This window comes from Panicum virgatum, chromosome 9K (assembly GCF_016808335.1).
Source record: "Panicum virgatum strain AP13 chromosome 9K, P.virgatum_v5, whole genome shotgun sequence".
Taxonomy (NCBI): Eukaryota; Viridiplantae; Streptophyta; class Magnoliopsida; order Poales; family Poaceae; genus Panicum; species Panicum virgatum.
The window spans coordinates 68,088,649-68,227,478 of record NC_053144.1 but is presented as its reverse complement, the minus strand read 5'-3'; the positions used below and the strand labels follow the sequence as shown (position 1 = coordinate 68,227,478).

The window sequence follows — 138,830 nt, the reverse complement described above, 5'->3', positions numbered from 1 at the left end:
TCTTCATATAGGAGGGCTCTTGTTACTAACTGGAACCTTGATGCAAAGACCATTGCGAAAATACAGAAGGAATTTGCTATTTTTCTGTTATACAGTGGTTGTGAAGCGAGCCCTCCCAAACTTCGATGTCAATTGGATGGTTTATTTGTACCTCAGAGCAATCTGGAAGAAGCTATTCTTCTTTTATTGATTCTATTGATGAAGTTCAATCTTAGGAGGATTGAGAGGGATCCAACTGTGATGCATCACCTTGCTTTTGCACTATCTGTGTCTGGGCAGTTGAAACCTCTTGCTCGTCAGTTCGAGGCACTATTGCCTGGTATTCTGGACAATAGAGAGTGGTTGTACAATGTTGCATTGTGCTACCTAGCATCAGATGATGATTTAACTGCACTGGATCTGCTTAGAAGGGTATTGAAGTCTGGAGAAGATTCAAATAGTTCCAAAGAACTTCTCCTGGCTTCAAAAATTTGTTGTGAGAACAGTGCGCTTGTTGGAGAAGGTGTATTATATGCTCGCAGAGCCCTTGCCATTCAGCATGTGGGTTGTGATCAAATGGATGTTGTGGCAGGCCTTTTGCTTGGCATATCCCTTTCCAATCAAGCTAGATATGCTACAACTGACATAGAGAGATCCTCTCAGCAGCATGAAGCATTGGAGGTGCTTGGTAATGCTGGAAAGAAGGCGTATAACAGAGATTTCGGGACAATATACAGTCTCAGCCTTGAAAATGCTGTGCAGAGGAAATTAGATACAGCAGCTCGTTATGCAAAGAAGCTGTTGAAATTAGAGGCTGGGTCGGAATTGAAGACTTGGCTGCTTATAGCCCGAATAATGAGCGCCCAAAAACGATTTGAAGATGCTGAGTGCATCGTGAATGCTGCGTTAGATCAGGCTGGGAAGTGGTCTCAAGGAGATCTATTGCAAACTAAAGCCAAAATTCAGATTGCCCAGGGCCAATTTAGGAAAGCAATTGAGACATATACGCAGATTCTTTCTCTGATCCAACTTAGGATGAAGAGCTTTGGTGCTGGCATTTCTGTGTTGCAGGTGGCTATCTTTTATTTTTGAATCGAACTTAGAAGGATTTTAAAAAACTAAATACTTTTATGTGATTAATGTTTTTTCTATCTTCTACTGCTTATACCAAACCGCCTGGAGTATCATCTAAAATTATCTGCCAAATGTGCTAGTGAAATAGAACATCTTTTGTTATTCAGTTTACATATTGAATAGCAGTAGTCATGCTATGAGTATATTTTCCTGAAAGCAAAGGGATAATGTAATTATGTTAGCTACATGTAGTCGTGGGACTTCGATTTGGAAAAAGAAAAATTCTCTTATAGTTTTGCTCAACAATTTTTTTGCATTGTAGGGTACTAAGACTGATAAAAGTCTGGAAATAAAGACATGGTATGATCTTGCCCTTTTGTACCTAAGAATGTCACAGTGGAAGGATGCAGAACTTTGCATATCCAAGATAAAATCTATCATCCCATATTCCCCCTTCGCTTGTCATGCTACAGGTGATTTATCCATTTAATTATATTTTATCCAATTGCTTTGGATCTTAGCATTATTTTCTTTATCATTAGCAAGTCTTGCTGTTCTTAGTGTTTATGAAGTTCGCCATGCAGGAAAGCTACTTGAAGCCAAAGGTTTGGCCAAGGAGGCTCTGCGAGCATATTCAACAGCGTTAGACCTTGAACCTAAACATGTACCAAGCTTGATATCAACAGCTACTGTTCTTCGACGGCTTTGCGAGAAACCCTTGCCTGCAATAAGATGCTTCCTAACTGATGCATTGCGAGTAGACAGAACAAACCATGTTGCTTGGTTCAACCTTGGCTTACTCTATGAAGATGAAGGTGACAGTGCAGCCAATGAAGCTGCTGAATGTTTTAAAGCAGCTGCTGTTCTTGAAGAAACTGCCCCCGCAGAACCTTTCAGATGACATCAACACTTCTGAGGGACACATTAACCACCCATTTTTTTGAAGGAAACATTAACCAACCATGAACCAATCAGACGTTTTATAGAAAAGGCAATGGTATAGGCAACTTTGCTACAAAGGATTCAACTTTTTTGTAAGCTGCGTCTTTTCACAAAGTCGTGTAAGTAAAGTGCTTAGGATAGAAATACATGTAATGTACCATAATCACTCGTTTTATTATTATATAATAATGCCTGATAACATCCTATAAATAACACTTCGTAGACACTATTAACTTGTGCTCTTTGCAAGCTCCAAAAAAAAAGTTGCTTTACTTACGAAGCCCTGTTACTTAAGGTCCTGAAAGAGCGCAAAACAATGTTTCTTATCATTGGTGTAAGTGCATTTTGAGGAAATTATTTGGGTTCTCTTCCCAATTATCGTGTTTGCTGTCATTCTTTACACATTTTTACTTCATATAAGATAACTGTAAACCTGCAAGGAAAGCTTAGAACCCTAGTACCTTTGCAATTTATGGAAGGTAACAATGTATATTTAAACTTTTATATTGTTCATTTGCTGAAATATTGTGATTTTGGTTGTGCTTGCTGGCGTCCGCACGACCAAATTCATGACAAGTTGACAACTGCGGTCAGTTGGAAAGTACGTCCTTTGAAAAAATATTTACAAAATAAAACTTGAGCCAAAAGCATATATAGATCACAAAGTATTCTCTTTAAAACGAAGAAGTTGAGGACTCAAAACGCATCCACATCAATAAGGTTTACAAGTAGAACGTTCAGCCTCTATCTCCTGATTGCGAAAAAAAATATATAAACGTCAATCTAAGAAGGATAAGTATAAACATCAATAGGAATGGTTAGCGATCACTTGTGTCGGTATCCAGTATCCTGCTCATCACCCAATATTTCATTCTGCTGTGGAATAATAATCTCCTAATATTTCATTCTTACTAACAATACCATCATCTTGACTGAAGTAATGAACCATCTAATGGCTCAAAACTACGGAGTCTCTACAACTGTTGGCACATGCAAAGCTTATCTAATTGCTAATCAGAGTAGCAGCAGTCTCAAACCGAGAATCACCTAGGGTACTTTTTCAAGTAGAGATCATATGGAACATATCCAGTATAAACGGTTCTGTTGCCAAAACGCCGTCCATGTAATGAATGTGCGGCCATGCATGCAGCTTCCTTACGCAAGAACTCCACAAGCACAGAACCAGGTTCAAACACGAAAACAGTGTCACTAGTCACAACAGCAGGTACTTTTTCTGCATGATCTTCAGTCACATCAACAGCACCTTGTTGTTCCCAGTCCCTTGCAGGCTCCTCCACTTCCTCTCCAGGCTCTGCAGGTCTACAGATCTCTGATGTTCTTAGGTCTTGATGTCTCCTTTCTACTCCATCATCATCCATTGCAGTTCTGGTGGCCTCCACCGCTTCTGTATGTTTATTCACATCCGCAGCTGCTTCATCAGTTTCAGAATGATGCGAAGTGGGGATAACAGCTTTATTCTGAATGTCATCTATGTCTGTGCGCTCATCTGCTACGGGTGCTTCATTCTCACAAAGGGCTGCACCTAACAGGACATGTTTATCCTTCTGATCCCGACTCTCTGGAATAAGATCTACATCCTTAGTTTCTGTGGCATCAGAATGATTGAGAATATCTATGCTCTGATTCGGCACAGGACATTCTGATCCAGACTTCGCAATGTTTTCAGTACCACCAAATTCAGTGCCCTCAATCTCGACTGGCCTGTCTTCCAGCTCAACTATGTTATCTTCTCTGGCGTTGTCACTATCAGCAGCATAGTCAACTACATTTACTGACTTGACCGCTCCAAACCTGTTAATCTTGTCCACAGTGTAAGCATCCACCATAGTCAATGGCACGAAAGGAATTTAAAAGAATCGTACGCACCTTGCACATTCAATACGTACATCTTCCAATGTCTCTTCCAGCTCAGATTTCAGAAGTTGCATATACTCTTCTCGGTCAAACTACATATATTGCACAGAAAGTGTGAAAATCTATTTTTGTTCAACAGCATGCATTATTGTCAGAGTTCAGGATTGATGCATCAGCGCATCGTTCTATCAATGACAGGATCATACAATAACCCCAGGACTGAATCTATTTGTTTATTTATTTGAGTGTGTGGGTCTACAAACAAACAACAGTACTGAGCATTTGAGAAAAAAACAACAGTACTAGGAAAATTACAAAAGCCATAAACTGTTTGCTGTATAACTATGAACTTAAGTGAAGATATAAGACTAAAACATACCACATTTTTTAGCTGCAGGACCTTAGTGGGTTCTTCAAGAAGTGATTTGGCGTTGTCAGGGATATCATAAAATGGGGAAGTCTCATTGGCAACCTGATAATTCAACTAAAACACCATACAATATTTCAGATAATGGAGTAAATAAAGGATGGTAAAAGAATAGGTCGAAATAGTTGTACCTCCACAGGAGGATTAGGAAACACATGGACAGCAGTCAGTACACATCCACCAAGCATCATCCCATTGAGGCCAGCACATGCCTTGGATGTAATGGAGCGATCGGCATACTGTCCATATAGAATTGATCAGAAGTGACTGATGATCATATGCTCTAGCTTACGCACACTAGAGTTCATACCTCAAGAAATGCACAGTGCCCACCAAGTTCATCATTGAAAAGAAAGCGGTACGCAGCCAATGGGCCAAATGCACTAGCAATCTCCATGAGCTGAAAGAGATGGAAATACAGTTACTTGTCAGGACATAATCTATCTGGAAATTTTGCTACAGGATATTCTTCGTTCTTGGTATATGCTGTGGGACACTAGAAAAAAAAGTATTGGCTACAAGACACTAGGCAGTGTCCTGCAGCAAAGAAACTAGCATGTTACAGCAAAGAATATACATTTTAGTGTCCCACAGCTAATTCCATGAAAAAGTGTCCTGTAGCAACATTTCCTTCTATCCTCACAAAGCAAGAACAACAATAGTCAATACTCAATATATATAAAGCACAGATACTTGTAGCTTCCCAAGTTCCCATATTACCATCTCAGATGAGATCACTCCAGCAACCCCTGCTATGAAAATCTGTAATCAAAGGTGACAAAAAACATAAACATTATGACAATAAAAAAATCGGTATCCAAATCTTCTTGTGCTTCACTATTCTGAAAATATCTGGTGCCAATATAGATACACCTGCTAAGTTGGTGTATCATCCTCGCAAGACTATGCTTCACTAAATCAGATGATTGGAGAAAATAAGATAAGGGGAAAAGCTAGAGAATTTCCAATAATTTCTAAGACAGCTTTCTCTTTGAAAAATTCGAACAAGCTGAAACCAATTATGTGTGTTACCTTGTGCGGTGAATCAGCAACAACGTCAGATATTAACCCATCCTTTTCAGCAGGCTTCTTAGGAGCTACATTCTGCAGGGAACAAAAAGGTATGCCTTAACATTTAAAATGCAATATTTAAAAATTTGAATGTCTCATAATTAAAATATACAAATCTCAAAAAAAATCGTAACACTCAAAATATGATACAGAACCCAGTTACTTCTACTGTCAAACAGCCAATATAAGTAAATAACACTGATACCCCAAGATAATATGGACAGCTAATGTTGATGGAAAACAATCACTGTGGACTATTGTTAGGTGCCAAGGAAAAGCCTGGTTCTTGACTCGTACTTGAACACCATAATACTAACAGAGACCTGACCCACATATCTCCTCGATCAGCTAGTCATGTTAGTATACAGAACATTTGTTCATTTACCTGGACCACACCCCAAATAAGGCCATCTAACCACACAACGTAATGTGCACCAGAATATTCCCCTAAGAACGGAAGTGGGAAAATCACCTATCTACTTCCATCTCAGTGGTATTTGTTTGTGATGTTCCGTTTTTGGCTATGGGTGGAACAGCTAACCATATCTACCTGTACATGTAAAGGAACTAATTTTGCCCCTTTAGAAGTAAAAAAGGCCAAGTTTAAGGCCAGAAATAAAAATAGAGGAACTATGATGTAAGGCAATCTCAATGAAATAAACTGAGAAATATTAGACATGCAACACAAAAAAGAAAAATAGTATGTCAAAGTTTGTTAAACTAAATCAAGAGCAACTTTGAAGTTGCCATTTGTCAAAGTTTAAATGACATCTCTTGCCACCAGTGGTACTCAGCTGTAGATAGATGGATAATTAAGCTTAGCAAACATCATACTCGATCTTTGCTAACATTACATTTACTTGAACCATGCTGTACAAGATGTCTTCCTAATGTTCCCATGAACTGACCACCATAAGGACTCTGCCTGTCTGCCAGCACTGTAATCAGCCAATGAAATCTGGAAGTAGCAGCAGTCACATAATAATGGCCTACACCAGGAAGTCTGCTTTACAATTCCTTTGCTTCATGATGCTGTTGAACGTGAATTATGACACACCCAATTAAAATACCCTATTTGAGAGATTTCAATATGACCGTCAGACAGGAATTTGTCGAAATAGAAATATATCCAAAACAGCAACTCTAGAATACTTTCTTCACCATGAATAAATCTGAATATAGCGACTCCAAAAATATTTTTCATTCATATAGATACAATTTGTGTACATACTGCAAGGTTCACCACGCAAAACAGAAATGAAGGTACCAATTGACAACCAATCAATTTCTCGATTCTCATATGCAACTGATAGGCCAAAACTAAAACATGGCATAGTTGAGCATAGCATTCTATCCAAATATGGAAACTACACACATGATCACTATTTAATTTTCATTACCAAATCATTAGGATGCAAAACATGTCAAGTGATAAAAGAAACCAGTGTAGAAATCTTGCCATTTTCTACGAGCACGCAACTGTTAAAGATTGTTAACCAAGCATGAAGTTAAATGGAAAGACCATAAAAGTTAAGGGAAGGTCTTGAAACTAATAGCATGCAAATTTCTATTGCTAAAAAAATATTCATTTCAAAAGTGGAAGATTTCTTTTGCAGAAAAACAAGTTAAACATATGCAGGAAATGTTCGAAAGGTTTAACAATTTTATACACACTTCTCAACCAAGTATAAACCAGAGGCACATAGGTAACATTAGTATTATACTACAACCATTGGAAATTTAGCTTCACACAATGAAATCTAAGAAATTCAAATATTGAGGCACTACATGTGCAAGTCAACAAGATGTCCAGAAAGTAAAACACTAATTTGAGATATTTAGCAACTTCATGATAACCTAAATCAAGCAGTTGACGTCCACACAGCAAAGAGGAAGAGGAGTCAGAAAATTGATACCAAGTGACGCCTGATCAGCAGAGGGACTTAATTCAGATCCAAATAAAAACATCGATTCAAAATTGACTAGGCCATCCATTACACAGAAAAGGACTACACAATGCAATTTAGCTGACGATTCTGTACCAAAATATTAACTAAATAAAAGTTTTTTCAGAGATGAAAACAAGAGTTCATTGGTGTCCTAAAAATGTTATAAAGATGGTAAACGGCCACTTACAGTGGTAGCACAATTAGAGCATTTCAGCATCAGTATAGTGGGGTATGCAGCATGCACTAAGATGTTTATTCAACCCAATAGAGTATAGTCATTCAAGCAAAACGAAGAAAAAAAAAGGTTAATATAGGCCCAATCTCCACAGTTATCATGTCTCAACAAGTTGCCATAAAGTGGAGAACTTGTCAGGTTCTCAAAATAGACTAGAACAATATGTGAGGTGGTTTCAGCAAAAAACCAAAGCGCAAAATTCAAACTAAACAGCATATAATTGAAACAACATTCGGATGGGAAAGGATGGAAATCTTACCACCATTTCAACATATTCTTTTGGGCGTCGAATTCTCAAAGAAGATCCATTTAGAGACCTTCCATCAAAAGAAAGAGCTGCCGTAGCATCCTCTGGTGTAAGAAATTCAGCAAATGCCTGACGTTTTTCCTTGTTTATCTGCATAGAAACAAAATGGGATATTAATACATGTTAATAAGAAAATGTGGCACTGTAGGAAAAAAAATGGTAATGTGGTAGTTCGCTCACCGTACAACTGAGGCACGGTTTAGACCTCTGGGTATATTTCACACCAGTAGATAACAAGAAGTCATTCAAGCAGTCAATTAACCTATCCTCTGTTGCTGAATCAGGCAAATTTTCAATGTGCAACCTCCTGAGTGGGCGGGTTGCTTGTGTAAGCTGGACAGAATCTGCAGCAAAACTATTCCCTGGCAATATTGTCTCTACTGTAGTTGAAGGAGTAGATGGAGCCATCTGGCCAACAGTTGACTGTAAAGTGGTGGGGAATTTATATTGCTTTGCTTCCACAGGAGGCTGATCCCATGTGGCTGATTTCTTTTCTGGGGATTGAATGAGCGGGGGAGGAGTCTTGGCAGTTGCCTGCACAGCTTGTGATGCTGTTTTCCTTTTCCTTGGTGAGTATCCACCAAGCCGACTTTCATATCTTTGGTGTGACCCACCACTGTATCCACCACTCCCAAATGATCTTTGTTTGTCAACTTCAGCATACTTCCTCCTTGATTTATCCATTGAGTAGTATGGAGGATAATTGCCAAAATCGTGTCCACGGTAATTATGCCTTTGCTCCCTTGGTGGTGGTGAGATAGACCTGCCATATCTTTCGCGGTCATGATCCCTGCTTCTAGACCTTCTCCTTTTCAACCTTGGATCTACATGGTATGGTTTTGCATACTCATTCCTTCCATCATTTCTATCAAAATGTTTGGAATCTTGGAACCGTGCAGAGTCCAGTTTCTTCAACATTGGTCGATCAACCTCTGAACTCTTCTCATTATCAAAGCTGCGACCTTTTCTCTTTGTTTCATTTCGAAGCTTCTCACTCCTATCCTTGATTCTATCATTGACAATTATTTCATCATTCCCTCTTTTCCCAGGTCCTTTCAGATATTCAGATCTCATTGCATCACCATTCCTTGCTCTGATCTCACCAAGGTTCCTATCTTTGCTTCCGTCAGCTCGGCTACTCATGCTTTTGGCAAGTTTCTGAGAATTACCAATGCCTTTATCATTGCCAACTGAATGATAGTCATCTCTTATGGAGGGTATCTCTTTCTTGGAGCCCTTCCTTGGTGCATCTCTCAGGTCTTCCTTCTCTGAGAACTTCGGTGTATCTTTCAGGTCGTCCATCTTGGAACCCCCTTTGGACCTATCTTTAGAGTTCTCCTTCTTGGAGACCACTTTTGGTGTATATCTCGTGTCCTCCTTTTTAGGGCCTTCCCTTGGTACTCTTGGATTTTCTCTCTTGGATTCCTCCCTCGATGCATCTCTAATCTTCATTTTTGAACCTTCCACAGGCATATCTTTGGAATCCTTTCTGCTTTTGTATCCTCTTCCCTGTTCCAAGTGATTAGATGTACCCTTATCATTTTCTTGGAGCTCTTCCTTGGTTTTCTTAGCTTCTGATGCAGCCTTTTTTTCACGCCTCAACATAATGTCCTGAATGCTCAGAGGTCTTGTGCGCGCAGATGTCCCTTCACTAGTGATTCTCTGAGAGTCATTTTCACTGTGTATTTTTCTACTCATCTTGCTCCTTAAACCCAGAATTTCGTCAAGACTCAAGGTAAATGAGAACCTAAGTTACCTAACCTAGCGTACACGCAGAGCCAAACCAAAAACAGCAATTGACAACGACAACATGTGGCTTCCTGCAAAGGATATAACAAGAGGCATGAAAATATTGCAGCATACATTTCGATATAACAGAGGCATCTTAAGAAATGGCAAATGTAATACCATCAGAGAGCTAATTCAGACTGGCTGATGCAAATGTAATTTCATTCAAAAAGTAACATAAAAGTTTGCATCTTTGACAAAGCAAAAAATACTGATAGAAGCAATCAGCAGCCAGTACCAAACAAAGTGATATACATCTTTTCAACCGCATCAGGAAAATGGCCCAATCTGTTTTGTCACTAAAGCCCGAGAAGTCATAGAGAACGAAATATCTCAGTGCTTTCCATCTAATCCTTGCTAGCATATGGCAAGGTTCATTTTACCTGAGGGATCTAAAATACTGATAAAAACCATTAGCAGCTAGATTCAAGCAATACATTAGTATAGGTTTTCAATCTGGCATGCCTACATGAGGAACCTACCCAATTGTTTGCCTCTGGAATTGCCTCTAGAACCCAGAAGTCAAGGAGATAAAACATATCTCAGTGTTACCCAGGGGTGGACACAATATAGAACATGAGAGTACAAATGGACACAATAATTTTTTTTGTAAAGAAAAAATCGAACCTATAGTAGGTAAAACCATGGTCAGATCCGAATATAAATACCATACGTTAGGGTTTGGGTGTTCGATTTCGCGCAGCAGGACGGTAAGAGAATGGAAGGGGAGGGAATGGCCGGGCATACCCCTGCCGGATGCTCGTCGCCAGCGAAGCACACGACGAAGAACTGGCGGGCGGCGCCACTCACCCTGCCGTCGTCGAGGGCGCCGTCGTCGCTAGGAAAGGAAGGCCGAGAGCGAACGAGTGCTGCTAGCGTTGGCCCACTAATGGCCTCGCTGAGAGAGAGGAGAAGGCGGAGAGAAACGAACGGAATGGGTTGTCTTCACGGAAGACAGGAGTCTTCAAGTCGCACGGCCCATCAGGCCCACGACGGAACTCCTGCCTCGCCAAAAAAAATAAAAATAAATAAATAAATCTATCGTTCAGTCGCTGTTACCGCTCTGACAAAGTATAAAATTATTACTATTTCTTCAAAAAAACAAAGCATAAAATTACTTATCTCAATATCGGTATGAATTATTAAAAAAACTATAATATTTATGAATTGTGATGTTACTTTGACGAAGTATAAGTCATTTTTTTCTTAATATCGGATTGTAAATAAATCAACTTTTCTTTTTGAAAATATGGTGTGATCATGCTTTCCATTTTTTTAGAGAAAAATTGATGACTTTCCCCTAAACATAAATGGAGAGTCATATCCACCTACTTTTTTGTAGATATAAATGGCATATCTACATGGTAGAGTTTCGATTCTATATGAATATATCAACTTGGATAAGACGACCACTCCAACCAAGTTATGGTTTCATCTACACCACTTCCACACTATTAGCCGAAGTGTACAGTTACACGGCGTGCCACTTTTGGTGACTCAAGCCGACTGAATTAGAAATAAATAAAAAGGTTCCCACCTTTTTTCTATATTTTATACAGCATGTGTTTCATTAAAACTTTATTTAAAGAATAGCAAGGGAGATCCTTGCTAATTCTTTATAGTAAAGAAAATATTGGCATGGAATTTACATAGATCCGTGGCCAACGAGAAGCATGCACGAGTCTTATCTAAAATCACAAAAGTAAGCACGAGTCTTTTGACGCTGCTCCATTTGAGACCTGTCCGCTCTGCATGGTAAAATATAGGCGCTCCTTCCATTTGGAACACAAGAATTACTAGAAATATTGGCGCGCTAACGCCACGCCTGCAGGTAATGTGCATCTATGGTTGTGTGGACTGTGGGGCCTCATTTGCTGTAGCACAGAAAGAGCCGGACATGACATGATGGTGGGCGTGAGAGAAGTAAGTGGACTGCCATGATCAATGGACAACTCTAATTTGTACTATTGAAGATAAATGTGGTAGTCTTTGTTCATATACAACAGGTACGTTTACAACCTCGTCAAACTTAATATCTAACAGGAAAAAAGTACTGCAAATGTGATTTTCCCATCAATAATTTGATCTGAAGCATGAAGAAAGATATATGCAGCAAATTATCTCGAAGTAGAAACTTTATGCCTTCGATCAGCAAGCAACACAACATATAGAGGAAAAAAGTCTGCAACAAATGTGAGATTTTCGTGAGATATCCTAAGTAGGAATTATAACACTTCATAATGACAACAAAATCAATTAAACTAAGCACAAACATATTCTGAAAATATATCACAATCTAAAAAATGATAGTCATATAAATTTGTCCAAGTGATACATCGAATCTGAATTACCTTTGATGAACCTGCAACAATGCACATGTAATTTTGTAATAAACACAGCTAATGGAACCGAGTCAAATAAGCAAGGATCGAACTATTGTTAGATGAACTTTACAGTAGTGTGCTAATGCCAAACCCCCAACGTCAAATTAAACAATGGAGATAAACCTGTTTGAGCAATCCACGACTAAAAAAATTTGCCCCTATGTTTTCTGTATCTTGGAAGGATAGGCTGCTTTAATCACATGGTAATACAGTGGCTACCAACTTGTAATGAAAAACTTAAGATCAAGCAGGGAGAATGTGCATATACCTTGCTGATGCAATTTTGCAACGCAGCTCTTTTCAACTATAGAAAACTATTTGATATTTGAGTGATGTAGGGGAGAAAATGATTGGTACTATTTAGAATGCAGGCTCCTATCTGCCGCCGACAATCATATTCAAAGGCCTAAGGCAGAAGTGTAGGGGGAAGCCACTGGAAATAAAATTAGTTACCAATAGACCATAAGCACTTTGTTTCTAAAAATCATAACGATAATATTTCCAAGTGCATAAAAATAATGATAAATACTGAATATGACAATTATGGCACAGACATCATGATGTATGTCTTAGAGCATTTCGGTTGAATCCGTTCTAATCCGTAAACATAGCACCTCTCATGTGAAAAGGCATTGAAGATGTGACCACATCTCTGCAAGCACTAAATCCTAGGCTGAGACAAATAAGAGGAAATAAATGTTTATTTATCTTCAAGATGATATTCCAAGAAAATATAATTTGCCAAAAGAGAAACTTTGATAGACCTCTCATGCGACTAAAGCAAGATATGGTGGATCCTAAACCCTGAATGTTATCATGTTGATAGGCAAGTTGCGCCAAAGAAGTTACATCTAGAACTAAAGTGGTCATATTTGGTATCTCACAACACTGCATGCATTTTCTTCAGGTATGCACATCACATTTACTCTTTGTGACAACCAAATATAGAAAAAAAAAAAGAGTAGAATCAGCAATGCAATTTGATAAAACATACATGTATGCAACTTAATAAATACAGGAAGGTGAATAAGATGTTCAAGAGCTACAGATTTATAATAATAATCTTTTTTTAAATAAGCTACCATCGCTTACATAACTACTCACTAATAATGGGCAAATATGATTCGGTGTTATGGCAGGAAGAAAAGTAGACATAATGGAAATATAGATGTATATGCAGCAAGAACTGACCTTTAATTTTGGAAAGAAGTTGTGCAATAAAAAATAAGTTCCTGCAAGGAAAACAAAATGGATTCGTACATCAAAATCTAGCAGCCAATATGTATCTGCATCAATCATGATTGATGCAGGCTATGTTTGTACATAACTATCAACTCTGCAGAATGCCTGAGCGAAACCATCAAAATGAATCAAGAATAACCGATCCAGATCAGTTGTCCAGGTGTTGATGAAGCATCTCAAATCCGTGCATAAAAGAATCAGTACAACTTGCTGAATTCAATATCCTGTGTCAGTTCGCCAAGCCGGGGGAATAATGGATCCCTCCCAAGCATCTTCTGCAGTGAGTCCATCATCCTCACAGGGATGCCCACAAGAAAGGTGCAGAGCAGAACGTGTACCCAAAGATTGGCAGAACCCTCACAATACCATCTCGATACCCAGCAGCGCATCCTTCAGAATTCCAACCATTCCAATGACATGAAACTGAACTTTTTAACATAGAAATAGAGTTCAATAGTGTGTTTCATTTGACCATGTCCAGGAACATATAGCCTCAGAAAATAATCCACTTCTGCAAGCACTGGCACGCCCACATGCACTCTACAACGTGTAAGAAACATAGCTCATGATGAAGAAAGAGCTATATGCTTAAAAGCAGGCAAGATAACAACATTAAGGCATATTTTCAGACTCCATTCAGAAGGCACACATATATTTTGTAATGCAAAGGGAAAATCTGTAGTGTAAATCTGTATATGACTAACACGATAATGCAAATCGGTCAAAGGAAACATGAAGTATCTGTAAAGTTTAAAGCAATCAATTTAACTATGGCCAACTAAATTTAATGGGACCGTAAAGTCTGAAGAATCAAGAATGAGAGCGGGGGCACCTCGCCGGCGAGGAGGGATAAAATAACCACATCAGTGGATGGGGATACTATCAGAAGAAGAGGTTACCGTGTTGAGTCTGTAACGTGTTGTGCATAGAGAGCCGATGCCTTGATGAATGGATAAGCCGGGACTCTAGAATCCTCCTAGGTCTGTTGTAACAAACCCCGGCTTATCCTACGCAAGGTTGTTGTGCTCCTACTAATGTAAAAGGCCACGCACGGGGCTGTTCCGTGTCAATTAACACGAACACGCCGAGACCCAAGATCGGGCTCGAGCGCTTCCACAAATCTTCCGCTACCTCTGATTTTCTACATGGTATCAGAGCCACCTAAACGAACTGCATCTCAGTAGAGCATTCGTCATGGCGAGTTCTTCCTCAAGCACGGCCAATCCACTTCTCGGCCAGCCTGTTACGGAAAAACTCATGAAGAGCAATCATGCCTTGTGGCATGCTCAAGTCCGCGCCGCTATCCGCGGTGCTCGTCTGATGGGATACCTCACCGGCGTTGCCAAGATGCCGCCGGAGACAATCACCCGCAAGGATGCTGCGGGGAAGAAAGAAGAGGTGCCGAATCCGGCACTAGAAGATTGGGAGGCCACGGACCAGCAGGTCCTCAGCTATCTGCTATCCTCGGTCTCAAAGGAGATCCTCACGCAAGTGGCTACATGCAAGACCGCTGCGGAGGCCTGGAAGACCATTGAGGCGATGTTCGCTTCACGGACACGTGCACGTACCGTGAACACTCGCATCGCCCTCTCCAATACCAAGAAGGGGAATTCATCGGCGGCAGAGTACTTCGGGAAGATGAAGGCTCTTGGCGATGAGATGGCGGCTGCAGGTCGGCCGCTAGAAGATGAAGAACTGGTGGAGTACATTCTCACCGGTCTTGGAGAAGATTTTCAGTCTCTGGTTGCTGCTCTGTGTGCAAGGGTGGAACCGATCTCCATTGGGGAGCTGTATTCACAGCTTCTCAGTTTTGAATCCCGTATGGATCTGGTCTTTGGCGACAACTACCAAGGATCTGCGAACTCTGCTAGCAGAGGTCGTGGGTTCCCTCGTGGAGGCAGGAGCGGATCTCGCGGACGAGGACCCCCTCGCGGTGGTTCTGCTGGTGGCCGCTCAACCTATGGACGCGGCAATGGAGGAGGCCAACGTCAGGGAAATTCCCGTGGGTCTCCCAACAACCACGCACCTGATGAAACTCGTTGTCAAGTGTGCTTCAAGAAGAACCACACAGCTGCAGAGTGCTGGCACAGGTTTGATGAAAATTTTGTTCCTGATCAACGTCTTGCTGCAGCTGCTACAAACTCATATGGCGTGGACACCAACTGGTACACTGATACCGGTGCCACGGATCACGTCACTGGTGAATTAGACAAACTCACCGTCAAGAACAAGTACCATGGAGGTGATCAGATCCATACAGCCAGCGGCTCAGGTATGGGCATTAGCCATATTGGTCATTCTATTGTTCATACCCCTAGTCGTGACATCCATTTAAAAAATGTTCTTTATGTGCCTCAAGCCAAGAAAAATCTCGTCTCTGTTCATCGTCTTGCTGCTGACAACTCTGCTTTCTTAGAATTTCACCCTGATGTCTTTTTTATCAAGGATCAGGCAACGAAGAATACACTCCTTAAAGGACGGTGTCACAATGGCCTCTACCCACTTCCATCGCCCTTAATAAAGCATGCTCATGGCGCCACAAGGTCATCTATGTCCCAGTGGCACAGTCGCCTTGGTCATCCGTCGTCTTCAGTTGTCAAGCAAGTCATTAGTAGTAATAATCTCCCGTACCTAGACGAACCTAGTGATAAAACAGTGTGTGATGCATGTCAACAAGGAAAGAGTCATCAGCTACCTTATCCTAAGTCATCTAGTGTATCTAAATTCCCCTTGGAACTTGTTTTTTCTGATGTCTGGGGTGCTGCGCCAGAATCAGTAGGGAGAAAGAAATACTATGTTAGTTTTATTGATGATTTTAGTAAATTCACTTGGATCTATCTTCTAAGATTCAAGTCTGAAGTGTTTCAGAAATTCCAGGAGTTTCAAACACTTGTGGAAAGGTTGTTTGATCGAAAAATCATCTCTGTGCAAACGGATTGGGGTGGTGAGTATCGTAGCCTCCACTCCTTTTTTACTAAACTTGGCATTGATCATCATGTTTCCTGTCCTCATGCACATCAACAGAACGGATCTGCAGAACGGAAACACCGTCACATCGTTGAAGTCGGTCTCTCTCTCTTGGCCCATGCGTCTATGCCTCTCAAATTTTGGGATGAAGCGTTCCTGTCGGCAACTTATCTTATTAATCGTGTACCTAGTAGAGTTATTGGTAACACTACCCCCCTTGAACGCCTTTTTAATCAAAAGCCTGATTACTCAGCCTTGCGAGTATTTGGGTGTGCATGCTGGCCAAATCTCCGACCATACAATACTCACAAACTTCAGTTCCGTTCAAAACAATGTGTTTTCCTTGGCTACAGTACACTCCATAAAGGCTACAAGTGCCTGGAGATCTCGTCTGGCAGAATCTACATTTCACGCGATGTGATTTTTGATGAACATGTTTTTCCTTTCTCTCAACTACATGACCATGCTGGTGCTCGTCTCAAGGCTGAAGTCAAGTGCCTCCATCCTTCTCTTCTTAATTCTGACTATGGGGGCGAACAAGTAGATGATCAATATACTAATCGCCCTCGTGATATTACTAATAACGTGGTTGAGTTTGCAGAACAGGAACTGCATCCAAGTGTGCAACAAGATTCAGGAGGAGACGTGCTACCACATGTGCACACCGAATCTGCGCCGCCATCTGCTTCCAGCGATGAATCCGGTGGAGGCAGATCACAATCTGCTCCCTGCGGCGAATCCGGAGGAGGCAGGTGTGCTGCACCTATACGGGAGGATCCGACGCGTGCTGCAACCGAGTCCGAGGACGCCACCTGCGCGCCTGGACCGTCGACGACGCCGAGGAATCTGCGCCTGTCATCAGAAGGCATGCAGGATCCTAACTCTGAGGTCCAGTCTACGGCACCTGCGACAACAAATACTAATCGCCCCAGGACAAGGCTTCAGGATGGTATTAGAAAAGAAAAGAAATATACTGATGGTACTGTGAAATATGGTTTCTTGACCTCTACAGGTGAACCAACAAGTACTGAAGAAGCATTGGGTGACAAAAATTGGCAGGCTGCAATGAATGCAGAATATGAAGCGCTAATGAAGAATGGCACCTGGCATCTTGTTCCACCACAGAAAGGTAGGAATGTCATAGGATGTAAGTGGGTGTACAAAATTAAGCGTAAACAAGATGGGAGTCTAGACAGATATAAGGCTCGTCTGGTAGCAAAAGGGTTCAAGCAAAGGTATGGAATTGACTATGAGGATACTTTTAGTCCAGTAGTTAAAGCAGCTACAATTCGTACAGTACTGTCTATAGCAGTTTCCAAAGGATGGAGCCTAAGGCAACTAGATGTGCAAAATGCCTTTCTTCATGGATATCTCGAAGAAGAGGTTTACATGCAACAACCACCTGGTTTTGAGGTAAAATCAAAACAAGATTATGTTTGCAAACTTGACAAGGCATTATATGGTTTAAAGCAGGCACCAAGGGCTTGGTACTCTCGCCTTAGCACTAAGCTTGTGTCACTTGGTTTTCAGCCATCTAAAGCTGATACCTCTTTGTTCTTTTACAATAAAGGTGGTATAAGTATATTCATCTTGGTGTATGTTGATGATATCATTGTTGCAAGTTCCACAGAGAAGGCAACCGTAGCTTTGTTGCAGGATCTAAAGCAAGAATTTGCTCTCAAGGACTTAGGGGATCTCCACTATTTCCTTGGAATTGAAGTGAGTAAAGTAAAGGATGGCATTGTGTTGAGCCAAGGGAAGTATGCATCTGAATTACTGCAAAGAGTGGGCATGACTCAGTGCAAGCCGGTCAGTACTCCTTTGCCTACCAGTGAAAAACTTTCTTTATATGATGGTGATGTGTTGGGTCCAGAAGATGCTACTAGATATAGGAGTATTGTCGGGGCTCTACAATATTTAACATTAACTCGGCCAGATATAGCTTTTCCTGTCAACAAAGTATGTCAATACTTGCATGCACCAACCACTGTACATTGGGCTGCTGTGAAAAGGATTCTTCGGTATGTGAAGCAATGCACGCAACTGGGAATTAATATACACAAGTCAGCCTCTTTTCTTGTGAGTGCTTTTTCAGATGCAGACTGGGCAGGTAGTGTGGATGATAGAAAGTCCACGGGTGGCTTTGCTGTCTTTTTAGGATCGAATCTGATTTCCTGGAGTTCACGCAAACAAGCCACAGTATCCAGATCTAGCACAGAGTCAGAGTATAAGGCAGTAGCTAACGCAACAGCTGAAGTTATGTGGGTACAAACCTTGCTCAAGGAACTTGGTATACATGCCCCTCAAACAGCAAGACTGTGGTGTGACAACATGGGTGCCAAATATCTGTCGAGCAATCCTGTGTTTCATGCCAGGACCAAGCATATAGAAGTTGATTTTCATTTCGTCAGAGAACGGGTTCTGAAGAAACAATTAGAAATTGAGTATATTTCTTCAAGTGATCAGGTTGCAGACGGATTCACCAAAGCTTTATCAGTAAGATTATTAGAGAATTTCAAGAGCAATCTTAACCTAACTCGGTTATGATTGAGGGAGGCTATCAGAAGAAGAGGTTACCGTGTTGAGTCTGTAACGTGTTGTGCATAGAGAGCCGATGCCTTGATGAATGGATAAGCCGGGACTCTAGAATCCTCCTAGGTCTGTTGTAACAAACCCCGGCTTATCCTACGCAAGGTTGTTGTGCTCCTACTAATGTAAAAGGCCACGCACGGGGCTGTTCCGTGTCAATTAACACGAACACGCCGAGACCCAAGATCGGGCTCGAGCGCTTCCACAAATCTTCTGCTACCTCTGATTTTCTACAGATACTAATGGGGCACAAGCTTGATCAATCTAGCCATCCAGGCATCAAATATTGGGATCCTGCGATCACACCGCGAGTTGGGGGGGCCTACAGGGAAGAACTGCGAGCAAGGCATCACGCGGCAGCGCGCTTGAGCTCCCCTGGAACAGCAGCCGTGTTCACAGGTGAAGATGCTGAGGCCGGCAGGGATGGGCCAACCTCATGGCAGCGGCACAACCTCTAATCCGAGTCAGTCCCTCCATGAGGGCCACGACATTGGCGAAGCAAGAACCAAATGCAGCCAGGTGATTCGGTTGTACCGCGGCCACCGGTCGAGATGGGGATGAGGGAGGAGTGTGAATGAGTTGCGCGTCCCACCGTCAGCGCCCCTGCTAGGGTTGCGCAGGGACGGTCATCGATGACATCGACTCGACCTGCACTCCTATAGGGGCCATTCGGAGGGCGGTGGCGCCGATGGCGTGTAGAGGTGGTGACGACGGCTGACCGGCGACCACCTACCATCACCGCGCCTTGCTGCTTCGTGAGGCCACAGCGGGAGCCACCACACTGAGACATCATGCTGAGGCTCGGGCGGAGGAACGGAGGAGGCGAGGGATTGGGGCCTTGGGGGAGACTCATGACCGAAGCATCATGAAGAGGAGGAGAAGCCAACACAGATTGAGTGATGTCGTGTCCTTGATTTGATGAAGAGGCAAGGGCGTCACCCTGGACGCGTAGCGAGCAAGCGGCGGCCGCCTGACTTGTCCTACGCGTAAGGCGGACGCGAGCGGCCGGAGTCAGCTTCGTGGCGACACCTCTGTATCTCCGTGCGACACCTCTGTATCTCCGTGCGGTTTTTTTTTCACGTCACACGCGGCGCAACAGAAGTGGGCAAACAGCCGAGAGGCTCCCGCAGGCCTCGCTTTGGTTCAGCGATATGGATTTACATATATTAGTTAAACGCAATTCAAATATTTGAGTACCGATGTGTGGTTAAGTAAACCTAAGATAAGGGGATGACGAGGATAAATGTAGATTATGCGTTACTCCATTCGATCCGTTTTTTTAGCCGCCAGCAAGTGAAGCATAGGGACCAAGACGAATAGTTAGGAGCCTGCTCAAGTTTAATTGTGGGCTCAGTCTTTGAGGATGTTCATAGGGATAGAATTTGCGTGCATATGTTCATACGAGTATTTAAAAAAAGTTTAATTCCAACACTAGGTGCCGCGCCGAGTTGATAGGGATTGGGATGTCATTGTCTACCATCTTCAACACTCTTAATGATCTGTCTCCTGAGCCGATCAGCCCCTATGTTACGGCCAAATAGCAAAACACTCTAGCGCCTAAAAAAACAGCCCGGAGGGAGGCCTAGCAGGGAACGGGAGAGAAGCTACAGCCGCGCGGGTTAGGCATCGCCATCGGCTATCGCCACCCCCCAAAGGGCCAAGGCGTTGCCCGCGCCGCGCCCCTCTCCCTGATTCGTTTCGCCCGCGATTCCTCCCCACCAATTCTCCGACCCAGCCCAATCCCCGCAATCTTGCATCGCATTCGTGTAACATCCCAGTTTTCATCATGATTAAGGGGGAGTGTTGAAATTTATAATGCAAACTTCTAGAAGGTTCTATAAAAATAAGGATAAACCATGGCATAATTTTGGTCACCATGACAAGGTTCTAGAATGTTCCACAAGAATCATAAGAAGACAAGAAGCTTGGATATTTTCTTGTCATGGTAAAATTTAGAATTTTCTAGAATTAGATATTTGTAGGGAACTTAGATATTTGTATGGAGCTTCCTAGATTATGACAAGTGTCACTCATCCAAGAGGGTATGGGTGCCTATATAAGGAGGGTGCCACCCCTTGCCATGCCATACTACTCCACTCCATCCCACACACATCCAAGGGCATGGTAGAAGTGAGCATAGGTAGAGTGCGCTAGGTGTGTGTTCCTTTGTTCCTTCAATAAGATAAGCGTCTTATAAGTGTTAGTCTTCCGGTTAAATTTAAGTACTTAGTATATAAGTTGTGATCCATCGAAGGGTGGCTCTGCCACCCGGGATCACAAAAGGGTCTGGGCTTCATCGAAGGTTGGCTCTGCCACCCGGAAGCCAGCTTCATCTGTTGGTAGGCTCTGCCTCCCGGGAGCAAAAGGCGGCTCTGCCGTCAAAAGGACCCGGTACACTAAGTAACTAGAAGCTGACCGACTCTGAAGTGAGTTGGTGTAGATCCTCAACTTAGTAGGGCCACCTCAATTTCCAACAATCACTAAAATAAAACTTATGTTGCAATTAAACTAGTAACGTAAAATAATACTAACGTTATATGAGGTGTTACATAACTACTAGGTCAACTATTTTATACTCTTGCTTTGCGATAGTACATTCGTTCCCTCCAGTAACCAGCATACGCATGCTTGCACCTACGACAAAAGTCATCTCGTCTCTTTCCATAGAAGCCTCTCGAGTCACCGTAGCATGTCATAATTAATAGACAATCATGACAGCGCCTACCTCCTTTGCCATAACTTCATCATTCCCTGGAAGCCACAGAGTACCCACACCATTGACCTTGAAATGACCCGTCATGGCAGCACCCACCTCGCCATAAATCAGGGTCGCCACGCACAGTGCCGGCCGAGATATTTTCCGCCGAACCACCTCACCCGCTCGCTCTCACTCGCGCACGCGCGACACGCCGGCCCCATGACGGGACCGTGCACTGCCGCCGGCATCATGCCGTGCCGCCCACTCCCGCGTCCCCACCTCGCCCACGCCGCTGCAGCGTCCTCGCCGGCTTTGCCGCCTCGGCGCTCACGCCTTCAGTGCTGCCACTGTTCACGTTGACGACAAGCTGCCGCAGCCCACGCCGTCGCCCATCCTTGCGCAACGCCGCTGCTGCTCTCCTCGCCTATAAAAGGAGCAAGGCCGTGACGAGCCCCGTCACCAGCCCAAGCACACCGAGCTGCTTCGCTCCACCAGCTGAACCACTCCTTCCGAGCCCAGCTCACTCACGAAACGAGGCTCCAACAATTGATCCTCTTCCTCGAGCTGTTCCGCGCCAAGGTGAGATGGCAGGCAGCTCCCCCGACCATTAACTCCACTAATAAAGGCCCAAAACTCCCACCAGGCCGTGAGCACTTAATCCAAATCATTCTACCAATCAATACTGTAAACTCAATATCTCCTTCATATCAACTCCTTTTCACGAAACTCTTTTTCCTAAACTCTCCTCAAATCATATACTATCTATTCCTCCTATTTTCGTCTCCATTTGAGCTTATTGCTTGCTTGTGTTTGTTTGCCGGTTGTGCCGTTTTCGCTCATAGATCACGGAGTGACCGAGGAGGAGCCTGCCAAGGAGCCAGAAGACCCGTACCACGAGCAGGAAGCCGCCGCCGCCGACGCGTACGCAAGCGAAGGCAAGTTTCATCGACCCCTACGTGAGCGGTTGCATCCATGTGAGGACGTTTTGCTGTAGCCTGGGTCTAGGATCGGTTACATATACTAGTACTTGAGTGATTGAGTGTGCTCATGCATGCATCTGAGTAGTCATGCATATCCAGAGCTGAGAATAGGATAAGAAGGGATCTGGCTGAGACCAGGGCAGCTGGGTATGCTGGAGCCGGCGCTACCGTGGTGGTAGACTGGCAGGTGAGTGCTACCGTGGTGGTAGGCTCGAGTTGACATGTTGAGGGATGGTTGCTGTCCTGGTGAACCATAAGGACCGAGTTGTTTTGACATCTCACCTAGCTTACTTTCAGTACGACCACATGAGTTTGTATGGGCAAACCTTAGCCTAATCCCACTGGCTAACCTGGTAGTCGTCCGAGGTGGATATGTTTTGGGGAGAGACCTGGAATGGTCCAGACCCGAGGGTTTGGGGGCGACTAGTCGGGGTTGAGCCACGGCTGGGTGTCGGCTATGACGGAGACGTCTCTGGACGGTGAAGTGTGTGTGGGTAAAGCGTACAACCTCTGCAGAGTGTATAATCCATTCGAATGGTCCGTGTCCACGGTATGGACAGGCTACGGTGTGGTCCTGACAACTAGTGAGCTACCTACTGTGTGTTGTGTCGGAAAGAGTTGCATACCGTTAGCTGCATTATTAGTAGAATGTGCTTATTATGCGTCGTGCATGTCATTTCCCCTCCCGTAGGGTGAGGTGGAGCTTGCTGAGTACTTTTGTACTCACCCTTGTTGATTTTTCTCCAGAGGATCCTGACTTTGTGCCAGAAGACTACGAGTAGATCGTGTCCGCACCCAAGCTGATCGAGTGGAGCCGTGATGGATGAAGAGCTAGTCCTGCATGTCGCTATGCTAGTTGTTATCCTATGGTTGTTCTGTGTAGCTTTGTGTTGTCACTTTACTCCTCATGTACGTGTTAAATAAAGCTCTGTTTGACTCTGGACTCCACTTGATGTAACATGTATTATGCCGGAGACCTTATTCGGTAATTAATACATGGTTTAGCCTTGATCTTCGGGTCTGGGCGCTTCAATTCGGTTCCAAATCCATCTCCTTTGATCCGGAAATCCCCTACACCCCTCCGATTTTGCACCGAATTCGGTTAGTTTACTCTCCGAGCTTATCACCGATCGTGCGGTTAGATTCGGTTCGTGTTTGTTTTCACCTGCACGCTGAATTTCTAGAATTTCCCCTTCATTCTGGGTTGATTTATTGTCGCTGTTTCTGAATTTGAATTGGACCTTTTGAAACTCATGAGCAGCATCGACCTCAAGATCCGGCTCAGATTTTAACCTGCCATATTCGCGTCGAATCCTAGTTACCAATTCGAGAAGCTTTGGGCGCGAGCCACATAAAGCGAGTCGAATGAATCAGGCTCCTAGTTGATGCTACCCGGCGATGGATCGCCGCATCCTCAGGAGCGCGTTGTGCAATGGCAGCGGTAAGAACTCGGCCCCTTCCTCTCCGGCGGCGGTTTCACGGTCCGCGTCGGTCGTGGGCGCCGGCTCCAAGGACGCCGCCGCTGCCGGCGAGTGCAAGGCGCTTCTGCCGCGGCAGCGGCCGCCCAGCGGCATGGCGCGGAAGGGCCGCAAGGCGTCCAAACGGCGTGTGCAGTGGAAGGATAGGCATGGCAAGAAGCTCACCGAGGTCTTGGAGTTCCAACCTAGGTACGTCGGAAAGAGGCATCCTCACTTACATTTTATGTACATACTTTCTCAATTTATTGGTGCAATTACATTAGATGATGTGTTGGGTAGCAGAACTCCTTTGAATTCGTGGCGTACTATTAAGTTAGATGACTTTCGCATAACTTCTGCTTGTTTAGGAGGTACATTAATTTGCACAAATGGAGATCCAGATAGTTATAAATGTCCTGCGGTAGCATTTGTTTGGAGTATTGTCTATAGCAGGAAAGGGGGAAAATGATGGTCCGATTATTTGCCCGTAGCTGCAACTTCAACTTGAAGTGGTTTCAGTTATTGGACGATTTGTTGTCTGGCAGGATATGACATTAGAACATGGATTTGTATTAGGGATGTCATTGTCTACCATTCTCAGCAAGGCTAACGGAATGATTGGGCTTGGGAGCTTTTCAATCATCTAATTCAAGTAAGTCGGTTCAATGCCTGTGGTTAGCTTTTCCTGAAGTAACTTGGAGACCTGACTAAACTGTGGTTTGTCGTTATCAGGGTACAGAACATGTTCTAAACATGAATTTCTTGCCTAATACAGTTTAGGCCAAGTTTGTTAATGATGTCTAAAGGCATGGTCTCTGCTGTTAATTATTGCAAACAGATGTAAAAGGATTGCGTAAAGCATCTGTAAACTGACTACAACTGATCGTAGGTACATCTAAGTGTCTTCATTTTAATGTTAATAAGAGCAAATGAAATAACTTTGGGAGAAGGAAGCTTTGAACTCTACTGCATTTCATGCCTCAGTGACAGGAATGAGATAAAAAAAATGCCTTTGCTTTGTGTACTCTTCTGCTGCATTACAAGGACAAAGAGTTACTTGCTGGTATTATTATGGAGTTCAGTTTATGTATTGGTGTTCATTGATAAACTTTTTTCTTTTGCAAAATAGGCTTCAGCGATTAAATGTATGCAAGTGTTATAATACGAATATTGTGCTATCTCAAGGTGTCTAGTCAGGTTATCAGCAATGGAATTTAATGATTTCAGTCACTTCGTTTAATTAGACAGTCTAGATGAATTGAACTTTGTGATTTTCTGAACATTTATTAATTATGCACGTGGAACTGCCCCATGTTAACCAGCAGTTGATTGTTGAATTCTTACTCTTTTTTGTCAATTAATAAATGAAGTTCCAGTACTTAGGAGTTATGGCAATGAGTTCTCCGAAGAAAAAAAGATCTAAGACAGCTAATGCTCAGTTTCTGATTTGCATCATTTAATACTTATACAGTCAACTGATCACATAGGCAGTATGTACATTACAAAACCTGTGCTGCACCCCAAGAAGACTTTGTTGCTGCTCATGCATCGGAGTGGAAATGTTCAATGATTTTTATGCCCATGTCTAGCTCTTTTCATGGGATTCAAAGTTTTAGTTTGCATTAATGAAATGGTGGTTAAAACTATGTTAGTAAATCTAGCAGCTAGCTGGAACTAGATACGATCACATGGCCATCCAAATTCTGATTCCCAGTTTATTCTGGCGGTCCAGTGGAGAAAAGGAATATGATTATGGGTTTGACCATACCATAACCAAAAGTTCATGTTCCACTAGCCCGGAAGGATTTTGTGGAGATTGGACCTCATCACTAGTTGTCAACTAGGTTTATTTATCCAATAATCTGATTTTTTGGACCCAGACCAGTAACTCCTCGAGAGTGCAGTTCACAGGACAGTCAATATGACCCTCCATTTTTATGCTCCTATACGTCAAATTTCAGCTACCTTGCAATTGTAGGGCATAGTCTTTTCTCCAAAGATGAGCAAGTAGATTTTGGTGAAGGGGAGAAAGAAGAGAATGGAGATGAGCCCCCTCTTGATTTATTACTAGTCATGCTGTAATGCAATAAACTATTATCTCTAGTGGCGCTTCTGTCCACCACTATATTTTCTAACTGAGAATATTATTACGCCTAGTTAAACCATATATTTGTTTAACGCTCCTGGGTCTAAAAACCTTCGTGCTATTCTTGAAGTGGCTCATGTCTTATTCATGATTGTAATTCAAGAGAAAGAGCTAGTGAAGCTTACTATTTCTATACATTTTTGTTAATCTCTTACTCTAACTGCATCTTTTACAATATTGCAGCGACTCAAGCGACTCTGATGATGAATATATGGATACTTGCATATGCTCAATCATGTAAATACCACATACCTAAATCTCTGGGGCATCTTGCACAGGTGGATTCTGTTATGTGTATAAAGAGTTGTATCTCAATATTACTGTCTTCGGCCTGGCCCTAACAGTGAACAGTCTTGCATACATAAGTTCATTCCAACAGACTCCGTCTGCCCTTCTCAACGCAAGGAAGTGCATTTTGCAATGATGGCCAAACTGGTGATAAGCAGCAGTTGGATCTGTTGGACATTTAGCTGGCCTTAACTTGGAGTTACATCAAAGTCCTAGGAATGATCACTGGTTACAATAGTTAGGCAGGATAAAAGAAGCCAGGAAAGGATGCCTTTCTTTGGTTTATTTTTTGAATCCCTCATCATCCTGAGTTTTTGGCCGAGTAATGATTTATATGATAATGCAAATGCTATTAGAATCAGACACTACTAATTCTTATGCATGATTCAGATCGATTTTTGTCCATAGTGTTTGATGTATTAACATGGGATGTTCCCTTTTTGGTACTTTCTGTCAACATCTGTTATTCTATTTACAGGAATGTCCAGACTACTGTTGAAAAGTGTATTCTTCTTCTTAACAAAATGATCAATGGAGTTACTTCTTTCCATCTGATTTATGCCGCTATTTACACTCCTGTACTTGGAAACATAAAGTGTATTTTCTTTCTGAGAAGTTGGAGCTGTAAGCCTATAACGACCACTGAGGAAGTGAAAATTGCTAGACGTCATTCCAACCCTCTCCTCCCCGACACGAGAACCGCGCCTCTCGTCGCCTGTGCGTCACCGCCGCCGGATCTCCCTGCTCCGGCTGCCTCCACCCTTCCAACCACAGATCCGCGCTCCCCTTGGCCCACCCTCTCCATCCATCCCCCCATGGCCTCCCTAGCGGTGCATCTAGATTAGGGAGGATGACCTAGTCGCCCACACCACCATCCACCGCCGGTGACCACTCCGGTCCAGGCGGCCACAGCCCCCGCCGGCGACCACTCTGGTACCGGCGCCCACTGCTCCGCCCTTCCCCCGGCCGCCCCGGTCCGCCCTCACCTCCGAGCCACGTTCGCCGGTTGTCCGTTCCGCCATGCCCGCCTTGGTGTTCGATGACGACGACAACGACGACGACCTCCTCGATGACATGGCGCGGCCTTCCGACCCCGACGCCCCACCCGCCGCTTGCGGCTCGCCGGAGCACCTCTGCTTCGATTCGCCGCCGCCGTCCACCCACCCGCCACCAGCCACATCGGCGTCGGCGGCCACCACTCCCTCAACTGCTTGTGCGCCGGGCGCCTTCTCCCCCCACCGCACCCCCGACGGCTCGCCCACTCCGACGGCCACCACGGCGTGCTGTACTCTTTCCCCAAACGCGGCTCCGTTTCTCCCTGGCAGCCACTCCAACGGCCGGGGGAAGCAGCTTCGATGGAGAGACGACACCCCACCCCTCTCCGATGATGACGGTACTCCATCCTACCGCGACATGCTGCTGCGGCAACTGAGGGCGGCCACCCCTGCTTCAACACCGGCGGTGGCGCAGGTCGACGCGCCGGCTCCGAGGCCCACTCTCCGCTCCATCGTGGTGCTGCCTCCACGTGGTGAGGGTGGGCACCGCAAGCATCCTCGTCGACGGGGCCGCCGGCTGCCATCTCCGCCCCCTGGACGGACAAGCGTTCTCGGCGCAACAACCGCCGGCGCAGTACGACGGAGCTGGTCGTCGGTCTCCTGCGGCACGACCACCCCCACAAGGCTGGTCGGGCTGCCCCAACTCGTGCTCGGGGTCAGACTACGCATCGCCCTCCTCGTGTCGACCCTGATGGTTGGCAACGAGTTGAGAGGCGGCGCGCGCATCCTCGGGACCATCGGGAGCGGCCTCCTCGGCCGGATGCGCCGCCGCGGCGATGCTTCCCCAAGGTGCTCGATGGACGATGCTTGAACTGCCTTTCCTTCAAGCATCGGGTTGCTTCGTGTCGTCAGCCATCGCGGTGCCTGCACTGCCACGGCCTTCGACACCATGCCAAGGATTGCTTGCGGCCTCGTCGTTCGCCATCTCGCTCGGGCCAGCCTCAGCTGGACGGTCGTGTTGCTCCTGCTGGATTTGGGCATGGTCGTGATCGCCCTCCGTTCTCGGACGATCGGACGTTGTGGAAGACTGCTGCTGCTGACGGTGGCCTCGACCTCACGCTCTCCGCCACCGATGCCTTGACCGTAGTTGCTTTGGTCGCGGCCAAGTCAGTGATCATGGCTGTGCTTCGCGTCGAGGAGGACGACTTCACCCTCGGGCCTGCCTTCCCCGAGCTGTTCGTGGCCACCTTCCGATCTCAGGAGCTTCGAGATCGGGCTTCGGTGGCGAGTGTTTCCCAGGAGAGCTCCAGTGGTCTGCAGGGGTACTCTGGGGCTGCCACACCCGTGGTGCCTATGGAGGTGCCACCAGCGACTGAGGTGGTGCCGGCCGTGGAGATGCCACCAGCGACTGAGGTGGTGCCAGCTGTGGTGGCGCCGGCCGTTGAGGTGCCACCATTGGCCGACATGCCGGCTTCTAAGGAGGCAACCGGCACGGTTGGAGCGTCGGAGGACGGCAATTTCGCGGCCTTGGAGGACTTCATCAGCAATGTTACCAGGAATATTCCGCCGCCACTTGTTCTCGTCGCCGTCGAGTTGACCCTGTTCTCGTCGACGCGCCTCCTCAGCTGCCTTCATCTGAGGCATTTGGCCTCAGGCGAAGCCATCGCCAAGCCGTGGACCCTCTCTCGGCCGTCAAGCTGGCAAAGCGAGGGGCGGTGCTCCTGATGCGCCGACTCGATGAGGTTGGTGCGCCTCTGCCCTTAGCGGCTTCGGCTGAGCAAGCGGTGGAGAATTTATTTCGCGAACCTTCGCCGCACCACGTGGACGCATTGCAGGACATGTTTCCGATGTTGAAAAACAAGAGCAAGAGCTCTCCGTCCGTGGGATGGAGCATTGACTGAGGGCTACGCTTAAAGCCAGTCGTTTAGGTTGTGCGGGATGTGAGTAGTTCACGTGGGAGTTTATCTTTCGGGTTGTGTTCAGCTGGCTTGCCGGCTTGTGTTCATCTAGAGTCCTTTCCATTTGGGTTGTAACCGAGCACTGTATCAATTTCTTCTTCGTCTTAATACAATGATTAGCTACGCGCGTATTCGAGAAAAAAAATTGCTAGACGAATCGCCAGCCCAGCTCTCATAAAATGGGTGAGTTGTGTTTCGGTGGTCCACGTATGACCATGGGCCACATAGACGTAGGTAGGCCCATGTGACGAAGCCCGTTTTCTTGGCGATCCTCGGATTCCCTCCTGGTTGAGGGTTGAGGCCCTCGCGAGGCTCCGCAACTCGAGTTCCGTCCCTCCAACGGTCACTTGCCAGCTGGGTCAACTTGACCGTTACCACTCGCGGCGCTTCATCCCCTTCCCGTTCCGCTCCTCCCCCAAATGGACATGCCGCCTCCTCATCACTAGCCATCATCAGTGCCCCGCTCCCCTCCCACTCCTCTGCCGCATCCCGCCGTCGCCGCGGAACCCGATGGGCTGCTTCCTTGGCTGCTTTGGGGGTGCCAAGGAGCGCCGCCGCCGCCGCAAGCGGTCGCCGGCACAATCCCCCAACGGCCGCTCCCGGGTAAAATGACTCGATCCGCTTCGTGTTTTGTCCCCCCTGTTGTTCGTTCGAATTTTAGGGTTGGATCGGGTCATCTGATCGAATCTGTTCTGTGTGCGATGGGATCAGGCCGCCCCGCGGGTTACGCCGAAGAAGGTCGATTTGGATGGGGAGGTCGTCTCCGCCGCCGCGCCGCTCCTGGCAACGCTGCTCGAGCTGAGGTTCGTGGTGGATGGTTGCAATTTCGATCTACGGGATGAGATCTCCTCGCTGGGGGATGGGCGATTCGTCTCATGTTATTTTCTGTGTTTGTTCAGGGATTCCACGGATGACATGTGCTTGGCCGTCGTGAAGAAGAAGGTGACGTTCGATCCCAACGTCACCACCTTCGAGGCGGTCGCGATCCCGGAGGAGGACGGCGAAGGAGCCGATCCGGAGGAGGATAGCGCTAGCAGGGAGAAGGACTGGATGCTGACGCCGGAGTGCGCCAAGTCCGAGGCCTTCCCCTTGAACCACAGGTACAGCAACTGCGCCGACAGCGACAATGACAGCGAGTACGAGGACGCCGAGGAGGAAGAGTACGATGAATTCGAAGACGACGAGGAGGATGAGGAAGAAGAGGACGGGCTCGATGAGTGCGCGATGGACGACGAAGAAGAAGAGCACGGTCTCCTCAGCATTGGGCGTAGCGAGGAGGAGGCGTGCGAGTCGCTGTTCCTGCTCCCGATCAGCAAGACGCCCAAGGATAGCGGCGGGCAGGTAGCAGCGACTGGCGTGGCCCCCGCGGTGCTCAACTCGGTAGAGAACCTCACCCAGTGGAAGGAAGCCAAGCCCAGCGTTGCCAAGTCCTCGGACAAGGAGAACGTCGCGCTTGGGCAGGAGAACCGGATGGACCTCCTCGCCGAGCCAGCCGTGTCGGCAAAGAAGAAGGATGAGAGACCGGCGTTCTCGCACTACAGCTACACCCCTAGCACGCCGAGCAAGCAGGAGACCTCCGTGGACGCCAGCCTCTCCACATGGCTCGGTTCCTCGGGGACGCCTGAGAGCAACTCGGTTCGGTCCTACTCGCCGATCAGCCGGGAGGATCGTCCGATCCTTGGGGCCCTGACCGTGGAGGACATCAAGATATCATCAGCCAAGTCGTCGCCGAGGAGGTCGAGGTCCCCGAGCCCGAGCCCAGATGACATGCCGATCCTGGGGACGGTGGGGGCTTACTGGAACTGCAGCAGTGCCAAGGGGGCTGATCCGGTGACAAGAGGGGGGTTTATGAGGACCAGAACCAGATTTGGCCAGGTGAGCTTACAATCTCAGCAATCTGACTGTTGATGTACTACTTCATGCTTGCTAAAAGTATTATCCTCTGATGGTAAACATCTGCAGACTTTTGCAGGTTGAAACGGTGAATTGCTAGTAAACAGAACACCTCCCGCTAGGAGGGGAAAGAGTGTCAAAAGCTGTTATGTTGATGGGGAGTCATACAGAGAAAGAGAGATTGTGAATCCAGTTGCATTTCTTTGGTCTGTCTATTCTATATTCTTTCATATGTTGTAAACATTACATTGCCATCCATATTCTAGCATGCTCTTTTGTGGCACTGTCAATATGATGTATTACTTCAACATTATTCTGACTTCTGTCAATATGGCGAGTTGCAATTGCCCCTGTTCCTCCCCCCTTCTGAACTATGCTTGCCTGTTTCCGTTCCCCCATCTCAACTGCTTCCCCCTGTCTCTTCTTGCACAGTCACAGTAACCTGTAAGGAGAGTTACATTTGTTGTCTGGTTTGATATTTTGGGGGGCCTATTTTTCTACTCGGATATGTACCAGCATCTGCAACACCGAAACCACTTCATTTTCCAAATTTCAGACAAATTCTCTTCCCTTGACCTTCACTCCTGCAATGAAAACTACAAACTGAAAATGATTCAAACGGATTTGTTTTCAAATACTTGTAATACACATACACCCCATGTCAATATGCAAAATGAAGTCTGCAATTCACACACGCCCTGCCTCTGCAAGAATAGAAAGATCCAGCGAGCCTGGTCAGCAGTTACCGCCTCTTGGGAAGCTGGAACGTGCGCTTCAGGAAGTGGCTGGCGACCTCGTCGTCGCGGTGGCACAGCACGCGCAGGATGGTGTTTGGGTCCGTGCGGCTCCACCGCCTGGTCGTCGGCGGCATCGGTAGCTGCTGCCTGTCGGAGACCGCCCCGGTGGTCTCGTACGCGGCGATGCCGAACTCGTCCACGAGCTGCTCCGCCGTCTGGCCCATTAGCGCGACGACGCCTTCCGCTGCCAGGGCCTCGCCCTCCACCACCTCTTCGGCCACGAGGCCCTCGCCACGCGTGCAGAAGGCTCGCTTCAGACTCCGGAAGTCCTCCTCGATGATGGCGTGGTCCTCCGCCGTGAAGCTCCTCTCGCTGCCGCCGGCGAGCAGGACCATCAGGAATGCCTGGAACGAGGCCTTCATCACCTCCCGGACGGCCACCGGCTGCGCGCGGTCGACGAGGATGGAGACAAGGAACGACAGGTTCTGCTTGAGCGTGCGGAGCGCGGGGCGGATGCGGGCGTCCGCGACGGCGCCGACGTAGAGGCCGCCGTAGAAGGAGTGGTGCGAGTCCAGGAAGATGAGGCGGTACGCGGCGACCTCGGCGACACGGACGATCGCCGACTGAGCCGCGGCTCGGGAGTGCTCGAAGTGGGTGGACTGCGCGAGGTGGCGGGCGGCGGCGGAGGACGCCGGCGAGCCGCACCTGCCGTGCGAGAAGAAGGAGAGCGACTTGTCGAGCGCGTGGATGTGGCTGAGCAGGTAGTGGAGGGTGTTGAGCCGGATGTACAGGCGCTGCGTGCCGCGGCTGGTGGACGGGCGCGGGTTGTTGCCGCCGGAGATGGACGCGTTCTGGCCGGGGTACACGCCGCCGCCTCGCGGGCTAGTCCCGGTGGCTCGGCACGGCGACGCCGCCCTCCTCCAGAGCCTGATGATCTTGGAGTCCTGGTTGCACCTCGTCAGCGGCGGCAGCGACGGGAGGTAGCTCTGCTTGGTGCCTGTTTGTTGAGCCAGAAGCAAAGGATTGGCATGTCAATATTACAGTGGCCGCACAGTGTGTGATTCTGCGCAGGTCGCGATGGTTGCCGTACCGCAGGACGCGAGGAAGGAGATGTACTCCTGAAAGATCGCATCCAGGCCGTCGGCGAGGTCCTGAACCATGCCGTCCCTCGCAGTCACCGGGATACCGAAGAATTCATCGACGGTCGCCTTGGCCAGCTTCATCAGCTCCACCGCAGATCGCGCATATGGCTCGCCTTTGGACTTGGGTATCCAGCTCTACAATGGCAGGTTCGTGTGAGACTTCGGTATAGCATTGCAGTGACGATTTCTTTCAAAAAACAAACATTGTAGTGACGATCAATGAGTACTAGCCATGCATGGAGAAATTTGTGGAAATGTGGGAGACCTCGGTGTCTTTGGCTCGTAGGAGGCACTCCCTGGCGATCCTGAGCTTCTCTTCGATCCAGGTCCTGAGGAAACGCAGCACGAGGGCGTCGACGTCGTAAGGGACCACCTCCCTCACCACCGACTTGCCGCCGTCATCGCTGTCCGCCACATCCTCCACCATCATCTGCACCAGGGCCTTCTCGAGCCTGCCCGCCGCGTGCAGCACGTGCACGAGCTCGTTGGTCAGGCAGGTGGCCTTGCCAAGATACTGCTTCAGCACGACGCCGTAGCAGCTGTGGAGGGTGACCACGGCGGCCGCTCCCGGGAACGGGTGCCACCGCTTCAGCACGGGGCTGAAGTTGTCACGCTCGGCCAGCGCGAGATGCTCGGCGTCATTGGCGAGCCGCGCCAGGATCTCGCTGGGCTCGTCGTCGCGGTCGATGATCATGCTGTTTCCTTGCCCAAGCTCGCTCTCTAGCATCTGATCAGGTTGCATCAGATCAGACATCAGAGCAATTCCTCAACATTCAGGCTCAGATAATTGAAATTTGGAATTGTGGGCACCTTGGTGAAGGCACTTCTCATGGAGGACCTGACGTAGTAATCGACACGGTCGCCAGCAAAGCTCCCTACGCCGCCGCCATCATGCTCGGAGTCTGCCAAAGTGATGCCCATGCCCGGCACACTCTCCGCGATGATCCTGCTCGTGGTGAGGGCCAGCGACAAGGCGTTCTCCATGGCACCAATGCCGGTGCCAGCCATGCCCTTGCCGAACCTCTCATGGTAGTCAAGCAGCTGTTTCTCCGACCAGTCGCGTATCGCCCCGAGAACGCTGGAGAGCACCCGGGCATACGCCGTGCCAGCATGGTTCTCCAGCTGCTTGGCGTCGGTTGCCACGTCCGTGAGCATCGTGAGCGCGGCGCCGGCGAGGTCCAGCTCGATCTGCCCGGTGGCCACGTACTGCTGGAACAAAACCCAGGCGAAGCACACGTTGTGCAGCGCCTTGTCTATGGCAAGTGTCGCCCACGTCCTCGTCATGAGCTCGAGGAGCTCGTCCACCTCGTCGAGCACAACGGTCGCCTCCTTGAGGTCAAAGATGGCCTGGAGCAGCGAGACGTAGAGGAGCATGTTCAGAGGGTAGCCGTCGGCCCAGTGGCACGCCTCGCCCGGGGGCCCGGCGCCGGGAGCGGAGCGCCAGGCGAGGGCGAGCACGGCGTCGCAGAGGGCGCGCATGGTGTCCGAGGCCTTGCCGGTGTCGATGGCGCGGGCGTCGGCCGCCTGCATGATCTCTCGGAAGCGGAGCACGAAGGCGTTGAGGCGGTCCAGGGGGAGGGACGGGTGGAGGATGAGGCCCTCCTCCAGGAGCTTGAGCTGCCGGCGCTGCCACTGGTGGTGCTCGCCGCTGTCGGTGAAGTCGGCGAGCTTCAGCTGCCGGAGAAGCTCAAGCGGCAGGATGATCGTCTCGGCCTTCTTCCCCACCTGCAACCTTAACCCGGCCGTCATCAGCTCTAAGCGTCGTCCATCCAAAAGCGATGGATCTAAAGCGACGTGCGCATCAATGAATCATTCATGCCATGCATCAGTGCGCGCATCAAGGAATGATGCCACGACGGACCTGGCCGACGAGGGTGCGCATAAGCGTCTTCCGCAGGCGGGCGTCGCTCTGATCCGTGACCCGCATCTGCTGCCGCATGATCTCGGCCGAGGTCATCGGCCGCCTCGGCTTCCCGGGCGACCCCGGCGCCTGGTCCCGCACCGCGCGCATCCGGCCAGGCGACCCCGGCGCGGACGACGACGCGCTCATGCTGCTCCGCACGGTGGTGGGCTGCGACGAGCGCCGCGCCTTGAGCCCCAGCGCCCGCTTCACCCTGCTGCTGACGACGTTCATGCCCGTCCTGCCCCTCGGCCCGGCCCCGATCGTCGGCGACCCGTCCCCTCCGCTGTCGCCGCCACCCGCCGGGTAATAGTTGAGCCCTCCTCCCCTGCCGCCGGCCGCGCGGCACGACATGAAGAACACCTCGTACGCGGCCTCCCGGAGCTCGGCGCGGGAGAGGCCATCGACGCCTCCGAAGGGGCACTCGACGAACTCCGCGGCGGCAGCGGCGGCGGCGGATCCTAGGCTGCGCGCGTCGAGCTCGGTGGCGGTGGTTTCCGAGGAGCGCGCCAAGGACGAGGCGGACCGGGAGCGGTGGTGGTGCTGGAGGCGGCCCATGTCCTCTTCCCCCGCCGATCGAGCAGCAGCGGCTGCTGGCTCTCTCGGCCCCAGGGAGAGGCGGGGGGCACGCCACAAAGGGGGAGGCGCGGAGACCGCGCGCGGGGCCGATCTCGCGGGCGGTTGGCATAGGGCCGTGGCCGCTCGCCGCGCCGCCGTTCCAGGTGACCATGACAGCTGGGTGCGCCGGTTATTTGGGACGGACTCGTCGTCGTATGGGCTTCATCGGCAGGACAGCCCAGAAGAAAAGGCCGTCCAAGAACAGTCCACCACCTGCAGCCCTGCAGGCTGCCGCAGCCCATCATCTGTTTGGTCTGTTTTGGTTGGGTTAATAATGGGCTCCAATATTTTTCAAAAAAAAATTAATGGGCTCCAACAGTCAGGTTGGCTGGATTCAGCTTCGACCGAGTTCACTGTCATGTTCGATTAGCACGTTTCCCTAACTCTGCTATGGGACGACCTAGTGTACTCAACTGAGTGTACTCAGCTGAAAATGAGGTGCCCCAGTGATCACGGCGCTCTTGGTTTTGTCATGCATGCAATCCCTTCAGGGATACTGACAACGAGGTCTTCTGTCTGCCACCTCAGCAACGCCAACTCGATTCAGTTGTAGTTATCACACGCGGCTGGGTTTTCGTATGACTGTTCCTATGGCTGGGCATATTACCCGAAACTCGTACCCGAACCCGAAAAATCTCATCACTATTTCAAATAGTAAGCTCCGGTACCCGAAATTATTACGGGTAATTCGGGTATTAAACCCCGGTATCCGAAATACCCGAAAATCCGAAATGCCCACCACCAAAATCTGTCCCAAAAGTAAATTTGGCCCACCACGGCACAATCCTTGTGTGGCTACCCACCTCCAACGTAACCTTATCCTCTTTACTGTCTCCCTCGCCCAGACCAGTGCCCAAATGCCCAATCCCCCATCCCTCTCAACCCCCGGCGGCGGCGCCTCCGAGGCCTCCGTGCGACCGCGCCCCCACAAATTGCTAGAGGGTGGAGAGCATGCGAGGAGCAGCAGTGATGGGGTGGCGAGCGACGTCTGCGTCACGACGATGCGGCCGCCGCAACCGGAGCCCGGCGGCGAGCGGCAACATAACCCGCGGCCGCGCCGCCGCGGCAACAGGAGGGGAATTTCTAATCCACGCGCACCCTCCAGGACGCCTCCTGGCGATGATTAGACAACCTTCCCACTGTTTCACTGCCCTACGTTTCCTCTTTTGTCGTTTTCCTTTAAGATTAGACAACTAATCTAATTAAACCGGGAACCCCACCCCTCCGGCCCCCCGCACACCCGCCCTTGGCGCAGCAGCGTGTCTGGACCCCGGGCTGCAGGCCTGCAACGCACTACTATCCCATATGTGGACACTCATTTTTTTTATCATTCAATATAAAAACTATAAGAACAAAAATTATTTAAAAAAAGATATACAACAAAAAGTTATATATGAATTTTTTGTAATATATCTATAAAAACCATATTTTTTGTTCCAAATTTATGTTTACAAGTTGTGCATAAAAGAGCAAACATTTGTGCATAAAATGTGTGACGAAAAAAATGTGTATAAGTTGTACACAGTGGCGGAGCTACATGCAGTCATTGGGGTCAGCGGACCCCGATAAATTTGTTAAAAATCAGTGTAAATCACTGTTTATTACTGTTTTCATAGGCAAAGACCCCAGTGTGGGATAGGAAAGACCACGGTCCCGTTTTGAGCTGGCTTCGCCCCTGGTTGTACGATAAGTCCATAACAAAATTTAGGTACATAAGTTAAGCATAAAATATTTGGATAAAATATTATGAAGAAAAATGTTAAAACAATAAATTAGGTTCATAAGTTAAGCATAAATTATTTGGATAAAAGATTATGGTAAAAAAGGTTACAAGAAAAAGAAACTTGTTGTTGCCGCACCGAAGCTACTGGCCCACTCCCACCGAGACTCCGAGAAAGTTGATACTGGATTGATGTGCTTGTTCACCCGTGAAGAAAGGAAATGGAAAATACACTCTGTTGGTTAAACCCACGCTCCGGGAGCACGGGCCACGCGGTCGGAAAAATCGACCGCTAGCAGGCTCGCTGGCGCTCGCCTGCTGCTTGCGGAACTGGATTTGCGCAACAGGAGCCCAATGGGTGAGCGGCAACACTGACGCGAAGCTGCGGAGCGGCGGCCGGCACCACACCACGACGGGGCTGAGTACTCAGGTGGCTTGCAGGCTGCTTGCGACGCCGGCTGCTTGCATCCTACTTTGTGCTTGCTTGCTACTACGCCTGCTGCTTGCATCCTGCTTGCTTGCTACGCCGGCTGCTTGCTCGTGGATCTGCTGCTCCTTGATTTGCATTTGTGTTGCTACTCGCTAGCTGCCTTCTTAGTTGCATCTCGGGTTGTTCGGGTAAACCCGAATCCGAACCCAAAATGTCGGGTACCCGAAATGTCGAGTTTTATTTATTTTGAACAAATTTCGGGTTGGAGATTTCAAAACCCATAATTTTAAAAACCCGAAAAACCCGACCCGAAATTTTCGGGTAGCCCGAGCGCCTTCCATTGGTTCATGGTCATGGATCATGGCTCATTGCTTGTTGATTGTCATCTTCCATCTGAGCTTTCAGAAGTAGCTCTCATCCATTGATTGCAAAGGTGGTATCATTGTTAGCTTCACTGTCATGGTGTAGATTTTACTGCCAATACGTCAACGGGACGTTTGGATGGTGGCAAAGAGCCAAAGAGCCGGGTTCGCCAGTTTGGAAAGCCAATGCAGAGGTCTTATCCCTGTGCATCGACGATCTTCTCGCTGTATCCTTTTCAGTACTTACAGACACAGCCTGCTCGCCAAAAGTCTCTGCAGACTACTAGAGCCTGCGATTATATCTTGAGTCTTCACCGATCTACTTTCAGTACTGGTAACTATCCATCGACGATTCGTTGAATGATGAGTAGTGCTGCCGTCTACACAAAGTATCAATCATGCCCGCTGGCTGACAACTGCAGAAGACGTTGGAGTTGTGCGTCACGCTAATGCGTACATGTACGAGGGCACTGCCATGTAACAAATCGACCCACTCACTTGGGCCTTCTTTATATGCAAAATTCTAAATAAAACTATCTTGCGGGTACATGTATGGAGTATTAAATCTGTACGAAATAAAAAACTAATTACATAGTTTGTTTATAAATTACGAGACGAATCTAATGAGCCGAATTAAGCCATGATTAGACAATAAATTGCTACAGTTAAACTACAGTAAGCATGCGCTGATGCCAGATTAATTAGTCTTAATAAATTTGTATTGTAGTTTACAGATGAGTTCTGTAATTAATTTTATGATTAGTCTATGTTTAATACTTTAAATGTGCAAATATTTCATTTCAAAAATTTTACAAGGTGCAATTAAACAAGGGCTTGTTCAGAAAGCCACGAACAAGACCTTTACTGTGTGAAGTATAAAACCTTTGTGAGACTCATCTGTATATGTTTTGCGTTTACTATTTTCAGCGGCAGTATTCAAACCTGTATAAGGCCATGTTTAGTTCCCACACCATAAACCCCGTAAACGCAAAAAAAATGTCACATCGAATGTTTCGACACATGTATGGAGTACTAAATGAAGTCTATTTACAAAACTTTTTGCATGTATGGGCTGTAAATCGCGAGACGAATCTAATGAGCTTACTTAATCCATGATTTGCAACAGTGATGCTACAGTTTTGTTTAGATTTGTCTCGCGATTTACAATCCATCTGTGCAAAAAGTTTTGTAAATAGATTTCATTTAGTACTTCAAATTAGCAAAATTCCAACGCAAAATTTTTTTGCGCTGGAACTAAACACGACCTAAGCATCTTTTCGGCATTCTGCATCCTCATTTTTTTTTCTCTAGAGGATTAAGAGTTTCATACCTATCCGATGCCGCCATACAAACACTTTTTGGGGAAATTCTCAATGGGGTGTTTTTTCCTTTGAAAACTAGGCAGGAGCATTGCCAATGCATTTAAGGGAGGAATCAAGAGTTAACAGTTAATACAAGTAGTTGTGATTATAAGAAACAAAGAAATCTCCTCGACTCATTGAGACAATGCTAAGACACCACTGGAGTGCCACAAGCTACCCTTTTAAGATTAACTTCTCTGATCAGTTGAAAAACTTGTGGTGGCTGCAACGACTTTTGATCGAAGACCCTTCGGTTCCTCTCTTTCCAGATATTCCATGCAGAATAAAGTTGAATCGCAGCGACCGATCGTTTCTGAACTAGAGGTAGCATCTCCAAGCTTCTCGTCCACCAATCCTCAAGCCCTTCATCTTGGTCAGCAGGTACTTGGATTATGCCTCACGTCCAATTGCTTACCGGAAGCCAAACTTGCTTGCTTGGTGAAATTGCAGTGCAAACAAAGGTGAGCCCCTGTTGTTCCTGATCACATAAGGCACAAATGGTATTACACGGCCAATGCCTAGCCATCAACTTATCCGCTGTTAGGATCTTGCTTTGAACTAAAAGCCAGCCAAAAAAATCTATATTTCCCTTCTGCATGTGAACTCCAAACAGCTTTGGCATCAAATGTACAGTAAGTTCCTTTCAATTGCGCATGGTAAGGTGACTTTGAGGTGTAACAGCCATTTGCGGTCCATCTCTAAATTATCTCATCCGGTCTATCGACTAGCTGTATTTGCTGCACAGCATCCCAATCTATGGGATGTATTTGTGTGTCATTTTCTTTGCGCTCAAAATCAGTCGAATTTCTCAGGGCATCTTCGCAACTGAAAGGTCGAATCTTTGATGGAGACACGGGGTAATGGGGCATTTGGGTGCACCAGATCCGGAATCAACTAGATTTGTGCAAGTGGCGGTACTATCCATGGTCCCTGTCGATGTATTCCTCTCAGGCTCACCAAAGTCGTCTCTGAAGACGACTCGAGCTACTTGCAAAGGCTGTGATTGTCTTCGCTACTGTCCGCCTGCTTACAGTGCTGGTGCAGTGGGGGCGGGGGCGCTGCCTATTCATTTTGACTACTGACCTGGCCACTTCATTTGCACTCCGATCGGCAGCTAGCTCCAGGGCAATAGTATTTTCCTCTCACACTACTCTAGCCACTAGCTCCAGCTCCAGCTCCAGCCAATCTAACAGTATTTTTCTCTTACACAATTCCAATTACCAGCTCCAGCCCAGCGAACGGACATGTCTTTTGCTGGTGCTAGTGCTAGTGCTGCTTACAGTGCTGGTGCTAGTGCTGTCGACTACAGAAACTTCTTGCTTGCTTTGTCCGAGTGCCACTTGTGCCCTTCGCGCTGTAGATAACAGGTGCCCATCACAGATTTGTGCGCCGCATTGATCGATAAGGGATGAAGGTTGGGTGTATGATCACACCCCGTCACGTCAAAAAATCATACTATTCAACTGTCAAAAAGGCCACCGGCGTCATATTCAGAAAAAAGTGTCATGGATGATGGATAAAGCTTCGTGAGACTACTCTGTGTATCCCACTGAAAACATTTCCATATTCTTGGAGCATCGATTGCTTGGAAGCGAACCAAATATGTACACTTTTGGAAGCGAACCAAATTTCTATATTCTTTGTCAGTCATTTTTTGCACACAACTTTTGGTATTCTTTTTCCTGATTTGTTCATACGGAAACTATTTGTGGAAATCCTGTGATTTTTTTTCACAACAGTGGAACAGTGGAGCCTCAAAAGCCGTATGCTTTGGCAGTGCTATACTACTGTACTATACATGAACACGGCGGACGGATCGCATCATGGCGGCGGCGGGCCCTTCTCCTGCTTCATTATTTCAACCCAGTGGCTCCGCCTGCAGCTTGGCTTTCTCGGCCTCGAGGCCCATGACAATGTCGATCGTCTCCGTGGACTCGCCCTTGTACCTGTACACGCCGCTGAGCGCGAGGAATGCCAGGAAGTTGATGCCGCCGAGCACGGTGAGGAAGGCGTAGTAGTAGTCGAGGTTGGAGGCGTTGAGGTTGTTGGTGACCCAGGCGTTCCCCCGCTCGCCGGTGATGCGCGTCACGGTGGACAGCAGGAAGCTGCTGAGGATGTTGCCGATGCCGTACGCCGTCAGCGACATGGCCGTGCCCAGGCTCTTCATGCTCTCAGGCGCCTGGTCGTAGAAGAACTCGATCATGCCCACCACCAGGAACGCGTCGGCGAGGCCCATCAGCACGAACTGCGGGAGCAGCACGAAGATGGTGAGCCCGAGCTCGCCGCCGGTCTTGTCCAGGCCATGGCTCCGCGCGTACGCCAGCCTTCGGCTCTCGGCCGCCGACGCGATCCCCATGGTCACCACCTGCAGGAACAGGCCGATGCCCATCCGCTTCAGGATGGTGATCCCTCGCGGGTTCTTCGTGTACCGCCGCACGGCCCTGACGAGGACCCGGTCGTACACCGCGACGGTGATGAGCATGGTCAGCGTGACGAACGCGCCGAGGCTCGCCGGCGGGATCTGGAAGCGCGGCCCCATGTGCCGGTTCATGGTCGCGCCCTGCTTCACGAACAGGGTGTTGGTCTGCGCGATCAGCGTGCACGGCACGAACATTGTCACGAGGAGGGGCACCAGCTTGATCATCTGCTTCGTCTCCTCCACCTGGGTAACCGTGCACAGGCTCCACCTCGCCGGCGAGCCGCCGCCGCCGCCGCCCTTGTTGTCCTTCACGGCGGCCTTGTTCAGGAACCTCATGGAGTTGGTCGAGTCCATCCGGAACCTGCGCTTCCTCGTGTACACCTCGAGGTCCAGCTCGTGCAGCTCCTTGGCGTCGGTCGGGACGGGGACGTTCCACTTGATGAGCGCGGCGGCGAGCACCCTGCCCATGCTCGTGAACGCGCTGCCCTGCGGCAACCTGTGGCGGTACAGCTTGGTGCCGGCGAGGAAGACGGCGATGGAGACCAGGAGGCCCAGCGTGGGGATGCCGTACCCGATGGCCCAGCTGACGTTGTCCTGGAGGTAGACGAGGACGGTGGAGGAGAAGAGGATGCCGAGGAAGATGGTGAACATCCACCAGTTGAAGAAGGAGAGCTTGTGCATCTTCTCCCGCGGGTCGAACTCGTCGAACTGGTCGGCGCCAATGGTGGAGATGTTGGGCTTGGTGCCGCCGTTGCCCAAGGCCACGATGTACAGCCCGCCGAAGTAGACCCCGAGCTGCAGTGCCGAGGCCTTGGGGCACACGCCGGCGTGGCACGGCCGCGGTTTCAGCGCCGGCAGGGAGACCGACAGCACCAGCAACACCATCCCCTGCATTACATTGTCCCGTCACTTTGTAACTCCTTGATTGCACTAGTGACAGTAGCAGTGCCAGTAGGTGATGATTTCAGGTAAAAAAAATTGAAAGAAAAATTGGAAGATTGTTTCTTGGTGCTTATTCGAGGTAGCTTTTAAGAACATGGAAAATTATGATTCCTGTGTGTCCTCTTTAAAAAAATAATTCCGGTGCTTCATAAAGAACTAGCCAGACAGTCCCGGCCAAGCATAGGGAAAGAATAATATAAAGGAAAAGTTCAGTTTACACATTCAAACTATCACAAATATTTAGTTTTCAACCTTTAACTACAAAATTGAATAATGAAGATCATCAAACTATCAAAATTGTATAAATTTGGCCCTTAGGGTGGTTTCAAAGGTGATTTTATATTTTTTAAAAAATAATAAATTTACTTAGATCTAAGAATCAAAACTAATTCATTTTAAATTAGAAAAATATGAAACACGCACCAAATTTTTTTCTAAAAATGTGGCATGTCTATTATTGATCTATTTGATCCTTATTTATTCAAAAGAAATAGACATAACTGCAATCAAATAAATTCTAGGAATATAAAAAAATGAATCTGAATAATTGAGGAGTACAGTGCCAAAGGGTAGGTTACATTTTTAGAAAAGTTTTGGCACTAGTTTCGTATTTTCTAATTTAAAGAGAATTACTTATGATTTTTTAAATTTGATTATTTTTAATTTTTATAAAATAAAAAAATCACCTTTGAAACCATCCTAAGGGACAGACTTGCCCGATTTTGATAGTTGGATGACCTTCGCTATCCGGTTTTTTTAGCGACCACTCTTGCGCTTGTTTTTCATTAAGAGGAGAATAGAAAAGGTAGCAATACAACACCACAATCACCGCAAACCTAAAGAATTTGGCAGCTATTACACAGGAATTAAGTCGCGACAGAAGGAAAGAACTCCTGCGGAGCCAACCACATTATTCTCCAACTGGGGGAACAGCTCAAGAAGATGTGTTAGACCAGCGTAGCACCACAACTTTGCCTCATCCAAAATTAAATCCGCCAGTTCAATAGATGTCAGCTTCACCTTTTGGAAGACGTGTTGGTTTCGTTCCTTCCGGATCGACCAGGCTACGAGCATTGTCAACGAGTAAAAAACTTTTCTTTCTTTCTTTCTTTCTGATTTGTTTTCGTGCTAAGAGCCACCAATCAAATAAATCTTGAAGTGTGTCCGTGGGAGTGAGTCTCCGTGGGCCTTTTCTATCGGGTTTTGTAGTTTTGAAGGTTAAAAAGTGAACTTTTGTAATAGTTCAAGAGTGTAAATTGAATTTTTTCTAATATAAAATAGAACCAGACAATCCAAGCTTGATTTTAAGGAAATGCAGTCCTTGTCATGGATTAATTGGTACACAATGATTCAACTTAAAGGTATTTAGGTTGGACTTAAGTTGATAGCAACAAGATAACTCCCCTCCTGATGGTGCCCTTGGCATGCATCTTGGCAGATCTCAGTACATACTACGAAAATTCCAAACGACCCTGACGCTACCGATGCTGCCACAGCAATTCAGAAAGCACGGTGACGTGACAAAAGGGGGCCAGGGTCGCTCGTGCATTGACTCTGGAGACAAGAACAGCTTAAGAGCTCGTTCGTTTTTTTAAGTAGTTTTCGCATCAAATGTTTGATGTCAATTCTAATTCTCGGATGCCAATTTAATATAAAATTAATCTCATAAGTTGCAATTAGGGCTCTAGATGAATATATTAAGTATAATTAATGCATAATTAGCGAAGGATTACTGTAGCATTTAGTGGTTAAATTATGGACTATTTAGGCTTAATAGATTTGTCTCGTGATTAAGTCACAACTTATAAAATTAATTTTATAATAAGTCTATATTTAATGCTCCTAATTGGTGTTTAAATTCTGTCACATCGCATGTTTACACACCAATTAGAAGTACTAAACATACACTTAATACAAAACTAATTTGATAAGTCGTGACTTAATCACGAGACGAATCTATTAAGTCTAATTAGTTCATAATTTGACTAATAATTGCTACAGTAACCATCCGCTAATCATGTATTAACTATACTTAATAGATTCGTCTAGAGCCCTACTTGCAACTTATGCAATTAGTTTTATATTAAATTGGCATTTGAACTTACAAATTGACATCCGAATATTCGATGTGACAACAACTTAAAAACCAAACGACACCTTAACATTTCACACTCACAGCTCAACGACGGTTGCCGCACCATACTGACACTGGCTCAGTCCATCTGCAGCAGCACCGAATCACTGTAGCTGCAAAGCAGGACACACCGTCCGTGGAAATGTCTGCATACTCTCTAAGCGCCGTACAATCAAAGATCAATTTACTAGTGAAGTAGGGTTACACTTACATGGTGCTCTGTTAATCACTGAAGACTGAACTTATCAGGAAATGGGTGGTCATCACCATTCTCTGAACTTATCAGGAAATGGGTGGTCATCACCATTCTCTGAACTTATCAGGAAATGGGTGGTCATCACCAGTCAAAGGCTATAGATGACATCTACGCCCATACGATACGAGGCTCATCTGAAATCTGATCCGAACCCAGGAAAGAACAAAACAAGTTCAGGTCTGGCCGACCTGAATCTATACCAGTCAAGATCTACGGCGCTACATTCCTATCCTAGTAGCTGTTGGACGAGGAAACAAGGAGAAAGCATTGTCGATCCATCTGTGGATAGCTCTGTTTGGTTACTATTATTAACTAATTCTTAACTTATGATAGAGGAAGTATACAGGCCAGCCTAGCTGAATGGCGATGGTTTCGCTGCTGCCGCCGCCGCCAATAATCAACTAATTGAATTCTCTCGACTATCCAAAGAGAACATATTAATTAGTACAATGACCAGGCACGCGTGCTGTGACCATTGATTGAGGTGTTTGGTCTTCATTTCAGTCAAAACTCTGTTCCACCAACAACACATGATCCATATGTATGCTTGTCTGAACAATTAATAAGGAGTTCATCATCAGGAGGAGCAGGAGTACCATGAAGTATATGGCGGAGCCGATGACGAAGGTCCAGTACCTGCCGAGGTACGCGTCGGCGACGTAGGCGCCGAGCAGCGGCGTGAGGAAGACGGTGCCGGACCAGTTGGTGACGTTGTTGGAGGCCTCCACGGTGCCCTGGTGGAGCTTCTCCGTCAGGTAGATGATGAGGTTGGACGCGATCCCGTAGTACGCCATCCGCTCGAACAGCTCGTACACTGCACATGCATCAGTCTCCGGCGAAACAACTCCAAGGTGAGGTAGAGATCTGCGGCGTAGCGTAGCATCTAGCACACGCACCGACGATGAAGGAGCAGGCCGTCCAGCCGCCGCGCTTGGAGCGGAGCACGGGGTTGCCGCGCAGGTCCACGGACCCGTCCTGCGCGTACTCCGCCGCCGCCGCTCCACGCAGGTCGCCCTTCTCCATGGCCGGGCTCCCTGCGCCGGCCATCGGTAGCTAGGCTAGCTGCTCGGGGACGGACGGTGACGGTCACTCTACTCTCCCACAGTGTCAGTGTCACTCGGCTCCGGCCTTAACGCCCAGCGCGCGCGGTGGCTGCTCCCGGCGGGGACCTGCATTTATAGAGACGCCGCGCCCCATTAGCGGCCCGTCGCTCTTGCCCAGCCGCCCCCACCACGGTCGCCACCGCGCGCGTCTACTGGTCTGCGGCAGTGCCCCTGTGGACCAGTCTCACGGGACGCCGACACGGCCTCGCGCCGTGGTAAAGATATCATGGTATCAGCAAGGCAACCAAGGCTACTGTCTGAGTGACTGGTGAATGGTGTCCGGTAGGAATTGCAGAGAGACCAAATAAAACACCGAGCGGTGCTGCCCACTGCTCAGAACTGCCGTGGTTGGAGTTGGCCAGCGGCGTCCAAGCCCTGCTGCCGCGGTAGTTGCCATCAGCATCAGCATCGATCTACGGTGGTTGTGATCGGCACGACAAGGATGAAATAATCCGGCAGGTCGATCGATGTCTCCGCCTCCTCTTGGTAGTGTTAGTAAAGCATTACTTAGAACAGACTTAGCAGGATCATTTAGTCTACACAGTAGATCATATTGAGTTCACTAATGCGGATTAACATGAGGACTCGATCATTTACCGGCGGCCGTGGTGTCCATGGTCGTCGGTGCAGTAGTGATGTGGTCGACGACGAGGGCGGAGTCGGGGAGCGTAGTCGTTCCTTGAGCGACCTCTCTCTCGGGGTAGCGGCGGCCTTCAGGTCGCCACCGGCACTGCCCCAGACGTGGGACTCGAGCCTTCCAGCGCGCTTAGCGATCGGTTAGGGTGGATTACGTGAGAATCACGAGATTTGGGATGAGGAAAACCTATGAGGTTGACCATCTACTTATAGTCACGCTGTAGGCCCGGGGCCGAGCCCAATGGGCTTAGGGTTTTGCCTCCCGATCACGGCAAAACCGGACTCGGGATTTGTTTCCCGAGTCCGAGATCTGGGGAATGGATATCCCCTCTGATTGCGTTAGTTAAGGGTTGACCGAGGTCAAACTAACAAATCCAACATTCTCCTCCTTGACCGAAGGTCAACAAATTAAACTTAAACTAACGACTATTCAGTCACTAACTTAAACTAAACTAACGTTCATCCTTAGTAAATCAGCAAGTACCAGACCAATGCGTCATTAGCAGCACAGCGGTATACTGGGACAATATTATCCATAGCCTCACTGAGAAACCTTGTCAGAACTCTTACTCTTAATTGAGGAAATTTTAATGGCCCTGAACCAGGACTTGATCCAGGCTACTCACCAGACCCATGCCTAGGACATGTTTCTGAAAAAGGATTGGTGGTAGATCTTTTATGAGCGGATCCGCAATATTTTCTTTAGTACTTATATGCTTAATTTTAAGTGTATTGTCCCGGTTTCTATCTTTCACGACACGATACTTAAGATCTATGTGCTTAGAAGCACCACTTAGTTTATCATTTGCGCAAAAGAAAACTGCAGACTGATTGTCGCAATACATTGTGATAGGTCTCGAGATACTATCAACAAGTCTTAATGCCGGTATAAAGTTCTTAAGCCACAATGCATGTCCCGTGGCATCATAACATGACACAAATTCAGCTTGCATTGTAGATACAGCCGTTACACCTTGCTTACCACTTCTCCATGATATCGCTCCCCTTGCTAGTGTATAAATATAACCGGAAGTAGACTTCCTGTCATCTTCATCACCGGCAAAGTCAGCATCAGTGTAACATTCAACCTCAAGGTTATTTGATCTCTTATACATTAACATATAATGTTTTGTGCCTTGGCAATATCTTAATGCCTTCTTAACACCTACCCAGTGAGCCCATCCTGGATTAGACTGATATCTGCTAAGTACTCCGGCTGTAAATGACAAGTCTGGACGCGTACAGACCTGCGCATACATCAAGCTTCCTACAGCTGATGCATATGAAATATTATTCATCTTACTTCTTTCAAAATCATTCTTGGGGCATTGACTTCCATTTAGCTTATCGCCCTTCTATAACGGAACAGGTGACATGTCGCACGTATCAAAATTATATCTCTTAAGCATTTTCTCAATATAAGCTTTCTGAGATAATCCTAGTACGCCTTGGGCTCTGTCTCGGTGTATCTCAATGGCAAGTACATACGAGACCTCACCAAGATCCTTCATATCAAAATGAGATGAGAGAAAATTCTTAGTCTCATGCAACATATTCTTATCGTTGCAAGCTAACAGTATGTCATCCACATACAGTACTAGAATTATTAGTCTTCCACCCTTGGCTTTAATGTAGATGCATTTATCTGCATCATTTTCCACAAATCCGAATTTCTTAATAACTTCATCGAATTTGAGGTTCCACTGTCTGGACACTTGCTTAAGTCCATAAATAGATTTCTTTAATCTACATCCCATATGTTCTTTACCTTTAATGACAAAACCTTCCGGTTGCGCCATATAAATTGTCTCATCTAAGTCTCCATTTAGGAACGCAGTCTTAACATCCATCTGATGTAACTCCATATCGAAATAGGCTACAAGTGCCATGACGACTCTGAATGAATCTTTGGTAGACACAGGAGAGAAGGTTTCGTTATAATGGATCCCTTCCTTCTGTGTAAACCCTTTAGCTACGAGCCTTGCCTTGAATCTTTCGATCTTCCCTTTGGAATCACATTTGGTCTTGTAGACCCACTTACAGCCTACTGTTTTGACTTCATCAGGAATTTCTATTAAATCCCAGACCTGATTAGAACTCATAGATTTTAGTTCCTCTTCCATGGCTTCTATCCATTTAGTGGAATTCTCACCTTCAACTGCCTCTCTGAATGTGGCAGGGTCATTAATCTTCCCAACATCATACAAATCCTCACTTAAATATGTCTCATAACAGTCAGGAAGAGCTGATTTCCTTGGCCGAGTTGACCTTCTTAATGGTTGTTGTTCAACTGGCTGAGGAGCGGGTTGAGACTACACTACTGGCGCGACTGGCGCCAGCACCTCTGGAGGTGGCGCCTGAGCCTCTGGAGGTGGCGCCTGCACCTCTGGAGGTGGCACGTGCTCCCCCGCAGCTGCCACTGTGCTGCTCATCTGAGGAATAACTGGTGGTACAAACTGATATACCATCGTAGGCTATGGAACTATTGGATCGGGAAGCTCAACCCGCAGTTCTTCGAGACTGATATCCCTCTTTGGAAATTCTTCATTAATTCTCAAATCTTCTAAAAACTCAGTATGTCTGGTCTCAACGAACTTAGTGGAGCGACCAGGACAGTAGAATCGGTACCCTTTAGACTTATCAGGATAACTAATAAAGTGGCAGCTCACAGTCTTAGAATTTAATTTTTTATGATATGGATCAAATAACTTAGCCTCAGCAGAACAGTCCCATACCTTTAGATAATTCAGAGACGGTTTCCTCCCAGTCCATAATTCAAATGGTGTCTTGGGAACTGACTTAGATGGAACCCGGTTAAGTATATGAGCTGTTGTCTTTAATGCTTCCATCCATAGCTCCACAGGCAAGCTAGAATAACTGAGCATGCTCCGTACCATATCCATTAGTGTACGGTTGCGACGTTCAGCAACTCCATTTTGCTGTGGTTCTCCCGGCATGGAGTATTGTGCTCTTATGCCATTTTCTTCTAAATACTTGGCAAATGGTCCTTTAATCTGACCATATTGTCCAAGCTTGCCATAATATTCTCCACCCCAATCTGACCTCACAATTTTAATGGAAGTGTTGTGCTATTTCTCAACTTCTTGTTTATAGACCTTAAAAATTTCTAGCGCATCTGAACGCTTACGAATGGGGTAGATGTGTCCATAACGAGAATAATCATCAGTAAACGTTATAAAAGAATCATAACCATCTACTGATGTCACTGAGAGCGGACCACAGATATCTGTGTGAATTAATTCTTACACGCCCGAACTTCTAGTAGCACCTTTCTTAATAGTCTTAGCATATTTTCCCTTAATGCAGTCAATGCAGCGGTCTGAATCGGAGAAGTCTAACTTATCAAGTATTTCATCTTTAATGAGACGTTCCATTATCCCCCTCGAAATGTGGCCTAAATGACAATGCCACAGTTTCAAAGATGTCTCATTAAATCGCTTGCGCTTATGCGAAACATTACCAAAATTCATTACAGAATCATTATCGAGAGAGAGCATATAGAGTTTGCCTTGCCTGACAGCAAGATCCACATTTATTGAATTAAACTTTATCACACACTGATTGTTTCCAAAACCACAATAATGACCCGAATCATCTAATGCTGAAACAGAAATTAAGTTTCTCTTTAAACTAGGAGCATAAATGACATCATCTAAATTAAGCTGGAAGCCGCCCGGCAACTCTAAGTGGAAGCTTCCAACGCCTTCAACCTCAACTGGAGTCCCATCGGCCACTCTTAGGCTTCACTCCCCCTTCTTATAGTTCGGATCGAACGGAATGCCTGTAATGAATTAGAGATGTGCACAGTGGCACCTGAGTCAATCCACCAAGTATTAGGAGAAAAATCCGCTAAGAATAACTCATCAATGAATGAAACAATATCACACTTACCTTGTTCTTTCAGCCATTCCTTGAATCCAGGACAGGCTTTCTAAAGATGCTTGGGCGAATCACAGAAAGAGCACAACATCTTTCCGCCCTTGGTCTGATGGCGCTTGAACTTGTTGTTGTTGTTCTTGGGCCCATAGTTCTTGTTCCCAAGCCTCTTATTCTTCCTTTGGCCCTGCTTGCTACTACCTGACTCATGTTGATTCTTAGGAGTGCCTGAAATGCTGAGGTGGCCGACCATGTTGACAACATCCTTCATCTTCTCAGTTTTAAGTCTTTCCTCTTCTTCAACACAGTAGTTGATCAACTCACTGATAGACCAGACAGTCTTGTTGGTGTTGTAATTAGTCTTAAAAGCAGCATACTTGTTATGGCTCTAAGAGGAGGGCCACAGCCGGGTGGCGTAGTGCATCCGCCTAATCCCTGAGGGTGGATACTCGGGAAAGTGCAAGCTATTCGATAGATCTACCCCTCCAGCAAGAACACATGAACACTCGAGGATTTTAGAGTGGTTCAGGCTGCCGGAGCGTAATACCCTACGTCCACTTGAGAGTAGTATTGCTCTTGTGTCGGTGGATGAGTCTATCCTCTGCCTTCCAGTCCTCTTCTGGACCTGAGTCCTTCTCTAACGGGCGTCTCCCTTTTTATAGAGCAAGGAGGGCGCGTACACAGGTGTTGGACCCCGACAGGTGGGTCTAACAAGGATGTATACTATACTAAATAGACACTAATGGAGCTACAGTGATGGAGAATCTCTTGCCGGATACACTTCATCGTCTTGTAGACTCTCTGACCGAGGGAGGTCTTCTCCTGTCCCATCGGCGAGGCGCCCGTTGAGGTAGTGTGGGTTGCGGCGTAGACTGTTGGGTCTACCACGTAGGCGTTATGATACTCCGTCGCCGAGTTGTCGTGTCTAACTGGCATGGCAGACTAACGCGCGTGGTGTGAGTGGTGCCAGCGGCTGTACTGTGCACCTTAGTAACGTGCGACCAATAGTACAGCCTGGCTAAAGTCTCCTCGGGCTCTGCCGTGGCAGAGCGCACTTAACGTCTCCTGCATTGAATGCGGTAGGTGGGCAAGTCTTCCTGAAGAAGCTTGGCAGCCGTGCGCGCGTACCTGCGCCTGCGGACACGTGGCGGCTCCGGACCCCCCAGGCGGGGTGTCTGTTTCCTCCCTGCTGAGGGGTCCGGATAGTATATGGGGTTCGGGACCCCGTGGGAGGTCCGGGGCCCCCCGACTGTTTTTGGCTGAGTGCTCCCTTCTCTGAGACACGTGGCGTCACTGGACCCGTCCCAGAGCTGGGAGCAGGTCCGGGGCCGTTTGGACAGGGGAGATGGAGTCGGACCCCAGGGGTCCTGCTGCTCAGCTCCTTTGGGCATAGTCGCGGATGACTATGCGAGTCCTGCCTTGCTGCAGTAGAAGTGGATATCCCTGCTACAGGGTACCGACAGTGGGAAATGTCGTGGTATGGCAAACCACAGCCGGGTGGCATAGTGCACCCGCCTAAGCCCAGAGGGTGAGTACTCGGGGGTTAGCTAGGATTAGCCCAATCTCAGAGGAAGAACACGATGAACACAGTAGGTTTAAAGTGGTTCGGGCCGCTGGAGCGTAATACCATACGTCCACTATGTGTTGTATTGCTTGTGTTTACTTAGCCTCAAGAGAATCTGAGAGATCTGTGTTCTAGCGGGCGTGCTCTCCCTTTTATATGTCCAAGGGGAGCACGTACACTGAGCGGAGCCCCGACATGTAGACCCGGCGATGTATTATAAACTACACTTTGGCCTTCAATGCCTCAGATCCGGAGATCTTGTCGTCGGCTTTCGTGCGTAGTTTCTGACCAGGGATGGTCTTGAGCTGTCCTGTCAGAGTAGAGTCTGGCCTCTGCAGCCGCGCATCGAGGTCTTGATGAAGCGCCGAACTACTGACTCAGTCCACTGTAGCAGCATCCACTGTTGCTCCAGTCAGTAGCTGGTCATCATGACTCATCGCCCATACACGCGACGCTGAGTTTTTAATGCTTGCCTTGGTAACTGACGAGCCGCCTCGGTATCTGGCGATCCACAGTGTGGAGTGACAAAAGCTACCCCATGCCCAAAGGCAGCAGAGCCCGCCTCAACCACTCGCACTTAATGCGGGTGGGTGAGGGAGCTTCCAGCGGAAGGCTTGCGCCCGCGCCTGCGTCTGTGTGACACGTGGCGGCTCCGGACCCCTCCCGAGCAGCTAGCTGAGCCGAGAGCTCACGGGGGTCCGGATAGGCACATGGAGGTCCCGGACCCATCTGCGGGAGTCCGGATGGCACGTGGAGGTCCCGGACACATCTGCGGGAGTCCGCGGCCACAGGTGCTGAGCATTTCGTCCTCTGGGACACGTGGTGACACCGAACCCGTCCCCGAGCGGGAAGCGGGTCCGGGACCGTTGGTCCGGTGAGATGGAGTCAGACTCCAGGGGTCCGGCTGCTCAGCTCCTTAGGGCGTAGTTACGGATAACTACGCGAGTCTTGGCACAGTAGGAGTGGGTACCCCAGTTGCAGGGTACCGACAGAGGCCCTCGGGCCCACCTCGGGAGAGGCAACGAACCCGCAGGTGGGGCCACTACTGTGAGCAACTTGGCTGCTTCTGGCGCCCAGCGGTGCGTGCCGCAAGAGTTTTGTCCTGCGTCGTCCATCCTTTGGGTCACCTACTGCATCATCACGTTTGGACCTGCACATGACTCAAGGTAGATGCTTACTAGCATGCCCACGGGTCCCAAATCCTGTTGGCTTTAATCCTTTGAGATAGACAGCTTGGTTCAGTGAACGGAGCTCAAGGTGCCGGCCTTTAGGTTAAGAGAAAGTCCGAACCTCCAGGTTCCCAGTCCTAGGTACTACGACACTCATTCACAGGAGGTGGTGGGTGCAGGCTTAGGGTACGGAACCAGGCTAAGCGGCTACACGGCTCCGGACCTCCCCGGAGAATGAGTGCGCTTCCCTGAACCTACAGGTTCCCAGGGGTCCGAACCCCTCTCTTCCATGAGGGGTCTCGAGCTAAGTCACTAACTAGCCAACTCAATTCGGACCACAATCACCGCACAAGAGTAAGAAGCCACGTGGGGGTTAGCGCAAACAGAATGCGTAGATTGAAATTGGAATGTAACATCCTTAGAGGCGAACTGAGAATAAACTTTTAATTTATAACTAGATGTACATGAGATGTGCGATGTAAGCCAGAACACGGGTTTATGAGGCCGGAGCTGTCCGGACCTCCGGGCCCCCAGTCTTAGGTACTACGGTACTCGCCCTAGGGAGGTAGAGCATGCAGGCTTAGGGTACGGAATCAGGCTAAGCGGCTACACAGCTCCGGACCTCCCCGGAGGGTGAGTACGCTTCCCTGAACCTGGTTCGCAGAGGTCCGGACCCCTCCACGGGGGAGGCTCACCGGACTGGACCACACGGAAGTACTACCTAGTTACAAAGGAAAAAGTTTTATTCCCTGCTGGGCCTCTAAGGGTAGGACTTACAGAGATGTAGAGTCGGGGGTGCGACCGGAGTCGGCTTTCCGCCGGAGCGGGCTTGGTGCAACCGGAGTCGGCTTTCCGCCGGAGCGGACTTCCTCACATGAGTGAGGTATGCTGTGAGCTGGGATTTGTCGCTCCGCCGCTCGCAGCTTGTGAGGGGCCCGTCAATGCCCTGACTCTTGCCGACGTGCAACGCGCGCCGCTGCCGACGGTGGCTGCTCCACGGGCACGGTTGCCCCTGGCGCAGGAAGGCGGGAGGCGTGTGGCGCGGATGACGCCACACCCTCCGTCATCTCCACATCGTCGTCGTGGTGGGAGTGTTCATCCACCCGAGCCATGGAGATGGGCAAGAGATGAGCTAAAACTAGCTAAACTCCCCCTACCTGGCGCGCCAAATGTCGTGGTATGGCAAACCACAGCCGGGTGGCGTAGTGCACCCGCCTAAGCCCAGAGGGTGAGTACTCGGGGGTTAGCTAGGATTAGCCCAATCTCAGAGGAAGAACACGATGAGCACAGCAGGTTTAGAGTGGTTTGGGCCGCCGGAGCGTGATACCCTACGTCTACTGTGTGTTGTATTGCTTGTGTTTACTTAGCCTCAAGAGAATCTGAGAGATCTGTGTTCTAGCGGGCGTGCTCTCCCTTTTATATATCCAAGGGGAGCACGTACACTGAGCGGAGCCCCGATATGTGGACCCGGCGATGTATTATAAACTACACTTTGGCCTTCAATACCTCAGATCCGGAGATCTTGTCGTCGGCTTCCGTGCGTAGCTTCTGACCAGGGATGGTCTTGAGCTGTCCTATCAGAGTAGAGTCTAGCCTCTGCAGCCGCGCGTCGAGGTCATGATGAAGCGCCGAACTACTGACTCAGTCCACTGTAGCAGCGTGCACTGTTGCTCCAGTCAGTAGCTGGTCATCATGACTCGTCGCCCATGCGCGCGGCGCTGAGTCTTTAATGCTTGCCTTGGTAACTGACGAGCCGCCTCGGTATCTGGCGATCCACAGTGTGGAGTGACAAAAGCTGCCCCATGCCCAGAGGCAGCAGAGCCCGCCTCAACCACTCGCACTTAATGCGGGTGGGTGAGGGAGCTTCCAGCGGAAGGCTTGCGCCCGCGCCCGCGTCTGTGTGACACGTGGCGGCTCCGGACCCCTCCCGAGCAGCTAGCTGAGCCGAGAGCTCACGGGGGTCCGGATAGGCACATGGAGGTCCCGGACCCATCTGCAGGAGTCCGGATGGCACGTGGAGGTCCCGGGCCCATCTGCGGGAGTCCGCGGCCACAGGTGCTGAGCATTTCCTCCTCTGGGACACGTGGTGACACCGAACCCGTCCCCGAGCGGGAAGCGGGTCCGGGACCGTTGGTCCGGTGAGATGGAGTCGGACTCCAGGGGTCCGGCTGCTCAGCTCCTTAGGGCGTAGTTACGGATAACTACGCGAGTCTTGGCACAGTAGGAGTGGGTACCCCAGTTGCAGGGTACCGACAATACTGAGAAGGCAATGATGTCATGATGAAGTGCACAAAAAAACCTTCAGAGATCTCCATCTGCATTTCCTTAAGCCTATTAGCCATGTCACACATATTGAGGATGTGCTCCCTTATGCCAGTCTAACCATTGTACTGAGAACCCATCAACTTCATGATGAGTGTACAAGCATAAGTCTTAGATGAGCTCTTAAAGTTCTCCTCAATCTTGGCCAGGTACTCCTTAGCATTCAGATTGAAGCGCCCCGACCCGAAGATCAAGGCTAAACCATGTATTAACTACCGAATAAAGTCTCCGGCATAATACATGTTACATCATGTGGAGTCCAGAGTCATACAGAGCTTTATTTAACACGTACATGAGGAGTAAAGTGGCAACACAAAGCTACACAGAACAACCATAGGATAACAACTAGCATAGCGACATGTAGGACTAGCTCTTCATCCATCACGGCTCCACTCGATCAGCTTGGGTGCGGACATGATCTACTCGTAGTCTTCTGGCACAAAGTCAGGATCCTCTGGAGAAAAATCAACAGGGGTGAGTACAAAAGTACTCAGCAAGCTCCACCTCACCCTACGGGAGGGGACTGACATGCACGACACATAATAAGCACATTCTACTAACAATGCAACTAATGGTATGCAACTCTTCCCGACACAACTCACAATAGGTAGCTCACTAGTTGTCAGGACCACACCGTAGCCTGTCCATACCGTGGACACGGACCATTCGAATGGATTATACACTCTGCAGAGGTCGTACACTGTACCCACACGCTCGGCTGCCCGAACGGACAACCGACATAGCCGACACCCAGCCGTGGCTCAACCCCGACTAGTCGCCCCCAAACCCTCGGGTCTGGACCAATCCAGGTCTCACCCCAAAACATATCCACCTCGAACGACTACCAGGTTAACCAGTGGGATTAGGCTAAGGTTTGCCCATACAAACTCATGTGGTCGTACTGAAAGTAAGCTAGGTGAGATGTCAAAACAACTCGGTCCTTATGGTTCACCAGGGCAGCAACCATCCCTCAACATGTCAACTCGAGCCTACCACCACGGTAGCACTCACCTGCCAGTCTACCACCACGGTAGCGCCGGCTCCAGCATACCCAGCTGCCTTGGTCTCAGCCAGATCCCTTCTTATCCTATTCTCAGCTCTGGATATGCATGACTACTCAGATGCATGCATGAGCACACTCAATCACTCAAGTACTAGTATATGTAACCGATCCTAGACCCAGGCTACAGCAAAACGTCCTCACATGGATGCAACCGCTCACGTAGGGGTCGATGAAACTTGCCTTCGCTTGCGTACGCGTCGGCGGCGGCGGCTTCCTGCTCGAGGTACGGGTCTTCTGGCTCCTTGGCAGGCTCCTCCTCGGTCACTCCGTGATCTACGGGCGAGAACGGCACAACCGGCAAACAACACAAGCAAGCAATAAAATAAGCTCAAATGGAGATGAAAATAGGAGGAATAGATAATATATGATTTGAGGAGAGTTTAGGAAAAAGAGTTTCGTGAAAAGGAGTTGATTGAAGGAGATATTGAGTTTACAGTATTGATTGGTAGAATGATTTGGATTAAGTGCTCACGGCCTGGTGGGAGTTTTGGGCCTTTATTAGTGGAGTTAATGGTCGGGGGAGCTGCCTGCCATCTCACCTTGGCGCGGAACAGCTCGAGGAAGAGGATCAATTGTTGGAGCCTCGTTTCGTGAGTGAGCTGGGCTCGGAAGGAGTGGTTCAGCTGGTGGAGCGAAGCGGCTCGGTGTGCTTGGGCTGGTGACGGGGCTCGTCATGGCCTTGCTCCTTTTATAGGCGAGGAGAGCAGCGGCGGCGTTGCGCAAGGATGGGCGACGGCGTGGGCTGCGGCAGCTTGTCGTCAACGCGAACAGTGGCAGCACTGAAGGCGTGAGCGCCGAGGCGGCAAAGCCGGCGAGGGCGCTGCAGCGGCGTGGGCGAGGTGGGGACGTGGGGGTGGGCGGCACGGCATGATGCCGGCGGCAGTACGCGGTCCCGTCGTGGGGCCGGCGTGTCGCGCGTGCGCGAGCGAGGGCGAGCGGGTGAGGCGGTTCGGCGGAAAAAAGATCTCGGCCGGCACTGTTCGTGGCGACCCCGATTTTTTTAGCGAGGTGGGTGCTGCCATGACGGGTCTTTTCAAGGTCAATGGTGTGGGTACTCTATGGCTTCCAGGGAATGATGAAGTTATGGCAAAGGAGGTAGGCGCTGTCATGATTGTCTGGGAATTATGGCATGGTACGGTGACTTGAGAGGCTTTTATGGAAAGAGACGAGATGATTTTTGTCGTGGGTGCAAGCATGCGTATGCTGGTTACTGGAGGGAACGAATGTACTAACGCAAGGCAAGAGTATAAAATAGTTTACCTAGTAGTTATGTAATACCTCGTATAACGTTAGTATTATTTTACGTTACTAGTTTAATTGCTACATAAGTTTTATTTTAGTGATTGAGGCAGCCCTACTAAGTTGAGGACCTACACCAACTCAATTCAGAGTCGGTCAGCTTCTAGTTACTTAGTGTACCGGGTCCTTTTGACGGCAGAGCCGCCTTTTGCTTCCGGGAGGCAGAGCCTACCAACAGATGAAGCTGGCTTTCGGGTGGCAGAGCCAACCTTCGATGAAGCCCAGACCCTTTTGTGATCCCGGGTGGCAGAGCCAACCTTCGATGGATCATAACTTATACACTAAGTACTAAGCTTAACCGGAAGACTAGCACTTATAAAGACGCTTACCTGTGGTTTTTGGGTTGGAAACAGCAGGATCTTGGGTTACGGAAACGGAGGGTATAGGGGAAGGCTTTTCTGGGTGGCCTTCCCGGGAGGGCACGAGGTCTTTTATAGGCGAGTGAAAGGCGGTTCGCTAGGGGGGGAGAAGAAGAAAATATCTCAGCGATGACCCGACACAGTGTACGTGACAAGGCGGTTCCCTCAGCACTTGCCAACCTGCAGGTGCTTGGATGCGGTGCTCCCTGCTCTGCACCCTTGCCCCTGCACTTGCCTGTGTGACGTGATCATTCATGGGTGGCAGTCTGCTGGTTCTGCCTGCTCATCAATGCTTGCCCGCTACTACATCCATATGGCATGAGTAGCAAAGAGAAGAGCGTTGCTGGATGCCTGTTTCAGGATGTTACAAACCTACCCCACTTAGGTTGAATCTCGTCCCCGAGATTCAGCTTCACCACTAAAGAGACTGGGAAACTCTGCTCGGAGTGCGTCTTCTCTCTCCCAAGTTGCTTCTGCTTCCGAATGCCTGCTCCACTGAACTCGGCAAATCCTGACTTCCGAGTTGCGGGTTCTTCGCGTCACGGTGTCCAGAATTTTTACTGGTACCTCTTGATATCTGAGATTATCCTGCAGGTCGATTGTCTCTGGGGCCACTTGTTCTTCTGGTACTCGCAGGCACTTTCTGAGTTGGGACACATGGAATACATCGTGTACATCTGACATCTCTGCTGGCAACTGAAGTTTATAGGCTACTGCTCCCACTTTCTTGATAATTGGGAAAGGTCCAATGTAACGTGGAGCCAACTTTCCTCGTACCTGGAATCTGCGTGTGCCGCGAATTGGGGAAACTTTAAGGTACACATAGTCTCCAACTTCGAAGGTGAGAGTACGTCTTCTTTTATCGGCATAACTTTTCTGGCGGGATTGAGCTGCCTTTAGATTCTCTCTGATTTCTGCTATCTTGTCTTCTGCTTCTTTAATAAAATCTGGGCCCTCAATAATGCGGTCACCGACTTCGGTCCACATGAGAGGTGTGCGACACTTCCTCCCGTAGAGGGCTTCAAACGGCGACATCTTTAAGCTTGACTGGTAGCTGTTGTTGTAAGAGAACTCTGCATATGGCAAACTGTCTTCCCAATTTTTGCCATAAGTAAGAACACAGGCTCTTAGCATGTCTTCAAGGATCTGATTAACTCTTTCGGTCTGGCCATCAGTCTGAGGATGATAGGCTGAACTGAAGTCCAACTTTGTACCAAGTGCTTCATGTAGCCTGCTCCAGAATCTCGAAGTGAACTGGGTGCCTCTATCTGACACAATCCTCTTAGGTACTCCATGCAGCTTCACAATACGCTCAATATATAATTTGGCTAATCTATCACCTCCATAAGTGGTACGCACTGGGATGAAGTGTGCCACTTTAGTGAGTCGGTCAACAATCACCCAAACTGAGTCATGACCGCTCTGGGTTCTTGGTAGACCGGTGATAAAATCCATACTAACTTCATCCCACTTCCATAATGGGATCGGCAATGGCTGGAGTAATCCACTAGGCTTCTGATGCTCTGCCTTGACTCTTTTGCACACATCACAATGAGCGACGAATCGAGCGATATCCCCCTTCATACCATTCCACCAGTACTTCTCCTTAAGGTCCAGGTACATTTTTGTAGTGCCGGGGTGAATGGAATAGGCTGAGTTATGGGCTTCATCCAAGATGGTCCTGCGGAAATGACCTTGCTTAGGCACACATAATCTCTTCTTGAACCACAAGACTCCATCTTTATCTACTCTGAAATCTGGGGCTTTGCCTTCACTGTTGCGACCTTTAATCCATACCAATCTTTTATCCTCCATCTGAGCTTCCTTTATCTGGTCATCCAGGACGGGATGGACACTAAGGTTATAGTTGCAAGAGCGGCGTACAACCCTTAGGTTCAACTTCCTCATTTCTTCACCCAGCTCTGGGGCTTGTGTGACTAAGTGATGGCAATATGCTTTACGACTGAGCGCATCAGCCACCACATTAGCCTTTCCAGGGTGGTAATGAATTTCCAAATCATAGTCTTTGATCAACTCCAACCATCTTCTTTGTCTAAGGTTGAGGTCTGACTGGGTGAAAATGTACTTCAGGCTCTTGTGATCCGTGTAGATTTCACACTTATTCCCAATCAGATAATGTCTCCAAATCTTGAGGGCATGCACCACTGCAGCTAACTCCAAGTCATGGGTGGGGTAGTTCTGCTCATGTGCTCTCAACTGTCTTGAGGCATACGCTACAACTCTTCCTTCTTGCATAAGCACACAACCCAATCCTTGTCGGGATGCGCCGCAATAAACGACAAAGCTCTTCTGATTATCTGGCAAGACTAGCACTGGGGCAGAGGTTAGTCGCCTCTTCAACTCTTGAAAGCTTCTCTCGCAAGCTTCAGACCAAACAAACTTCATGTCCTTCCGGAGTAACTCAGTCATAGGCCGGGCTATCTTAGAGAAACCTTCGATGAATCTCCGGTAATAGCCAGCTAATCCCAAGAAGCTCCTGATCTCCGAGGCTGAGGTTGGTTGCTTCCATTCTGATACTGCCTTGACCTTTTCTGGGTCCACCTCAACACCTTCAGCTGTTAAGACATGACCCAGAAAACTGACTCTCTGCAGCCAGAATTCACACTTGCTAAACTTGGCATACAACTGGTGTTTTCTGAGCTTTCCCAGCACAATTCTGAGATGTTGTCCATGCTCCTCAGCACTCTTAGAGTAGACCAGTATGTCATCTATGAATACCACGACAAACCGATCTAACTCTTCCATAAACACCTTATTCATGAGGGTCATGAAAAAGGCAGGGGCATTAGTCAGACCAAAAGGCATCACTGTGAACTCATACTGGCCATAACGGGTCCTGAAGGCTGTCTTGGAGATGTCCTCTTGTCGCACTCTGAGCTGATGATAACCTGACCTTAGATCTATCTTGGAGAAGAACTTAGCTCCCTTCAGCTGATCAAACAGGTCATCAATTCGAGGCAGAGGGTACTTGTTCTTGATGGTGACTGCATTCAGATCACGGTAGTCCACACAAAGTCTCATGCTTCCATCTTTCTTCTTCACAAAGAGCACTGGGGCTCCCCAAGGAGAAGCAGCGGGTCTAATAAATCCCTTTTGTTGAAGCTCTTCAAGCTGCTTCTTCAACTCGGCAAGCTCTGGGGATGCTAACCGATAGGCATTCTTTGCTATAGGCTTGGTTCCAGGGACTAAGTCAATAGTGAACTCTACATCTCTTTCTGGAGGCATACCGGGTAATTCATCTGGGAACACATCTGCGAACTCCCGAACTACTGGCACCTCTTCTGGGGATTCTGCTTGGATGTGGTTCACCATGGAGTCTGACAGGCTAGGCTGGATTTGGCATGTGACTGTTAACCCTTGGCGGTTGGTGACTGTCACTGCTCTTTCAGCACAGGCTATGTTTCCGCGGTGCTTGGTGAGCCAGTCCATACTGAGTATGACATCTATCCCTTTGGAAGTAAGGACTACTAGGTCGGCAAGGAATACTACCCCACTTAGGTTTATAGGGATATCTAAGACACCTAAGTGGCAAGGTATATGACCTCCAGGGGAACGGGTTATTAGTGGCCTCTTAAGGGCTATAGTAGGTATATCATGCTTTTCCACAAAGTGAGAGGAGATAAAGGAATGCGATGCTCCAGAATCAAAAAGCACTAAGGCTAGAGCTGATTAGACCAGAAACTCACCGAGAATCACTCCTGGTGCATCCTCTGCTTCTTCAGCATTCACATGATTCACTTTTGCCTTGCCGAAGGACTGTTGCTGGCTCTTAGCTGGTGTTGCATGGTTGGCTCCAGTCGGCTGCTTTGGTCCTTGAACAGAGTTGGAGAAAATAGAAGGGGCGGGCTGATTGAGATACGGACAGTTGGCCTTGTAGTGTCCGGCTTCGCGGCAGTGGAAACAGGTCTTCACATTGGTTACTTGACTTCCGCCAGTCTGTTGGCTGCGGAAGGTACTCTGGGTCTTCATAACAGGAGCTGACTGAGTGGGCTTCTGGAAAGAACCGGGCTGCGCTTTGAGTGAAAAGGTACCCTGGCTCCTTGGGCCCGAGTGAGCCGGATACTGGGTCCTTTGGAACTTCTCCAACTGCTGGGGTTTCTTACTTTCAAACCGACGTTTGCGCTCACTGAGCTCTGCCTTCCTGTTTCTCTCAATGGTGATGGCCCTGTTGACCATAGCATTAAAGTCACTGTGGGTGGTGACTTCAACCAAGGTCCTGATTTCAGGGTTAAGCCCACCAAGAAAAGCTTCTTGCTTCTTCCCGTCATCATTGATATCCTCTGGTGCATAACGAGACAACTCTGTGAACTTATGAAGATACTCTGTCACAGTCATACCACCTTGACGAAGCTTTCTGAACTCATCCCTCTTGAGCTTAATAATACTGCTGGGAATGTGATGTTCTCTGAAGATCTTGACAAAGTCAGTCCATACCATCTCATTAGTGTTTTCATTTATTTCCCGGTAACTCTGCCACCAAGCAAGGGCTGGTCCCTTTAACTGCTGTACTGCGAGCAAAACCTTGTCTCTATCATCTGCATGGACCACTTCAAGCTTCATTTCAATTTCTCGCAGCCAATCATCTGCCTCAATAGGGTTATCAGATCCTCCAAACTTAGGTGGCTGCAAGCGGTTGAAATCTGCAATTCTGCTGCCATTGCCATTATGATGCATTGCAGGTCTATTGTTGACAGGATTGCCTTGAGCTTGGGCTGTGAGAGTGGTCACAAGAACTTGAAGGAGTTGGTTCTGCTGCTGCAGTATGGCTGCCAAGTCAATGGGTGCTGGGGCACGGGGAGGTAGCGGCGGTAGTTGTCCATTTTCTGGTGCTTCTGGGGCTACATTCAGAGGGGCTTGGTTTCTCGGGTTGACCTCGTCACCGTCTTCCTGAGCATGGAGTCCCTGGACTCGGCTCGAGCGACGAGACATCTACGGTCAAGGAGGGCAAGATTAGGTGACTCCCCTAGTATAATGCTGGGGTATATTTGTATATATAAAATATTTTGTACCGCGTAATGCACACAAACAAATCATTCAAGCACCACACAAGCATTTATTCAAACAAGCAGGGATACATGACACGATGGATTACAATAACGCGCTCGACTTTTAAGGGTCGGCCGGGACGACTCGACTACTGAACCCTACAACACGGTCTTCGGGGTCACTGTTTCCGGGATCTCGGGGAGATGCGGGAGGCGTGGGCGGCACTGATTCACAAATCCTCCTGCGTGGTTGGGACGAGGAACATAGCGGAATTCCCTCTAGGTTTGGCAGCTCCGCGGCAGTCCTGGGATGGCATTCCTTGCGCTTGGCACGGTCCACTAGGTAGACACCCCTAAGGAGCTGACTGTGGCGATCTGCCTGCTCCCTAAGGTTCTCTTCGGCCATGGCAAGGCGGCTTTCAGCTTCGGCTGCTCGGGCTTCTGCCTGGGCTACAGCCAGTTTAGCCTTACGCCAACGGGACTCCGCTTCCTCAGCACGCTGGATTAAATCTCTCACACGCTGATGCAGTTGGTCACACAAATCGTCGAGGCTAAGCAAATAGCCAGACATAGCGACAACTGTGGGGTTCTTCTCTGTCCCTACGGGGCTCTCCAGGTTGCGGATCCTCGCCGCCCAAGCAGGACGGCTACGGTCCAGCGGTGGAAAGTACTTCATGGGGGTGGAACCCAAGTGCCATTCAAACATCTGGCACAGGTACCGCAGCGCCTTGCGAGCTGCAAGTTGAATGGTGTCAGGCATACGGGCTCCAGTGGCGGTGACGCTCCAGGGTTGCATCTCCAAGTACTTATCACTGGCACCAATATGGATAGTGACCTCACAACTTTCAGTGCCATGCTCCACGAACTCGCGACCCACGTACTCCGGTTGTTCTGGAATACCAAGTCGCACCGTGGCAGCATAAAGCACCCTGGGGAATCCATCTTCGTTGATGCAGTAGGTGGTGGTCCAGTCATCCGCCATCTGATTTTCAAGGGTAGGGTTAGCATAACAAGGATAAAGTTTAAGGAGTAATATATTTTCATGGATTGACCATCCTAGGGCTCCTACGGTCATCGTTTACTACCGGTTCGCGTCCTACAGCCAAGCATGGCTCTGATACCACCTGAAGCGCCCCGACCCGAAGATCAAGGCTAAACCATGTATTAACTACCGAATAAAGTCTCCGGCATAATACATGTTACATCAAGTGGAGTCCAGAGTCATACAGAGCTTTATTTAACACGTACATGAGGAGTAAAGTGGCAACACAAAGCTACACAGAACAACCATAGGATAACAACTAGCATAGCGACATGTAGGACTAGCTCTTCATCCATCACGGCTCCACTCGATCAGCTTGGGTGCGGACACGATCTACTCGTAGTCTTCTGGCACAAAGTCAGGATCCTCTGGAGAAAAATCAACAGGGGTGAGTACAAAAGTACTCAGCAAGCTCCACCTCACCCTACGGGAGGGGACTGACATGCACGACACATAATAAGCACATTCTACTAACAATGCAACTAATGGTATGCAACTCTTCCCGACACAACTCACAATAGGTAGCTCACTAGTTGTCAGGACCACACCGTAGCCTGTCCATACCGTGGACACGGACCATTCGAATGGATTATACACTCTGCAGAGGTCGTACACTGTACCCACACGCTCGGCTGCCCGAACGGACAACCGACATAGCCGACACCCAGCCGTGGCTCAACCCCGACTAGTCGCCCCCAAACCCTCGGGTCTGGACCAATCCAGGTCTCACCCCAAAACATATCCACCTCGGACGACTACCAGGTTAACCAGTGGGATTAGGCTAAGGTTTGCCCATACAAACTCATGTGGTCGTACTGAAAGTAAGCTAGGTGAGATGTCAAAACAACTCGGTCCTTATGGTTCACCAGGGCAGCAACCATCCCTCAACATGTCAACTCGAGCCTACCACCACGGTAGCACTCACCTGCCAGTCTACCACCACGGTAGCGCCGGCTCCAGCATACCCAGCTGCCTTGGTCTCAGCCAGATCCCTTCTTATCCTATTCTCAGCTCTGGATATGCATGACTACTCAGATGCATGCATGAGCACACTCAATCACTCAAGTACTAGTATATGTAACCGATCCTAGACCCAGGCTACAGCAAAACGTCCTCACATGGATGCAACCGCTCACGTAGGGGTCGATGAAACTTGCCTTCGCTTGCGTACGCGTCGGCGGCGGCGGCTTCCTGCTCGAGGTACGGGTCTTCTGGCTCCTTGGCAGGCTCCTCCTCGGTCACTCCGTGATCTACGGGCGAGAACGGCACAACCGGCAAACAACACAAGCAAGCAATAAAATAAGCTCAAATGGAGATGAAAATAGGAGGAATAGATAATATATGATTTGAGGAGAGTTTAGGAAAAAGAGTTTCGTGAAAAGGAGTTGATTGAAGGAGATATTGAGTTTACAGTATTGATTGGTAGAATGATTTGGATTAAGTGCTCACGGCCTGGTGGGAGTTTTGGGCCTTTATTAGTGGAGTTAATGGTCGGGGGAGCTGCCTGCCATCTCACCTTGGCGCGGAACAGCTCGAGGAAGAGGATCAATTGTTGGAGCCTCGTTTCGTGAGTGAGCTGGGCTCGGAAGGAGTGGTTCAGCTGGTGGAGCGAAGCGGCTCGGTGTGCTTGGGCTGGTGACGGGGCTCGTCACGGCCTTGCTCCTTTTATAGGCGAGGAGAGCAGCGGCGGCGTTGCGCAAGGATGGGCGACGGCGTGGGCTGCGGCAGCTTGTCGTCAACGCGAACAGTGGCAGCACTGAAGGCGTGAGCGCCGAGGCGGCAAAGCCGGCGAGGGCGCTGCAGCGGCGTGGGCGAGGTGGGGACGTGGGGGTGGGCGGCACGGCATGATGCCGGCGGCAGTACGCGGTCCCGTCGTGGGGCCGGCGTGTCGCGCGTGCGCGAGCGAGGGCGAGCGGGTGAGGCGGTTCGGCGGAAAAAAGATCTCGGCCGGCACTGTTCGTGGCGACCCCGATTTTTTTAGCGAGGTGGGTGCTGCCATGACGGGTCTTTTCAAGGTCAATGGTGTGGGTACTCTATGGCTTCCAGGGAATGATGAAGTTATGGCAAAGGAGGTAGGCGCTGTCATGATTGTCTGGGAATTATGGCATGGTACGGTGACTTGAGAGGCTTTTATGGAAAGAGACGAGATGATTTTTGTCGTGGGTGCAAGCATGCGTATGCTGGTTACTGGAGGGAACGAATGTACTAACGCAAGGCAAGAGTATAAAATAGTTTACCTAGTAGTTATGTAATACCTCGTATAACGTTAGTATTATTTTACGTTACTAGTTTAATTGCTACATAAGTTTTATTTTAGTGATTGAGGCAGCCCTACTAAGTTGAGGACCTACACCAACTCAATTCAGAGTCGGTCAGCTTCTAGTTACTTAGTGTACCGGGTCCTTTTGACGGCAGAGCCGCCTTTTGCTTCCGGGAGGCAGAGCCTACCAACAGATGAAGCTGGCTTTCGGGTGGCAGAGCCAACCTTCGATGAAGCCCAGACCCTTTTGTGATCCCGGGTGGCAGAGCCAACCTTCGATGGATCATAACTTATACACTAAGTACTAAGCTTAACCGGAAGACTAGCACTTATAAAGACGCTTACCTGTGGTTTTTGGGTTGGAAACAGCAGGATCTTGGGTTACGGAAACGGAGGGTATAGGGGAAGGCTTTTCTGGGTGGCCTTCCCGGGAGGGCACGAGGTCTTTTATAGGCGAGTGAAAGGCGGTTCGCTAGGGGGGGAGAAGAAGAAAATATCTCAGCGATGACCCGACACAGTGTACGTGACAAGGCGGTTCCCTCAGCACTTGCCAACCTGCAGGTGCTTGGATGCGGTGCTCCCTGCTCTGCACCCTTGCCCCTGCACTTGCCTGTGTGACGTGATCATTCATGGGTGGCAGTCTGCTGGTTCTGCCTGCTCATCAATGCTTGCCCGCTACTACATCCATATGGCATGAGTAGCAAAGAGAAGAGCGTTGCTGGATGCCTGTTTCAGGATGTTACACAGATCAACCCCCTGAGCATTCTTAGTGGGGATGGCACCCTTGATGCCAGCACTAATAGTCTGCTTCATGACCATGAGAGCCATGCGATCAAATCTGTCCCACTTCTCATTTGCAGTTGTACTAGCCCCAGCAGCAGGCGCAGCAGGCTTGTCCTCCCTCAGTGCAACATCAAGATCATTCCAAACCAAGCACGTGATGACCTTGCCCTTCCACTCATGAAAGTTTGCACCGTTGAGCGACTCAATGTTGTTCAGGTAGGAGGCCACGGCATTGACGTTGGTAATTGAAAATAAGATCAATTAAACTTAACTTAGTAAGCATATATAATAAAATGCAAATAAAAAGCATAATAATAACCCTACGTTGGTCTGATTAAAACATGCAATTAAATTTAAAAATGCATCACCGTTGGGAAAAGCAATCGAAATTCATCTTAATACTCATGATTAAAACAACGTTGGTCAGAAATAATCACAAGTTTACTCTAAACAAACTTCTCGTTGGTTCTATTTTTTTAGAGGCATCTCAAAGTATAGTGGTGGATTTAAATACAACACCAACATCTAAAAAATGTACTGAAAATAATGATAAACTGACTTAAATAGAAACTTAAAACTTAATGAAACGACTTAATTAAATTTGCACTTAAAATAGAGCAAAATGTACTGAAAAAACTTAAAAAAAAAAGTAATTTGCGAGCTGGCTGGAAACTTAAATGCGCAGCCCAAAGTCAACGCGACGGCCCAGCTCAGCACAGCCCGCAGCGCAGCCCGCAACGCGCGCATGCGCGTGCGAAGCGACGCGAAGGCGGCGGCCCAACCGAAAGTCGGTCCGAGGGCGAACGGACAGGCCGCCAAATCGGCCCACGGCAGGCGCCGCGCGCGGGGCGAGGGCGCCAAGCGCTCCTAGCCGTCGATCGTGATCAAACGGCCAACGTTCGCTGCCGCACCTCTTAAAAGCCCGAAATCGGCGGAGGGGGGTCTGAAACCCTAATCTTTTCTCCCCCTTTCCCGCAGCCGCTGCGCTCTCACCTGGCCGCGGACAGCAGCCGGCGACTCGCGCGCCGCTGTGCTCCTTCCTCAACTCTGGCGTCCCCTCCCCCCGTGCTTATCTGAGTGAGGGAGAGAGCGGAAGAGCCGAGCGCGCAGCATTGCCGTGGCTCGAGCTCGCTCGCCGGCGCGCAAAGCGACGCAACGGCCCAGGGCGATGGGACTGTCGCGAGAGTTCTTGCCGGCGCGCGTGCTCCCCTCGCGGTGAGCGCATGGCCGTCGAGGACCTCCACGGCGGTCCCCTGATGCTCATGGTGGAAAGGCAACCGGATCTGACGGGTCGCGCGCGAGGCCGGCCGACCTGATGGCCGGATCTGCGCGCGCGGCCTGTGCCAGCCCACTGACGGCTGACTCTCAGGTAGGGTTCTGAACTTAGGGTTAGGGTTAGGGTTTGGATGATTTGCGTGTGTAATTCGGGGTTTCTTGCAATCCATTCCCTTTTCTGAACTTACTCGTAACCCTAGCTTAGTGGATCGAATGTAAAACATGATGAATACTTAGAAAAATTTAATGAACTCGTAGATCTAAGCATTCCAGACTTACTGACTAACTTAAAATTGATAGATCTAGCGTGCTTAATCGTACTGACTTAATGAAAAACAACTAAAACATGAAACACTAGATCTAGTCATCATAACACCGAACCATGAAATGGATCTAAGTAGACTAGATCTAGGCTAACTGATACCAAATGTTAGTAAAGCATTACTTAGAACAGACTTAGCAGGATCATCTAGTCTACATAGTAGATCACATTGAGTTCACTAATGCGGATTAACATGAGGACTCGGTCATTTACCGGCGGCCGTGGTGTCCATGGTCGTCGGTGCAGTGGTGATGTGGTCGACGACAAGGGCGGAGTCGGGGACGTAGTGTAGTCGTTCCTTGAGCGACCTCTCGGGGTAACGGCGGCCTTCAGGTCGCCACCGGCACTGCCCCGGACGTGGGACTCGAGCTTCCGAGCCTTCCAGCGCGCTTAGCGATCGGTTAGGGTGGACTACGTGAGAATCACGAGATTTGGGATGAGGAAACCCTATGGAGTTGACCCTCTACTTATAGTCACGCTGTAGGCCCGGGGTCGAGCCCAATGGGCTTAGGGTTTTGCCTCCCGATCACGGCAAAACCGGACTCGGGATTTGTTTCCCGAGTACGAGATCTGGGGAATGGATATCCCCTCTGATTGCGTTGGTTAAGGATTGACCGATGTCAAACTAACAAATCCAACAGGGAGCACCGGACGAATGACTATGCAGCAGGACATACTACGATGAGACAGAGTGCTGGCACTGGCGCGTGCGTGCGTGTACTCTGTATTCCAGGCAAGAAAAGGAAAGGGGAGGATACAATACTACGTTGATGGTGATGTGCCACACTTGGATTGGATCGGAGTGGCTGGTCGAGGGCGAGGGAATCGGACAGCCTCGGGTCGATCTGTTTGCATTGTCCGGCGCAGAAAGGGAAGGCGCCGGCGCGTGCATCCGGCCGTGTGTGGCAGGGACCGCCGGTGCACGAGGGAGATGAGATCGTCAAGATCACCCACGGCGCCGCACGCGAATCTCGCCGAGGATCCTCCCCGAGGAACACGCACGCGCGGCGCCGTCGCCGTCTGCAAGACTTTAGCTGGCACGCCCAATGCTAAGTTCGCCGGCGTCGGTTATTTTCAAACCGATACAGACGCCATGGCGGCACACGATGACAGCTGCTGAATACACCTAGTCCTAGTCTTATACTAGACATCAATTAAATGCCTTAAGCGTATTTTACAAGCTAGACATGGTCTCATGTATAGGATTGTTTTCCTCAAAATTTGGCGCTTCGCAGCTACACGCATCCATGGCCGTGGTTGCTACTAAGTTATGGTTTGGTTGTGGTCCTTTTCGTTTTATTTTCTGGCGTGCATCAACCACCAAATAATGGCACCCGACGAGGAACTGGCCCGGCTGCCGGTAGATCGGCAGATAGATAGATGTCTGAATAACTCTGAACCTCGAAGCTGCAATGCAATCAGACCAAGCAGCTAGCCGCAGCTGGAGCGAAACTAATTCCTATCCCTACATGGCAGTGACCTTTCGAAGCATCGGCCCGTGTTCACAAGACCGAACTCGAAAGGCTGCCGAACCTGATGACGACATGTACTGGACTCCAAAGCCCCTTATTTCCATTTCCCAGCTTGTTTGCATTGGCTGCCTGTATGTTCTGATCTACACGGGCTCCCTGGGTCTGGGTGCTTTTTTCGCTGGGCTCTAGATGATGGCTGCAGCCTGACTGCTGAGCTGAACCATGTGGCGACGAGACGAGTGAAGCCGCCCTAGTTGCATCACTGAAGCCGGTGCAGTTGCGACTTGTGAGCTGCAGAGGAAGAAGACAGCAGCCGCAACGATAATCTAAGTGCAACCAGGCACACGACGCCACTAGCCACGTATAGGGACATCCGATCCGCCTCGTAAGCTCAGCTGCGAAACGTATGATTGTCTCGTCATCTTGTTGTCATCCAGTGCCTGGTCTGAACTGCACATTGCAGTACTGAGTACTGGGCACTAGCATTCATCTCTCCTTTGGGCAGCACGCCACGCATTACAGCACCAGTGGTCTAGTGGTAGAATAGTACCCTGCCACGGTACAGACCCGGGTTCGATTCCCGGCTGGTGCAAACTTCCTCTTTTTCATCCTTTCTTTTTTGGTCTTCCACTGCACCAGCTTCACGGTTTTTTTTTTCCTTGCCTTCCCGGCCACTGCTCAAAATGAGCCCCCATGAGCTCGGAGAAATGGGCAGTGGTGCTCCGAGAACACAAAACTGAATGAGATCTCCATTTCTCCACGAGGTCCGAGCGAGCAATCCGCCTCGCTCAGCGGTTTTTTCTTTTTTATATTAAAAAAAATTCAAAAATATATGTCTGTTTTGGAAAATTTCAAAAATATACCCTGGTCGCACTATTGGGGGGCGACAGGGGTCAAATGTAATTTTTTTTCTTTAAATTTGCAACGAAGTCCCTGGAAAAAAAAAGAGGGGGCCTGTCGCCCCCCCAACGGGCCCGTTGGGGGAGCGACAGGGTCCCTTCCGCCTATTTTAAACCCTGGCCACCATTCGCCATCATTTCATTTGTCATTTGAGCCTAAAAATTCAGGAAAAAAAAGAGGGGTGAGGAGAAGAAAAGTGGTGAAGCTCTGCCGAATTTGCGTACTCCTGATCTACAGGTAACTTCCGTATGAATCCATTGATATTTTATAAAAAATTAATTTAATTAGTGGATTAGCTGTATTAGATTTGGTGCTTTATAATACTCGTTTAGTATTACAATTTCAGTACTATTACAGACTTTTTTAAAAAATTAATTATGAATTAGAATAGAATTATGAAAGTGCCTTATTGATATTGCAGTATAAGGCAATGGCTGCCTCAAATTGTGGAGGATTTTCATGGACCGAAGAAAAATCTAGTATAATACTTGATATCATGACCCATCTTGTTATCAGTAAGAAGTTGAATCCGTTAGCGGATGGTACGATAGAGATGTTGTTGTCCAAAGTAGTAGAGTTTAAAGATTTCACATTATTTCGAGGTATTACGACGCAAGATGTAAAGTGACACCTGCTAGAACGTCGGAAGATATACATGAGAGTATGTGAACTAACGAATCATCCTAATATCATTGGATTCTTACAAAGTCTTGTAAGATATGAATGCGGCCAGAGGTGTATGAGATGCACATTAAGGTAACTCTCATTCAGTTGTAATCCCGTCAGTCATTCCACGGAATGTAGGTTGATCCTGACGAAGACATTGGCGCTATAGTGTGGTGCGTCAAATAACAAACAATGATTTAAGCAATGCACATATCGTATACCAAATCGATGCGTGAAAATATAGGTACTGTCAGAATTCTATTGTCTTATACTGCAATATCAATAAGGTACTATCATAATTCTATTCTAATGTATAATTATTTTATTTGAAAAAGTCTGTAATAGTACTCAAATTGTAATACTAAACTAGTGTTCTAAAGCACCAAATCTAATTCAGCTAATCTGCTAATTAAATTAAATTGTTATACAATATCAACGAATTTATACGAAAGTTACCGGTAGATCACAAGTGCGGAATTCGGCAAAGCTTCGCCGCTTCCCTTCTTCTCACCCCTCTCTTTTTTCTGGATTTTTTTGGATTTTTTGAGGTCAAATGAGGAGGAGACCTTTTATGGCGGCCTGACCCGGTCGCTCGCAGGGGGGCGACAGGCCCCCCTGTCGCCCGCGGGAGGGGCGACCGGCCCCCCTGGCGCCTGTAGGTTGGCCCACTGGTTGGTCGCCCGAGGGGTGGGCAACAGACTCCTTATTTTTCAGGGACTTCGTTGCAAATTTGAAGAAAAAAAATTACATTTGAGCTCTGTCGCCCCCCATAGGGCGACCGGTGTATATTTTTGAAATTTTCCAAAACGAACATATATTTTTGAAATTTATTTTTTTTAAATATAAAAAAGAAAAAACCGCCCTCGCTCGTAAGCCGTGGGCCGCTTATCCGTGGGTCGAATTTGGTGGTCTTTTTACTGGTTTATCCCTGGGCCGCTCAGTGCATTCCTGTAAGACTTTTACGGCCTCCAGATATGGGCCGTACAGCCCATATTGGTAATCCACTGCTGGAGACGAGCGGATAATTCCACCCGTCGCGAGCGCAAATGCGGCGGCCATTCCCCACCAGAAAATCCTCGCTTGCTCGGCGCCGGCGCCGCCGCATCACACCATGCTAGTAGGCTTCGCTGCCGCAGGAACCTGCCTTTCCTCTCCGGCACCGCCGAGACCCACGACTGGGACGGCACCTCGCCTCGTCTGCGTCCCTCCCCTCACCTCCAACGGCCACCGCCGCCCGCGCGGCGCCAGGCTCCTCCGGCCGCTAAGGGCGGCCCTCACCACGCCGCCGCCCGCGCCGTCCTCGCGCCCGGCGAGGGACCGCGTGATTGAGTTCGGCAAGCACAAGGGCCAGATGCTGGGCACGCTGCCGCCGTCGTACCTGCGCTGGGTCGCGGCGGAGCTCGACTACGGGGACACCGCGCCATGGGCGGGCCTCGCCCGCGACGTCCTCGGCGACCCCGTCTACGTCGACCGCGTCGAGTGGGAGCACGCGCACCGCTTCCTCCGCGGCGATGCCGACTACGACTACGCCTACGACGACGGCGACGGGCCGCTCCAGGAGATGGCCGAGCGCTTCGGGTGGGACCTCTCCGACGAGGACGGGTGGAGCCGCCTCGACGTCCGCCTCATCGGCACCTCCTACGGCGGCCGCATCCCAAGAAAGGGAGCCCGGAAGCAAAGCACCAGCAGAAGCAACGGCTCCCCCGGCGGCGACAGGAAGGGCTCCCTGTTCGATGTCGGCGCTGACCCGGACGGCGCCAGGGGGAAGCGGAGGGAGCGGATGCGGATGAGGAGGGAGGACCAGGTGAGGACGGCCAAGATGGAGATGCTGGGGGTGAATGCCGCCGGCGTGCAGGACAACGGCGTTCCGGGGTCGTCGCCGAGGAAGGCTCAGATTAGGACGGCCAAGAATGAAATTTTGGGGCTGGGTCGGGGCACCCGTGCCGGTGGGATGCTCGACGAGAAGAGGGCGGCAGGGAAAGGCGGCCAGGGCGCCGCCAACCCCTTCCCCGGCCGGCAAGCGTTCCTCGACAAGGTCAGGAAGCTCAAAGGCGATGATAGCTAATTAGCTAGCGAGGAAATTCATGGGAAGCAGGATGAGCTGTACGCGAGGTTTGCGGTAATGAAACATTTCTGCTTACACTGGGTCTATTAATCATCGATTAAATTTGGTTTGTTCATTCCGTCGAGATAGACCATACTAGATTGCTTAACACCTACTAACAATCTGAATTAGCCTATATTAACAACAGATTTAGAAGGCAAAAACATTTCAATTAGCTTTGGTTGGGGTGCGCCGGGCCCTGCCAGCAGTGCAACGGCTGGCGACACGCGAGGACCCCAGTGGCAAGCCACTGTGATGGGTCATCTCCCAAAAAAATAAATTTAATATCAAAGTGGACACATAGTCCACATATCAAATATTAAATTAATAAAAACAGATACTACACTTCATCGTAGCCCAAAAAAAAAAACCGGGAAAGGTACGCTTTGGTAGGGAGCCCTGGGTCGGCTTATGTAGCTCACCTCCCGCCTCTGGCTGGCCGATGTGGGACTAAACGCACCAAGGCGCTGCTCTGCGCGGCTGGGAGCTTAACGTTCGTGGGCTCATTTCCCTTGTATGGCCCAACTAGAGAGCAACGCCTCCAAGCCCAACGTATCATGGAGAAAAATTGTGAAGTGGCAATCTATGTATGGCAATCTTTGCTCAGGGAGTGACTACAGTGGAGTAAAAAAAATTCTTAGCATCAATCGATTTTCTATCCAATAAAGGATTGCCACGTGGAACTGCCCAGATGACAAGATGTGAGTGACGAGAAGCTAAAAATCAATCGATTTTCAATCGACCACCGACAGGGCAAATGAACTGAAAAAGTTGTGCATGCATCAACCGAAAAAATGGAAGAAGCCGAGTGCATGTTGTCAGGAAGATTCGTTAGAATAAGTGGGGTTGTTAATACACTAAATGACGTGGGCTTTGGTCTCAGATTAGTATTAACATAGCTTCACTAACTGAGATTTTGAGGACACTCGTCAGTAGGGCATCCGGCGTGATTTGCATGGGCTGCAGGGTCTGGTTGTTCCATGAACAATTTCACTTATTTCATCGGTGGGGTATTTATGCATTGGTGATTTCGTTTTGGTTAAGATCTTTGACAAAGACAATATAGTTATTTGTTCTAAAAAAGAGATTCATATGTACATCCACACACTTGTAAATGAACTAAAACAATACAACGCAGTCAGCAAGTATGACTGAAGATGTGCATGCTAGCAGCCAACTCGGCATTGGTTAAGCTAAATAAAATCAATTTTGCTGTTGAAAAATACAACCATAGCAGCACGGCACCGGGAAAAAAAATTGAAAACAACATGGAAGGAATGGCAAAGCTTATAGGGACTGAAACGAACAAAAATTAAAATATACCTTGTACCTAACCAGATAACAAAAACCTAAGAAACTTTCAAACCGGAGAACAACAATCTGCCTTGCCAAATCCAACAACAACAACAACATAGCCTTTTTTCCCAAGCAAGTTGGGGGTAGGCTAGAGATGAAACCCGAAAGAAATAAGTTTAAGGTTCAGGCATATTGATAGCTAGTCTCCAAGCGCTCCTATCCAAAGCTATCTCTTTAGAGATATTCTAATCCTTAAGGTCTCTCTTAACCGACTCATCCCACGTCAGTTTAGGTCTACCTCTACCCCTCTTTACATTGTCGACCCGCTCAAGAACCCCATTACGCACCGGCGCCTCAGGAGGCCTTCGTTGGACATGTCCAAACCATCTCAGCCGATCCTGGGTAAGTTTCTCCTCAATTGGTGCCACTCCGACCCTATCCCGAATAACTTCGTTCCGGACTCTATCCCTCCTTGTGTGCCCGCAAAACCACCGCAGCATCCGCATCTCTGCTACACTCAGTTGCTGGGCATGTCGCCTTTTTGTAGGCCAACATTCAGCACCGTATAGCATCGCCGGACGAATTGTTGTCCTATAGAATTTGCTTTTTACCTTTTGTGGCACCCTCTTGTCACAAAGGATGCCAGAAGCTTGCCGCCATTTCAAACAGCCAGCTGAAATTCTATGCCTAACATCTTCATCAATGTCGTCATCCTTTTGTAGCACCGATCCTAAATACCGAAAAGTATCCTTCTGGACCACCACTTGTCCATCTAGACTAACGTCTCCCCCCTCATGCCTAGTCGCACTGAAATCGCACATCACGTACTCGGTCTTGGTCCTACTAAGTCTGAACCCTTTCGACTCTAACGTGCGTCTCCACAGCTCTAACTTCCTATTAACCCCTGCCCTACTCTCGTCAACTAGCACCACATCATCAGCAAAGAGCATACACCAAGGGATCTCACCTTGTATATCCCTTGTGATCTCATCCATCACTAAAGCAAATAAATAAGGGCTCAATGCTGACCCCTGGTGTAGGCCTATGTTAATAGGAAAGTCAGTGGTGTTGCCATCACATGTCCGGACAAACGTCGTCACATCCTTGTACATATCCTTAATGAGGGTAATGTACTTAGTTGGGACTTTGTGCTTCTCCAAGACCCACCACATGACATTTCTCGGTACTTTATCATATGACTTCTCAAGGTCAATGAAGACCATGTGCAAGTCCTTCTTCTGTTATATGTAGAATAGGAATACACACGGCATAGTTTTTAGACATCAATGTTGGCATGGATTGAGTCAACAAATCTCTTCTATATATCGCTGTCTCTACTAGTCTATCTACATGTACATAGCGCTATATAAAGCTTTTGCAATTCACAGTTTTGGGCAAAGCTGTGGTGCCTGGCTGTGCACAATTGCTATCCCTGTTGAGAAGCATTGCAATGGTGACAGACTCGACTCGAAATAGAGGATGTACAGGTCCTCCGTGATGTTGACAAGCCTTAACATTGTCTCCTTCGCACCCTGAAAATTAATGTCAAGAAAAGATAAGAATCTGGAGACAGCTCTATTGATATCTAGCAGAAATTGTTTAAAAAAAAAGATATCTAGCAGAAATTCTGATATCTGATTGAAACCATGAAATTCTACTTCAAATAAGTCCAGGGTTAGTTACCTTGAGTGACAGCTCTACTGATCTGCTGTCCTGTGACTCATTTTCAGGCAAGGAGGCACATCCATCATTGTTCAGCACTCTTATGGGGCAGCCAAGATCCCATCCACCACAATTACAGCATCCTCCGGATCTCCATCTCTCGATGAGACCTGACGAGCCGCTGCTCTTCAAAACAGCGCCACCATGGTAACCTCTGGGAACAATTGTGGTTATACATTTTGCAGCACCATTTCTGTTCTGAACATCAGGATCTTCAGTGCCTTCTGAATGATTTAATCCTGCTTTCTCAAGGAACTTCAAGCCCCAGCCACCCACAACAGGCTCTTTCTGGCGTTTTTTCCGTTGTTCCCTCACCACAACTGCTGCTATCTCTTGGTTGGTTGGCAGATCATCAGCATCGAGGTTTGTCAGGCCTGATTCTCTAGCACTGATCATTTCACCTTCGAGTATTTCAGTTAAGTCATCAAACTGATGAGAGCAGGATTTGCCAAACCTCCAGGGATGTTTTGGGCTAGAGGAAACATTTCCTGTTCTCATAATTTCTGTCACTCTCTTGACTAGTCCCTTTCCTTTTGGAACACTACACGAACTATGCATTTGCCTCAGATAGTCATCCGGAGAACCATACAGCACAAACTCAGTTTCCAAAAGACTTGACTTGTCTGAGTTTAGCACTAAAGAACTTGACACCTTCATCTTGCCCACAAGTCTGGACACATTGCTTGAATGACCCATCCAATCTTTTCTTCCTTGCTCTCCAGAATGGATCATGTAGACATAGTCGAGAGCCCTTTCATTGTCCTGCACCTTGACTGGGTTCGCAGTGTATACTGCAATGGGATCGTCCAGTGACAATTCAAAATGAGGCAGCCCATCCTTCCATATGCATTGCAGAAGACCTGCATTAAGAGATGATGGGCAGTGTGATAAGACAGGCTGATTCGAGCCCATAGATGTCATATGCGAGCATGAGGGTGACGTCTTCTCATGGATGTGGACCTCAGCTGTGCCTTTCTTCATTGGAGATGTTCCAGGGGAGGAGGTTTCCCATGTCTCGGGAGATATAAGCTTCAGTATTTCCGACTGTGTAATGATGTGTGATTTGGACCGAGTTTTTCTCATCTTAGATCCTGCCAGGAAAGGCGATGAGTTTTTCGGTCCTGTCTTTGCACTTATAAGAGCATGCAAAGAGTCCAGCACCTTTTTTTCGGAAGGACCGAGATTTACACTCCCTTGGCTGACCCCATCAGTGATCAAGTCGTCAAGATCGTTGACATTGTGGGTTCTTGTTGGGTGCCTCAGGCTTCTGATGAGAAACTCCAAGATCATTATCTTGGCAGGAAGTGCAGGGAACAAATCTGAGTGATTTGTGTCACCACTGCACGAACAAGGTGATTTGTGGCATGACTGGCAGCTCTTGCTTTTCTTCTCATCTGACAGCAATGGTTTCTTCCTGTTTATCTGACCCAAATCAGACTGAACATCAGATGCAGCAACAGTTGGGTCTTGATTTTCTTCTGTCCTTCCACTGAACTCTGGAATTGCATCCTCATGTAATCCATTTCTCCTATCCATGTATCCGAGTTCCATCTCGGTTCAAGAACTAAAAGATATGGAGAAAATTGCAGTCCAACAAGTCTGTCACCTGCACAGCAGTAACATACGAACATGTTCAGCCCACAGAAAACCAAATGTGATCAACAACCATATGCTTTAAACTTACAGAATTCCTGGTTGGCTGTCTCTGATAAAAGGGACAGTCTTTTTTTCTGAATTTTAACACTACTCCCTCATTTGCAGTTGAATATATGTTGCGTGAAGAAAAAAGATAACTGGTTCCACAAAAAAAATCTGCCATGTCGATCATACAATGAAGCAAGGGACAGGGTTGCAGGGTTGCAGAAGGGAGTAAGGAACATGTACCATGATTCATGGTTGACCAATTAAATTGGATAAAAAATTGCAAATGATTAACAGCTGCCAGAGAAGTTCCCATGTGATGTCTTCCATTTAGTCAATTTTTTTTGTGGAACATCCCTTGCTCAAAATAAAGCTAGAGGCAGCTATACCCAAGAGTAGTGCATGAGTGCTCAAAGTAAATGCTCGACATCAATTGTAAGTTGTAACCACAAGATAAAACGTTCTTCCCCCAAAATGCAAGCAGCTAACCTCTGTCCTTGGCACATTAACTTACTCTCGAGTACTAACAACATATAAATGGCAGTTACACCACATATTAACACATCTTTCGTACTATGATTCATCGCGTACACTCCATTCACAACTAAGGCAGTAACGCATCAACATAAGGGAACAGGTCAGTATTAACTGTACCTTTTTTGCTTAAAATGCAAGGCTAATTCCCTGCCGTCTCGGCTTTTCTATGAAACCAGTGGATAATGGGTGCCAAGGACAAGGAAGCTCTGCTGGTACTTTTTGAAAATAAGCTCTGGTGGTACTTACAAACACATTCTGAACTAGGAAGGACAGTGTGTTGAGACATGGGCTCATTCTCTGCAAGTCTGCATCTCTGGTTTTGTAGCATAGCATTAGGATGACCAGAGGAAATGTACAAGTACGGGAACTGCTTCAGAAACCTCAAATTACTGACCACCGATCCTCTGAAACCCCAAATAACTAGCAGGAGTCTTCAATCACAAAAGGAAAGGCATAAAAAAACAAAAGTTGCATCCGTGCCCACGCGGCAAAAGAGTGCTAAAGCCCAACCGAAAAAGGGTGACCTTAAATGCATTCATCACTGGCGTAAAGAACGGCCAGGTTCACCGGAAAATCACTTTGTTGCACCGTGCTGCCTTTAGCACGACAGCAAAGGAAAGCCTACGGGTTAAACTTAGCCAACTTTCCTCTCAAAGAACAAGAAAGAAACCACGAATTAAACACCCTTAATCTACAAAGCAACCGAAGCTGAATAAAACAAGCTAACGATTTCGTCATTTCAGTCACAAGGTGGAGAAGAGAAGTGGAGGAGGCATCAGATTCCTCACCTAGTCACCTCAAGTTCCGAGATCGACAGGCAGCATCCAAGGCTCGCCCGAAGCAAAGCGCTGCCTCCCAACCTCCCAGCACAGACGAGATGAGTTCTCCTCTTCTTGATCCGAGCAGAGCTCGTCTTGGAAGGAGCAGGAAGACTGACGGGCCTATGTGCAGAGTACACAAGAACAGATGAAGAAGACGGACGGCCGGGAGTTATATACTCCGAGTCCAAGAAGAACTGGGCCAACCAACAAGAGCTAGCCGATGACTGACCAACCAAAACTAGAAACAAGATTAGGTGAAAGAGGACCCAGGACCTAAACGAAGCCGCTCTCAACGGGAACGACCAAGACCAACAGGAGCATCAAGCCGAGGCAGAAGCCGGCCACTTACTAGAACAAAGCGGAAGAGACGAAGCGCTCAGCTTTTCTGCGCTAACAGCACCCCAAAACCAGCAAGGAGATTGAGGGGCAAACGGGGGAATCCCCAGCCAGAAGCGCGATGGCCGGCCAGGGAAGACGAGGACGGAGAGGAAACGAGACGAGAGGAGGCCGGCCTGACTTGACTTCTACGAGAGCGGAAGGAGGGGCAGGCAATAAGGCGAGAGGCGTCAAGGGAAAAGCTGCCGCCTTTACTCCTCACAACACTCGTCTCGGCAACGCGTGGCGCTACAGTTTCCTTCCATGCCCGGCTGCCTGCGCCTACGCATGCAAGCTACGAAACAACCGGCCGAGGAAAAGGGCCGGAGCGCCTACCGGACCAGACAGAGAGAGGCGTAACTCCCCCTCGCCATTAATGGCTGGTGGAGAACGGCAACAGCGAGTTATGGCAGGCCAAGGGAGGGAAGCAGAGAGCGTCAGCGAGGCGTAACCGAACCGAAGAAAACGGCCGGGGGGAGCCCTGGAATCTGCTAAAGAACTGCGATCTGGTGGGCAAGATTGGCCGGGATTGCCGTGAAGGGGACGCGGACCATGTGAAGGTGGGAAGACTACTACTCCGTACTACTAGACCACAGCGGCGGCCGAGAAGTGGCTTTGAGGCACTAAGGGCGTGTTTGGTTCGTGGCCTACGGCGCCACACCGCGCCACACATCCCGCGCCGCAGGTGTGGCGGCCGAATCGGCCGCCGCAGGTTAGGCGCGGTGTGGCGCCATAGGCGCCAAACCAAACATGCCCTAAAAAAACCTGGCTTTGGCGCTGATTTCTCTGGAGTTCAGTTCCCGGCCCGCGTGTATCCTTCCTCGATTGCGTGCTGCTGGGAGTGGGATAGGTTCTAAATTCTGGAGCAGAAGCTGTAAAGAAAGGCTGGAGCCGGGATTTATTCCACGTTCCCCACTCGGGCCCGGAGCGGTTAGTGTGTTGGAATTGGGATTGGATTTTTGATGGCGCTCCAGCTCGCCTGACGACGGCGGCTTCCGCTGCTGCATCGTGCTCGTGGCCGAACGTTGCGGCTTGGACTTGGCCGTAGTGGAGGGGGGCCGGCAGGCAGTGGAAGAGGACAAGGACAGGGGGGCGACGGGGTCGGGGATGGTGGTGGTCGCTGGTGTCACGAGCGGGCCGAGCCACGGGGAAAAGCGGAGGGGAGGAGGCGCGCTTGTTTTGCGCGTTGGACCCTTTGCAAAATGGCGGTACCAAAAGCCGGTCCTTTTTGTCATGGTGCTGAGCACCTGCTTCTGATTCGCAATTCTTCAGCGCTCGCACCTGCAATTTCGCTCTGAAACTGAATTTTCCTTCTCCAAAAAAAGGAGAGAAATCAGTAGGGCAGGACAGTGAGTGCATGTGATGCGCAAGGGAGGGGCCATTGCAGTGGGGACGCCGCTGACTTGACTGGCCAGTCCTTCACTCCTTTGGAAGGGCCAAAAAAAAATCAGGAGCAGCAAAAGCACATAGTTTCTTCTGAACTGTAGTGCCGTGTGCCGAATTTGTCCATGCAATGCGAGGAGATGCGCAAATGCAGGCAGGAATTGATCTGGGATGAGATGACGGATGGGTGATGATAAGATCATAAGAGAGTGCGACGTGTACGTCTAGCCATCCTTGCTCCTGTCTATTCGTCGGCCCGGCCAGCCGGGCCTCGAGGCGCCCACCACCGCCGCGCTAACGGCCACTTCCCCGGCCGGGACCGGCCGCGCGCGCAGCTGTTGCCCAGCCAGCACAGCCCTGGTGTCTTTTTTTTTCCCCTTCCGCCAAGTTTCTTCGCGTCTTCACCAATTAAGGGACCGAAACTGCCGACCAGAGAGGGATAGATGGGAGCCGATCCAAATTTCTCCGAAATTCGAATTGTCGGCCTATATCCCAAAATCACCGCAAGCCCTTCAACCCAAGTCAGCGAGAATAGCTATGGACCAGCTATCTAGAAGCAGAAGACCCAGGTTGCAGCGTGGAAGCAAAACGAGTGAAACTTCACAAATTGCAGCACAGCACACACAGACTGGTCTGACCGGTGTACTGGACCGATCTGACCGGTCGGGCTGGGAATTTCAAACTGCAGACCGGTCAGACGAGATGCTCAACACACACAAGTGAATCTCAAACAAATTTCATCCATTAATCACCGAGGAATTCACCTATACAAAGGCTAGAGCCATCCGCCCATCATCCACCCACTAGATTGAAGAGAATAGCTATAATCTAAACTCTCTTTTCGTTGGAGTCCTTGGCCCTAACCTAGAGCAGAGGCGGGGAGAAGGAAAAACTCAGAGAAAACAAAAGACTCAAGAGACTCCACCAGCCACGGGCTGGTGGGGGGTATTTATACCCAGCTGCTGCGGCCAGACCGGTCAGACCGGTCGGGTCAGCAGCACCCCGCTATACAGCCTCGATCGACGGCGGAGCTTCTTTCTTCGACTCGAAGTCTTTGCTGCGATGCCGCCATATCGACGAAGATCCGGTCCGCGGTTTTGGAGGGTCCGCGAAACCCGGGTAGGTGGCCGGTTTTGAGAAAACCGCCAAAACCTCACGCGCGGAAAGATTCCCGCCTCCACACCGTGGCCCTAGACGCCGTTCCCGCCTCGGCCTTCTGACGGCCCTAGACGCCGCCCGACGCCCGTCACCTCCTCGCCCGCAGCGAGGCCCTAGACGCCGTCGACGCCCGTCGCCTCCGTCAGTCCCGAGACCGACGCCCGTGCCTCCACGACTTGGCGTCTTCAACCGCCGTCCGCCTTCTTGGTTTTGTGGCGCAAATCAAGAAACCCGTCTTCCGTCGCCGCTTGCGCCCTCGATCCCCTAAGACAAGGGCAACAGCTCAACACAATCGATCAAAAGCCAAAACATGACTCCTCAAAGAACAGAGGTAACGCTCGACGCAGTCATACAAGAAGCAGAGGGAAAACGAGGAAAACCAGGAGCCAAACCAAAGCAGAAACTCCCCACGCAATGTTTTTCCCTCTCACAAGTGCAACTCTCCCAAAATGATGCACTCTCAAAGCCCTGTGCACAACACGTTTTTCAAAAATCAAACAAGTCTCCTCCTTGTTCGTTCACTTCTCTCAAAATTCTCCCCCTTGTTGGCACATGCACACATCAAGCCTAAAAAGACCTAAAGCTCCCCCTGAACAGATGCTATGCAATGAATGTAATGCAGGAGGTGTAAGTGAAAGCATTCAGGGATACAAAGATATGAGAAACATCTAGTCACAAGCATGTGTGCATCCATAAACAAGACCTGCATCTAGCTCAACAGGGTATATCATATCAGTCTAGAGCTAAGCAAGTTCAGTTTAGGAGAAATAAAAGCATCACCCATGATCTAGCACTAACAAGTAGGGAATGAAAAGCAGTGCTACTCAAACTCATACTGGTGAGCCAAACCAGCCAAAACAAGTTGCCAACATTCATTTTTCAATCAAATTTATATCAAGCAATTCTTAATGCCAGGGGTTGAAAGCTTGTCATGCTTTACTTAGCAACAAGGCCAAGCCTATGCCAAAAGACAATCAGAAGCTTAAAGCACTCGTTTCAGTCATGCACAGACTTGCCCGGGTTCTCACAAATGCAAAGTGAGCCGTCCCGAAAGCTCGATCAGTGCGACAAGCAATCCCACCTGGATCTTTTCAATCCATTTCAAGAACAGTTCAAGCAATTTTAACAAATTTAGATCATTTCAAGTATGAATTGCTGAACGAAAAGCCACACTAGCATGAATAAGATAGCAAAGCATATCAACACGCCCTAACATGCTAGTAGCCAAGACAGGGTGATCATGTTTTCATATTTTCAAATCAAAATAGCTTAACTCAGATGATGTCATATACACAATGGAGCAAGCTATACATGATCAAGTTCATCAACTCACACTAGTAGGCACTAGAAGATCATAGCAATGTATACAAGAATGCTAGTGCAAGTGAGACAATGCAAAATGCAAACATGTACAATGCATATGCACAATGCAACTACCAAACCTAGAAAACAAAGAGAAGCAAATAAAATCTACAAAGCTAACCAAAGAAAAGTCAGCAATCAAAAGGGGTAACAAACCCCAAGCTCCCCTCGCAAGCGAGCAAAGGTGTCCTGCTCAAGCGGTTTGGTGAGGATATCTGCGGTTTGCCTCTCTGAAGGGACATGGATCGGGTCTATGTGTCCTCTCTCATGATTGTCTCGCAGGAAATGGAATCGGGTGTCTATGTGCTTGGTTCTGGAGTGTAGGACAGGGTTCTTTGCAATGCTAATGACTGACATATTGTCTACAAAGATGGGAACCCTACCGAAACTCAAGCCATAATCCTGCAAGGTTTGTTTCATCCAAAGTATCTGGGAGCAGCAGCTAGCAGCGGCAATATACTCAGCTTCTGTGGAAGAAAGCGCTACGCTAGCCTGCTTGCGAGAGGACCAAGACACCAAAGATGTACCAAGAAATTGACAAGTGCCGGATGTCGACTTGCGATCCAACCGACACCCACCGAAATCGGCATCAGAAAAGCCCACCAAAACCAGAGAAGAATCCGCAGAATACCAAAGACCAAATTTAGGGGTGAATTTCAGATACCTGAAGATGCGTTTCACCACCTGCCTGTGGGAGGTACGCGGCGAAGCCTGATACCGCACGCCGAGGCAGATGCCGAACTGGATGTCCGGTCGCGTCGCCGTCAGGTACAGGAGAGAGCCGATCATGCTCCTGTACTCCTTCTGGTCCACCGCCTCGCCGTCCAAGTCCTCATCAAGCGCGGTAGATGTGCTGATCGGAGTCGGCTGAGGAGACAAGTCACTCATGTCGAACTTCCGCAGCAAGTCTCTAGTGTACTTGGCTTGATGGACAAAAGTGCCCTGAGGAGTTTGCTTTATCTGCAGCCCGAGGAAGAACAGCAACTCACCCATCATGCTCATCTCGAACTCCCTGGACATCTGCTCAGAAAACTTGGAGACAAGAGCATGAGAAGAGCCACCAAAGATAATATCATCCACGTATATCTGAACTAAAAGAAAATCAGTGCCAGATCGCATGAGGAACAAAGTTTTATCAACATATCCCATTTTAAAGCCATGAGCCAGCAAAAGGGTTTTCAATCTATTATACCAAGCTCGAGGTGCCTGTTTCAAACCGTAAAGAGCTTTCTGAAGTTTATAAACACGGTTTGGAAACTTGGGATTTTCGAAACCAGGGGGTTGCTTCACATAAACTTCTTCTTCAATAAAGCCATTCAAGAAGGTAGATTTAACATCCATTTGGAAAATCTTAAAACCCTTGGAAGCAGCAAATGCAAGAAAGATTCGAATAGCTTCCAATCGAGCAACAGGGGCAAAAGTTTCCTCAAAATCAATACCCTCTTTTTGGCAAAACCCCTGGGCAACAAGACGAGCCTTGTTCCGAACAACCAAACCATCCTCACCCTGCTTGTTTTTGAAAACCCACTTCGTTCTGATGGGATTACAAGCAGGTGGAGGCTCGACTAAAACCCAAACTTGGTTTCTTTCAAAATTTTCAAGTTCCTCATGCATGGCATTGACCCAATTAGAATCAGAAAGAGCGTGTCCAATATCCTTGGGCTCAAAAGAGGCAGCAAACGCTGAATGAGCAAAGCCAGCGATACTTGTTACCTTGGACTTGGTGACTCGCTCGTTGAGATCACCTAGCATCTGTTGTGGTGGATGGCGACGTTGAATGTGTCGCGGTGCTTCCCGTGTCGAAGTCGGCTCCTCCTCAACCAAAGCTGGTGCCTCCTCAGGTGCTGCTAGTAAAGCCTGAGTCACCTCCTCGAACAGCCCCCGGGAAGTAGACGTAGTCGGGTTGGGGCCGTCGTCCTCATCCGAGCTCGTGGCAGAGATAGCTGGGTCCACAGCACGCGTGGTAGCCTCAGTGTCGCCATCTGCAGCTTCTTCCTCCTCATCTTCAAAGATGGAGGTGCCGAGCTCATCATCTCCTGCAACTTCAAAGACAGAAGAATTGCACGGTGCAGTCTCGTCGAAAGTGACTTCACAAGTCTCTCCGACGATGTTAGTATCAATAATCAGCACACGGTATGCTCTAGAGTGAGAAGCATAACCGAGAAAAATACCGTCAGACGAGCGAGACTCAAACTTATCAAGATTTCCATCTTTCAGCACAAAACACCGGCAACCAAAAACTCTGAGATGATCAACACGGGGCTGGCGTCCAAACCGCAACTCATAAGAAGTCCTATGCATGAAAGCATGCAAGAAAATACGGTTGGACACGTAACAAGCGGTGTTAATTGCCTCAGCCCAGTATTTGCGAGGAGTCCTATGCTCATCGAGCATCGTCCTCGCCATCTCAACCAGCGTCCGATTCTTCCGCTCTACAACTCCATTCTACTGTGGAGTGTAGGGAGAAGAATACTGGTGTTCGAGCCCTCGATCACTGCAAAAGGATTCAAAACGAGCATTTTTGAATTCTGTGCCATTGTCACTGCGGATCGCTCTCATGGCCTGGGGTAACTCGTTTTTCAACCTCAAGATCAAGTCTCGAACAAACTCGAAAGCCTCATCCTTGGTTCTCATGAAAAAGACCCAAGAATAGCGAGAAAAGTCGTCCACAATCACAAGAACGTACCACTTCCCACCAACAGACATCACCCGAGAAGGACCGACAGTGTCCATGTGTAGCAACTCTGCAGGGTGAGATGTCATCACCTGATTAACAGGTGGATGTGAAGTGGCAATCATCTTCCCGTGGCGACACGGATGGCAAACAAGGTCCTTTTCAAACTTCAATTTGGGCAATCCTCGGATCAGGTCAAGTGAGCTCAGTCTCGACAACAAGTCAAAGCTCAAATGTCCAAGTCTCCTATGCCACTTCCACAGATCAGAAGAAGAACCAGCCATCAAGCAATGAGAAGGGCCAAAAGGAGTTCCAGAGAAGTCAACCAAGAAAACCCGATCGCGAGGTGTAATCCGGCAAACCAAATCTCCCCTGGAATCCAAAACACTCGAACAACCCTCCGTAAAGTGAACTTCAAACCCCTCATTAAGAAGTTACGAAACAGAGAGCAAATTAAAGCCAAGATTCGAAACCAAAGCAACTTCTCTCAGGGTAAAGCGATCGAAAACTCGAACAGCGCCAAGTCCACGTACCTTTCCTCTTCCATTATCCCCGAACACAGTGTATTCCTTTGAGCGCATCGGGGTGAGGCTGGAGAACTATTTGTCATTTTCCGGTCATGTGGCGCGAACAACCGGAGTCCATGATCCACCTGTTCTCCAAGCCTCCGACCTCTGAATCTCTCTCGGATCCAGGAGAAGAGCCGGAGTGCGTCGGTGTAGCATGTCCACTCGAAGACGCACGAGCACCATCGGCTTCGCCCGCCATGGTGCAGAAGCTCTTGCGCCGACCGGCCGCCAAGCAAAGGGCGATGAAGCCGGTGGCTTCCTTGTCCCGCTTCTTTTTTTTCTTGTCGTCGTCGTCGGAGGTCGGTGAAGAAGAGCGGTCGGTGTCGGAGCTCTTGTCGAGGTCGCTGAGCTGCGCCAGGAAGGCCTTCTCCCGCTTCTTGGCCTTGTACTGGAAGCGCTTCTTGAGCGACTCCTTGTCGAAGCGTCCTCCGCGGTCACGACTGCGGTGCTTATGGCGCCGACGCTGCTTGTTGGAGCCTCCCTCGTCGCGGTCACGGTGGCGGTAGTAGTCGAAGGAGTTGTTCTGGCCACCGCCGGACTTCTTGGGGCAATCGGCGACGAAGTGGTTCAGATCGCCGCAGTTGTAGCACCCGGGGTTCTTCTTCCTCTGCCTGTTGTGGTAGACGCGCTGGAACTTGCTGATCAGGAGGCACAAGTCGTCATCGCCCAACGTCTCCAGCTGCTCATCTGAAACAGAAGGCAAAGAGGCAAGAGAAAAGCCAAGAGCAGAGTTAGCGTTAGAGCCCGATCCACCACCTGGGCCAGTCACAAGAGCGACGCTCTTGGAAGGAGGGGCACCATTGAGCTTGGCTCGTGTCTGGTTATCCACCTCTGTGGCCTTGAGCTTGCTGAAAAACTCGTTCACCGTCAGAGTCTCATAGCCAGCAGACTCAATGAGGGTGTTCACCTTGAGATCCCACACAGAGCGATCAAGTGCGTAAAGCAACTTAAGGGCCTTCTCGTGCTCTGTGTACTCAAGGGCACCAGCAGATCTGTTCGCATTGACTTTGTTCACAATCGACTGAAAACGACTGAACATCAAGTCAATGCTCTCACCCGGCTCCTGTGTGAAGTTCTCGTACTCACGCCGGTGAGTCTCGAACAGTCTGGCCTTCACCTAGGGTGTACCATCGTGGTAGTTCTCAAGGCACGTCCAAATTTTGTGGGCTTCCTGAAAACCCTGGACGCGTGAGAACTCCGCACGAGAAACGCCAGCGAACAAGGCATTGACGGCCTTGGCGTTAGCCTCGTGCTGGGTCACCTGGAGAGGTGTGGTCCGAACAGCCAGCACCTCGTAAAGGTGATTCGTGGTAATCTCCCAGACATCGGCTCCCATGCTCTGCAGGAAGGCTCTCATGCGAACCTTCCAGTAGGTATAGTCCTCGCCGGAAAACACCGGGATCTTACCAAGACTCGCCATGGTCGCCGAGTGGTTTTCGAACCGGTTAAGGTACTGAAAACCTCAACCAAGCTCTGATACCAATTAAGGGACCGAAACTGGCGACCAGAGTGGGGTGAATGTGAGCCGATCAAAATTTCTCCGAAATTCGAATCGTCGGCCTATGTCCCAAAATCACCGCAAGCCCTCCAACCCAGGTCAGCGAGAATAGCTATGGACCAGCTATCTCGAAGCAGAAGACCCAGGTTGCAGCGTGGAAGCAAAGCGAGTGAAACTTCACAAATTGCAGCACAGCACACACAGACCGGTCTGACCGGTGTACTGGATCGGTCTGACCGATGTACTGGACTGGTCTAACCGATGTACTGGACCGGTCTGACCGGTCGGGCTGGGAATTTCAAACTGCAGACCGGTCAGACCGGTTGCACAGACCGGTCTCTCCCAGTCAGCCCGCCAACAAAGCTCCAAATGTCAAATCTCGAGCAAACGAAGTCCAAATCCAACGAAACTTGGAGGAAAGATTTGTAACTACCCCGTGAACATATCCCCAAAGGATCTCACCCAAAAGATTCACGGATCGAGAGAAATCGAAGAAAGATCAAAGAGGATTGGGGTTTTCTCAAGAACACAAAATCGCTAATTAGTGAGAACTCTCGATTCCAGTAAGTTTAGCACACGGCTAGAAGGATTAGAATCGTCACAAAGAGTCCATCAAACCACGAATACAAGGGTTGATCTCCTCCAAACAAGAAACACACCAAAAGAGGAGAATTAAACCCAAAACGCAAGAGAGAAGGGGAGGACGAGATGCTCAGCACACACAAGTGAATCTCAAACAAATTTCATCCATTAATCACCGAGGAATTCACCTATACAAAGGCTAGAGCCATCCGCCCATCATCCACCCACTAGATTGAAGAGAATAGCTATAATCTAAATTCTCTTTGTGTTGGAGTCCTTGGCTCTAACCTAGAGCATAGGCTGGGAGAAGGAAAAACTCAGAGAAAACAAAAGACTCAAGAGACTCCAGCAGCCACGGGCTGGTGGGGGTATTTATACCCGGCTGCTGCGGCCAGACCTGTCAGACCGGTCCAGGGGACCGGTCAGACCGGTCGGGTCAGCAGCACCCCGCTGTACAGTCTCGATCGACGGCGGAGCTTCTTTCTTCGACTCGAAGTCTTTGCTGCGATGCCGCCACGTCGACGAAGATCCGGTCCGCGGTTTTGGAGGGTCCGCGAAACCCGGGTAGGTGGCCGGTTTTGAGAAAACTGCCAAAACCTCACGCGCGGGAAGATTCTCGCCTCCACGCCGTGGCCCTAGACGCCGTTCCCGCCTCGGCCTTCTGACGGCCCTAGACGCCGCCCGAGGCCCGTCACCTCCTCGCCTGCAGCGAGGCCCTAGACGCCGTCGACGCCCGTCGCCTCCATCAGTCCCGAGACCGACGCCCGTGCCTCCACGACTTAGCGTCTTCAACCGCCGTCCACCTCCTTAGTTTTGTGGCGCAAACCAAGAAACCCGCCTTCCGTCGCCGCTTGCGCCCTCGATCCAGGAGTGGACGCCACAGCTGCCGCCCGGTCCGAGCTCCGGTCCCAGCTGCCCTTCACCGCCGTCCACCGCACGGTCCATCGGCCACAGCACCTCCACGGCAGCTCCCCGTCGACACTTGACGCCCGTGTACCTGCAATCCAAAGACCAAGCGCACGATCACACCGCACGGTTGACAATTCACTCATCACAAATAGCACGGTTGACAATTCACTCATCACAAACAGGATAGAATACTCAACATTCCTCACCAGTCACTGAGGCGCCGCACGATCCCCGCAGTCACTTCTGCACCGTTCGAGCAAGATGAGTGACACGAGGATCCAAGCCAGGAAGGAAGGAGCTCGTCTGCTTTGGCTTTGGCTTTGGCTTGACCGCCAGTTCGTCGACCTGGCTCCAGCAACGCGCCGTCTCCTTCCTTGCGAGTTGTGACCGGCAGGCAAGGCGGTGGACAATTGGAGTCTACGGTGAAACTGAAGGGGGTGGCTAACGGACGGACGGACGAGGCGTGTACGTTCTGGCGGACCTGGAGAGGGGTTTGAATTCTTCAGAGGAGCGTTGAAATTGAACACGCCCGGCCGATGGTACTTTGGGTGGTTCAGACTGTTGCGGCAAGTGGTGTGTGCAGTGCACTACCGGCGAGAGAAGGACTCTTTTTATTTCTTCAATTCCTGCAGTGCTTTTTTGAATCAATGCGCTGTGCGCTGTGCAACGGAAGATAGTGTTGGGATATCGTTATTTAATCCCCCAAAAAAACAATTTTCCAAAGGAGAAAATTGGAAACGGAAGATTTAATTTTTCCTAAAAGAAAATAGTAACAAAATCCTGGCCAAATCTAATTCAAACTTCAAACTTCAAACTTCAAACGGACACGCTGCAGCCTGCAGGCAGGCAGGCAAGCAGGATGTGACATCCAGCAATCTCAGTTCTCATGTTCCAACTCCCAACGGGAGTTCGCCGGGTAACGTCTCGCACAACTAGAGCAGGCGTGACGAAGGGACGGGATGGTGCGTCGTCGCCGTGGTGCCGATAGGGACAGCCAATTCGGTGAGCGGGCTCCAAATTGACCACGGGGATCTCTTCACTCCGTTCGGCAGCTAGCTACAGCTTTAGCCTAACATTATTTTCCTCTTACACCACTTCAGCCACCAGTTCCAGCTCCAATCAACTCAATAGTATTTTTCTCTCACAACATTCCAGCTTCAGCCACCAGCTCCAGCTCCAATCAACTCAATAGTATTTTTCTCTCACAACATTCCAACTCCAGCCTGCCGAATGCCTGCCTTGTTTTTTACAGCCACGATCACCACGATCTCTGTTGCTGATGAGTGAGGTAAGTGGACGATCCGTCTCACTATCCTCAAGTGGAGGACGCATCAAAGCGACGGGCGAGGGCGACAGGCATTAGTGCATTACCGACATGCCGACCGAGGATTGGTTCAGATTCGCACAGACACAACACAACAGGCAGCAGTAATAAGAAAAAAAAACACAGTATGCTAATAATGTCAGCTCTAGTGTGTACAGATTCTAAGCTTGATTCTGCTCTGAAGTTCTGAACACTCATGTGAATAGCCTTCAGGCTTCGGCAGGTGGCCTAATCTGGTGCCCGTCAAGGTAGACGCCAAATCCTCGGTACTCTCGATGGCATTGGCATGGCATCGCCGCACCCGCACCTGGGGCTCGGGTTAGGTAAGGTCCTGATCCCCATGACCACGTCACTCGTGAGAGGCACAGACATTTCCTCCCCCCTCTCGTTTTCTTGGCTGTTGTTAGAGGCACCGATCGAATGGTCGCCTACGATTTCAAACATTGGCAAGCGACCGAATCCGAGTGAGATGCGACGGTGACACGAGTATTATTAATCGTAATAATCTCGCCGACAAATCGTTGCATCACGGCACCTGACCGACTGGCTTGCTGGAGAGCGTCAGCTGGCGCCTGGTGATCTGCACTGTCATTTTCTTCTCAAACGGAATGGAGCCATGCACTGAAACAATCGGGAAAGCTCTCCGGCGTCCACCGTCACCGTCATCGGTCTACTGTTCTCGTCGCCATGAATCCATGATTTCCGAAAAAGGATAGCGTCAAGCAGGAACAGGTCAGGAGAACGGTGTTAAGCCCATACCATGTGGCTGGTTGTGACCCTGTTCAGTTTCAGACAAAAAAAAACCATGAATCAAGTAGACACGAAATTGTTTTTTTTTTAAAAAAATCAGGATCACCGGCATCATCGCTGGTCTCCATTGCCGGCCTGACCTGACATCCTCCTTGGGAGACGGCAGCACGAACTCGCCGTAAGAATATTAAGATACAGCACCGGCGATGCATGGTGCTCCGGCCTGCAGCTTCAGAGATTAGTTTAAGTAACTGACCGGGGGAATTGAAGAAGAGGTTGCTTGCAAGCTGGTCAAAGACAAGCGTACCGGGACAAGTGCTCCGTTACGTGTGTGTTGACTCCTTGCGTGCCAGTACAGTAGCAATTGGAGATAAGATAACCACCGGGACTGACAGTACCGAGCATGTGGTTCAGGGTACTTTGTCAGGCCAATCATCCCTGTCACGTACACGCACAGAAACGCTGAAGACCAAGCGTACATTTCCGGCCGGCTCTGCACTTGCACTTGAGCTGAAAAAGTGGTTTGCAGTGCAGGTACGGCATGCTGCCACTGACCTGCAGGCCGCAGCTCTGAATACTAGCAGCTAGCACTCTTCAGCGTTGTGTACGGGGCACGTAGCGCGCGGTCGTTAGGTATCGGAAAGAAATGTTGTATCTGCCGGCCTCTCTCCGGGGGGGTCGCTTGCCCGGGCGCTCTACGCAACCGTGAGTCCGTGACTCCATTTTCTCCCGGTCACGAAGCAATGCCAGCACCCATCCAGATCCAGTAGCCTGGAATGGCGCCGGCCAAGTCAGAGGTGCGCGTCCGTCCTCGGGCAGAAAGATCTCTGGACCTTGCAAACTCGATTGCGGCGGATCGACAAGTTTCCGTGGCTTCGGGAGGGAGTCGAGTCATTGCTCGTTCTTGCTACATGGACGTTCGAACAGCCGGCTCAGAATGAATGGGCTGTATCAGAGAGCTGCGGGTTTGTGCTTCTGACCGCTGACACCTGGCCAACTCTTGTGTAGTTGTGTTCGTGTTCCCTAGCTAGCGTTTGGTTTCATTTGATCTGCTGGATGAACACTTTCGATCAGTGCGTCGCGTTCATAATCATAGCATACACGTGGACTGGTGGCCTGCTCTATCTCTATGGTGCCTGCAGTTGGTCGAGCGTTGTCTTCCTCGACGTCCTTCTCCGCATGCATCTATCTTCTTCTCCCGAGCAGGAGCGAACGGCTCATTTGTCCTTTCCGTCAGTTTCTTGTTATTGTCCATGCTCAATTGTGCACTCAGTTCGGCTGATTGTGACTGGTGCTGATTTGCTGTGAGAGAAAAATACTGTTGACTGGTTGGTGGCCGGTACTGATTTGATATGAGAGAACTGATTGACAGCAGAATCGAGTGATAAATGCTTTGCTCCTGGGGAAATTCGGAGTAGCTAACCTAACCGTAGGAGCCCAAGAGAAATTCTGGCTTAGAAGCCCAATAGCACCACGCAATCGGCAAATGAAGCCCATGGAACCGCAACAAAACCTGCGGACCCATATTCTGATGCTTCCCGAGCTTTCTACCCACCTCTCGGCCCACCAACGTCAAAAAAAAAATTGTCCCGTTCTCACAATGTTACAGCCTCGCCCCTGTCGACACGGTGGAATTTCGCGCGCGGCAGCCATCAACGGCAGCCCGCCGCGCGCGGCGCCGAGCCGGAGACAGCGACGCCGACGCCGACGCCGAGAGCCGCACGGCATATGCCGCGGCGGCCGCGGGGATCGGCGGCCGGTGCGCCCCCGCCGCGCCTGGCATATCCCGCTCGCGGCATCGGCACCCTCGCGGCCTGGCCGGGCCAGCCAAAAAAATACCCGTCACCGTCTCTCCGCGCCGTGCGGGGACGCGGCCGGCCGCGCAACGCGCGATGGCGGCCGCATCCACGTCACGCCTCGCCATCCATCCGGCTCGTCTCCACTCGGGTCGGGGAGTCGGGCCATCGGGGGGCTCGGAGGCTAGCGCCTGACCTCTTTTTGTTTTTTTCTCCCCTCGCCTCCCTACCCCTCCACGCACCCTTTTCCCCCGCGCTCCGTCTCGCCTCCTATGGCCTGCGCGTCCCCACGAGGGTCGCCGCCGCCGCCATGCCTCCCCCACACGAGCTCGCGGCCGGCGCCGCCGCCATGCCTCCTGCGCACGAGGTCACGGCCGCCGCCATGCCTCCCGCACGCGAGCTCGCGGTCGCCGCCGTCGCCGCGACCTCCGCGGTCGGCGTAGCGCTGGGGGTGCGCGTGGTCGTCGCCCTCTCCCGCTCCCGCGCGCTCAAGCCGCTGGCCGACGCCACCTCCGCCGCCGTCGCCGCGCTCAGGGCGCCGCGGGCCCTCGCCGCCGCCTCCTCCCCGGTCGCCGCCATCCTCGCCGCCTCCAAGGCCGCATCCAAGTCCTACAAGGCCGCACGCACGCTCGGCCCCGCCGCGCGCCTCCCCAAGCTCCCCTCCGACAAGCGCCTCAAGGCCGCCTTCGCCGCCGCGTCGCTCCTCCGCCTCGCCACCGCCGCGCCGGCCATCCCCGCGGCGTCGGCGTTGCCTGCCGCCGCCGTAGTGCTTGCAGTGCTCAAGTCGAGCTACAAGCTGTCCAAGCACACGTCCAAGATCGTTGAGGGCTTCCTCGGCCTCCAGCTGCACAAGGGATTCAGGAACGGGATCGACGCGCTCGGGGTGGTCGTCAAGGTCGCTGTCATCGCCTCCGAGGTCGCCGTCTGGGTCGGAGCGCACTTCTGGGGTTATGGACGCGGTCGCTGCGTCAGGTTCCTCGGCTTCACCAGGCCGGGTAGCTTACCCCTGCTTGCCTGTAGCAAATCTGAGCCCCAAGTTGTACTATTCGATCCCGTGATAGTTGAAATGGATGCCGAGGGGTGCCAATTGGAGGAGCGATGGGCCTCAGAATTGCTCTCCCTTGCTGTGCCTGTGCCCCAGGTGACAAAATTAGTGAGTTAGCACTTAGCACACAACTGCTGTACATTTGCTTATATCAGGTTAATTATGTTATGTAGAGATGATTTTTGATCGAGTGCTTGCATCTTAGTCCTTGTATGTCCGACAAGTTTTGGATGAAGAACTGTACAGTTGTGTATTATGTTCCGTTTGCAAATTTTTTTCTGGTACCTTGTCAGTTTCAGTGTCAATTGTTTGGGAATTGATTATAGCTTAGCTGAAATTTAATTTTCTAGAGCTTGACATAGCCGACTTGCATTGTTCTATGTCTCTTTAACTTTGTACACCTAAATGAGAAGGGATAATGCTTAAACTTCAGGGGCTGATTAAGATGTTAATTTTTTGTCCTGTACCTGATGCAGGTGCACTATTCTGTAAATCTGTAGTTTACTATTGGATAACTCAAAAGAAAACAGAAAACCAAGGAAATGGAATGGCTACTACTGTTGCACGGACACTATGTATAACTTATCAGCAAGATCTTGAGCCTTACTAAACTCATGCCATATAATGTTACAAATATTTTTATAACTCTATTGCCATGCTATATGTGCGGATCTTCTTTTTCTTATTTTTGGTGCGGTGATGGGCGGCAAAGGGGTGGGTGTGCTGATTGGGAGCCTTCAGCTTCTGTGATGATTGACAAGCAGTATGATCTAGATATCAGGTATGGCTGAATGTAATCAACCTAATGCACAACTCTAAAATATCTCTTTCATCTTCAGCTACATATTTCCATATATTTTACTGCATTTTCGATCAAGCAACATAGTGCCATGGATGGAAATAAAAGAAGTGGGAGCTTGCTTGCTTGAATCCTATTCATATTGTCCATCACAGCTCCAACACTTGATCCTTCTGCACATAGGGGGCACAGGCTAGAAGCCTAGAAGGAAGCTAGGTGGCACACTTCGCTATATTCAGGTTTACTATGTTGTGTCACCATGCTATTTTGATTACTCTCATGTATCGTTGGTACTTACTGTCTTGTGATTTGTGAATTCTTTGAGCAGATCAAATCTAGACTCTGCAACAAAGAAATGTCCAAGAGAGCCATTGAACTCTTTATTTCTATAAGGGGCATAGTTATATACACAAATCACTGTTCTGGAGACTAACTACCACATTCACTTATGAGAATGGCAATCAAGTGACAGCAGATTGACACATACATCAATTCTACATTAATTGACTTGAACTAAGTACTTGTCCTGCAAGTGATCTTCTAGTGCTGTAAGCTTATTTTAATCGAGAAGGAAAAACTGTGCTCAGTGATTGAACAACTTGAAACAAAACACTGGGTTCTTAGTTTGCATGGTTGAAACTTGAGAATTATATCCAGGACTCGATGGTGCATTTGTACTTGTAATTGTAGGGATTTAACCCACTTAGATGTGCAAGAATATCAGATGTGTCCATCATGTCTTCTTCTTTCATACGGTCCTGAAAAAGATAAGAATTCTTGTTAACTACTTGTAGAATTATACCAGGTTTTCATTTGAAAACAATGAAAATGCACAGGAGGAATCATGTATCTTCAATTTTAATTAGACCAGGGATTAACTCATGAACTCGTGTCGACATCCACTATGATCTTCTTCACTTATCACTAGTCCACGTGGATGTCCCCAATACGTATCCTAACCGGTGAATATATGACATAATGGATAAATGGAAAGTTGAAACAAATGAGTAATGTATTTCATTGAAATGTGCAAAAGTTACCATTCCTAAAATATATGGATAAATGGAATGTTGAAATTGAAACAAATGAGTTATCTGGACAGTAATTTCTAATAAGACACTATAGCATGCTTGAAAACTTACAGTTTGTTCATAATATTCATGAATCTGGGAGCTTGATTGTGCTGCTTCACAGAGTTCGTCATTCTTTGCAAACCTTCCTCGGACACGGGGCCTGCTATCTGCCAAGGTTTTTCTACATGCATACTGCATTTTATTGTGTGTTAGCATAATTCCATTGGTAAGATGTCCACACGCAAGTGTTACTGTATTGAAATGCTCGATAGTACCTTTATTTTTTTGCTGAAATTTCTCTCGTTCCGTTTCTTTATGTACCTATGAATCTTTTCCTTTCGCTCTTCAGGTGACAAGCGGACAACCTTAAATGTGGAGTCTTCCAAGCCTGATAGCTCTGTTGGAGGTAATGTTGCTGGGTTCCCATTGCATCCATTTGTCAGGTGCTGATCATTTCCTCCTACCTGTGTAAGAAGCCGAAGCAATTTGCATGGTCAGCTGATTACTTGGCCCATCCTTTTATGTGGCATCATTGTGGTACGTAATATGATGCTCAATGTATGCCTAGGTTCTGAATGTTACCTGCATCTCTGCATTATTAAATGCCCCTTGCATGGAATCTGTGTCGTTATATGTTCTGGTCAGTCCTTCACCTTCCATCATCTTCTGAAATTCACCAAGCATCACCATACTGTTGCTACTATCACTTGCACTGTTGAAAAATCCTCTTTGTGGTGCCTCTGCATTGCAGCTTGGAAGAATTGCACCTGCTTGCTGAAACATGGCTCCATCCAAACCCATGAACCCTCCAGCTAGTGCGGCTGTGAAGCACTCATCATAGTCTGAAGTGATTGGCATCAAGGCAGGTGCACTATTGCTCATTTGCATTGGGGGTACTTGTTCTGCAATGGTCCCTGGAAGTTCCATTTGATTGAATTGCTCTATGCTGGCCTCATTGGTGGCATGTGGATAGTATGCTACTTCTGAAAGCCCGTCGATCGGGGGAAGGAGCTCGGTGTCAAGATCATGGTGTTGCTCTTGCTCAAGGAGGGCTGTGAGAGTGGAGTCAAAGGAGGGCAAAGGGGAGTAGGCTGTGGGTACAACAGCCGGAGTTTCATCACTGTAGCTGCAGACAGGAGGAGTGGTAGTGGTCGACGATGAAACATCATCCGAGGAGGCTGGAAATGGCTCAGAGGTAGTAGCCACTGCAGCAAAGAGGTCATCACCAAGGCCGTCATCACAGAAGTCAAGAATATGAGCAGCTATGGGACTTGAAATGTCCTCCTGTAAATTTCAGAGTGGACAAAACGTGAGTTTCTTTGTGCTAATTGCTAAACCAGTGTTTTAACAATTCAATCTCGAAAACCACACGCCACATAATTTTCAAGGAAAAAAACTCGGTGCAAATCAACTACTTTGTGTATGCCTGTAACTGAATTACAACATTAAGGATGTTCTAGTGTAAATAATCACTGTTTACAAACTCATGGTGAGAGCAGTGGATATTAGGTGCATGTGCATCATTACCTTTTGTTAGATAATACCTACTTTTTCAGTAATTTTACTTCTGTATAATTTGTGAGAGGATCAAAAGCTGTAGATATATGCAACCACGTGCAATTTTCTGAATAATTTTACTGTCTTTATTGAAGCAAACTTGTCCAAAGAAAATGTAAGACACCTTCTATGTGATTTGGATATAAAACTGTCTATGACGTAGAAGCAAAAGGAGAAAATGATGTTTATTTCTCTGCTAATGCTGCAGGCCCAAATCTGAAAGATGTCAACCCTAACAACTATGCATTACATGTGCAGGAAAGTACCAATTATCCTAGGAAGCAACTCATTGCCATTTCCATTACAACCCTAAGAGCGTGCATTGATGCATAGATAGGATGCAAGAAAGATCAAAGATGGCAACGAAAGATCTCAGAAGGAAATGGAATTGCTTGGTCGGATTCAGAACATCATTGCAAACCTAGGAAGTACAGAGCAAGATCTGTGGTAGAGAAACAATTACGGTGATGCAATCGTCAGGAAGCATGGCAGGCACCGTAAATCTTCACTGAAAATGGTCAGATTGGTGCACAACACAGCTTCTCAGACAAGTTTTCTCCAATGTTATTGATCCCCGAGAAGAGAGATGGTTCTTCGTGTGGGCTGTGGCGGTAAATGAAGAATCAGCATGTGTGAGGAAGATATGCTAATGAAGGAGGGGAACCAAAAATAAGCCAGCTTGGCCATGCAGATGCACACGACTATTTTCCAAGATGACCACACCAAGGAAGTCCCCAGAATTTTCTGCGCGACGATTGCGGTCGGGAGGGTTACGGGGTAGAAACAAAGACATGAAGTCAGCCAGCATAAAATTGGATATCCTAAGTGCATGTGCATGTTCTAATGCAAGGATGCTATTTTTGCGCAGGTTGTGCTTATTTCTGGAAAGAAGTCTCAACGAATTCGGTCATTCTTCAAAGCTGATAGACCGGGACATGCGACGACCTCATCTGACGGGTGTTTAGCCGGTGTGAAATATATTTTCCTTCCAGCATTTATGACTTTGCATGGGGGAGGTCTCCTTTTAGTCATTTGCAATACAGGAGATTGTGTTTACAGAAGTCATGAATAGATTATATCATGCCAAGTTAATAATAATACAGAGGGAATATTGTGTGTTAATAGTGAAAAAAGATCTTCACGAGCGCGGTTTTGCTAGACACGATGAACTACTTAGCATATATAGTATATGATTCGAGGAAGCAATGCATCGTTCAGTGTCCATTAGCAGCACACTGTACTCATTATTAGTCATTACCCAGCTAGCAATTCAGATACACATCATGCTACTTTTTTTTTTAAGAACACATCATGCTACTAATAAGCAAACATAGTAAAACAACTCCAATATGAAGTGCTGCATGCATACCAATTAAATCAAAATTAAAGCAGCTATATATATACACACAAAAAAAAAGAGAACATAACAGATGAAACAGCAGCTAGCATCAAGGTTGAAGAGATTTACAATGCAGAAGCCATCTGGGATCCCCATGCAGGCTGCATCCTCCTCAAACACCATCATCTCTACGAGCATGTATATACCCTGGTAATTCACAGGTATATATGCACGCTAGCGTTGGTTACACAGTATGGGAGGGAGATATCTAGTAGCAGCACAAATCTGTGAACCGCGATGGATCGGAGGAGGTGATGGGTTGATGATGAAGCTAGTTCATTCGGAAAGGCATGCCGCATGCAGCTGGGAGGAAGAAGCCAAGAAAGGTCAAAGGGAAGTCGCCTAGGTAGGCTTGGCCTAACCATGGCGAATGCTGGAGCTGGACATTTATAGGAGGGAGGACGGCCGTGCCTGGCAACTGCATGGCCATCCTTTTGCCATCTTTGGGTGGTGCCGGGCTGGTGTGATGAACCAACTAACAACAAACTGATGGAGCTTGGTTAAAGCAAACAGCTCGACAGGCTTATTGCAGCAGGAGATTGGGAACGAATCATCAATCTTATGTGTTGCCTTCTGTTACCAGCTAGGCCATTTGCATGGATGGCTTACGTAAAACATCATGGAGAGGATCGGAGCTAGCTAGGCCGCCTGATGGTGTTAGAGGACTGTTTGATTAGTCCAGGCGCTGATTACTGTCGTGATTGCGTGTGCTGGGAGTTAAGACAACCTCGGTAATGAAGTCGACAATGCGATTGGAATCTGGTCGGGTGGTCGCCTTTGGGTCACTGTCAGCCTGCCCTGTGTATGTGCTGCCTAGCTATCCACCATATCTATCAGTGTCGTCTATCTCTGCAGTGCAGTGCCGGCCTGGACCCATATATCTTCATGTTCAAGGATAGATGAGGCATCGACGGGTCGATATGATACTGCTCCACTTGAAGCCGTAAGCTAGCTAGCTAATAGCCCAAGGATCTCGATCGATCGTAGTACGACGGTAACATGCACGCTACTCCTATATGTCTATGTGAGCAGGCCTTTAGCTAGCTAGGTCGTCTATGATGCCCTTTAAGTTTGCAGTTGGCGTTGCCTTGCGTGAACGAAGATTATCGATCGAGATCCCAACATATCGATCGTGCGGCACCTAAACTTTTCTTTTTCCGTGGCTGCAGATTCCAATATATCTTGCGGATGAGACTCTGACGATTTCTACAGCGGATCGATCGGCGGCGCATGCATTTACGCAAACTGATGGATCTCCTTTTCTTTTCTTTTCTTTTCTTTTTTTTGAAACGCAAACTGATCGATCTCAAGAGATCATATCGAGCATTATTTTCCTTCGCCCTCGATCTGCCCCTGCCGTGCTGCCATTGGCGGCAATCAATTTAGCACCCTGAGGCGCATCCATCCTGCTATCATTAGTCGACACGTGTAACGCACAGCGCGTGCTGCTAGGCACTAGCTAAATCCTGCAAGAGCATCTCCATTCCCGTCGGCCAGATCGTTGCCGTGCTTCGGAATTGAAGAAGGAACAATGTCAAAAAATGCGTCTGCCGAAATTACCATATAAAAACGACCGCCGCTAGCTGAAAAAAGAAATCGTTCGGGCAGACAGATGCAAAGTTTCGTAGTAGTAGTACCCACGAAGTCCCTAGTGGGGGGAGATAGGGGAAGAGGGGACAGGGACAGAGGGACAGAGGGACAGACCAGGCCCCTCCCAGGGCGCGTTCTCGCCTCCGCAGGGCACCGCGAGAACAAAGGCATCGGTCGGCGCTCGGAAGCTTGACGCACACAAGAAAGGGCTACAGCTGAGCTGCTAGAACCCACCGAAACGGAACTAATGCCCATCCATCAGTCCCGGGAAAAGGGAGCCCCAAAGGCCAAGAAAGCTGAGGGTTTAGGGCACCACCCCCCCTGCCTGCCGGAATCTATCTCTCGACCCCCCTGCACGCTTGCAGGGAGAGGAATTGAAGGAAGGCTAGGCCAAATCGCCGCCCGCGTCCTAGCGCCGTAGCCTGCACAGTCACCGGGGGTTGCACGGCGGCAAGTAGCGCGCGCGCACGGCCGGCCAAGGCAAAAAATGCCTGGCGGCGGGGGCGGCGGAACGCAAGTTGCGAGATAAAGCGGCGGCCGCGGGCCGCGGCAGCGCGATCCGCGGCGCGCTACGGGTGTCCCCGCTTTGGCGGTGCACGGCGCGACCGGCGATTCCGTCGAGCGCGTGGCCGGCTCGATCGATCGGTCCCGGTGCGTACCGGCGGCGTACGCTGCTTTGACCGCACCCCGGAACGTGCGGTGTCCGGGTGCGAGCGGGGCACGGCGGTGCTGCAAGGGGCCGGCTCAGGAGTGAGCCGAGTGAGGAGGCGGGGGCAGGGCACACCAGACACCGGGGCGGAGGGTGCCGATCCGGCGGACATATTCTCCGATCGCGGCGACGGGACGGGAGATCCGGCGCCGGGGCGGGCAGTGGAGCCAGTCGGAGCGGGGCGCGTCATGTGTCGAGACGGTATCAAGCGCGGGTCCGTAGCGGCGGGGGGCGCGGGCGAGTGGTGGTCGGCCGTGGGAGGGATCGACACGTCGTCGCCGGCTAGGAAGCTCGATAATAGTATTGACCATGTTGGTAGTTGATTCGTCATCGTGTAGGAAGTAGAAACATACGTGCTGGATTATCTCGTTTAAAGAAGTCTGTAGTATCGCAAATGTTCAAAGAAAAACTGTTGGACCTATCGAACTTCAGTCAGCCCGACTAGTTCCAACAGCCCTTTTTTCTTCCTTCAAGTGGAGAAGAGGCAGAACTTGGCACACTTAAAAATGGGCCTCTAGCTCAGCCCAGCTCGGCAAGAAGACAGTCCACAAAAAAAAAAATCGGCAAGAAGACGCCTGAAGAGAAAGAGGCCCATGAGTACCTCGCTAGCGCACGTAATTCCATCCATTTTCTGACGAGCAATTTGTGTCGAGCGAAGCTCATATCTCTTCTTCTGTCGCAATTTTCGATTCTTTTCCTTTTCTTGCGAAGTCGTCAGACGTGGACTTGTCCAGCTTCTGCTGACGCGTCCCGTCTGCGTTACATGTATCGTCCCGTCAGACAGTACGGTGCTGATGAGTGACTAGTGTCACCAGACTAACCACAGATCGAGGAGCTACTGCTCTCTCGGGCTGTTTCTTTCCGGCAGATTTTTTTACTTTTATCACATCCATTTTTTTATTATTTAGAGTATCAAATAAAATTTATTTGTAATTTTTTTAATTTGCAAGACGAATCTAGCGTGCCTATTTAATTCATGATTTGCTACAATAATACTACAGTAACCATCTACTAGTTTTGATATACTTCATTAGATTTGTCTCGCAGTTCAGCCTCAGAATTCTGCAATTAGTTTTGTAATTAAACTTCATTTGATAATTTTAAATACTAAAATTCTTTTTGATATTACATGATCTAAAGTTTAAGCAAACAGCCCGTCAGTCACTCTACCGGTCGATGCTGATGGCAGTGGCATCTCCATCGGAACGTATCTTTCGATCCCACGTGGCTCTCCCTCTCAATAATACGGAGGCCACTGACAGCGACGCCCCAGCCTGTTGCCGCGAGGTCGTCTAGTCCCTCTCCCGCCACTCCCACGGCGACCCAAGAGCTGAGCTGGCCGGCTGCTCCGCCGTGCCTGTCGGTCGTCTTCCGCCGCGTCGTTTCTTCTCGGAGCCGAGCGAGCGGAGCGCCGGCGTCAGCCGAACAGAGACGCTTCGGCTATCGCCCGGTCGCTGCCAAACCACGCCCGCTGTGCTGTGCCCGCGCCTGTGGGTGGTGGTGCGCGCGCCGGCCGCCGGGCCGGGTCTGTCGGTGTCCGTCCGTTCACAGCGACTCGATGCCCTAGCGGTGGTAATGGGTCACGGTAGGCTTTTCACAGCCTAATAATTTTTTTAATTATTTAGTTTAAAATTATATAAAATTACAGTTCGGTTTTTTTAGAGTTCAGTTCTTATATTTTTTAGTTCAAAATTTTGAACTCTTTATCACCTCTAGATGCCACGTACGGCTCCACTGTTGTGTGTCGTCAGACGATCCCAAGATTATTCGTTGAAAGAAACAATGCGAGCTGGCTGTGGTGTCGTGCTGGCCTGTGATACTGATACCACACCACACCACACCACAGGAAGTTCGAGCCCGTGACCCAGGGACTAGCTCGTTTCCTTTTCCGTTTCTTCATCAGTGAACGCGACGACTGCATGGGCAACGGTACTCGCTAGGTGTTCGTCGTGACACTAGCTAGCTAGTTTTAGGGCGGGTTGATGCGATGCGACCAATCTGACTGAGAGGCCAGGGGCGGAGGGAGGGGGGCGGACAGGGGCCTAGCCCCCTCTGATCTCTAAATTAACACTACAAATTTGAATTTTAATTAAATTTTTATAGAAATTTATATGATTGGCCCCCTAATAATGAAAAAAAAAACACTTCCCGGCTCCGCCACTGTGAGAGGCTGAGAGCTCCTCAGCGGATCTCAGATAGATACCACTCCTAGCTCCGTCCAGATAAGCTTTTGCCCATATTTCGAAGGTTGATGTGGCCTCATGCCCTCATCCCTGGATTCGAAGTGACTTGTTGGCGTGCTGAAATTGTCGATCGACGGGTCGATCCATTAACACGCTAGCACTAGCCATTGGTTCGCAAGAATTTCCACAACAAGCGCCTCGTCCCGTCACTATCTACCCCATTTCCATGAAACTAGCTAGTGCTAGTGGGCAAATTGACGACCCTAGCGCTATTGTATAACTAGCAAGGTGCCCCGCGCAATTTGCGCGGGTATCTAGTTTTTTCTCTAAACTTTTAGATTTTCTTATATTAGAAAAGTTGAATGCAAATAGTTTTGTTTAGTTGTATCCTTGTGATTGTCTTGTTCTAATGATCATGGTCCAGACACACAGGTACATCTTTATTTTTTTTATTATATTTTGTGGTGTGTTTTCAGATTATAATTTAGAAAAAAAAGAATGCTTTATATAGAAATACATCTTTTGGGTATTTACTGAAGTAACTAAATATTTATATATTTTATTTTGACATCAATATTACTTTTAAAAAATACTTGTGATGTATGATTTTTCTTGAATGTTCTAGTTATGGTGCATGATAAATAAATTACTCCAAAATTTGTAGAAGAAGATTTAGGTAAGTGGTTTAATCCAGATACCAATAAAAGTATAATATACTTTCTTTTCATTATCCTCGAATCACCCGTTGATATAGCCCTCGTAATGCATGCTCTCATATTATCTTAGGTATAGTTATCTCCATAATGATTCCAAGAACCTTTGTCCGCTATACTATGGTAACCGAAGATACATCAATGATGGTGCACGCTATTACTTTTGAACACTACATTTGGCTTGCTATCAACGGGCGTGCATCTCAAACATCAATTTTCAAGTTGTTTTGTTCTACATCTCGCATCATCGCTCCATAATGGTTGTATCATCTATCGTGCCTTCTTCTCTTATAAATATTTTTAGCTCTCGGTCATCATCAAATGACAATATTATGTAGCAAAACATCACCATCTCAGTCTTTCTTGGTGTCGCTAGTGATGATCGTCATGCTTTGGTAATAGAGACAATGCAATCCATGTTAGAGCAATCATCAACTTGGTGATAAGGCTAATATTATGTCGTGGCTATGATATGGATGCACCACCATGCAGTCATCGTTATGCTTCTAATTTTATTAGGCTAGTTATCTATGTGTTTTTCATGTTTAGAGACTCTCATCCGCTCATCATTCTCCATATCTAAATCACTTCTTAGCAACTTTTCTATCTTCCAATTATGTAGAATATGCTACTATTCGGCTAAGGTTCTTCGTGGCTAACACATCAATTTTTTTCTTTTTTTAATTAATATGGTAATTTTTAAATCATCTTGGCGAATGTGATGGCTTCTTTTAACACTTTGTTTAAAATTCATATACAAATTAACTACTAAGTTTATTAATTGAAATTCTAAATTTAACTATTTATTAATTAATTGAACATTAAATGTTTGAGAACTTGTAGGCCCGTTTATAATTCAAATTTAGGATTTATTATTTGCATTTGATCTAAACTATTTATTTAGTGATTCTTAATCATTATACAAACTAACTACTAATTGTTTTCTATATTTTAATTCTTACAAACTAACTCCGACCGGTCAGACCGGTCTTACCCAGAGCAAAAACTGGAACCTATGTCGTAGCTAAAGTAGCCCATCGTTTTCATATCCTTTCTAGGCCCTAATTCAGAGATGCATGTAGACAATCTTGACCCAAGGAAATCGACTAAAACCTCCTAGAAGGATGGGTTCACCCAACCCTAGATAAAATACATTGGATGAGTCAACTAGCCCACAACTTCGAAATCCTTTCTAGGCTTTAGTTCAGACATGCACTTGGACGTTTTTGACCAGAGAGAATCACCTAAGACCATCTAGAAAAGGAGATCGACCCACACAAGCCTTAATACCATGAAGGGGCTCCTTCTTGCACGAAGAACTCGAATCCCAGGCACCCCAGGGAGGGAATCGAGGAGAAGATGATCCACCACGCGGATTTGATCCTTTCCCCGGCCTTAGAATCAAAGGAAGAGGACGGATTGAAGAACCTAGGGCTTGGGAAGGGAAGAGCTCGGGGAGAGTGAGTGAGAGAGCTGGTGAGGTCGAGTGTACAGGTGAGGAAGAGAGAGAGAATGATTTAAATGTTGTGGGATCCAAAACGATTGAATCGGGATCAACCGATCAGACCGGTTGCCCCGACCGGTTAGACCGGTCTGACCTAAACTGACAGGAGATTTCTAACTTATGGTTTAGTATTTAGGTTCAATACCAATGCTCCCTGATTAAACTTAATTAGAGTTGATTAACATCTAGGTGTTACAAAATGCGCTTCTAGAGTTTGGGTACGGAGATTGATGCTAGTGAGAAATTACATATATATATTCCTATAAAGATATAATTATTGCACTTTGGGAGGAGAGAAAGTAGAAAATGACAATTAGAGTTAGGTCGTCATATTCATAAATGTGCACTTATTTTAGAATAAATTTTGAACTTTAGAAATGTATTTATTTTGGGATAAAAGGAGCAAAGAGTATTCTCGCCAAAAAAAGAAAAGAGTAAGTACAAATAACCAAAATATAATTAACCAGCGATCCATTTGGGGTGTGTTTAGATCACTTTACATTTTACATTTTTTGTGTTTTTGGAAGGGAATCTTCAATATTTGAAGTATTAAATGTAGACTAATCACAAAACTAATTACAGATCTCGTCTGTAAACTACGAGACGAATCTAATGAGCGTAATTAATCCATCATCAGAGCATGTTTACTGTAGTATTACTATAGCAATTTAGTATCTAATCACGTCATAATTAGGCTCATTAGATTCGTCTCGCGATTTACAGTCTATTTGTGTAATGCGATTTATTTTTTGACTATATTTAATACACCATGTAAGTGATTTATAAAAATTTTGTATTTTGTATTTTGGATCTAAACAAGGCCTTGGTCGATCAGTTTGGTGATCCGTGTGGACTAATTGTACGGGCAGATTCTGTAGTGCACAGTACGTGAAGATAAGATCTATCAGGAGCGCGCGCGGGGGGCCACACACCTCGTCTCATCGTCGGTCCACTACTGCACGCATCATCCATGTGAAGCACAGCTGCACAGGCCGCCGGCCGGGAAGGCATGGCGAAGGTACTGCGTGTGCGTGTAAAACCTGGTAAAACTTACCAATGCAGCACACAAAAAAATGTTTATGGGCAACAGCATGATCACTGCTGATACACAGCAGTGCTGCAGAAAGGCCATAAGATGATCGTGTGCAGGCAGCATATGCAGGTACAGATTGCCTGGCCGTGGCTTCGGGTCCCAGGAGATCGGAGCGATCCCATGGGAACAATCTGGTTCTTCCCAATCAGCACATGCATGGCCCTACGACGAGCTAGCAGCTACGTCCGCAGTACGCTGCTTTAATTTTGCTAGCGACTGCTGCTGCTTCTTCTTTTTTTTAAAAAAAAAAGAAACCGGCAAGAGTTTTGCCGTTCTTGTATTAATATAGTAACAACTGCTTCTGCGGTCTGCGCAATCCGTTTGGAGTTGCATACTTGCATTAAGATTGAGCTAGAACTGGTGATTTGGACAGGTACTACTAGCTACGTACGATATCATGCATATTCGAGATAGTCATTTTTTTTCGAAACAGATAATCAATTCATTTCACAACATGTACTGAAAAACAGTCACTAGCTAGTCATAACCACTACTAGCTCGTACCGAAAGGAAGTGAGTTAACAAATTTTTCAAGTGTCAAAAGAATAATCTAATAATCTTGAGGCGACGGCCGGGTTGCAAAGTCGAAATTGAACGTTTTGAAGCATTGAAAAACAACGTCTGAGCAATATATATGGAACCACTGACTCACATCTCCTGAAATTTGCTCTCGATCTGGTTGACTAGATCATGCTAGCTTGCTAGGAACGACGACGCTGTTTCGATCGAACTAGTCTATCAAGCCGTGCTCCCGCAGGAACTAGTTAGAGATATCTAATAATTATCTATCTTATACTCTCTTTAACTAATTAAATATTCTAATCCAGTACTGTAAAGATACATATTTATCATTGGTATGTGGACAACATAAAAAATGGTATTCTTATCTCTTCTCTTATACATGAATATATGGTGACAAACACATTATGGTTAGTATGTTTATATAAATAATAACATAAATAATATATTAATAATGATAGGAATGGTAATTTAGAATTTTATATTAATGTGCTTTAAGTTTTTATTCTAATAACATAATTTTGTTTCAGATTTTGGGTTCATTTTAACTTTTTATTATGTTATCATTGGATAATATATATGAAAATTTAGAAGGTTATTTGATATTATTTTATAATGGCATAAGTGTGTAATTTACATGAAGATTGGGGGGTTACCTTAGATTAATTTTTATAATGGCAGAGGTGAGTAATTTAGATACATGTTTAGGGGTTACTTTAGTCTATTTTCATAATGACAAAGGTGGGTAATTTAGATACATGTTTAGGGAGTTACTTTAGTCTATTTTCATAATGGTAAAGGTGAGTAATTTATTTAAAAAGATAACAGATCAAACGGCTATAACGATTAGAGTTGCCAAATCGATGGCCGAATGTTTCTGATTTTTTTGAGAATTTGTAGGATTTCTCTATTTTTTAGACTGTCCACCTAGGATCGTAGGTGGCTTCACCTGGAGACTTCAAAAAGAGCCTCCAATTAGTAATAATAAGATAAGAGTTGTCAAAACTGTTGGGACAGACAAAAGTAATAATATGCTTAATTAAAAAACTATCCTATCACTCGAGAAAAAAAATGCTGATAAGCTCTACTAAAACTGTTAGCCACTCATAAAAAATGTTACCAACAAAGATGGGAACTTATGTACACGTGTGATAAAAAAACTCCAATTATATTGTTGAGCCCCACCAGAGACATGGCAGCCCATACCGGCCGCCGAGGCCGACGCAGCGCAGCTGTATGGCCGAACGATTCACAAGGCGCCACGTCTCTGGCATCATCTGGCCACCAGGATCTCACGTTATCGCCCCACTACAGCAAGAACTGCTACTCCTGTACGTGATGCCGCTGCCTACTCCTAGCTAGCAAGCAGAGCTAGCAAGATAGTAAGAGCTAGCGAGCAAGAAGGGGGCCGCCGGGGCATGCGTTGGATTGGAAAAGACGGCGCAACCAATTCCCGTCTGTGGCGAGCGACGACCGATGATTCACGGACGCATATGGCTATCAATCATCACTTGCTTGTTTGGGTGGCTCTGGCCACGGCGTCCATGATTGAGCTCATCGTCTTCCCCGATGATGGATCCTTCACACGCCATGGCGGTAGCTACCACCAGAACGATCGAGCGAGAGAGCACCGGGCCGGCCGGCCCTCGTGATCCTCGCTAGCTAGTTTTGGAATGGCACGCGGGCAAAGGGGTACACTTCTGTAGACAACAGTTGAAGTGTGATGGTGACACTCTGACAGAAAGCAATCAACTTCTCGTCGTAGAAGTAGAATTTTCTTTCACATGCGTGCACGCATGCAGATTGCATTGGTGTAACACAAAAAGGCACCAACTATGAACTATATCCAGGCCTCACCTATTTCTCAATCTCACCTCATCTTCCCTGGTATTAAAAGGCCTGTGGCCTGTGGCACACGTCCGTGCTAGCCACTGGTACAGTAGCACTTCTCACATCTCTCCACTACTGACCTTCTGCACTGCAGCAGCAGCATAGGCAAGATCAGGCAACCAATGGCGGCGCCTTGGTTCTCCTTCCTCGAGCTCTCCCTCTCCTTGCTCTGCTTCGCGGTCTTCTACTACTACCACATCAGTTCGAAGCGGAAGAACCCTGTGATCCCTCTGGACTGGCCTTTTGCGGGCATGCTCCCGGGCCTCCTCGCCAACCTCCACCACCTCCACGAGTGGATCACCTCCATCCTCGTCGCCAGCCCCCTCAACTTCCTCTTCACGGGCCCGCCGCGCTCCGGCATGCAGTTCTTGGTCACCGCCGACCCGGCCAACGTCCGCCACGTCTTCACCTCCAACTTCGCCAACTACCCCAAGGGCCCCGACTTCGAGGAGATCTTCGACATCCTCGGCGGCGGCATCTTCAACGCCGACGGCGAGTCGTGGCGCCGCCAGCGCGCCAAGGCGCAGCTGCTCATGTCCGGCGCCCCGTTCCGGGCGTTCGTGTCCCGGTACAGCCGCGACAAGGTCGGCACCGCCCTGCTCCCGCTGCTGGCTCACTTCGCCGGCACCGGGGAGGCGTTCGACCTGCAGGACGTGTTCCTCCGGCTGACCTTCGACACGACGACGACGCTGGTGTTCGGCGTGGACCCGGGGTGCCTGTCCGTGGGCCTGCCGGAGGTGCCGTTCGCGCGCGCCATGGACGACGCGATGCACGGGCTCCTGCTCCGCCACGTCGTCCCGATGACGTGGTGGAAGCTGGCGAGGCGGCTGGGGATCGGGCACGAGCGGACGATGGCGACGGCGCGGCGCACCATCGACCAGTTCGTCGCCGACACGATCGCAAGGCGGCGGGCCGAGAAGCGGGAGAGGGGCGCCGGCATCGAGGGCTCGGCGGACCTGCTCTCCTCCTACATCAACGACGACGACGACGAGAACGAGGGCGCGGGCACCACCACCGTGGACGCGTTCCTGCGCGACACGACCATCAACCTGATGCTGGCCGGGCGCGACACGACGGGGTCGGCTCTGTCCTGGTTCTTCTACCTCCTGACGCAGCACCCGCGCGTGGTGGCCAGGATCCTGCAGGAGCTGGAGTCCGTGAAGGGCGGCGCCTCCAGCACCCCCGGCGGCGACGGCATGGCGACCTTCGACCCGGACGAGCTGGGGCGGCTGCCGTACCTGCACGCGGCGCTGTGTGAGTCGCTCCGGCTGTACCCGCCGGTGCCGCAGGAGCTGAAGGAGGCGGCGGCCGGCGACGTGCTGCCGAGCGGGCACGAGGTGGCGGCCGGCGACAAGGTGCTGGTGTGGGTGTACGCGATGGGGCGGATGGAGGATGTGTGGGGCGGCGACTGCCGGGAGTTCCGGCCGGAGCGGTGGGTGGAGGAGGACGGTCGGGCGCGGTACGTGCCGTCGTACCGGTTCATGTCCTTCAACTCGGGTCCCCGCACCTGCCTCGGCAAGGACATGGCGTTCGTGCAGCTCAAGGCCGCGGCGGCCGCCGTGCTGTGGAACTTCGAGGTGGAGGCCGTGCCCGGGCACGTCGTGGAGCCCAAGCTGTCCATCATACTCCACATGAAGAACGGGTTCATGGCCACCGTGAGGAGAAGGCGCCAGGCTCCGGCGGCGCAGCAGCTTGCCTGAATCCTGAATTCCTGATGATGGGCTGAGATGGATCATAGTCCTTCCTAGTACGTGCTCAATCATGACCACCAGTCGGTGTACGTTAGCTGACACGTATGTACGTACTCTCGGTTGTGTACGTACGTGTACCGTGTACTACGTTCCCTCGATGTGTCGTCTTTGCTTATCTACTAGAACGAACTGAAAGCTGGTGTTACGTGTACGCACGACACGCACGTACGTTCTCGCTTCTCCCATTATTTTGAATCAATTTTTTGTTACAAGATTTGGACCCTCGAGCTAGCTAGCTTGCATTTCGTGATCTGAGCGGTTGGGGCGTACCGATCCGCCGAGCCCCCCGCGGCGGGGCGTGCGTGCTCGGCACCCGGGCGGCGGCTAGCTAGCAGCAGGGAGGACAGGGAGCCAAGCCGCCCAAGCGTGTTCGTTTTGTTGGTTAGCGTGCGAGACCCATGACGCGTTAGGCGGCGTGGGTCTTTCGGCCCGGGACAGGACCATGAGACGCCAAGCGGTGCCGAGTCCCTGTCGCTCGCTCGCGTGCCACGCACGGGGGCTAGCCGGCCGCTAGCTAAGCTAGCGCGGTGTGGAATCGCCACCGCAAGTTCTGCAACTGAGCAACTGCGTGCCTGGAGAAGCTAGCTTTGCATCAAACAACTGAGCAAGGTGACCTGGAGCCGGAGGAGGATTGGTGTCCCAGTTAGAACTTAGTGTTGGATTGATCTGACCTAGTCCAACTTCCCCTAATCACGCCCTGATAGGGGGCACTAATACCATTAAGGATAGTAGGCCCCTTCTGTCAGCGCCACACATATAAGACCAGTCTTAGTGGGAGTATCATCGACACAGTTACTAAGACTGGAAATTTGAGAACCGTGTCAGTGGAGTGTCATCAGCGTTCATGATACTCCTCTCTTCTCATACTATTGATACATATTAGCAAATTTAATGTTAACGACACTTCTATAACACTTCCACTGAAATTGGCCTAAGAACCCGGTTGAGATGGGCACGACAACCAATATTATGGAGGACCACTGCAGACAAGTATCGGACCGATCACGAACGCTGAACAGAGAGATGGTTCCTACTGCTGTCGTCCTCGACTTCTCCAAATGATAATTTAGAGATTGAAATTTAGAAAGTTTTGGAGGTACTCTCAGAAGAGAGGTACGCGGTGACAAGATTCTGCGTACTGCGTCTGCGCGCCAGCACCTACCAGGCCACCAGCACTTGTGCACTTGTCGAGATCAGTTGTTTTGCCAACACCACACCACGAGAACAGATCTCAGATTTGTACACTCCACAATAAATTCATGTGATCCCTTTTATTTATTTGGAAGTCGCAGATAAGGGAGTACTGGGTCCACGGATCAACCAACCAACATTCGCCCCACAGATAAGCCAATGGTCCTGGCAACAACATGTTTTCTGTTGCCTGATTTGATTTCCGCATTATCCTTTGTGATCTCTTCTGCTCTTTCGCTCTTTATATTTTAATTATTATATCACGGCTGGGATAGTAAGTACTCCTAGTAGGTCCTTCTTTAAACCATTTGATCGGCTGACGTGCTTTGCTCTGATCCACTGGTTCGATCAGAATGCATTTTCTTCATGAATTAGCTTCACGAACGAGCCACTAACAACGTTTTCTGTGCCGTATAATATACCAAACCCGTCACCTTTCTTGTCTGCCTTTTTATTTAAAAATAACAGTTTGTACTTCTAACACTTCATCGATCAATCAGCAAATGAAGTAAAAAAAATCCTTATTAGCTTATAATAGTCGGTCAAATTTCCTAATGAAAAGATTCTTGTTGCCACGCTTTTCCATACTTGTCCACTAGCTAGGCAGTAGCTTTCCATGATGGTTACACATACCTTACCCTTGTAAATGCCTTTGAGGTACTAGCTGATACTAAATCTTAATGTTGACGAACATTTCTTAGGATCTTATTGAATTGTCAAAAGTGTATGCCTTTTGGAAAACAATCAATGTTAATGCCACTTTCAAGGAATAAGTTTGAATACATGTGAAATAAAGAAAAAGTTTATTACATTTTTAGTACACATCATGCAATAATTTAGTACTTCGATTACAGTTTCTTCTGACCATATGTGAAAGCTGCTTTTGTAAAAGAAACACCATCAGGAATCATTCCTTATAGATATTTTCTTCTGAGATTGACAATAGATGGAGAGTATTGGTGAAACTCCATCCATCCATAATTCCATAGATCTATCTATGGCAATCAGAAAAATATGTATAAAAAAAAAGACTTGCTCTGCTCCAGACTTTTGCAATTGGGTCGAACGTAGATCTTGCAATTACAAGCGAACGACGTACAATAATATACCTCGAGATTGATGCAATTTTATAGAAGTTCAAATTAAGTTCGTCAAAAAAAGAAGAAGTTCAAATTAACCAACAAGCCCAATGTTCTGTTCGCTAGAAAAGATTACACATCAATCTCAAAGCATATTTGGATGGTGGATTCTCCATTTGGATCCCAGGAAGAAGCAAAAGACAAAAGATACTGTCACTTGATAGCAGACATCTCACCTTCCTCACAACTCATCGCTTACTACAAATAGCCTTGTTGCACCACGACCCGACCTCCAATCGATCCATCGTCTCTCCCCAGGGGCCCAAGCATGGATCCGTTGCTCCTGTTCGTAGAGCTGCTCCCTGTCCTCTGCTTCCTCATCCTGTACTACCACCACCTGCAATCCAAGAAAACGAGCCCCCTGGAGCCGACCGAATGGCCGATGGTGGGGCATCTCCCCGGCCTGATCGCCAACATCCACCACTTCCACGACTGGGCCACCGGCATCCTCACCGGCACGAGCCACAACTTCGAAGCCCGCGGGGGGCTCACCGGCTTGCGCTACTTCATCACCTGCGACCCCTCCAACGTGCGCCACATCTTCACGTCCAACTTCGCCAACTACCCTAAGGGCGACGAGTTCGCCGTGATCTTCGACGTGCTCGGCGGCGGCATCTTCAACGCCGACGGGGAGTCGTGGCGCCGCCAGCGGGTGAAGGCCCAGATGCTCATGGCCGTCCCACGCTTCCGGGCCTTCACGGCGCGGTGCAGCCGCGACAAGGTGGAGAGGAGCCTCCTGCCTTTCCTCGCCCACGCCGCCGACGAGGGAGCTCCGTGCGACCTGCACGACGTGTTCCTGAGGCTCACCTTCGACATGACGTGCACCCTCGTGTTCGGCGTCGACCCTGGGTGCCTGGCGATCGGCCTGCCCGTGGTTCCCTTCGCGCGCGCCATGGACGACGCGCTGGAGACGCTTTTCCTCCGGCACATCACGCCCATGGCGTGCTGGAAGCTGATGAGCAGGCTGGAGGTGGGCCAGGAGAAGAAGATGGCCGCCGCTCGGAGGACGATCGACCGCTTCGTCGCCGGCACCGTCGCGAAACGCCGGGCCGACAAGCTCGAGCAAGGCATCATCGACTCGGCCGACCTGCTGTCGTCCTTCATCTGCAACGAGGATGACTCGAGCGACAACGATGACGTGTTCCTGCGTGACACGACGGTGAACCTCTTGCTCGCCGGCCGCGACACGACGGGCGCGGCGCTGTCGTGGTTCTTCTACCTCATCTCCAAGAACCCTCGCGTCGAACAGAAACTACTGGACGAGCTCGCGCCCGTCGCCGCCTCGCGGAAGGACGCGGCCAGCGGCGGCGGCATGGTGAGCTTCGACGCGAGCGAGCTGGGCAACCTGGTGTACCTGCACGCCGCCCTGTGCGAGTGCCTGAGGCTGTACCCGTCGGTCCCGTTCGAGCACAAGGCGGTGGTCGCCGACGACGTGCTGCCGAGCGGGAAGGAGATGAAGGCGGGCGACAAGGTGCTGGTGTTCAGCTACTCCATGGGCAGGATGGAGGGCGTGTGGGGCAAGGACTGCGCCGAGTTCCGGCCCGAGAGGTGGCTCGTCACCAGCGGCGAGGCGGCGGGGACGACGACGACGAAGAGGAGGCTGCGGTACGAGCCGTCGTACAAGTTCATCTCCTTCAACGCCGGGCCGCGGACGTGCCTGGGCAAGGAGATGGCGTTCGCGCAGATGAAGACCGCGGCGGCGGCCGTGCTGTGGAACTTCGCCGTCGAGCTCGTGCCGGGGCACGTCGTGGAGCCCAAGCTGTCCATCATACTGCACATGAAGAATGGGCTCGCCGTCAGGGTCAGGAGAAGGGACGGCGTCGCGCGCGCGTCACACGGCTAGCTAGCTAGCCGCTCATCACGAAGCACGTCGTCGATCTCCTCGGCCATGTGAGCACTAGTATAGTATGTCACTAGCCGGCTGGAATCCAATCTACCCACCAGCTAGCACGTGTTGCGTGACACGGATCATCATCAGTACGCACGTGTCCCTATCAGGGCGTGATTAGTGCCCCTCGAACTCCTAACACACGCTCACAGCGGTCCGCTCCAGTTCAGCGTATTCAGCCTGCGCCGACATGAGCGCGGTGTTGACAGCCTCCTTCGCCGCAGCCTCGTCCGCCGCTTTCTGCCTCAGCTCTGATAAGAGGAACCAAGATAAGCTGCGATAAATTAGAATCAAACAACAGCGAAATCTCGAGTACTTACCCGCGATTGACCTTTGCGCCTCCTCCTGCTGGATCCGTGCGGCGTCCTGGTGCGCGGACAGGGAGTCCTCCTTCTCCTTGAGGGCGGTCTCGGCGTTACGCACTGCCGTTTCCTTCTCCTCGAGGTCTTTGCTCTTCTCCTCGAGGGTCCCAGTCAGCGTAGCGACGGTCGCTTTCTCGCACTGGAGCTCGGCCTCCTTGCCTTGGAGCTCGGCCTCCTTGCGCTGGAGCTCGGCCTCCTTCTGCTTGAGTGCCGTCCTAGCTCGCCGCAGCTCGGCACTCTACGCCTCGGCTTCTTGGGCCTTTTGCTCCGCCGTGGCCCTCTGGGCGTCGCGCTCGCTGATGGTCCGCGCCAGCTCCTCCTCTAGCATGCGCTGGCGCGCTCCTAGACTGGTCAACTGGGTGTTGGAGTCGATATTCCGGAGCACCAAATCGGCGTTGTACTGCCCAAGCCTGCACATTTGGGAGTACAGCCGGGTCAGCTCGGCGCTCTTTTTGCGCGAAATGTCCCTCAGCCGCTACAAGTGGAAGAGCGTGATTAAAGTATACGAAAACAAAACCAAACACGAGCAATTCTAGGGAAAGGCTCTTACGTTGCTGATCTGGAAATCCATCGTTCTATGGAGCTCCAAGGCGCGGTCGAGGAGGTCCTGAGTCTGGGAGCCGACCTCGAACTACGCCTTCCAGACGGCTTCCTCCTACTGCTCGCTGTGGAGAAATTACAAGGGGACCCCGGATTGGATAATCGCCCCATGACGGGGCCCCTCGGACGTCCCCGCGCTAAGTACCTCCTCGGAGGTCGATGCGAACTCGGCAATCCGGACGGCAGCGCTGGCCGCAGCAGCAGGATTGATGTCCCTCGAGTCCCTGAACTCCTCGATTCTCTCCGGCAGCTGCACCACCGGCACCACGTTTTTCGGCGCCGTCTGCGCCGTCGCCGCTGCAACAGCACCCTCGTCCCTGGCCCTTGCTGGCTCCGGGACGCAGGTTTCCTCCATTGCCGGCGCCCTTGGCCCCGACTCCTCCTTCGTGACACCCTCGACCCCAGCCCTCGGTGGCTCGGGGACGAGGGTCTCCACATCTCTTTGGCTGGCGGGGCACTCCTGCGCACCCCCACCAGCTTCTTCTCCTACAACCAGCTGGGCGGTGCTATCTGCGTCGCCCCGACCATCCTCGATTTCGACGTCCGGCCGGGTGGCATCATTTGCGCCGCCCCGGCCGACCTCCCCCTCGGCGTCAGCCTGAGCGGCTGTTACAACGCCACTCTGGCCAGCGTCGCCCCCACTCTCCGGCGCTCGAGCTTGTTGGGCCTTCTGAGCCCCTCGGGCCATCGCTTCTTGGAGCTTCGCGGCCTCCGCCACTATGTCCACTACGGGCAGGTGCTGCAGCGCTGTGTGCGGCGTTGCGCACGCCCCGATCTCGAGGGCCTTGGTCGGCGCAAGTTAGGCCGCATCCCTGGCGATGGCCCCGGAGCTGGGCGTCTCCACACTTACCGCGGACCCGCCGCCGCCCGTCGACACCGCGGGCGCGGGTGTCGTCCAACCCGTCGCCGGCGGGGGCGACCTCTGCCCTGTCACAGGTGTGGACGATCTCCTGCCCGCTGCCAGCGTGGGCGACCTTCGTGCCGCCGCCGGCGTGGGCGACGTCCGCTCTGTCCTCGTGAGGGGCGGATCCACCAACGACCCTGATGTGAGCCTCGCCTCACCCAGCATCACTGGCACATCCCCGTCGCCAGCCCCTTGATAGACCGGCGGGGAACCCGCACCTGTCGTCGCCTCGTCGTCGTCTGAGAAGTTGAGCTCGGCGTCCAAGGAGTCCTCCTCCTCGGTGGATTCGGGCATGGCGGGCCGCGGCTTTCCCTCCACGTGTGCAATCTTGCACGCCTTCTCGTGCTTTTCCTTCCTCTTCCTCTTCCTGGCGGCGGCCGCCTCCACCGTGTCTTTCTGCTTCTTCATCGCCTCTCCGTGCAGGCGGTTGACTTCGCGTTCCTCCGGGACCGGGGGCTTCGAGATGTAGCCCTTGCGGCTCACCCCTTGCAAACACAACCAATTTAGAATCAAGGAGTGGGGAGAGGAGTAGCACAAATCGACAACGAATTGAAACTTGAACTCACCACAAAAAGGTACATCGTCTCGGGGCGCATCTTGATTCCCCAGAGATCGTCTGGGTTGTCGGGGAACTCCGCCACCACATTCTTTGCCCTCCGGGCAGCGACATCACGGGGGAGCAGCACGTACAACGTCCTCGAGCCTGAGCACGGGGCCTCGGGGGTGAGGTCGAAAATTGGCAGGCTCCTCTCCATGAGGGGAATCACTCTCTGCCGATGAAAGTTGGAGATGACGGCCGCCGCCGTCAATCCCTTCCTCGCCAGATGCCGCAACGCATTGGTGAGCACCTCGAGCCTGGCCTGATGCGGTGGGGGCGATACCCCCCAGTCCCACTTCTCCGGCCTCTCCTGGAGCACCTTGTTGGTGAACGCCGGGAGCCGGTTGCCGAAATTTGCGCAGGTAAAACCACCCTCGGGTCCACCCGGCGTTATGGAGCATCAGACTGCCGGCGCAAGTGGAGCATCAGACTGCCGGCACGTGTGAACCTCTTTGGCTGGCCCCGCACGTTCTCGATGTAGAGCTCGCCGCGGAACAAATGGATCCACAGATCCCAGTGCGCCTCGATCCCCAGGTAACCCTCGCAGAGGGCGACGAAGACCGCCGCCTGCGAGATGGAGTTGGGGCCGAAGTTGTGCAACTCCACTCCGTAGTAGTCGCACATCGCTCACATGAATCTACCAACGGGGACGCCGAATCCCCGCTCGTGGAGCCGCACGAGGCACACGACGTAGCCATTGGGGGGACTCGACTCGGTCTCCTCCGGCCGCGGGGGGATCCATGCCGGACGCTCCGAGTTGATGTTCACCGGCAGCAGCCTGTCGGCGACCAGCTGCTCCAAGACCGCCGTGGTGGCGGTGGACCTCCCCCACGACAACGGCTCCTGAACATCTGACATCACTTCGAACTGCCGGGGAACACGACGAAGCAAGCTCTACGAGGGCTAAGGTGCGCTCTCGCTCTCTCCTTCTTCCTCCTCTCGCTCTCGGCTCTGGGCTCAGGATGCAGGGGAGGCGGAGAAGGCAGAGGAGACGAAGGCAAAGTGGCTAGGTGAGCTCAAACAATCCCCCTTTCCCTGCTTTTATCCATCAAGACGGGCGGATTCGCCGCCGCAGCCCGAATCCACCGCATTGAATGCGGTAGATTTTACTGTCACGATAGCTGGGCCCCACGACCGCGGAGTCCCCCACGCGCGTACTTGGCAATAATTACGGCGCGGTAACCGGCGAGTGCGGTGCTACTGTAGCACTATTCCATCCGTCAGCCACCGCCCACGCCTCTTCGCCTACCCGAGGCAACCACCTGAAAAGGCGCGCCCTGCACTGCGCTACGCGTACTGGGCCACATAGCCCACGACTAGTGGGAGACTGGCGCACACCACTGGCGACTCCATGCCGTTTAGCGAACCGTTACAGAATATTCCCCCCGGGGATTCCTTACCGTCGAAGGAAATCGATTTCGAGGCCTTGCTGATCAAGGGTTCGAAGCCTGGCCCGTTGAGGGTTCGACAGGTGCCCCAGATCACCAGAGTCAGGGACTGCATGGATGTGCCGTACAAGCTACCCTCGAACACAGAGTTCAAGACATCCTACGCAGTGTTCAAGGCCAGTCGAGGGTGCCTAGCAGGGGGATCCCATCGAGGGAGAGCATCGAACCCTCGGACCCTATCGAATGGGTCCGAGCCCCGCCTAGCAAACCCTTGCGAGCGCTTTATGCGACGTGTCCATGGACCACGAGCCGACCCTTATCGAACAGGGCACGGACGTCCACTTGAACCATCCGATAATAGCTCATCGAAGCAGCCATAGCTCGCGGCCCGGGCATGGGTAGCATGGTGCCCTTCACCCCTCCTCCCTGCAGAAGGACGACTATGGTCATAATAAAAGTCGAGGGTCCCCTGAACGCCTTCACACAGGCCAGGGCTCGGGGGCTCCTCGCACACCGCGGCTCAGGCCGCACCCTCGAGTGGATCGACAAATGTTGATTGTGAAGTTCCGCGTATTTAGCCGAAACCCCCACTCTTAACGCGCACCCGCCAGATGGTTCAAGAGGACCCCGAGTCGCTGCGCCAGCACGAAAAACGCCGAGGCCGGCTGAAAGGAACGCCGATGGCGGCTGAAAAGGAAGCTGGGCAACCTCCCCAGTAAAGCAACCAAGCAGGGCGACATTTATAGCCCTTGGACGAGTGCAAACACTCCTCCAAGGCCTCGGGGGCTACACCCGCGGGTGAGCTAATGCGCCCCCACGGAGGAAACTTCACACATTCGAGAATCAAAATCCTTTGCAGGCCTGCTCGAGCGCCTTCAGCAGCACGACGGCGACATGCCCAGCGGCCGCACCACGGTGCTCGAGACGACTATGATCTGAATAGGCAACTCGGAGTGGCCACCTCACTGCTTCTCCAAAGACAAACCTCGAACATGGATCAGACTCCTCTAACAATGCTCCCTGGAGCATCGTTGCGCCCCTGCCGTGCAAACCAAGACCACCACGGTCAGTACCCGAGTCATACTCTCTAAGGGTTAAGCCTCTGCAGGGCTGATGCTCACCTTTACACCCTTGGTCACCCTCTTCGCGAAGAAGTAGGAGATTTTATTGCTCTTTGCAAACAAAGATTATAAAGGGTTACCGGCTCGAAGCCGTCGAAAAGTACAAACGCATTGCCACCTGCGTGGCAATTTTCCCTGTCTTGGGGAGGAGTGAACGCCGATGAAGAGCACCGAGTCCTTGGCCGACATTACGGCCAGGCTGCTCGGGAATGCAAAGAGCAGCCCTTAGACCGCACGGGTCCGGCGGGATGCCCTTCTCACAAGCTTTCTTCTAGCTTCTCCTCCACTGAAGACTTTGCGGGGGGGGGGGGGGGGGAAGCTGGCGGACAGCACCCTCTACGCCACCTCCCCGAGAGCGACATTGTCGCCAAGAGGGACGAAGTGAAGAACGGCCACCAAACCTGACGTCGACGCCATGGTCAGGCGTCTCAACGCCCCTTCAGGCTGAGGGACATCGCAGAAGCAGGACCCCACGGGCCCAATGCTCTTCTGCTAATCCCACTATAGCTGAGGGACGGTGAGTGTGGCAGCACCGCCCAAATTAATCCGGCTCAAGTGCGCTAACCATCACCCTAAAGGTAATCCCGGCCAACACGCACTTCAAACGGAGTAATTCGGCATGGCTGTCGGGTAAAGTCCCGAAGAATCCACCTGAGCGTCGATCGAACCCAAAGCTTACATGTAACCCACATGAAGGTGAGTCCAGAGAGTATGACATTTCACAAATACATTACATTACAGAGTTTTAATTATTACAAACCAAGTTCGAAATCTCGGAAAGGTTCTTGAAGTTCAAATTGAAAGTAGTTCAGAGTTCAACCGCCTAAATTATCCCGGCTCAAGTGCGTAAACCATCACCATAAAGGCAACATTAGCTACTGTGAATTTTTCATGATTTTATCTACACATAAATAATTATGAGAAAATAAACAAAACAGACAACAGATTAGAAAGATTTATTTTTAGCTCCTGATCTAGCCATTAAATGATGCTCAAACTTCCTGGACAAGTTAAGATATTCCAGATGAACACTCAGGAATATTTTCAGGATTTAACAAGAACAGAAACTATTTATAATAAATAAAGTGTACTAAACAAAGATTAAATCAAAGAAATAGCTACACAAGAGAACTGATCATGAAATTTTTACAGCAAAGCTAGTGTAACAAGAGTAAACTACCACCAAAATTTCAGAGCAAGACCAGCTTTCAATCATTAGATAAGAAAAAGACTAAACATCTAGTATTTATTTACCTAGTGACACAAAACCATTTATACAGCAAAAACTTGCAACTAAAGCCTAATATATTATGATTCTACTGCATAGAGCTCTTCAAGAGGATTCCAAAACATCAATATTTTCTATTTTATGAATTTTCTACGAATTGATCTAGAATTTCAAAGTTCACAGCAAACTAATACCAACAAGTCCTTAGTGCACTATTCACATGAGTCTTGGGGTTTGCAGACAGCCCCCTGGGCTTTTCCAAATTCTAACACGTGGTCCTTGGCCTTGGTCAGAGAGAGGAGGCGGGGTTTGACCGGCCTTTACCGGCGACGGCGAGCGCCGGCGGCGAGGGGAACAAGGCGTGGGAGCTACAGAGGACCACGGCGCACCGGTAGATGCCCGAAATCGAGGTCGGGGTGGCCTGTGGTGGCGGCGCGACGCGAGCAGGCGGTCGGCGGCGGAGGAGAACGGCGGAGGCGGCGCTCCGGTGAGGGATTGGCGGGAAGAAAGGGTGGGTGAGCTGCGCGGGGGCGAGGCGGTGCTAGCTAAGGGGTCAGAGCGGGCGGAGGAGCGGCGGTGAGGCGGCTCCACGGCGGCGTCAAGCTTGCCGGAGTACGGGGTGGAGCGGCGGCGGCGTTCTATAGCGTGGGAGCGAGGAGAGAGCAAAAGAAGGAGAGGAATAGGTCGCTGGGGTCTTTGAGGTGCTCGTGCGCGCGCTGGAAGGGGTCCTGGGGCTCTGCGGCGAGCTCGCCACGGCGGCGTCGCGGTGGCGGCCACGAGGAGGTTCTGGGCGCGTGGCACGGGAGGGAAAGGGCTAGCGCGAAGCCAAGGAGCGACGGAGGAGGCTCTGGGGCGACGCGTGGGCGACAGCGCGACGGAAAAAGGCGGCCGGGAAGCCTCTCCACTGCGCCGGCGTCGGTGCCGTCGGTGGGCGGCGGCGAGAACAGAGCAGGGGTGGGAGAAAGGGGATAAGGGCCAATTTGTAATTACCAAAAATTCCAGGGACCTCTCTGTAACCAAGCAATAACTTTTAAACTAAAGCTCAAATGAAAAAGTGCCCAACATGAAAGTTGTTCAACTTTTCAAGATCTACAACTTTGATGTTGTGCAAAAATTTATTTGACCAAAGATTCAAGAGCTAAAATTAATATCATTGAAGAGATTTTGAATTCTAGGAAATTTGTCTTTTTCAAAGCAATTTCACTTCAACTCTAGACTCAAAAGCAAAAATGGCTGCCATGCAATAAATGCACCTAATTTTGCAAAAACACCCTCCACAAAAGCTATAATTGCTCAACCTATTCCACACAACTGCAGAAAGGACCTTGCATAAAATCATAATTACACATATAACCTTTCATAAATACAAAAAGATCCTTTTTACGTAATTCAAGCACATAATGCATATCAAACCTACACAATTACTGTGCAGACACCTAATTAATTACTGTGCAGACACCCAATTAATTACTGTGCAGACACCCGGTGTAACGACCCGGCCCGGGATAACGGCTAAGATCTACTCTTCAAGTTGAGTAAACCACACCTACTAATTAATCCTCTTGCGCTTTCGTCCTCGCTTCGCGCAAAAAGGATCGATCCGGAATTAATTAGCTTCCCGTGACTCGGTATTTAAATTGGTCTGGCTCTCAACCAACTTTCAGTATGGGACAATTCCCGCGGGTGAACAGTGTCGCGACGCTACAGTACCCGACGTGCTACAGTGCTCGAGCTACAGTAACCGCCATCAGGCCCGGCCCAATTCGGCTACAGTACTCTAGCTACAGTAACCCGTCTTGCTACAGTACCCGACCCGACACTGTTCCCTTGGGCTGTTACAATCATCCCCCCTTAGGACTCGACGTCCTCGTCGAGTACCAGACCAACCTAAATACCAGGATCTCCTCTCTTTAGCCACGTCCCATACGTCTAGTGCTAACGGTCCCATGTGCCACGTCCGTGCGTCCAGTGCCAACAGTCCCTGTGCCACGTCCGTGCGTCCAGTGCCGGCGCATCCTCGATGCCCGCGCATCTGCGCCCACACGCGCCCGTCCACATGCCGGTGGCATCTGCGACCACGCGCCCGTGCTCATGTCCGCGCACTTCTGCCCGTATGTGGCGTGAAACCGCGAGAGTCGGCTCTGATACCACTGTAACGACCCGGCCCGGGATAACGGCTAAGATCTACTCTTCAAGTTGAGTAAACCACACCTACTAATTAATCCTCTTGCGCTTTCGTCCTCGCTTCGCGCAAAAAGGATCGATCCGGAATTAATTAGCTTCCCGTGACTCGGTATTTAAATTGGTCTGGCTCTCAACCAACTTTCAGTATGGGACAATTCCCGCGGGTGAACAGTGTCGCGACGCTACAGTACCCGACGTGCTACAGTGCTCGAGCTACAGTAACCGCCATCAGGCCCGGCCCAATTCGGCTACAGTACTCTAGCTACAGTAACCCGTCTTGCTACAGTACCCGACCCGACACTGTTCCCTTGGGCTGTTACACCCGGGGTGTTACAGCCTTCCCCCCTAAAAGGAATCTCGTCCCGAGATTACAGAAAGAAAAGGGTGCAAAGACTTGGTACCTGGATTGGTTCTAAGAAAATCGGGAAAGTTTCGTTGGAGAAAATTTTCAGTCTCCCAAGTAGCTTCTTCTACAGTATGCTGATTCCACTGGATTTTGTACATTTTAACTTTCTCCCTTCTAGTACTTCTTTCTTTGGTGTCAAGAATCTTGATCGGATACTCCTTATAAGATAGATCGGATTCAATCTCGATATCCTGTGGTTCAAGGATTTCAGTAGGTACCCTGGTGCACTTCCTAAGTTGTGAGACATGGAAGACATCATGAACGGCGGCCAACTGAGATGGAAGACGGAGTCGGTAGGCAACGGGTCCACAAGTTTCGATAATTTCAAATGGTCCGATGTATCGGGGTGCTAATTTCCCTTTTAAGCCAAAGCGTTGAACACCTTTAGTAGGAGATACTCGCAAATATACAAAGTCTCCTACCTCGAATTGTAAAGGATCTCTTCTTTTGTCTGCATAACTTTTCTGTCTTGATTGGGCTGCTTTAAGATTAACCTGGATAACTCTGACTTGCTCCTCTGCCTCAGAGACTAAATCTGGCCCAAAATTTTTGCGTTCCCCAGCTTGTGACCAATTCAAAGGAGTTCGACACCTTCGACCATATAATGCTTCAAATGGTGCCATTTGCAAGCTGGATTGATAACTATTATTGTATGAAAACTCTGCCAGTGCTAGGCACTTAACCCAGTTCTTGCCATATTGAATAGTACATGCCCTTAACATGTCTTCAAGGATTTGATTGATGCGTTCAGTTTGCCCATCTGTTTGTGGATGATAAGCTGAACTACGAATTAGTTTTGTTCCAAGGGATTCTTGCATTTGCTCCCAAAAACGTGCTATAAACTGAGGCCCACGATCAGAAATAATCGTCTTTGGAATTCCATGTAAACGAACAATCTGATCGAGATAAATCTCTGCGTACCTCTTGGCAGAATAAGTGGTGTGTACTGGAATAAAATGAGCGGTCTTGGTGAGTCTATCAACGATTACCCAAACAGAATCATGATTATGAGGAGTAGTGGGTAAACCAACGATAAAATCCATACTGATGTCCTCCCATTTCCAGGATGGAATAGATAAAGGTTGGAGAGTACCAGCTACTTTCAAGTGACTAGCTTTAACTCTTTGACAAATATCACATTCAGAAACGTATCTGGCGATTTCTCTTTTCATTCGAGTCCACCAGAAATTTTGTTTGAGATCATGGTACATCTTGGTACCACCGGGATGAATCGAAAACTTCGATAGATGTGCTTCATCAAGGATTTGCTTTCTAAGCTGATGATCCTTAGGTACAACCAGTTGAGATTCAAACCATATAACTCCTCTATGATCCACTCGGAAACATTTATACTTTGCTTCTCCCTGTGATAACTTTTCCTTGATGATCTTGATACCCTCATCATGTAATTGTCCCATGATGATGCTATCATGAAGTGTAGGCTCAATCGATATATGGTTCAAACTTCCTTGAGGTACCATTTCTAAGTTCAACTTCATCATTTCCTGGCATAGAGTTTCATTGAATGGTTCTACAGATAGACAATGGCATTGTGACTTGCGGCTGAGTGCATCCGCAACCACATTAGCCTTTCCTGGATGATAGTGCACTTCTAGATCATAATCCTTTATCAACTCTAGCCAGCGTCTCTGTCTCATGTTGAGATCAGCTTGAGTGAAGATATATTTGAGGCTCTTATGGTCAGTGTAAATATTACAGTGAGTTCCCATAAGATGATGTCTCCAAATCTTAAGAGCGTGAATGACAACTGCTAACTCCAGATCATGGGTTGGATAATTCTTCTCATGATTCCGGAGAGCTCTTGATGCATAAGAAATAACCCGGTTGTCCTGCATAAGCACACAACCAAGTCCCGTACCCGAAGCATCACAATAGACATCAAAAGGTTTGGTACTGTCCGGTGTAGACAATACTGGAGCGGTAGTTAATCTTGCTTTGAGAGTTTGGAAAGCTTCTTCACACTTATCATTCCAAACAAACTTCACTCCCTTCTTCAATAACTCCGTCATAGGCTTGGCTATTCTGGAGAAATCAGTAATGAACCGACGATAATATCCAGCTAAACCAAGAAAACTGCGAATTTGATGAACTGAAATTGGAGATTCCCAATCCATCACTTCTTGTACTTTAGTTGGATCAACAGATATACCATCACTGGAGATAGTGTGACCTAAGAATTTCACACTGTCCAACCAAAATTCACACTTGGAGAATTTGGCATAAAGATGATGATCTCGTAATCGTTGAAGAACGATACGCAAATGTTCAGCATGATCTTCTTCATTCTTGGAGTAGATCAAAATATCATCAATGAAAACCACGACGAATTTATCCAGCTCCGGCATGAAGACTGAATTCATCAAATACATAAAATATGCTGGGGCATTGGTAAGGCCAAAAGACATAACCAGATATTCGTATAGTCCATATCTGGTAGAGAAAGCAGTCTTTGGAATATCACAAGGTTTGATCTTTATTTGATGGTAGCCAGAACGAAGATCAATCTTAGAGAAAACCTTAGCTCCAGCTAACTGATCAAATAGAATATCAATGCGGGGAAGAGGATACTTGTTTTTAATAGTGACCGCATTGAGTGGTCGATAATCAACACATAGCCTCAAGCTGTTGTCCTTCTTCTTCACAAACAAGGCTGGACATCCCCAGGGTGAAGAACTTGGACGTATAAAACCTTTGTCAAGAAGGTCTTGGAGTTGGACTTTCAATTCTGCTAATTCATTTGGAGGCATTCGGTACGACCTCTTAGAAATAGGGGCGGTACCGGGTTGAAGTTCGATAACAAACTCGATGTCTCTATCAGGAGGCATTCCAGGTAAATCATCTGAAAATACATCCGCATACTCCCACACAATAGGGATATCTTCAAGTTTAATTTCTTTTGCGGCATAAGCACAAGAGTTAACGCACTCTCGTTGTGGTAGATAGAGTATGGTGGCTCCTTGATGTGGTGAATCTATCTCAACAGCTCGTGAAGAGATATCTAACAGTACTTTATGTGTAGTCATCCAATTTATGCCCAGAATAACATCCATGCCTTCTAAATTCAACAAGATCAAATCTGTCTTTATCAATTTGCTACCCAGCTTAATTGGCACACATCTAGTGATTTGATTGGAAGCTATCTTCCCACCAGGAGTTGTTATCATAAAGGATCCCTTAGTATGACAAAAGTCCAATCCTATTCTTGCTCCAAATTTTGCACTTATAAAACTATGAGTTGCACCAGAATCAAATAATATAACCGCGGGTTTATTGTGGATAGAGAAAGTACCCGTCATAACTGGTACTCCTGCTGGAAGGTCTGCAAGAGTAGTGAAATTAACTCGCCCTTGCCGGACTTGCACCATTTGCCTCTTGCCCTTGCCCTTGTTGTTGTTGTTGTTGTTGTTTTGATTAGAGTTTTGCCCTGGATTATTCCTTCTGGGTTGTGGACAATTCTTGGCAAAATGAGAAGCACTGCCGCAGTTGAAACATCGATTATTACTATTCCCACTATTGAACTGTGGGGCATTCGGCCTTGGGCTAAATTGCTGTTGTTGCTGCTGTTGCAGCTGCTGAGGCACTGGAGGTCTGAATCCTCCTTGTTGCTGAGGCGGCCTAAAGACAAACCTACCCACTGGGGCATTTCTTTGTGGAGGCCTAGGTGGAGTATTTTGCACCAGGCGATACCTCGGTGACTGGGCACTCGAGGGTCCCGTTGGTGCCTTCCGCTTTTTCTCAGCACGATGTGCAGCAATACAATCTTCCTGTGTAATGGCCATATTAACCAGCTCATTATAGGCATTGGGCTGAACCAAGTTTAAACGTTCCTTGAGCTTAGTATTGAGGCCACGACGGAAACGATCACGTTTCTTGGCATCAGTATCAGCATGATGGCCCGCATACTGGCACAGATGATTGAAGGTCTGTGCATATTGAAGAACAGTGCGGGTTCCCTGATCTATAGCCAAGAATTCATTCAACTTTCTTTCAATTAGTCCATCCGGAATATGATGTGATCTGAATGCAGTTCTGAATTCCTCCCAAGATATGATATGTTCAGCAGGCTGCATTGCACAATAATTATCCCACCATATACGTCCAGGACCACGCAGCTGTTGGGCGGCAAAGGGGGCCTTGTTTGCATCAATACATGGTACCGCTAACAAAGCAAACTTGGAATTGATGGTACGAAGCCAAGCATCGGCATCCAATGGGTCATCAGCTTTGCTAAAAAGTGGAGGTTGGGTACCAAAGAATTCCTGGTAACCCGCTGGTTGTGCCTCCCGCCCTCCATACTGTTGGCGTGGCTGATTTTGTTGCCCTTGGACGAGCTGGCGAAGCAACTCTGTTTGCATGGCCATTAACTCGGCCAGATTCGACGGGGGTGGCGGTGGTTGCTGAGATCCACTGCCAGCTTCACAACCAAAGCCATCAGGCGTTCCGCGAGTATGACCAACCATCTGTAATTATGGAAGATCTCCATTAGATACATATTTCTTGCTTCCAAAATCAATGGTACATGCAATGATCATACATTGGATAAAACAAAGTCAGCAAAATTTAACTAGATGCGGTGTAGCACAATATGCACAACACATAGCTGGGCAACCCACAAAACTCAGAACTGGTCAGCTGTTAGATAGCTTCATACTCCATCGTATTGATACTCAATGCTGAGAGCAAAGGGTAGAGAAACTAATCTAGCAATTCACTCTTCATTGCTATATGCTATGCTGCTAATCAACAGATGATATGGCTCCAAACTCAGAGAATAATAAACCACAATCGGTACTGGTTCATCATTTGAGATTCAAAGGAATGAAAAGATCCTTATAACAACAAGATGGGGCTTAGGATGAAGGCATGACTCAAAACTATCGTTTTCATCCAAGAAAATCTAAGCATTTAAAACGCATGCTCCTAAAACAAAAATTTAACTCACTTTTGATTTACACACACTAGCATTTATCTATGATGACTCATACTAGAAATTCCTTACAAAGCTCATGTAGCAACTTCAAATATTATGAACCAATCAAACATCAACCAGATATGTATGCACGTCCTGACCGTCCTCACAAGATAAGCAATTGCCAATTAAAGTTGGGCTTACGTGGTTAGCACGGTGGTATACATAAATACGGCTCTCCCTATATAGCTAGTCGATACATTCTAACCGTTCTTATCTTATCGAATCGCGGTTAGTGTTCCTGCAGAAGATTGACAGAACATATATATATATCCAATGAACCTTTCATGCCAGCACTCATGAAAGCGTTCCCAAACATTACCGCTCACTATAGAAGCGGCAGCCATACAATTTCCGCCGTATGGCCAACGTTAACATACGCTACTCAGAGACATATTCACAAGTTCCTTTACTCCCAATATAGTCGACCGAGATCGATGTATTGGCAGCAGCTCAAGTAGGCCACTGCTTGAGCGCAGCGTTCGGTTCGCATCGCCGACGGGAAGGTCAGACTCCCTCAGCTGACTGAGCATACTTTACTTCCAATATAGTCAACTAATAGTCGGTATATTGAAAGCACCTCAGGTAAGCCACTGCTTGAGGGCAGCGTTCGGCTCGCATCACCGACGGGAAGGTCAGACTCCCTCAGCTGACTGAGGATCCTTACCATCTTACCTCACGTAGGTGCGTCGTTACAAGAATTAAGAGTTGCTTGTGAGTATGGTTTGACAAAATATAAAGTGCTGGAAGTCAGATAACATAAACCATACAGAAATAACCACCTAGTAATTCCCATAAATTCCCTAGGACTTTACGTTCTAAGCACAACTCTTAACGAATCCAACGTAGTTTTACGAAATTCTTTATGGTTCCAATTTTATACGGAAGATGGTTTTTAAGGTTCCAACACCTCTGATTTACGCTTGCAGCTCTGATACCAGCTGTGGCAGAACCGCCTAAATTATCCCGGCTCAAGTGCGTAAACCATCACCATAAAGACAACATTAGCTTAAACACACTTGAAACAGAACAATTTTTGGTCTGTCGGGTAACGTCCCGATACAACCACCGATTCTCGGATCGAACAAGCATACCCCGCACGAAGGCGAGTTCAGAGATATTACAACCACAATTTTACAACTCAGGCATAATAACGATTACATACCAGTTAAAAACATTATTACAAAGCCAACTTAAATAAAACAGTTATACAAGTTATGATTATAAGTTCAGAGTCTAAACAGCGGAAAAAAATGAAACACGATGACTACAACACGTCGCAAAAGTATACCAAGCTAGCCCAAGCATGGTATCACTCGTCATAGTCATTGCCGGCCGAAGACGTATCCCACTCTACAGACCAGCCAGGAGGCAATGAGCAAGGATAGGTCAGGCTAGCGATCTGATCCTCAAAACTCATACCTGAAAAAGAGTTTCAACAGCAAGGCTGAGTATTCTAATACTCAGCAAGACTTAACCGACAACGGGTAAGTAGCCCACTTTAACTAGACTATGCAAGGCTTTGTGAGGCTCTGGTTTTCCTTTTTGCTGAAAAGCAATAAAGAGTATGTCCTTACTTTCAAGTTTTAGCTTCAAGATTCTAGTTGATTAACCATTCTATGTAAGCATCTACTATCCAATCATGGTGGAACTTCTAAGCAAACATCAAGATTAATAAGAATATTGTTGCTCTTATTACTCTGTGTGGCAAAGAGATCAAGCAGTCTCATTTCATCGTGAGAGGCGGACGATTCTGAATCGAAATTTAACCTTGCAAGGGTAACCTAGCACACACGTCTGGAATACCGTCGGGTCATTCCCAAACAACCGTTGACCTTTCTTTCCGGCTTATGGATAGTGCCACTCTCCCCGACTACAGGGCTCCAAGGCCGAACCTTGTCCCTTGAAGTCGTAGTGTTGCGCAACATAAAATAAAACCTATTCCTAAGAGAGAGTGGGAGGTATATCCACTCCCCGGTCCAATCGGCTACTAGGCTTGCCGCGTACCATATTTACGGCATGTGGCTAGTACTTTCAAAAACTTAACCAGCACTACCACACACCGCGACCTTAGCAAGTTCATCAACACAGACGGGGTCTCACATAAGGTCATGATATCGAACACAACCCCGTCCGTCGTCCTTATATTGATAACAGAAAGTAAACAGGCAATTCCTATAAAGCTCGCGAGTGACAGGCAATCACTCGACTTTTACCGGTCCTATAAGCTTAGCAATTATTTGAACTCAGGTCTAGTGTTCAGTACATAGGTTCCTAGGATCATGCATCTAAGGTTTCAATTCAACTCTTAAGAACTGTAAATGCACAAGTAAAATAATACAGTAAATGATATTAATTTGAAGTATAGGTTATGTCCGGGGCTTGCCTTCTCGGTAGTTGCTAACTATTTCAGCTCTAGGCTCTTCCGAACTTTGGTCCGGGGCTTCAGTTAGTTCAGCAGTGTTTACTTGAGCTTCGAGATCACCTCCGTCAGATTCCGGGATCAGCTCGTACGTCCCGTCCGATAAGGCAGTCGTGTCTATATGTAATGCAAGAACAACATTATAAACATACATGGGCAATCGTTTATAGAGTAGTTAAATACCAAATTTAACTACACAAGGCATCACGATCAACAGCACAAGCAAGTTATACTAAATTCATTAACAAGTGGGGGTGGTTTCTTATAACAAGCAAGTCATGGATTGCAAATAAATCAACAACTCGGAGTAAAAATAGTAATAAAATTCTACAAAATTACACTAAACAGAACATGAACATACTAAGCTACCCTGCAAAAATCATGCCAAGACATGTATCCATTTAATCACAACAAATCATTTATGCAGACAACACCTAGCACAAGCTTGAATTATACAGGTCAAACTAGAGCAAAACAGAAGCTCAAAATTTAACAAGAGATCTACAAAGTGATGATCTAGCTACTGTGAATTTTTCAAGATTTTATCTACACATAAATAATTATGAGAAAATAAACAAAACAGACAACAGATTATAAAGATTTATTTTTAGCTCCTGATCTAGCCATTAAATGATGCTCAAACTTCCTGGAAAAGTTAAGATATTCCAGATGAACACTCAGGAATATTTTCAGGATTTAACAAGAACAGAAACTATTTATAATAAATAAAGTGTACTAAACAAAGATTAAATCAAAGAAATAGCTACACAAGAGAACTGATCATGAAATTTTCATAGCAAAGCTAGTGTAACAAGAGTAAACTACCACCAAAATTTCAGAGCAAGACCAGCTTTCAATCATTAGATAAGAAAAAGACTAAACATCTAGTATTTATTTACCTAGTGACACAAAACCATTTATACAGCAAAAACTTGCAACTAAAGCCTAACATATTATGATTCTACTGCATAGATCTCTTCAAGAGGATTCCAAAACATCAATATTTTCTATTTTATGAATTTTCTACGAATTGATCTAGAATTTCAAAGTTCACAGCAAACTAATACCAACAAGTCCTTAGTGCACTATTCACATGAGTCTTGGGGTTTGCAGACAGCCCCCTGGGCTTTTCCAAATTCTAACACGCGGTCCTTGGACTTGGTCAGAGAGAGGAGGCGGGGTTTGACCGGCCTTTACCGGCGACGGTGAGCGCCGGCGGCGAGGGGAACAAGGCGTGGGAGCTACAGGGGACCACGGCGCACCGGTAGATGCCCGAAATCGAGGTCGGGGTGGCCTGTGGTGGCGGCGCAACGCGAGCAGGCGGTCGGCGGCGGAGGAGAACGGCGGAGGCGACGCTCCGGTGAGGGATTGGCGGGAAGAAAGGGTGGGTGAGCTGCGCGGGGGCGAGGCGGTGCTAGCTAAGGGGTCAGAGTGGGCGGAGGAGCGGCGGTGAGGCGGCTCCACGGCGGCGTCAAGCTTGCCGGAGTACGGGGTGGAGCAGCGGCGGCGTTCTATAGCGTGGGAGCGAGGAGAGAGCAAAAGAAGGAGAGGAATAGGTCGCTGGGGTCTTTGAGGTGCTCGTGCGCGCGCTGGAAGGGGTCCTGGGGCTCTGCGGCGAGCTCGCCACGGCGGCGTCGCGGTGGCGGCCGCGAGGAGGTTCTGGGCGCGTGGCACGGGAGGGAAAGGGCCAGCGCGAAGCCAAGGAGCGACGGAGGAGGCTCTGGGGCGACGCGTGGGCGACAGCGCGACGGAAAAAGGCGGCCGGGAAGCCTCTCCACTGCGCCGGCGTCGGTGCCGTCGGTGGGCGGCGGCGAGAACAGAGCAGGGGTGGGAGAAAGGGGATAAGGGCCAATTTGTAATTACCAAAAATTCCAGGGACCTCTCTGTAACCAAGCAATAACTTTTAAACTAAAGCTCAAATGAAAAAGTGGCCAACATGAAAGTTGTTCAACTTTTCAAGATCTACAACTTTGATGTTGTGCAAAAATTTATTTGACCAAAGATTCAAGAGCTAAAATTAAAATCATTGAAGAGATTTTGAATTCTAGGAAATTTGTCTTTTTCAAAGCAATTTCACTTCAACTCTAGACTCAAAAGCAAAAATGGCTGCCATGCAATAAATGCACCTAATTTTGCAAAAACACCCTCCACAAAAGCTATAATTGCTCAACCTATTCCACACAACTGCAGAAAGGACCTTGCATAAAATCATAATTACACATATAACCTTTCATAAATACAAAAAGATCCTTTTTACGTAATTCAAGCACATAATGCATATCAAACCTACACAATTACTGTGCAGACACCTAATTAATTACTGTGCAGACACCCAATTAATTACTGTGCAGACACCCGGGGTGTTACAGTTAGTACGTTCAAACGCTTAACCACCACTACCACACACCACGGCCTTATCCATTTTCACTAAACAGACGGGGTATCACAAGTACAACAACCCCGCCCGTAAATCTTATATTGTAGTGTGTAGTAAACATCCAACTCCTATAATTCTCGCGAGTGACAGGAAATCACTCGACTTCTACCGAACCATTAGCATAGCCAACTAGCGACCTACACATACTAGTGTTCAAGCATAGGTACCTAGGATCATGCAACTAAGGTTCCAAACAATTCCTACAAACTTAAATGCACAAGTAGATAGGAATATAAGCAGTTGCATAAATTTAAATTAGGTAGGACATGCTCCGGGGCTTGCCTTCCTGAGCGGAGCTAGCCTTGGGCTCTTCTGAACTTTGGTTCAGGTCTTCAGTAATTTCAGTTAGATTAACTTGAGCTTCACGCTGCTCACTCTCGGACTCCGGCACCAGCTCGTACGTACCGTCAGCGAGAGTAGTCAAATCTACGCGAATGCATATGCGTGAGTTGTGGTGATGGTAACAAACTTAATTTAATTCACTATAGAGTTGTAAAATATTTTCTTTACAGCTCCTTGGGCAATCATTTAGAGAGTATTATCAAGACTAACTATTTCTTATTAAGTAAGTGAGGGTTTTCTTATTTTTAGAAAGGTAATTTTCAAGTGCAAGCATGGAAAATTCCAAACAGCTGATGGGTATAGCTTATGAAGATGAAATTTTTATGGAGAGTCAATTACTTAAGTACAAACCTGCCATAAAATTTTCAGCTATTTTCATTGAGCATATTAATTTTTAAAAATACATTAAACAGCTACTGTTAGGATTAAGATTCATTTATACAGATCAAACCCTACAAGTAAATATGTTACAATTTTTACTGAGTGCTCCTCAACTTATGATAAGTCTACTGTAAAAATTTCAGATTTAACTAAGCATTACACAAGGCATGAAAAATAGCACAATGTATAGCTGCATGGATCAAAACTAAATTCCATAGACTGTTATACCAAGATTCTAAGCCTTAAAATTTATAAAAATGGTTACAACTTAAGTAAAGACTGTAGTAAAAATATTAGATTTTTCCAGGCACAGGAACTATTTTTCGTGATTTAGTACATTTCTTCCTACCATAAATTGTTTGGACCAGTTTGACTTAACTAAAAATTTCCAAACTTTTTCTGAAGAATACATGCATCTATATAGAGCAACTGTAAAAGTTTCAGCTCCTGAATCAAATCAGAACAACTTGGATAAATAAAACTATTTAACCTAGGCATAAAGCAAGACCTAAGTAAATCTATAGCTAGGCCTGATAACTGACTACAAAACTTTTACACAAGGCTATTAATCTAACATGTAACACACTGACCAAAAATGGCCAACAGATCATGTAGGTAACTTGAGATGTAATAAAAGCTATATTTTCCTTGTGTTTTAAATAAAGCAATAACTATTGAGAAAAAGAAAAAGTGCATGTAACAAAAGTTTTAGATCTCTTTGCAAAGATTCCATAACAGTTGAGTTTGCATTTTTCTGATTTTTCTACGAGTTTTAAACGAATTTACAAGTTTGCTGTTTTTCAAAACAAAAGAAAAAGGAAACGAGATCTTGCATCTAGGCCCTTGGAAAGAATTGGGGGCTCGCAGATAAGTCCCTTGCCGGAGCCAAGAACAGAGGAGGCGGCGGCGGCGGCGTTTCTCGGCGAGGGAGCTCGCCGGTGGCGAGGGGAAGTGGGGGAAAGGCAAGAGGGAGCTCGCCGGGAGCGGGGTCGGCGGCGTAGCAGCACGGCCGGCGGCGGTGGCGAGCTGCGGCGACGGCGCTCCGGCGTGAGATGGGGGGGCAAGGGCAGGCCGGGGAGCTTCACGGCGCCATGACGAAGCTATCTTGGGGGTCTATTTGGGTCGAGGAGGGGTCGAGGAGGGGGTTCCGCGGCGGCCTATGGAGGAACGGCGGCCATGGCGCCGGCGGGGGTGTCCTGGACGGCGGGAAGGGTCTCGGGTGGCCTTCTGGTGCGCGAGAGGGAAGGGTGGAGGGGTGATGGTGCTGCTGGGAGCAAAAGAAGGGGGAAAAGGGCTCGGGTAGGGGACGAACGCGGGTGGCGGCCGGTCAGTGGACGGCGGCGAGCTCTGGCGCACACGGGGGGCGGGGGGGGGGGGGGGGGGTTCTGGGCCATTTAAAGCAAACCAAGGGAGGAAAGGGAGGAGGTTTGGGTGTCGGTGGCGCGCGGCATTGATGGCCGGCCGCGGTCAGCGGACGGCAGGTGCATGGCCGGCTCGTTGGGTGCCACGGCGGCGTCACGGCGCGTCGTCGAGCGCTCTTCGTTTGCGGCGTGCTCGTCGACGGAGTAGAGCGCGGCAGGCTCGACGGGACGGGGGAGGGGGAAGGTCAGCGGGCGGCATGCAGGCGAGGCACTCATGGCCGGGCAGTGAGCACGGCGGGGCAGCGGCGCAGCGAGCTCGGTGCTCGAGTGCCCTGCCGCGCGCAGGGAGGAGGAAAGGGGGAGAGAGAAAGAGAGTAGAGAGAGAAAGAGAGAGTCAATATTTTGACTCAGGATTTTCTTAAAATTTTCCATGGAAACTCAAAAAAGTTTGAACACAAAAGTTATTCAAAATTCAATTTCCTACAACTTTCCTTTCAGGAAAAAATTTGTTTGAGCAATGATTTGAAAGTTAAAAATTTGAATTCAAGTTTAAATGAAAACCCCCTGAACCCAGTGTTTTTCGGGGTTTTCACCAAATTTCATGTTGTAACTTGAAAAACTTTGAATACGAAAGTTGTTTATCTTGTCAAACTCTATAACTTTTGTTTTGGGCAAAAGTTCATTTGAGCCAAGGTGTGAGAGTTGACTTTTTGGTTCATTTAAATGGATTTCTGGCTTTTAAGTAATTGAAAATTTGGGGGTTTAAATTGTCATTTCACAATAATTGCATGTTTAAACAGTGCTAAACACCGGAGGTGTTACAGTGAGCATGCCCTCTCCAGCTTTCCCCCGCCGCTCGCAAGCATTCTTCTAGCCCCAAAGCCTAAAGAAGCCAGGCCACCCCGTCAGGGGGCCGGCCGTGAAAGGCAAAGCGAAACATTAATAGACTTAGGCAAAGCTAAAAGTAAGAGCAGGGAAGTTGGAGAGGAAAAGGAGTCCCACGACCCCAATTTATAGCTGTGTTGGGCGCCAAGCTTTAAGCCTGTCGCAGGGGGATGGCTTGGACCGCTCGTGACGGCGCGGCACCCCACGAGCGAAAGATGCCCTCGGTTACCATATCGAGACGTGACCGGACAAGGCAAAGCCGAGCCCCTGGACG

At 48.9% G+C, this 138,830-nt stretch overlaps 13 protein-coding genes and 3 non-coding genes across 32 annotated transcripts in view; 9 read left to right on the top strand and 7 right to left on the bottom strand.

The window, feature by feature from the left end:
* Positions 1 to 2,237, top strand: part of LOC120647373 (protein NPGR2-like) — a 4,019-nt gene extending 1,782 nt beyond the window's left edge. For both annotated transcript variants that reach the window (XM_039924152.1, XM_039924151.1), the window contains exons 4-6: positions 1 to 1,050; positions 1,376 to 1,526; positions 1,638 to 2,237. The exon at positions 1 to 1,050 is cut by the window's left edge and continues 167 nt beyond it. In XM_039924152.1, the coding sequence (XP_039780086.1) occupies positions 1 to 1,050; positions 1,376 to 1,526; positions 1,638 to 1,954 (1,518 nt within the window). In that variant the 3' untranslated portion in view covers positions 1,955 to 2,237. The remainder of the gene's footprint in view (positions 1,051 to 1,375; positions 1,527 to 1,637) is intronic.
* A 408-nt stretch (positions 2,238 to 2,645) lies between these two features.
* Positions 2,646 to 10,569, bottom strand: LOC120647372 (splicing factor U2af large subunit B-like). 2 transcript variants are annotated; one of them, XM_039924149.1, is made up of 10 exons: positions 10,395 to 10,569; positions 8,040 to 9,679; positions 7,812 to 7,949; positions 5,330 to 5,401; positions 5,018 to 5,059; positions 4,608 to 4,697; positions 4,429 to 4,536; positions 4,250 to 4,354; positions 3,883 to 3,962; positions 2,646 to 3,807 (listed from the first exon to the last, which is right to left on the bottom strand). In XM_039924149.1, exons 2-10 carry the CDS (start codon positions 9,555 to 9,557, stop codon positions 3,039 to 3,041), a joined length of 2,922 nt encoding a protein of 973 aa, XP_039780083.1. In that variant the 5' UTR covers positions 9,558 to 9,679; positions 10,395 to 10,569; the 3' UTR covers positions 2,646 to 3,038. The 2 variants fall into 2 exon arrangements, with proteins under 2 accessions (XP_039780083.1, XP_039780084.1); XM_039924150.1 differs by lacking the exon at positions 5,018 to 5,059.
* A 4,381-nt stretch (positions 10,570 to 14,950) lies between these two features.
* Positions 14,951 to 15,089, top strand: LOC120653081. The gene has a single exon (XR_005666767.1). It is a non-coding gene; the product is annotated as a small nucleolar RNA Z247 (small nucleolar RNA).
* An 8,816-nt stretch (positions 15,090 to 23,905) lies between these two features.
* On the top strand, positions 23,906 to 26,351 carry LOC120648929. The gene is made up of 2 exons (XM_039925555.1): positions 23,906 to 24,174; positions 26,294 to 26,351. Exons 1-2 carry the CDS (start codon positions 23,906 to 23,908, stop codon positions 26,349 to 26,351), a joined length of 327 nt encoding a protein of 108 aa, XP_039781489.1.
* Positions 26,352 to 29,667: 3,316 nt separating this feature from the next.
* On the top strand, positions 29,668 to 31,573 carry LOC120647370 (histone H3.v1-like). 2 transcript variants are annotated; one of them, XM_039924147.1, is made up of 4 exons: positions 29,668 to 29,954; positions 30,063 to 30,154; positions 30,251 to 31,226; positions 31,314 to 31,573. In XM_039924147.1, exons 1-4 carry the CDS (start codon positions 29,862 to 29,864, stop codon positions 31,326 to 31,328), a joined length of 1,176 nt encoding a protein of 391 aa, XP_039780081.1. In that variant the 5' UTR covers positions 29,668 to 29,861; the 3' UTR covers positions 31,329 to 31,573. The 2 variants fall into 2 exon arrangements, with proteins under 2 accessions (XP_039780081.1, XP_039780080.1); XM_039924146.1 differs by having other exon boundaries at positions 31,324 to 31,557.
* On the bottom strand, positions 31,443 to 35,643 carry LOC120647371 (protein unc-13 homolog). Its single transcript, XM_039924148.1, has 5 exons — positions 34,985 to 35,643; positions 33,934 to 34,848; positions 33,389 to 33,850; positions 33,072 to 33,258; positions 31,443 to 32,978 (listed from the first exon to the last, which is right to left on the bottom strand). The coding sequence occupies exons 1-5, from the start codon at positions 35,579 to 35,581 to the stop codon at positions 31,987 to 31,989; spliced, it is 3,153 nt and encodes a 1,050-aa protein (XP_039780082.1). The 5' UTR covers positions 35,582 to 35,643; the 3' UTR covers positions 31,443 to 31,986.
* Positions 35,644 to 41,119: 5,476 nt separating this feature from the next.
* On the bottom strand, positions 41,120 to 46,425 carry LOC120647369 (protein NRT1/ PTR FAMILY 5.2-like). Its single transcript, XM_039924145.1, has 3 exons — positions 46,162 to 46,425; positions 45,862 to 46,079; positions 41,120 to 42,821 (listed from the first exon to the last, which is right to left on the bottom strand). The coding sequence occupies exons 1-3, from the start codon at positions 46,310 to 46,312 to the stop codon at positions 41,373 to 41,375; spliced, it is 1,818 nt and encodes a 605-aa protein (XP_039780079.1). The 5' UTR covers positions 46,313 to 46,425; the 3' UTR covers positions 41,120 to 41,372.
* Positions 46,426 to 71,358: 24,933 nt separating this feature from the next.
* Positions 71,359 to 71,429, top strand: TRNAG-GCC. Its single transcript has one exon. It is a non-coding gene; the product is annotated as a tRNA-Gly (tRNA).
* A 1,985-nt stretch (positions 71,430 to 73,414) lies between these two features.
* Positions 73,415 to 79,469, top strand: LOC120647368. Its single transcript, XM_039924144.1, has 3 exons — positions 73,415 to 74,522; positions 77,534 to 77,888; positions 79,287 to 79,469. Exon 1 carries the CDS (start codon positions 73,515 to 73,517, stop codon positions 74,466 to 74,468), a length of 954 nt encoding a protein of 317 aa, XP_039780078.1. The 5' UTR covers positions 73,415 to 73,514; the 3' UTR covers positions 74,469 to 74,522; positions 77,534 to 77,888; positions 79,287 to 79,469.
* Positions 74,690 to 74,890, bottom strand: LOC120653152. The gene has a single exon (XR_005666832.1). It is a non-coding gene; the product is annotated as a U2 spliceosomal RNA (small nuclear RNA).
* Positions 77,026 to 81,651, bottom strand: LOC120647367. 2 transcript variants are annotated; one of them, XM_039924143.1, is made up of 3 exons: positions 80,492 to 81,651; positions 77,487 to 79,131; positions 77,026 to 77,335 (listed from the first exon to the last, which is right to left on the bottom strand). In XM_039924143.1, the coding sequence occupies exons 2-3, from the start codon at positions 79,074 to 79,076 to the stop codon at positions 77,186 to 77,188; spliced, it is 1,740 nt and encodes a 579-aa protein (XP_039780077.1). In that variant the 5' UTR covers positions 79,077 to 79,131; positions 80,492 to 81,651; the 3' UTR covers positions 77,026 to 77,185. The 2 variants fall into 2 exon arrangements, with proteins under 2 accessions (XP_039780077.1, XP_039780076.1); XM_039924142.1 differs by lacking the exon at positions 80,492 to 81,651 and adding an exon at positions 79,210 to 79,337 and having other exon boundaries at positions 77,074 to 77,335.
* A 13,417-nt stretch (positions 81,652 to 95,068) lies between these two features.
* On the top strand, positions 95,069 to 100,500 carry LOC120647364 (mRNA decay activator protein ZFP36L3-like). Of its 11 annotated transcripts, none has more exons than XM_039924139.1 (5): positions 95,069 to 98,314; positions 98,390 to 98,461; positions 98,573 to 99,130; positions 99,602 to 99,603; positions 99,637 to 100,500. In XM_039924139.1, the coding sequence occupies exon 1, from the start codon at positions 95,215 to 95,217 to the stop codon at positions 96,064 to 96,066; it is 852 nt and encodes a 283-aa protein (XP_039780073.1). In that variant the 5' UTR covers positions 95,069 to 95,214; the 3' UTR covers positions 96,067 to 98,314; positions 98,390 to 98,461; positions 98,573 to 99,130; positions 99,602 to 99,603; positions 99,637 to 100,500. The 11 variants fall into 11 exon arrangements, with proteins under 11 accessions (XP_039780073.1, XP_039780072.1, XP_039780066.1 ...); XM_039924138.1 differs by having other exon boundaries at positions 95,069 to 98,461; positions 98,573 to 98,687; positions 98,795 to 99,130; XM_039924132.1 differs by having other exon boundaries at positions 95,069 to 96,730; positions 96,932 to 99,130.
* LOC120647363 lies at positions 97,107 to 101,244 on the bottom strand. Of its 2 annotated transcripts, XM_039924130.1 has the most exons (5): positions 100,847 to 101,236; positions 98,404 to 99,105; positions 98,097 to 98,285; positions 97,891 to 98,013; positions 97,107 to 97,506 (listed from the first exon to the last, which is right to left on the bottom strand). In XM_039924130.1, exons 1-5 carry the CDS (start codon positions 100,913 to 100,915, stop codon positions 97,396 to 97,398), a joined length of 1,194 nt encoding a protein of 397 aa, XP_039780064.1. In that variant the 5' UTR covers positions 100,916 to 101,236; the 3' UTR covers positions 97,107 to 97,395. The 2 variants fall into 2 exon arrangements, with proteins under 2 accessions (XP_039780064.1, XP_039780063.1); XM_039924129.1 differs by having other exon boundaries at positions 97,107 to 98,013; positions 100,847 to 101,244.
* Positions 101,245 to 110,871: 9,627 nt separating this feature from the next.
* LOC120647362 (alkane hydroxylase MAH1-like) lies at positions 110,872 to 112,941 on the top strand. Its single transcript, XM_039924128.1, has one exon. It carries the CDS (start codon positions 111,101 to 111,103, stop codon positions 112,676 to 112,678), a length of 1,578 nt encoding a protein of 525 aa, XP_039780062.1. The 5' UTR covers positions 110,872 to 111,100; the 3' UTR covers positions 112,679 to 112,941.
* Positions 112,942 to 115,122: 2,181 nt separating this feature from the next.
* Positions 115,123 to 117,170, top strand: LOC120647361 (noroxomaritidine synthase-like). 2 transcript variants are annotated; one of them, XM_039924127.1, is made up of 2 exons: positions 115,123 to 115,507; positions 115,547 to 117,170. In XM_039924127.1, the coding sequence occupies exons 1-2, from the start codon at positions 115,328 to 115,330 to the stop codon at positions 116,900 to 116,902; spliced, it is 1,536 nt and encodes a 511-aa protein (XP_039780061.1). In that variant the 5' UTR covers positions 115,123 to 115,327; the 3' UTR covers positions 116,903 to 117,170. The 2 variants fall into 2 exon arrangements, with proteins under 2 accessions (XP_039780061.1, XP_039780060.1); XM_039924126.1 differs by having other exon boundaries at positions 115,123 to 117,170.
* Positions 117,171 to 117,547: 377 nt separating this feature from the next.
* On the bottom strand, positions 117,548 to 118,597 carry LOC120648271. The gene is made up of 2 exons (XM_039924996.1): positions 118,055 to 118,597; positions 117,548 to 117,784 (listed from the first exon to the last, which is right to left on the bottom strand). Exons 1-2 carry the CDS (start codon positions 118,595 to 118,597, stop codon positions 117,548 to 117,550), a joined length of 780 nt encoding a protein of 259 aa, XP_039780930.1.
* Positions 118,598 to 138,830: the final 20,233 nt, after the last annotated feature.

Bases quoted from the DNA above. Each gene is read 5' to 3' on its own strand.
- LOC120647372 (XM_039924149.1), bottom strand. From the start codon at position 9,557: ATGAGTAGAAAAATACACAGTGAAAATGACTCTCAGAGAATCACTAGT. The intron at 5,402-7,811 runs GTAAGATTTCCA...TGTTCCCTGCAG, and splicing joins AAGAATATGTTGAAATGGTG to AATGTAGCTCCTAAGAAGCC. The intron at 4,698-5,017 runs GTAATATGGGAA...CATCTCTTTCAG, and splicing joins GAGTGATCTCATCTGAGATG to CTCATGGAGATTGCTAGTGC.
- LOC120648929 (XM_039925555.1), top strand. From the start codon at position 23,906: ATGGATCGCCGCATCCTCAGGAGCGCGTTGTGCAATGGCAGCGGTAAG. The intron at 24,175-26,293 runs GTACGTCGGAAA...ACAATATTGCAG, and splicing joins GTCTTGGAGTTCCAACCTAG to CGACTCAAGCGACTCTGATG.
- LOC120647370 (XM_039924146.1), top strand. From the start codon at position 29,862: ATGGGCTGCTTCCTTGGCTGCTTTGGGGGTGCCAAGGAGCGCCGCCGC. The intron at 29,955-30,062 runs GTAAAATGACTC...CGATGGGATCAG, and splicing joins CCCCCAACGGCCGCTCCCGG to GCCGCCCCGCGGGTTACGCC. The intron at 31,227-31,323 runs GTGAGCTTACAA...AGACTTTTGCAG, and splicing joins CCAGAACCAGATTTGGCCAG to GTTGAAACGGTGAATTGCTA.
- LOC120647371 (XM_039924148.1), bottom strand. From the start codon at position 35,581: ATGGGCCGCCTCCAGCACCACCACCGCTCCCGGTCCGCCTCGTCCTTG. The intron at 33,259-33,388 runs GTCTCCCACATT...CTGCCATTGTAG, and splicing joins TACGAGCCAAAGACACCGAG to AGCTGGATACCCAAGTCCAA. The intron at 32,979-33,071 runs GTACGGCAACCA...CTCAACAAACAG, and splicing joins CTCCTTCCTCGCGTCCTGCG to GCACCAAGCAGAGCTACCTC.
- LOC120647369 (XM_039924145.1), bottom strand. From the start codon at position 46,312: ATGGCCGGCGCAGGGAGCCCGGCCATGGAGAAGGGCGACCTGCGTGGA. The intron at 46,080-46,161 runs GTGCGTGTGCTA...ATGCATGTGCAG, and splicing joins GGCCTGCTCCTTCATCGTCG to TGTACGAGCTGTTCGAGCGG. The intron at 42,822-45,861 runs GTACTCCTGCTC...AATGTAATGCAG, and splicing joins GCTCCGCCATATACTTCATG to GGGATGGTGTTGCTGGTGCT.
- LOC120647368 (XM_039924144.1), top strand. From the start codon at position 73,515: ATGCTAGTAGGCTTCGCTGCCGCAGGAACCTGCCTTTCCTCTCCGGCA.
- LOC120647367 (XM_039924143.1), bottom strand. From the start codon at position 79,076: ATGGAACTCGGATACATGGATAGGAGAAATGGATTACATGAGGATGCA. The intron at 77,336-77,486 runs GTAACTAACCCT...ATTAATTTTCAG, and splicing joins CAGTAGAGCTGTCACTCAAG to GGTGCGAAGGAGACAATGTT.
- LOC120647364 (XM_039924132.1), top strand. From the start codon at position 95,215: ATGCCTCCCCCACACGAGCTCGCGGCCGGCGCCGCCGCCATGCCTCCT.
- LOC120647363 (XM_039924129.1), bottom strand. From the start codon at position 100,915: ATGCTCGTAGAGATGATGGTGTTTGAGGAGGATGCAGCCTGCATGGGG. The intron at 99,106-100,846 runs GTAAATCTCTTC...TGAAATTTACAG, and splicing joins TCCCAGATGGCTTCTGCATT to GAGGACATTTCAAGTCCCAT. The intron at 98,286-98,403 runs GTAACATTCAGA...CTTCTTACACAG, and splicing joins TTAATAATGCAGAGATGCAG to GTAGGAGGAAATGATCAGCA.
- LOC120647362 (XM_039924128.1), top strand. From the start codon at position 111,101: ATGGCGGCGCCTTGGTTCTCCTTCCTCGAGCTCTCCCTCTCCTTGCTC.
- LOC120647361 (XM_039924126.1), top strand. From the start codon at position 115,328: ATGGATCCGTTGCTCCTGTTCGTAGAGCTGCTCCCTGTCCTCTGCTTC.
- LOC120648271 (XM_039924996.1), bottom strand. From the start codon at position 118,597: ATGGCCCGAGGGGCTCAGAAGGCCCAACAAGCTCGAGCGCCGGAGAGT. The intron at 117,785-118,054 runs GTACTTAGCGCG...TTCCACTTGTAG, and splicing joins TCGCATCGACCTCCGAGGAG to CGGCTGAGGGACATTTCGCG.